The following is a 110,518-nucleotide window of genomic DNA, read 5'->3' as shown; positions in this document are numbered from 1 at the left end:
ACAATGGGACTTCTTTGTCCCCTTGTTCTTTCTTTATCAGGCCATTTTGCCGAAATCTTTCGGTTCCTTTTTGCTTCTGATTTGATAACCAATTAAATCCTTTCAGTAGTCTGGGTGAGAATAAAGAGAAGCAGAGAAATGCTTTGGCAGAAGAAGGTTTAATTTAAACAGGAAGTGATCATTTGGTATTCGGCGTTGGGAGCTAAGTTTGAACAGACTGCTTTGATAGATTGTGATCTGCAAAGTGCAAAGAGGAGAAAATGGTTGCTGTTGACCTCAGCTTTTAGTGCCAAAGTGTAGCTGCATGTGAGACAAGAACTGTGTGACTTTACCTGAATGAAAAAAATCCTGATCAGACTTCTGAGCCGCCCTAGCGGGCAACAGTAGACCTACAGATGAGCAGACGAGACAGGCACAAATTGTTGTCCAAATACACAAAACTAAAGAGATTATTTTCACCGCAAAACAAAAATAAGAAATGAAAAAGCATAAATACCAGTCATAGTAACCGTAGTTTCAGACATCACATTTTAAAGACTCAAAACTTGACTCAAACTCGGTTTCATGATCATGTTATAGGCAACAAAATGCATTGTAATATCGCACTCAGATGAAATTTGACTTCGAGGAAATCTCTTCATAATTCTATAGTGTTGTATAAACTAGACAAAAAACACCAGAAGGATAAACGGGGATTAAGCATGTCTTCTGTGTTTTGATTTGTTAGGAGGTTGAAATGTCATTCTATTTATTTCTTTTTTTTTTTTGCTTTGAACATAAAGGCATTTTTATATTTCTAATGCATTGTATGCTGCACCATTGTAAATCAAATAATATCAACCAGATCATTATAGTCCTTGCATACTGAATAAAATTCAATTTGACAATTAAAAGATTACGTAATTGTTGATCAATTTTAAAAGATCAAAATATATCTGTTAAATGTTTCAGTGTCAATTAGGCCTTCAGATAAACTGTGCAAAATTTCAACACATAACCTTTAAAGACAGGAGTGTTACTGCTGAACCTGATGGCATGCACAAATGCAATTACAAAACAACGGTTTGGGGCTCGTTTTTCAGTTGCAACTTTTAATGGAAAAAAGAGTCACGGGAAGAAGGGAAGAAAGTGGGTTAGTTGAGAAAGCCAAATGAATTCACAGAGAACGACTTAGAGCAGTGATGGCAGCGATGCTGTCACAGTCCACACTTCAAAGCAATCCCCAGATACAAGACAGAGAGGGGGGTCAGGGAGGTGGGTGGGTGGGTATGAGGGGGTTAAAAAATGTCCAAGAAGATTTCATCTTCCTTCCCAGGTAGAAAATACAAATTAAAAATTGCTCTTCATCCTGTGTTGATAACAACACACAATCACGTTTTTTTTTTTTGTTTTTTTTTTACATGGCAAGAATCAAAATAAACAGTGCAATCGCACTCACCCACTTACATACTTACAATTGGCTTCTGGTTTTTGATAAAGGAAACAAAAAAAGTGCAAGCAAAATCACAGAACGACAATTTACAGGAAAGTCAGACAGTGGCCCAAAGTCTGCATGCCCGGATGCAGCCGCTCCTGCAGCCAAAGACCAGGGCTAACTGGGAAGCCGGTAGATCCGGGTGTGGCTTCTGTTACCCCCACCCCTCACATCTCCTTCACATTGGTTTGTCCATTTTGTACAAAGTGAAGGCTCACATTTCATCAGATGATCACAGCCCAACATGGCTTTCCCACCCTCCCCAGAGAGTACAATCAAAATGAGTTTGATTCCACCACACTTATCCCAGTGCCAAGAAAGCTCCCACAAAAAGGCTATTCCCTCCCCCCCGCCTGACATTATCTTTGCTCACCATTCAAAAGACAAACATTTCCATTATTTTCCAGGTAAGGCTCATCAAAAAACATTTCCACTCAAGCACACTTCAAGTCTAAATGTTAGCTCTGACTGTATAATGATGATAAACGATAAGTCATTGGAAACTGGTTTTGCGAGAAAATATCACCCTGATTTAACGCAGGATAATGTGAAAGGGGGCTATTCGAGTGCAAGGTGTGAATTCTGTACAGTCGAGTGCAAAGAGGTGAACATAACCCCAGTGCAGTTTTCTGAGCTCTAGGTCAGGTTGCCCTTTTTGCCAATTCATTATCCCTTTTTATGGCTGCATGCTGCAGTTTCATCCCCACCCACTTCTGTTTTATACCCATGTATTTGTCCATTGCATACTAGCCTAATTCTCTTACCAGATATGTTTTATATGCATAATGAAGAAGGATAGTCATAAAACTGCTCAAATATCAATCATAATCTGATTATAGTATATTATTCTGTGCTTTTTATTGCACCCTTTTTCCACTCATTTTGATTCTGATCTCAAGTTGAGCCAATTGACTATTATGAAATAAGACAATAACCCCTAATAAGAGCAGAATAACTGTGAATGACTCTCTGCTGATAGATTATACTGAGGTCATATATTTAAATTTCCTTATGTTTGAACGACTATTAGATTACAGAAAATTACTTTTAATCAGTTGTCACAGTGGGTACAGAACGCCCCCAGGATGGATTTGAATTGAAACCTTTTCTGTGTGAAGGTCTTTGGCAAACTGAGCCTTTATGAGGTACTAAACCAAAACGGCAAAAGCACAAAACGGAGAAGGAATGACAAGACCAGCATCTCTTAGTTTTGTGCCACGTAACTGGTTACCCTTAGAAGTGTTTTTAAAAAAGGACTATTTTGGTTCAATTTGCATTTTTACTGATTCTTCAAAAGTCGAGGTACGGTATCACACAAAAACACCCTCAAGGAGCCTGTAGCCCCACTGTGTAAAATACAACAAAAGAAAAAGAAGACTCAAAACATGATGATAAGGAACGTATACGGTTAAAATTTGCTTCTTGTGCCGTCACTGACGAACCAAGAGTATTTCATGCACCGTTGGAGTTCCTCTTAGCTGAGATAGTGGCTCAGTGCCTTCACCTGCAGTCCGTTTCTAGACAACCTTAAAGACTACAGTTTAGGTAATCTTGTACAAGCTAATTGATTTCTCATCTTCCTTTGTGGGACGTGATTAAAATGACACCCAACTTTAACCAAAGACAACAAAATTTGAGTGGTATTGATGCATACATTAGAAGGTAAAACATTGCATGAAACGGTAATCTGTTGCTCCCAAGTCGCTTCTCATATTTACAGCTATTGTCTCCGAGCTTAAAGCAATCAGACAAATCAATGGCGTTCTACTCTGTTGTAGCAAATGACTTGAAAATGCTGAGTCAATCTTTCTTACTCAGCACTTTGCTCATCACATGCGGCCATTAAAGTGGCTTTTAAAAAAATCCAGTCAAACTGGTTAGAGATAAAAACTATAGGACTTTAAATTAGAGAAGGAAATCTATTGTGGTGCAAGCTAAAAGAAAGCATGCTGAGCATACTGAGGTCATTATGACAAACCGATCTGTTTTGAGCAAAGTGAGGATTAACAATTCAATCCCATCATGTTTTGGCCTACTTCAGGGCTGCACGATATATCAGAAATATATTCTTATTTCCGTGTCAGTCTGTACAACATTAACATTGGGAAGGAGTGTTGAAATAGCCACATTTCTTGGCTATTACATTCCAAGTGACATGAATTCCAATAATACACTCAACCTGCTGAATGGAGCTTCAGCGGAGGCCCCTCTTTGGACACTGACAGGTCATAGTGTCCAAGATGTTAAAGACATCAGAACGTGTGGGAAGGATTATAACGAACAGCGAGGAAGAGAGGGACGACAAAAATGTGGACATAGAACTGGTATTGTCATCGCAGGATTCAACAATAATATTGTAGTTGCATGATTTCCCAATATTGTGCAGCCCTAGTGAATGTGGCCCACACACACAAAAAAAACAAAAGCAGTGAGAGTAGTGACCCATGAATAACATTACTTATCATTATTCTAAGCTTCGCACTCAAGTCACTTAACAGTGCAACTGATTGCTTGACCTACTTTCTGCCCAATTAAATCTGATCACACTCTGAAAACATCAAAAACTCCATTGCTAGATGGTCTGTTGACTTAAATGCAAAGAAGTATTTGAGATGGTGACATCATGGCAAAAGTAACATACCCTGTCGTGGCCCAGCAGAACACTGTGAATGCAGCACTTTTGACCATAATGCACTATTCAGAAGAGTAGTGCATCAGATGTGTAACATTACTTGATGTTCTACAAAATCCCATTCTTTTTCACACCTTTAGGCCCATGTAATCTGTGTTTTTCAGTACACCAGCATACATGGCAAGACACAAAACAGCGTGAATTAATCTAGTAACATTTGACATTAAGCTTGAACAGTACCTTTGGCCTACTGACATAAAGATGAATTAATGCATCCACACGAATCATCTGCCTTAGAAAATGTATTTAAACAAATATTTTTTGCATTACTAAGAATTCTACTTGGGCCACTGTCTGACGTACTAAACTGCAAAACTTTGGTTAAAAAATGTTTGTTTTTTCACACTTTATGGCGGTTAGTCTTTGCCATTTAGAATTTTGCCGTGTTAAATTAAAGGTTTGTGAATACTTTTACTCCCTTAATACTGGATAACTGCTTAGCTGGCTTTAAGTTGAAAGTGATGACTTAAACCTTTAATGATTTGCCACAAATGAGCTTGGCCTGGCAAATCTTCGCACATTTCTTTACTCATTCAGTGAATGGTGATCTAACACTAACGTCAACCTGCCAGCGGGTGACCCTAACCAGCTAGGTCGTTGCTCTGCCAAAATATAATGTTAGTTCATATTTAAATATTTAACACCTGTTTAAACCAAGGGCTCATTTAAATTGCATTTGTAATCATGTGCAATATATTTCTACTCCCTTCACTTGATCTGCCTTCCCATAGCTGAGCCTACATAGCTGGTTTGGCATGTCATTCAAGAGGCCCGGCTGTTACTATCTAACCATTCCACTGATACAGCACAGCTCTGGGCAAAAGGCATAAAACTACAGTCAAGTGGTCTAGTATGGTTCCTCCAGGTCTAGTATGGTTCTTCCAGTATCCTTGAATCAAGCCTTTTGAAGCAGCATATAATAATGACAAACTTGCCTTAATACCCATAGTGGAGTACTCTAAAAGGTGCAGGATCAGATTTGCTGAGGCCCTCAGAGGTCCCTGGCTTAAACAGTATTGAAAATTATTAGAGTGAACTCACATAAGCGGCACATCTAAAACATCTCAATAATCTTGCTGTAAGAATGGACAAAATCACCTTAATGGCAACTCTTAGCTGGCAACAAAAACTGTTTATAAGCTGTGACGGTTGCCAGAACATGTCTGGCATGTCAGTTTTGCTGTTTTTTCTATTCCTATTTTGTTACTTTGTAAAGTGGAGAAAGAGGACCGGTTTAAAGAATTCATCTTAATAACACAGCTAAGCTATCAATGATAAGAAAAGGTAAAAATATTCACCTCTTTATAAATAAACATTTGAAATCTACCAGCATGTTTCTGCTATGTTACCCTGAACCCTAATTACCCTGAACCCTTGAAGTTCCCTGGGCTGTTTGTCTTGTACGTTTCAGCTGTAGTGGCCTTTAGGTGAAATAGACTCACTGATGCTGAGAGGCTCACTCATCCTCAACAGGCTACTGTCAGTGTTGCCGGTTTAAACAGAAAAATAATCGCGGTAAGTGTTCTGATGTAATTTCTCTTCAGGATTAGTGAAGTATTATTGGATTGAACTGAACTGAATAGAATTGAATTGAACTGAAAGTTACTGTTATGTTCATATGGAATACGCCAAACTCCCAGGACTGCCTCCTGCCCCAGGGAATGGGACAATAACTGTGAAATCAGTGTACTGAAGCATTTAAGTTTTAAAATGGCTAAAATCTAACACATTAGTAGAAATCAATGAAGTTTTGTGGATGTGAGATGTTTTAGTTGATTTTTACTTAACTGTGACAAGCCCAATGTCCTAAAATCTATAATTTTTTTTACATCTCCGCCCGATTACTCGAGCTGATGAATAATAATGATTGAAATTATGATAAGGGATGATTGTTATTTTTATTACTGACTCAGTGAGAAGAGTAGCAGTAGGGTTTGATCCCAGGTTCCTCCTGGAAGGCACTTAACCCCAGGTTGCCTACCAATCTGTGGATCGGTGTATAAATGTGTGTGAGTTAGAGAGTGCGACGGGGGGAATTTGGTTATAGTGTAAAACGCTTTGAGTCAGTCCATTTACCATCAGTCCGTTAATCGTTTGATGACCAGAATCCGACCATTTTTAGCTTGACCAGCCCTGACTGGTGTTCGGATTGTTGGGGTCTTTCCCGATTGTATGCAACAAATCCAAGCTCTACCAGGTAGCAGTGGCAATTTTCCTTTAAGTGTGGAAGTTATGACTGAGGAATATAGATTATTCTCAGTATGAGGTGTTTAAGAATAAGGTCAGAGGAAGCACAAAATCTGAGAACTTTTTTAAAAGTACTTTCTGCAAAATGTGAAAGACAGGTCTGCTAAAATCGGTATCAATAAAAAAAAGCAACAAAATAAAAGTAACGAGGATTAAAAATTAGTTTGTCTAAATAATGTTAACTTCAAGCTCTGCACAAAGATATAACTGTGCTGTCGAATGCAGATTTCCTTATTCACTGCAGTTGTTGAAGATGAGAGATGAAAAGGATCTTAGATTAGGAATTGTTGTGTTTTACAGACATAACTGTTGCAGAATTGTAAATCTCTTAAAGCAGTCACACTTTAAAACTAAAGTCACTCCAAATAAAAAAGTGAAACAATTGTAGATGTTTTAAGAAAATAAAGCTATTGCAACATGACCTGAAAGAGCATTGCACCCACAGCTATGTGCCTTGTTTCTTAAAACCTGCCAACAATACACATTTATGATAAACAAATATTCCTATGACTGGAGGGTTTAGTGTACCCTGTCTCCGCAAAAAGTTGAAAGGAGAAATCCTTCATTTAGAATCTCTTACAGTTGCAACTTGTAGAAATTCTGAATTGTTTAGGAGTTTAATCTGGAACGGGCGGATAATAATGCTGGAAATATCCAATGACTCAGAAATATTTAGCAACCTTCCTTCCTGCCTTCCTGAGGGTGTGAATGGGTAAATGACTGATTGTAATGTGCAGCGCTTTGGGGTCTTCAGACTACATAAAGCGCTATACAAGTACAAGCCATTTACCATTTACCATAAAGCTCCAAATTAAAGGCTCAGGGTAATATCAAAAGTTCCCTACCAGTGCTGCTTGCTGGGGTAGGTTTCTACCCAAGTTCTGTAGTTTTGGAACATAGCTTGCTATTTCATGAATAAACAAAATGAGGCTGCCCTGACCTTAAAAGCTTAAATGTATTTGTTGAAAAATAATAACAATGGATTATGTGTCAGACTGTCGACTTGTTGGAGTCAACGCAGAGACATTGTAAAATATCAAATGATGCACGGTGAGATCTAAATTTTCAAACCGTTCCTTTAACACATCTTGTTTTTATTTTACCAGCGACTTTTGACCTAAGACTTGCATTGAGACGTGTACCTCTGCCAGCTTGCCTATATGGTTAAGTCCTCAGTTCTCCTACATTCAGGTCACCTGCCAGCTATCTGTCCTGTTCACGGATCTAACTGGTGTTTTACTGGCCACAGTCTCTGTACTGCTCAACGAACGCACAAACAGACACAGGCACAAACAGAGCTTTAAACTCACAAAGGGTGGCTAAAGAGTTCGTATCACAAACACGTTATTGCGAATTAAGTGTGCTTTCTTTTCCAGTTCAATTAAAAGTTCTTTGTTTTTTTTTTAAGAATAAAAATAATAACATGCAAATGAACACATATAAATAATAGGAATCATAGAAAATATAGGTTTTCAGGCCTCTGCATGAGATCTGCATTATCCACTCACCAGTCCTACATTCTGAAATCATAGACGACACACACCAAGCACCAGAAGTCTTACAGTCTTGCTCTGGTTTCACAGTCATGGTTTTCGTGGGAGCACAGGTGGAATGCAGATCAGGCTTGCGAGAGCTGCTAAGCCATAACTGTTATTTTTCAAATAGACTGTTTGATCTGATTCGAGAGGGGGGAAAAAAATCATTCTCTCCCTGTATCCAGGAGCCATTGCCATGCACTAAAAACTTTCAGTGTCCGCCTCGAAAATGCACCGTTAAATTGTGGGGACCAGATGCGTGGAGAGAAGAAAGGGTGAGGTCAAAGATGGTCTGAGTTCCTGTCCGGATGCTCCTTCTTTACCACTCGGCCGAGTCTTTTCATGAGTTGTGGTTTGAAAATCATTTTTAATTCTGTACAATTCACTCCCTGGTTGAAAGAGACATCCAGACAAATACCAGAGGAGGGTTCGGTGTCTCTGCAGCTCTGCCGTACACAAAGGAGGACAGAGAGAAGAAAATAAAATTTTGGTTGAATGTACATTTCACAGTTGGGAAAACACTGAGCCGCACTGCTCCATGGTTCTTCACTGCCTCGTCCTCTCTTGAACACATCGCCATCTTATTAAATTTTACTCACTACTTGACAGAGTCACAGCTGAAGATCATTAGGGCTCATCCGAGGGCCCTTATGAGGGTTCCTGTGGAGTAGTGTGCCTCAGAAGTGCCCTTGGCGGGCTGAAGTGTGTGTCTTGCTGGCAAACTTATTGCCCGCTGATGAATTCCTCTGCTGAGACGAGGGAGGGGAAGGCTGCAGTTGGGTCAAGCACAAAGGGGAATTTCAGGGACAAAAGAGGACGGTGCGCGGCTCGCCGCTGGAGAGACGCTCGAGAGCAGGCGCGGCCCTGTGGGCAATCGGCGTGCTCCAAAGGTCACAGGGACGGATCGTGAGGGGAGCGCCGACAAGTAGATCAGTAGAAGGGGAGAGGTGGAGGTGCCGAGAAACACCTCCAGGAGGAAAGGAGGAGTGACGGAGAGGTGGCTCGGGAGAGGGCGAGGGGCCACGAGGACGAGCTCTGCAGATTAAGTCAGGGTGATGTAGGCTGAGGCCTTCTCCTTCAGTTGTCTCAAACACAGATGACAGCTCCAGCTCCCTGTAAGGCACACAGATCGGGGAACATCACAGATCAGACGCTCAATCACCACGACCGTAAAGCCTGCTGGATTAATCTCTTGTTTCACACAGAGAGCTGAGTAGCACTGTAAATTAAACCTCAGTGAAGAAACACCACATGCTGTGTCTGTGGTTTGTAGATGCAGGGGATTTCACAAGTACTTTGGTCTGCAGTGTGGCTCCAGATTTTGTGACATTTATTAATCTCCTTGCAGCCAAAAGCTAAATTTCACCTCGACCTTAATACTTCAAAGTGGTTGGGGATCCTGCCTGAAGACGTTGAGAGCAGTAACCACCGGCACAGATGGGAGGCACGTACCATGCGCTGTAACTTTCCCATCCATGAGACAGAACCCCTCAAACAAGAAGCTGGCTTTCAGATCCTGTTTCTTGTAAATTCAAAGGCGTCTCGTGTGTGTGTGTGTGTGGGTAGAGCTTGACACTGTTACCAAGCGTTAAACACAAGTGCCACTGCTACTGTATCTTCAGCCACTTTTACCATGGAAACAGGTTATCTTTCCACAACTCATTTCCATGACAACGCCATCAAAACTTCTTGAGGCAGCCATCTTATATGGAAAAATGACAGTTTGATTTAAATAGATGTTCCTGCACAATTAATGGGATCATAGCCAAAGGGCAAACTCTCTCTCTCTCTCTCTCTCCCTTAGCCTGGTGCATTCAGATTAAGATATCCCAGGAAAGAGTAGCAGCTTCCTCACTCTCATTTCTCCTCTGCATATGAAAGTCTATGACAAAAACATGGCTGCTCTCCTGAGAGCAGACAAAAGACGAGGTGTTTATTCTGCACTGATAGCTCAAATGTGTCTCAGATGATGGTTCTGCTTGGTGCAGTGTGACCAACACCAGGCCTGTGAACTCCTCCCAAACAGCAACACTCGACTGCAATCCTGTGCTAACGAACCGACTGGTAGTGCGTACCCTCTGGTGGTTCAGACATGGGAGGGCTCAGACAGTACATATGGTAGCCTCTGTCGCAATCGTCACAGAACAACAGCTGGTCCTGCAACACAACAGAACAACAGATGTTAACATTAGAAACATGAGCAACTTTAAAGCTACAGCTGGGGACTCAACAACACAGATTTATGACACGAGAGTTGTAGAAAGTGTGTCCCTGGGTGATTTGGGAATTGTAGATCTGGTTGGTTTTAGTTAACACCAGTAACAACGTGGGCCTTCAAAGAGGAAGTTATAGTAAACAAAAATTAAGAAACAGCAACTTTCTTCAGTTTGTTCTTATAATCCTGCACTATGGAAACACATTACTGAGAGTCCCTATTAAAACTCTCTTCTTACCTATTTCTTATGTGCAATTAACTCCTGGGTAACTGGATTCATCTGGGATTAAAAGCTATGTATCAATAACATCAGCAGTTACAGACGCTGACAAATTTGTTGACCTTACAGGTAATTAAAACAATGAATTCATTTCACCTTGAATGTGATTCATTGAAAAGCAGTAAAGAAATGTATATCTGCATGTCTTTGGTTTGTGGTGGAAATCAAATTAACTTTAATAAACTGTGAAAATAAATAGTTGTTTATTTTACAAATATGTAATGTCACAAAGGTGTACCAGCAACAAGGAACACTCAATCCTTCTTTCTGCTGACGAGTTTTATAGAGATGCTGATTTCGTTTCCAGCAGGATCTGCCCACCCTGTTAAGTTCCCAAATTCAGTGCCCATGGTGTTCATGTTCTTGATTGGCCACCAAACTGGTCTGACCTGAACCCGACAGAGAATCTATGTGGTATTCTCACGAGGAAGATGAGAGACACCAGACACAACAATGCAGGTGTCATGAAGGCAGCTACCAAAGAAACCCGGGCTTTCATTACACCTCAGCAGAATCACAGGCTGATCGCCTCCATGCCATGTTATAATAATCTTAATATTTCTTCACGATCTGGCCCGTCTGCTGTCTTCATCCTGCTACTCCTCCAGATCTTAGTTGTTAATTAAGCCTTATGGACCGGACCTACGAGCCTGCCTCTCTGCTGCTTCAGTTAAGCTCATTCGTCAGACCTGTCCCCTTTATAAGCTCTTCTCAGACAGAAAGACATCGCCTGATTGTTGAATGCTTTCAACAAGTAGATGTCAAGCGTGTTCATACCTTTTTTTCCATGTTTTTTTTTTTACCACAACCGTGTTCTTTGGATTTTCCTGCCTTACCATGTCAGACATCCCACTAAACTTGTTTTCTGGACCGTGAACTGGACTACTACCATGATAAAATGAGCCTTGCTAAGCCCCTGGATTTGTCTGCCCTTCTCAACTCTGACCACCCGTTTATGACCCAAGCCTGTCCCCCTGACTCGTGCCAAGCCTCTGCCATCCGGTCTGTTTCCTCTGCAGTGAGTAAGCCAGCTCTCTTCACCACCAAGATATCCAGGTTGCTCCTGCAGAGGTTTCCTGTCTGCACCGGGTCTTTGTCAACAAACCTTTTAAAAACGCAACACCGTGTCTGGCTCGAATATCGGGTTCCCTGTCCTGTCAGGTGCATAACAGATTCTAATTTTATGTGACTGTAAATTTTTAGTTTTCTTTATCTGAAAGCTACAACTATCAAAATTACATGAAATAAAGGTTTAAAATATTTCATATGTGTAATGTATCTATTAAATATGAGTTTCACTTTCTGAAACAAGGGACAAAAAACAATGAACTGTTTCAATACCTTCTATTTTTTTAGATTCACTGGTGTATGCTAAATACATTTGCACAGATTTGTTTGTACCCTTAAAGAGACTATTATTCCTTTCATTGTTATCATGTTTCAAACAGTGATTAATAAATATCCTTAGAAACATTGGTTTCACCCAGCTTATCATCACACATTTGCCCTTTTAAAAGGGAACAAAGTAGCCACCGCCATGCTAGGTTATGATCTTGGTAATTCCAGTCCACCATGGGACTCATGTAGCTCCCAACCTCAAAGCTCCTCAGCATAAGCCATGGGCCCACAGAGTGGGCTTCCTGTAGCTTCTGGTTGGACCTACCTGAGGCACAGGACATAAAGGTTGATCTCCAGACGCTTGCTGGTGAGCATCAACTGTCTAGTGGGCATCTCAGAATGGCGGCCCGGTCTCCCTTATTGCTCTGGTCTTCCTGCATTGGGGGGTTTTAACTGCTCTTAATCGTACCCCTTCCTTAATCTCAAATTGATATGGGAGACCCTACCAGGGGTTAAACATGTCCCCCAAGGTAATAGGAGTGCTCAAACCTCTTCACAACTTTAAGGTGGTGATTTGGCTGGATACCAGCAGGTTGACTGGGTTTTCTCTGAATGCTGGCTGGGCTCACCTTTAAAGATAGGGTAGAGAGCTCTATCATCTTGGGGAAGCAGACAGAAAAGTGTCTGTTCCTACTCATTAAAAAGGGTCCTCTGACTTGTCATTTAATCAGTATGCCTCTGGGGTGCCTTCCTCTGGAGGTTCACCAGACAAGGCCAAGTGGGAGAAGACCCAGGGCCAGAACCAGACTGATCAGACAGATCCAAACCGTTGAAGCTGAACTCCAAAATCAAGGTACATTACTTTCTAATTGCACCATCAGTCACATTCTGAGTCTCCACGGAAGGAGGTCCAGGAGGGCTGCTTTAATGAGAAAAACCACCAGAAAGCCAGACTGGCAATGGTTAAAATGCATGTTGAGAAAACCCAGAATTTAAAGGAGAATTTCATTTGGACTGGCAAGAAAAATCAGGCATTTTAGGAGCATCACATAGGCTCTATGTTTACTGAAAGAAAAATTACTTTAAAGAAAAGAGCACCATACCAGTTGGGTTTATTGCTGTTTTGTTGTATCTGGCATTAAAAACATTGTAACTGGACAGGTAACAGTGAAGTTTTAAGACGACCAAGGTATCCTAGCTTACTACTTTATGTCAGAAAGTTCTGCCTCAATTGCAGGTCGTGGGGGACTCCAGCAGGGTTGCGACCAATACTGAATGCACTCAGAAATTACTGAAGAAACACAGTAGACCAATAGACCCATAGCCTTCCATGGGGCCAGATCTCAATCCTTTTTAACATCTATGAAAATATCTACCTTGTACAAAGGAAGCATTGAGAAGGTTTCCCAGGAAGAAAATGCAGACATCTCATTGAGAGGCAAAGAGATTACTTATTGGCACCAATTGCTGCACCATAATATCAAATTAAGGGTGTCCATGCAGTAATAATATAAAAGATAAACTTGATGAGTAACAAAAAGCTAACTGATGTGCTTTAAACATTGGATAAAGCTGAAAAGATGCAATAATTTTTTTTCAGTTTCCAGTTACGTGATTGCTTTTTTCTTTTTTTCTTTTTTCTTTTTTTTTTGCTTGTTTATTGTCGGAAAAGACCAGAAAATTTGTCCGCGTCTGTAACTCTACCCATAAATCTAATGAATAGCTAAGGATTTGTCCAATATTGTATGCTACAATAGATGCATCTAAATTAATTATAACATCATTAGAGAGTTGATTCAATTCAAAAGGTAAAACTAATATGTAGATCAATCACACAAAGGGTGACATATTTTAAGTGCTTATTTATGTTTATAGTAATGATTATAGCTCACAGAAAGCCCTACATTAGCTTCTCGTGAAATTTAAAGACGATCAATGAAGCAGGATATTTAATACAGAAATGTTGTGTTTTGGTCTAACTTAATCATAGGGAAGACCTCTGCCTTGACAGTTGTTAAGCTACAGATGCTGGCTTTTCATAGATTGCTGCACCCTTTAATTTTCCATATAAATGGCAAGTTGAGTGCAAGGAAAATGTGTTGTAGAGAAAGGTGCACAAGCAACAAAAAAAACTGCAGCCTTGAGAGGATTTTGAAACAATGTGCATTCAAGATGTCAGGGAGATTCACAAGATGTGAATTGGAGTCAGAGCTTCAAGACTCCCTTCACACAGATGTTTCCAGAACATAGGCTGCAGCTGCAGCATTCTTTGTTTTAAGTCTCTCCCGAATCAGAGACTGAGAAAGGAGAAGAGCTGGACTGTTTCTTGCTGGTCTACAGATGAATTTTTAGATGAAAGGAAAGTTTGAATTCCATTTGGAAAAATCAAAGTCCCCGAGTCTGGAGGAAGAGTGGAGAGGCACAGCATCCAGGTTGTTGAGGTCCAGTGTAAAGTCTCCACACTCAGTGATGTTTTGGGGAGCCATGTCATTGTTGCTGTGGCCCACACTGCCAAAGCTATCAAAAACAGCAATCACTGTCTTGGATGGCGTATTGTCATGAGGAAGAAGAGAGACGAGTGTAAACACAGCAGATCAGCTAAAGGCCAATCTGGGCTTCCTAATCACCTCAGCAGATCCACAGGCTGAGGTAGCTGCCACACTGTTTAGATGCAGTAGTCCATGCAAAGCAAGAAGTTAAAATCTGTTTTCACTGGTTTTATAAAATAATTAAACTTTTCAAAAAAGGTAGAGTATCATTAGGTGCACGTCATTATTATTAACAACAGAAATAAATACATGAACTATGTCACTCTGTAACAAATTTATATCTAAGTTTATCGTTCTGATTGAAACTACAGATATAATTGAACTTTGTAGGGGTTCCAGTTTAAGATGCACCTGCACACTGTGTGTGTGTGTGTGTGTGTGTGTGTGTGTGTGTGTGTGTGTGTGTGTGTGTGTGTGTGTGTGTGTGTGTGTGTGTGTGTGTGTGTGTGTGTGTGTGTGCAGCCACGTGTGTTTGGAGTAAACATGTAACATGATGAAGGGGTCCTACGTCATTCTCAGAGGTGCCACACAGGCTGCAGGACTTGCACTCGATGCACTGCCAGCGATAAGTCCTCACCGCAGCCGTCATGTTCACTGTGAACTGCAGACAGGACGGGTGGCCTGGGCGCACACACAAACACACACACAAACACACACATGCACACAAACATAACATGTGCACACAAGCACAGTGCCACACAGTTTTTACTGTCAGTACTTCTGTGTTTCGAGGACAGTTATTCACCGTCTACATCATTTATCTGTGCAACAACTTGTTGACGTCATGCTAGGGAAATTATAATCAATATAGACAGCTATAAAATAGCTGTAATTATGCAACGGGAAGCGTTTAAGTTTGAAAAAATACCCCCAGAAAGGAAAAGAGTCATCTAAAAAATGTATGTACATATATATATATATATATATATATATATATATATATATATATATATATATATATATATATATATATATATATATATATATATGTATGTATGTACCTCAGAAAGTGAAACTGATATTTTGTTTGAATTTATCACACATTGAAATGTATTAAAGCAGAATTTCTATTATTTCTTGCAATTATGATGATTATGGCTCACAGATATTGAAAACCCTAAGATTAAGTGTGTTATAAAGTAAAAAAAAAAAACACATGAAAAATGTTCATTATTGAAAACTCATGGCATCAAACCTTAATAGGATAATTAACTCCAAACTGGTCTGACCTGATCCACAGAATGGGGTCAGGTCAGACCAGTTTGGGGTTTCCTGAGCCTCTAAGTGGTCTCTCAGTCTGGGTCCACAGGCGACACATTAATGGGGAAGACTGCTGACTGGACAGATGTCCAGAAGACAGTCATCGACTGCCAAGGAGGGGAAGCCACTAAAGGTCATTGTTGAAGAAGCTGGTTGTTAACAGAGGGCTGGATTCAGGCATATTCATAGAAAGGTTTTGATAGGAGAAGGTGCACCAGCAACTGGGATAACCACAGCCTTTAGAGGATTGTCAAGCAAAATTCATTCAAGAATTTGGGTAGATTTCACGAGGAGTGGATTGAGCATGATGTTAGAGTATCAAGAGCCACTATGCACAGACAAACCCTACATATGGACTAGGTAAAACAGGAACTGGTATTTTGCTCTGTGGTCCAAAGTCATTCTTATTAGATGAAAGTAAAGTTTGCATCAATCAAGGAACCAGAGTCTGGAGGAAGAGTAGACAGGCATAGAATTCACATTGCTAGAAGTCCAGTGTGAAGCGTCCACAATTGGTGAATATTTGGAGTGACGTGTCAACTGCTGCTGTGGATCCACTGAGTTTTCTGAAGTCCACATTCAAAGTAGACATCTACCAGGATATTCTGGTGTGCGTAAAGCTTCCCTCTTCTGACAAGTTGCATGAAGATTTCATTTTCCACGTACCGGCCTACACTGCCAAAAGGCTCAATAAACTGTCTCTATGACCATGGTGTTCCTGTGCCTGACTGGCCAGAAAACTTCCCTAAACCGAACCCCAGAGAGAATATATGGAGTATTGTCAAGAGGAAGATGAGAGACACAAGATCCATTAAGGCCTGACCTGAAGGCAGCTATCAAAGCAACCTGGGTTCCCATTACACTTCAGCTGAAGGTTTTCAGGCTTTATTATTATCTTTGAGCCATAATCATCAAAATTTATAGAAATAAAGGCTTATAACACTTCACTCTGTGTGTGATGAATTTATATAGTATGAGTTTCATCTTCTGAAATGAGTGAGAAAACATACCGAATTTACTCATGGCCTCGTAATTTTCTTAGATCTACCTGTACTTTTTTCTTGGCAGCTATACAGACGTGGACAAATTTTTTGGCACCCAACCAAACATTTGTGAAAAGCTTGTGAAATCAATTTGTTTTTTATTACAGCAGCAAAATCTCACAAAGAAAGTTTTTTTTTTTTTTTTTTAGAAAAATCCAACCTTTAATGTGAGAAATTTTATTGAATGGGGGGAAAAAAACCTTACCCAAAATAATCATGTTATTTTTAACCAAATAACATGGCACATCTATTGGCACCCCTAGCAATGCCTTTAAAAGAAATGTAACTGAAGTATTTTTATATTCAGACTTTTCTTATTTTAGGTTAATTGGCAATTTTGGAAGTTCTCATTAGTAACTTCCTGTTTCCCTGAACCGTAAACATCATGTGACACAGAGACAGATAGTTTTGTTTTTAGGCTGCTTGATATTTATCCTGCCACAACAATGAGCAGGACGGTAAGGAAGCTCAGAAAATCTCAAAAGCTCCAGATTAGAGAATTGAAGCAAAAAGTGACATTGTTGATCACTTGTCGACAGGCCAACCGCTGGGAGTTATGCCTGAAAAAAACAAAACTTTTCTGTCCTACCATCACAAATGTAAATTTGTGGAGTTTACTAAACTATAGCGTGGGTCAGTGGTCCTCGATTCCGGCAATGGTCCTCGAGGGCGTGTGTCCTGCAAATTTTATTTGTGTTCCTGATTCAACATACCTGAGACAAATAATCAGGTAATTAGCAGGACTCTGGATAACCAGGCTGCATACTGAGGAGGTAATTCAGCATGATAGACCTGGGACATATCAAAAAGCAGCAGAACACCTACCCTCGAGGACCGGAATTGAGGACCAATGGTGTAGGGTATAGAGCCATTGAACATGAAATTAAAAAATAATAATAATATGACCAAGATCGAAAATTGAAGACTTCATTTCCGCCAAAAAAAAATTTAAATATCTGGATTAAATCTATAGTTGGTAAACATTATTTATTATAATGGGTAAAATCATCCTTCCATCCTGAAAGTAGTTAATACATTACGTATTCAGAAAAAGGAGATTAAAAATAAATCTCTGTGGGAGCTGCAGGACTGTAAAAATTCTGGAACAATCCCTAGATTTGAGTTTTATTCCTGCTCTCACCTAACCTGACAACAGCCAGCTGTATGTATCGCTCTGCCTAGCTCCACTCACATACATCTGGGACACCGCCATAGGAATTGCCTTTACTGAAGGCTGGGCCTTATCAAAACTCGTTGCATATGATTGGATAAGCCACTTGTCTGTCATCTTTATCAACGTGCTATTTCAACCAGTCACACCGAAGCTAACCCGTGACGCTGATGAGACCGACGCCGGAAAAAAAAAACCTTTTTTTTTTTTTTTTATGTGTTTGCGGCTCTAGTGCAGGGTTTCCCGCAGCGCTATCTTGGCGAGGCGGCCGCGGAAAACGTGTTGTCCACCCCCCCCCCCCTCCGCTCCGCGAGCCGGTCCGCGGAAAACGTGTCGTACACCCCCCCCCCCCCCCCCCCCCCCGCTCCGCGTAGAAAAAGTCATCCCCCCCCCCCCCCCCCCCCCCCGCTCCGCGAGTCGGTCCGCCTCGCATAAGCAAATCCATGCGGGAAACACTGTTGTGGCACACCTTTTATTGAAAGTGAGCTGACAGGAAGAGGGGGAAGACAGGCGGCAAAGCGCCGCGGGTCGGAGTCGATCCCGGGCTGACCGCGTTGAGGACTAATAGGCCTCCCAATATGGTTAGCGCTAACCGCTCCGGGGCGCGTCCGCGTACGCGTTGCACGTACGCGTACGCGCCCCGGAAAACAAAACTTGCCAAATCCGGTCGGGAGAAGGGCGAAAACATGGTTTCCACCAACAAAAGCCTTCAGAGCCGTTCTCTGATGTTCTTTTAATGAAACAATATCCGATAGATTGGACAACACGGAGGAAATAGCAGCATCAATGCTAACGCTTGCTTCCTCGATGCGAGCCGCCATTGTTGTTGGAATCTCACGGTGGCTTCTCCACTACGTCACATCCATGAAACACCCGCCCTGCGTCCTGATTGGCCAGACCAAAAATTTGGTTGGGGAAATCATTTTCAATGAGCCGTGTCCCAGATGTATGTGAGTGGAGCTAGGCGGAGCGATACATACAGCTGGCTGTTGTCAGGTTAGCTCTCACCTCCCTCTGTCCCTCAAGTTCAGGGGGTATTGCCTTATCTATTGGTTGTCCCACATGACGATCATTCTGACGCGCTCACGTAACGTGCATCCACATTCCTTCCTAGATTCAACTTGCTGGTGGCGCATGTGCACTTCTAGTGTTTACTGTTTATGTAACTTGTTAGCTTAGCGGCTAGGTTAACGGTTAGCTTTGGTGTTAGCCATTCATTGTAGCTCCGCTGCTCTCACCACATACTTTGAACATAGCTGAGAATTGCAAGAAGCGAACCACGTTCATGTTTATGAAAAGAAGAGGAAGGCTTTAGTAGAAAGTAATAAGACCAGAGTGGATCTGGGAGATTTTTTTCACGCAATCCCCCTGAAGATCGGAAGCACAATCGCCAACCCTAGCTTTAATTTCACACATTTATGAGAAATAAATGTAATATTGTATGATATCAAAAAGTCATAAAACCTACTAAAAAGTAAAATTTTCCGTGATTATTATTTTTTACAGCATTACAACAAAGATATTCCCTGAAATTGTAGGGACATTTGCAACAAGAATTGCAATAAGTCCTACAAGAGATGTGATTCTGGGCTTCGTTAATGTATCAGAAAGACACCCCCTGGGTGCAGACTCGATCCAGCCATGTTGCAGCTTCTTCCTTATTCTGAACCCCATTTGAGGCGTTGATGGCGAGTCTGCACCAGGGAGATGTGGTTCTGATACAGGTGTAAGAGCCTGGATGCACCACTTCCACTCTGCAAAATATCTAGATTTTCATCTTGTACATTTACCACATCAATCTTAGAACACTGCTGGTATTTTTTTGTTGTTGCAGATGTCTGACTTTATAATATAAGAGAATATCTTAGTTATAATATCATAACTTTTCTTATTTAATCATCCATCCATCCATCCATTGTCTAACACGTCTATCCCTTGCAGGGTTGCGAGGGGAGCTGGTGCCTATCTCCAGCTGTCAATGGGCGAGAGGCGGGGTACACCCTGGACAGGTCGCCAGTCTACCGCAGTCCTTTAATCATAGTAAATTATAATTTGTTGTTTCAAATTTATAACATTTTGACATCCGAGAATATTCAATTTTTTTTCTTGTAAATATGTCAAATTAATCTAGAAATGTCAATTTTTTTAACGAAAATTTAAAACTCCAAGGCCACATTATTATTGTCTTTTTTTTTCACAATAGCCTCAAAACTCTGTCGTAAACTAAAATCCTTTGCTTTTGTGAGCAAAACAAGACATGAATGTGTGGAAAAAGATTCATCCGGACGGTAAAGCATGGTGGAGGATGCTGTGGGCCTGTTTTTAAGACTCTTGCGGCAAGGCATCGTGAACTCTTTCAAGCACGAGGACACTTTAGTAAAAAAAAAATGTAAAAAAATCTGGAAGCTTCTGCCAGTTCACTGAATATGGGTCCTCAATGAGTCATTCAACAAGATTTTGATCCAAACACATTTAGAAACATCTACACATAAATGGTTCAGCAGAGACAAAATAGGAGAGGATGGCTAAAGGGGGTTGTACAAAGTCTGACATCAGGGGGTACTGGTATTATTGCCATCTGTAATTTCATTAAATATAGCTCATTCTTACTGTGGGATTTTTCTTCCCACTGAATAAATTTCCATTTTCGGTTGAATTGTCTAAATGTTTCATTGTGAGATTACGCTCCTGCAATAAAATGGACATTTATTTTTAGGCTTCTTATACATTATTATCAGGGGTGCCAATAAATGTGGACAGTGCTATGGATAGGAGCCCATGATGAATTTTCAAGATTTCCTTTAACTTTTGAAGCTCACATTCTGTAACGTTCAGTGCTAATGCTTGCACAGGTAGGGACCATACCAATGTTTTTTTTTTCATTTGCCCATTCACTACAGTTCACAGAAGGAATGTTTGTTCACTTCTTTTTTATTTTTCAGAATAATAAAAGGGATGAAAGGAATAAATATGTATGTATTTGTACAGTACATGCAGTCATGATAGATACAAAAGTTCTCCACCAATTACACAACATTCTGTGGTTTTACATGCAACCAAAATGTACAATAACTTTCAATAGTAAAACAAGGCTGATGATGGGAAAATAATACAATCATTTAATAATAAACCTTCAGTCATGAGCAAACGGAAACCATCACTCTCACAGATGTATGTAACAGTCAGTTAATATTATAAAAGGACAGCTAGGCAAAATACGTTGCATTAAACAAGGTTGTTCAAAGTTGGCATTTCAATGGATCTATTTATGTAAAATGATCTAAAAGTAATGGAGAGAAGGCTGTTTTTAAGAGCTTCTGCAGGTTCAAAGCACCATTTATTTATACTGTGCACTGCAGCCAGCAGAACTTAAGTCTACAATCTATGTCAACATATGAAGTAGCTTATTGCTTATAAGCTAATAGATTTGCAATTAACTGCATTGTTACATCCTCATTTGTAAGTCGCTTTGGATAAAAGCTATTGCCAAATGCAAAAACATAAATGTAAAAAAAAAAATAAGCCTGAAATTATACACTTAGCCCCTGGCAGATTTAGATGTAAAATAATTTTTCTTCAAACAAAAAAGTTGGTTTCTGATAGTAAATGAGAAGGCCCGCTCTCAAAAGATGACAAAAAATGTGAGATGAATAGTGTTTATTTATTTATAATTTATCTGTTTTGATTTACATTTAATTTAAAAAGTGCAATTAAAAAATAAATGTTTGTCAATGACCAATGGAAAACTCTCTTTCGGCATAATAGCAATAAAATCTTTCTTATGACATGGTTCCTACATGTTTTAACTGGTATTTTTTATGAGCTCCAAGTCTAATCTTTAGCTCCTCCAGCACAGGTACCTTGTCAGGATCAAATCGTGACTTTTGCTCCAAATGTTAAGATTGCTTTCAGTTGGAAGAAACAAGTTGGGAAAATTTAAAGAATACTTTAAACCTAAATCTGCCAGTGGTATGAACTTCCAATGAACACCTTCAAGTACTCGATTTGCAGTGACTGAATAATTATGTGACTTTATTGATAACAGAATAATTTGTATTTTGATGTGTACTCATATATGATGTTGTAGAGCATGCTCACCATATTTACACCAAACAAAATAACAACAAAAAAGATTTAGGAAAAAAAATAACTTTATATTCCAGCATACTTCCAAGTAATCTGATTTTCACACTGTAGAAGAACCAGATTTAATCATTGGAAATACTGTAGTAAGAAAAACACCTAAGGAGATCCAAACCTTATATTATAAGGTTATTCGTAATTTATTGGTCCATGAGTTTTCTTTAAAGGGCTAAAATACAAAAAAAACAATGGCATGGTCCTTTAATTTTCAAAGGGATATTTCGGATTTTTGTTGAGGTTTAATAAGGTCATTTAGCTGTGATAGGTCCCTTACCTGGAGCAGACAGACATCATGATGTAGAAAAGAATAGCCATGGCATGGATCACTATACTTAACGGTATATAAATTATCTGCACGTCATAAATAGACTATTGTTACATTTGTTGCTGTTTTACAGACGAACCGCCTTGGTATTGCTATGTTAAAGCTAAGTTGTTGGAGGGTAAGGGCAATGTCAACCCTATAAACAACTATAAGCCCTAGAATAGCTCAGAAGCATACCATCCTCAATGCTGTTGCACAAATGACAACCTGACACAAAATCCAAAGGTTTACTGCTCTCTTGGTGGAGTTTGAGTACCCTGACAATCAATTGATACGTCCCACACCCTATACTATTAGTGAAGCACAGATGTTGTTCAGCTGAGAAAACAATGAAAAACTTGTGACCAATATCTGCATTTTGAGCATTGTATCCCACAAATTTAATTATTTTCACTTTGAGATGGTTTTGTTTGCTAAAATCAAGCGACACGGATGGTTTTAGCTGTTAGCCTTCCACCCCTCTGAGCATTTCTTTACTTTTCTTCTAAAATCACCTCCATGCGACGTCTGTGTAAGACAGGTAAGGAATCTATTGCTGATGATAACTTCACAGAGCCTCACTTCTAAAAATCCGAACTACCCCTTTAAGACTGATCGAAATGGCTAAAACTTGTGCTTGTTTAAATACAAACTCTGTACTTTGCAAATGAAACATCTCCAAACTGTGGGTCATCAGATGGCCGCCTTCCTCCTGCCAATCATTCCCTTCTGCGGTGTCCTACCTGAGCGTCCACAGTCCGCACAGGAGATAAGGTCTTCGGGACAGCCCGTCTTCTTTGAGCCTCCAAGGCAAAAGTCGCAGTAGCCATTGGCAATCACAGAGCCGTCCGGTGCTTTCTTAGCTGAAAGAAAAAGAAGAAAAAACAGGTACTTTAGGTTAACTGCTCTCTAGAGAGAAAGGGGATGAAGAGCAAACCGTAAACTCATAAGTCAGGGTTATGAAATGTCGTCCTGGGATGAGAGCCCCTGTGTCAGTCTCTCGACAGCAAGAGGGACTGAAAACTAAAAGAGACAAAGCAGCCATCAGCGCGATATGACGAAGAGTACCATGGAGCATTACTGAAAGATTGTGATTACAGACAAAACGCTGAGATGCAAGACAAAGGAGAAGAAAAGAGACAAGTCACTGTGCCCCGGTTGTCCCTGTTGTCTCGTTATGTTTGCCTACAAAACAACGCGAGTCTGAGCAGGAGCCTCAGACTCCACAAGCCACCTGATCAAGTGGGGCCTCCTGGGGGGCAGGTAAATAATGTTGTGGATGAGCAAGAAGTTTAAGACAGAACATAAGGTTGAATAGAACTGAATGCACTTGTTCCTGATGGAAAGATGCAGGGACAGACCTGACATCCTGCTGAGCAAAGAAAACATGTGCTCTGTGGGAAGCCATTTCAAAATAATTACTAACAATGGAGAGATCCCAACACCCCCTCACCCCCCATCTGCCAGAGTGCTGTGTATGTACAGTATGTGGGCATATCCGTGTGTGTTCAGCATGAAACCCCCAACTTTCTCCCTGCCTGTCTCTCTGATGCTGATTGCATAATCCCTTTAATGGAAGCAATCACATAACTGCACTCTGCTGTGTATGTAGGCTTTCTTCTCTAAGATGTAACGCGGTCTATCGGCCCTTTAACAATGAGTCACCAGGCAGGATGTAGCCAAAATACAATAGAGTTCACAGGTGAACACTGAAAACCTAGAGTGCCTCACAAAAGTATCCATAATCCTCAAACTTATTTACATTTTGTTGAGTTAGAATCAGAAACGCCAGCATTTTGAACCGTTGTTACTGAGCTCCCTGATTCAGTACTTTGTACCACTTTTTGCTATAGGTAAAGCAACCAGTCTCTTAGGCTTTGTACATTGACTAAGAGACTGAGATTTTTGCCCATTCAACTTTGAAAAAAAAATCTCAAGCTTAGATTGGAGATCCGCTTCCTGGAAGAAGGAGTTCCCCACAGCTGGAATGGTGTCCTTCCTCTTTGCCCCCAGTTCTCCATAAACTGCATTGGGGGAGACATGTTCAAGCATGGATATCTCGATCTCGCCGGGTGAGTGAAATACTGCACCTTTGAAAAATCCTTGCATCCAAAGTAAAGTGAAGTCTAATGTGTGTGTACCTGCCGACCATTCCTGAGCCATAACTAAGACTAGCTGCCTCAACCTGGATGTCTGCACTCCTGCAGAAAAGAATCTGAATTTATTATAGATTCCTCAAGAAGAGACAGTGTCTCTTATTAAATCAACGGATGGGTTTTCCTTCACTGCCTTGACGAAGACAGCATTGAAACAGCAACCCTGCATGCCCCAGTTCGATCAGACGCTCAACCCAGCCGCTAGACCAAGAGCGACCATCACATCTTTTCTGCTCCTGGACATCCTGGACTCCAATTTTCTGAGAACACTACCAAAAGTGATTCACAGTAAGAGGTGGTGTCTGGGCAGAGAAACTGGCTTAGCATATAACAATTTAAATACCGTTCGATTGATTGTATTTTGTTTTTTTATGATACTTAAAGGCTTGAAAAGGCCGTTGAGCCTGATGCTACAAATTTGTTTTGTAAAATTGATGATTGGTAAAGAGTCACTTTACTCCTGCGATGTGAACTTATGCTGTTTTGCCTGTTTTCTCATTTCTTCTCACTTCATAAAATATATCCATATCGTCCTTATTAATGGGGTAAATGTGTCTGTGTTATCCCAGCTGCAAATACTAAAACAGTAGCCAGTAGACAGTATTAGCTCTACCACACGGCTTGTTCTGTGCATGCTGCAACCAGCCATAGTACGACACTAGCACGCATACACACATTAATATTTGTATTAGTCGTACTTAAATGATAAATGGTCTGTACTTGTAGGGCACTTTGTCAAGTCCTGAGGACCCCAAAGCGCTTTACACCTCATTCGGTCATTCACATGCTGAGGGTGGTGAGCTACATTGGAGCCACAGCTGCCCTGGGGCAGACTGGCAGAATCAGGGCTGCCATGCAATCGGTGCCACCGGGCCCTCTAACCACCGCAAAGAAGGTGTTCGAACCGATTCGAACCGGCGACCCAGCGATTACAGGACAAAAATATTACACAAATTGCAATATGATGAAATATATGGTTGTGAAAATAAATAAATAGAATAAAATAAAATAAACAAACCTTGGTTGATAAACATACACATTCACACCTAACTATGATGGGGGGGATAATGCCGTGTGGGGGAGGCATGACCAGCTGGGTTCATGGAGTGGGCTGTGATTGGTTGGCACGTCCGCATTGTGTTGTTCCCGTCTCCGGATGAATGGATTGGGTCGTCGAGGCTGGGATTGAGAGAGGGGTTTGGGGCTGGGGTATGGACCCGGTTTGCCCAGGTTGGGGCAGTGCTCGGCTTTGGTCTCAGCTTGTGGCTCAGGTGGTCTGCTCTCCCCCATCCTGGTGATTGGGATCACCTCCCAGGTCTGGGGGCTGGATCTCCCACTGGGTTGTCGGTACCTGGACCTGTGACCTGTGTGTCGTGACTGCAAATGTGTGTACACCATCTACGTATTTTTGTGTGTAATTATGAGCGTTTGCGTGTGTGGGCATTATGGTGGGAACGTGTGAATGTGAACGCGTGCCTGTGATTATATGTTTGTCTTTCTGTCAGGTTGGGCTTTGGGCTATCCCCTCTCCTGGGACATCTCCACTGCTAGGACTTTTCCGCTGGGCTGCACTCTACATCACACCGCACACTTTTCCGTACTCTACTCAGGAGAAAGTATGGTGGTTATCGAGTAGAGTAGAGCTCTTACGTGAACAGACTGCTAGTCAGTGATTGGCCATGGGTCGCGCCAGCCAGCCAGCCGACAGTGGAGCAAGGGGTGTAAAAAAAAATCGTCCGTGATTTGCCGACTCAATACTATGTAGGGAAACTCTAGATTCACTATGCTGAAAGCTGTGAAGTTTTGTCTATAAAGACTGTGTGGTTCAAAAAGTTGTTCTTCACGGCCGCTGGTCAAGCCAGTGTTGTGTGTGTGTGCGGCAGAGGGCAGAGCAACCGTTGCTGCTGCCGCCTTCTGTGGGAGATGGAAGGCTTGAGAGAGGCAGCATGGAGGAAACCCCAGGTGGCGGCAGTGTGGGGGCAGCTGGGGGACAGCTTCTTTCTCGGCAGCCGATGTTGCTCTCGGCTCCTGAAGCTTTGCTCCTCCGCCTTTTAATAGTGGATCTAACCCAAATATCACTCCACCGAATCAACCCAGTGCAATGTGAATACCCTATATCCAGCCTATAAAAATAAAAAAAAAACTACTTTTTAACAGATTTTTACCAGTTTGGAGCAGATCAGCCTCTTCTTCCCTCTTCGCTTTTCTCTCTCTCACAGACACACACACAGAGACATTTCAGAGCCTGATCCAGATATTTATTCAGTGGATTATTTTATCCCTAAATAACATTTAAGACATTCTTGCATTTACATTTGTATTTTTATGTTGTTATTCATAATTGATTTACATTTTTATTCTACTGTTTCTCACATATTTATTCAGAGTTAATGCCACACAGTGGCATCTTGCCTGATCTTTTTCATCTTCCTATCTTTCACTTTTACCTTTAAGTTTTGGTGTCCATTGAATTTGAAATAATCCTAACATAATATCCAATAAGGTTTTTTGCATATATACGTACAGTATATGTGCGGAGCACTATAGCGAAAGTAGTAATGCTCCACTTGTGAAAGGAAATCTGTTGGACTCTCTTTGCCACTAAAAAAGCAATTCTTAGAACTACACTGCCAGAGAGGAAACGTAAAAAAAAGATTAAATTACACAAAAGTGGACTCCTTTCACAAATTCGGTTTATTTTGACAGCAATTGTATCACCTAATCTTTAAGTAAATGTGTACCACACAAATTTCTTTCTCCAGAAATATTAAAAGCCATTTCCTTTTCTTTTCTTTTTTTTTTTACCTCTATTTCAATGAAACACAACATTGTCTAGACCTATTGGGGAAAATCTCAAAAGAATTTGCCTATAAAAAGACATTTTATAGTTGTAAAATGAGAAAATCTGAACATTTTCAAGGGACATAAATTATTTAGCAATACACTGTACACTCAGTACAAAGAATATGCCAAAAACCATTTATCTTCTGCAGAACATCCATTGTTGGCCCCATACTGTCAGTGAATACGCAGTCATGCTAGGCAGAAAGAAAAGTCCATTAGATCCGACGGTAGCAATCCATCAGATCCATCTTTATGAAGCTACATTTTACTTTTGTAACAAACAAATCTTAAAAATTAGTAGATTGTTCCAAGGGTGAAATGTACACCTTCATAGCGTTGTTCTATTAGTTCACACTATAATCTCCATAATTTGCTTTAGAGTTTCACTGCTGGATAATTTGTTATTCTGAACATAACCCTGTCCCAAAGTGTAGCCTCTTCAGCCTCTCTCAGACCTGCTACAATAATCTGAAAGTAACTGCTTGTGTCAGCTGTGTGTCTAAATGAACACCCTGGTGCTTGTCTCTAGGAAACTATGACATGTCACCAATTCCTGCTGTATACACTCACACTAATGGATAGGCAACCATTGGTGTTTTTTTTTTTTTTTTTTTGCCATACGCTCTGCTTCCCCCAGAGATACCCCATGTTTCTTGTCAACATAAATAAATAAAAAATGTTGCTGTCCAAACTTTCTTGCACTGTAGTTTTTTATCATTCGTCAACTCAGCTGTGGGCAAAGCAAACAGGAATCAAACTCAGAATGCTCTCCCAGATTTGCAGCTGCAGCGACTCTCCAGGACACGCAGACACAGGATCTGGTCGAAAAGTTATTTTTAAGGAAGGTCCCTCGCCGAGTGAAATGACCCAGAAGTATTAAAGTAGTAACCATGATAAGTGCTGTTCCAATTCTCCAAATGCTGAGGAAATGAGCTCCAATGCTCCCTTTATTATCTCCTTCAGTAATGTATTCACCATACAATGCTTTGCGAAAGAAAAAAGGCTGTTTCTATCCCACAATTCTTTGCAGCATTCTTCATAAAAGCTAGGTCTGGCCTTAGCTGTGACACCTTCCTGGGGGGCACTGGCCAAGCTAATGCTGCCAACAACTTAATATTATCCTTCTCTAGATGGTACACTAGTTAAATAGTTTAACTCTCTCCCTCTCCTAGACATAGCTACTGGCTGAGATTTTACCACAACTAATAATAATCTTCATTATCATTGCAATATACTGTACATTCCAATGAAACTTGCTCTCTGCATCTTAACCCATCCCCTTGGGGAGCAGTGGGCTGCCACTGTGCCACGCCTGGGGAGCAATCTAGGGTTAAGGGTCTTGCTCAGGGACCCAGAGTGGCAGTCTGTGGCAGTTGTACCCAGAACCTCTGGGACACAAGTGCGATGCTCTAACCACTAGGCCACCACTCCCCAACACTAACTGTACTATGAACTACTTATTTGGAGGGGAGCCATATGTGCAAATCAACAACAGTAATTCCCCGTGTACTATTATTAAATGCAGAGTTCCTCAGGGCCTGCAATAGACTGGCAATCTGTCCAGGGTGTACCCAGCCTCTTGCCCATTGACAATTGGAGACAGGCACAAGCACCCCTTGCGACCCCACAAGGGATAGACGTGTTATAAAATGGATGGACGGATGAAGTTCCTCAGGGCTCCATGTTAGTGCCAAATAGACTTTTGCACGAATGACTTTGCATATTTAACAAATGTCCTTCAAAAGGTAATTTTTGCTGATGACACCAATTTATTAATTAATCATAAACATCTTAATAATTTACTAAAGCTTGTAAACCAAGAATTGGCTAAAGTCAATGATGAATGTCACAAGTTGTCTTTAAAGCAGCAATAAGCTAAATTTCAATGTTTTAGATAGGAGAAACCAAAGACAATATTTCTGTTTTACTCCAGTCTCTTGTTTACGTTCCCAGGCAGGATCGTGCGTGTACATGCGCGCGTACGTGTGCGGGCATGTAAACAGCTACCACTCAGGGCTTAGCCCCTACCTGGCATAAAATACCACCGTCAGACTAGCGCAGTTTTGGAGCAACATGGCGGAGAGCACCCCCAGCAGATCAAAATGTTCTCTTGCTGACAGCATTATCAAGTTATGAGCTACTCTTAACTTGAAATGTTCCTCCGAAAGTTGAGACTTTTATGCTGTGTTTTTGTACTTTACAAGGATATGCATATAGAAGGTGACGTGTGAGATGGGAAGGAGGGGCTGGGTGGAGCAAGAGGCGGAGCATGTCATTCATCTTGTTTTGGTGCTCAAGCACCACCTAGTGGTGAAATATCACTTATTGCTCCTAAGTAAGAGTAATTATGTTATATTTCATTCAAATTGAAAACGGAAAAATATTGGTGATATACAAATTGAGTGGAAAGTAATATATTCCTTGGAATATTCTTAGAAGAGTTTTTGAAAACACACATTGAGTGTCTTATTGTTAAACTTTCTAAATATGTTGGTTTATTTTATAAGCTAAGAAACTATCTTCCTCTTGAAGCTCTTTTCTACATGTCTCTATTTGAACCACATCTTAATTACTGTAAAGAAAGGCATATGAGTGATAATGTAAGCAAATTATAAGCTCTCTCTGACACACTGTTTTACAGACTCAAACTTTTGAAGCTCAATGAGTACAATAGCTTACAGAATGCTTGCATTATGTACAGTGTAGTATAAAGACTAAATCTTAGACTCTGCCAGCTCATTCCAGTGATTTTTGTCCGTCTCCTGACCATAACACAAGGGGAAATCACTATTAAGAGGGAAAAAGTGGAAGTTGAAGTACACTAGCTTTAGTGTAGCATGTCGAGGCCCGGAAATATGGAATGAGACTGACAGCACTGTTAAAGAATCTCAGTCTCTTAATCTATTCAAAAAACTTCTCAAGCAGAGTTTGAGTAATGAAGTGTACTAGTGGCTAAATATGACAACATTCTTTATCAGTAGGATGGGAGTTTGAGTTGTTGGATGGTTGATGGGGTATGAAGTTTGATTTCTTAGCTTGCTATGTTGCTCTGTATTGTGATGTAAGTGTATGGGTCCCTGATTCTAAACTGTATAGCTTCAAAGTTTTCCTATTCACAAACTGTTCCTCATTAATTGTACAACGTAAATATTTATATAACATCTGTTGGTAAATAAATGAATAAATGAAATGAAATGAATATGTGCTCTCTTTCCTCCACTACACTGGCGCACTGGCTCAGAGCTTTTCTACTTAGCTGTGTTTCTCTCCTTGATGAGGTCACTTAAAGAGCTACTACTCCCATTACCTTTTTACTTTTCTTTCATGTAGAAAGTGCTCCTGGATCAGTGCTACTGTGCTCTTTTTCTTTGTATGTGCTGTCTTCTCAACCCCCCAGTCGGACAGGAAAGGCTGTTCTTGCTGAGCCAGGTTCTGCTGGAGGTTCCTTTCTGCTGTCGCTGCATGCATGCTCGGTTTGAGGGTCTGCTGCGACCCAATGGCAGGCCCACTGTCACTAAAGCACATGCCCATCCAGGAGGAGTGAATACTGCAATCAGTGACCTGATGCAATCTGCTGGGTTTCCTTGGATAGAAAACCTTTTAACCAATTTGAATAAGAAACTGAACTTGACAAAAATTTTTGTTAACTAGAATAAATTGGAATGGATGTAATTGACTGAGAATATGTATGATTTGATTGATTTTTTATCATTATTGCAAGGTCCTTTGTGTGGAGGTGTTGTGAAACGCCACTCTATAAATAAACCATATGTAAATGTCATATTTAAATTGTCACCATGTAAATTGAATTGAATCCGAAAACATTTTTGTAATGCTATCAGACTAAATTGCACTGGTGTGAATAACTCTGAACACAGTGATGTAAGAAGCATTGATTTGTATTTATTTTATAAATAACTACAGTTTTGATAATTATATATTTGCCACATTGCTTCTATACAGTGGAAATGCAGAAAGATACATAATCTTTACAGATTTTATTTTTTTCCAAACATGACAACTTCTGTGCTGCAAATAAAAATCTGATAAGGCTGCATTTTTTTCCACCTTCTGTTCCATTTTCTCAAGAGCAAAAAAAATAATCAAATAAAAAATACGTTGAAGAAAAGGCTACAAAAAGGAAGTTTTAACATTAATACATCCGACCTGGTGTTCAGCAGAAGAGATAAAAAGCTTTTTATAATGGGTAAAAACAAAAATGTAAGAACGACACATATTTATTTGGTTTGACTGAGTATGCGTTTACTCAATGAATTCACGGACACTTTGCTCCCCATCTGCTGACAGCTTCACTGAGAGACTAAAAAAGAGCTGAGAGGATCCAGACCACTTCACACTGATGTATTTGGTCTGAAAACGTAATTTATTAAGTGGTGATAATCACCAAATTAAATGAAGTAATTAAATTAAAAAGTGTAAAAATAAAGATGCGGTATATTCTACGTTAAAATAAGACAAATAAAAAAGAATGACTTAATCAAGAGTAACAAAACTAGCTAGCATGCTTTAGGCATTGTTACTGTGATATTTGACTACTTTATGACACCACTCACCCAACAGTTGTTTTTTTGTCACCTGTACAATGAAACTCAAAGGTGTGTGGCCTCTCGATTTGTACACCGCACCCAACAGCAGGCTTTAATGATCAAAGGAGGAAAAAAGATTGCCTACAAACTACCACGTTCAAAGTGTTTATTAACAAAATGAAAGGTACGCTGCATGAAATAGTCACATTGGGACAATATATCTTCACTGGACAATATTTATGAACTACCAAAATCATTTTATTAGGAATTGCAATACATGTTGAAGTTTTCAAATAAAGTATAAAAATTTGAAAACCCAATAAGGTTACGGTTCTCAGAAGATGGTATCTTTTTCCACCAGGTCCTGGCATTTATGTGCCGCAGACAATGCTGACACAAGCAGAGCTACCACAAGGTGGTGGTAATGCACCAAGTTGTTTGCCTAGCATGTGATACAATCACAAAAAAGGGAGTGGGGAAAAAATAAATCGCTACAGTTTTGCCGTCTTTAAACTCTTTGGAAAGTCTTGCAAAGTGGAAACTACAGAGAAGCTACTGCAACCTTACTATCAGAACACACACGCACATTTCAGCATTCAACTATTGGCCTGGTGAAAAAAGGCATACATGTGGGAACCAGAAACCTGTGGTCCATCTGAGCTGCTGCTCAACACCCAGGGTGATGTTCCATCTGGGGGGCAGATGGACAAGTTTTCTTGCCTGAAAGTCAAAGTGAGGACTCCAGCGACAGTACTGAGAAATGAACTTTATTAACAGGCCAATGTGTTAACGGCTTGCGGCCTTCATTTGAATGCATGTTGTAACATCAGCAATGTGCAGAAACAAATTATATACTAAATAAAAGCTCATTAAAAATAACATCTATGAAAAAAGAATTATGACAACAAATATTCAATCCATCCGATCTCTATGCTCCTTTATCTATGCTCATTCAGGGGGTGGGCATTACTATCTCTGCACCACACCTGACAACTATCTCAGGGTTTTGGGGGCTGTACATCGGACATGTTGCCAATGAGGCTGAGTCTTACTGAACAGTACAAGGTGAAGGGCCAAATGCATCCCGCTACAAATGAGGATCAAGTAAAGATCCTGGAGCATTTTGAAAAAAAAAAAAAAACTAACAACGACAGAAGCAGATGGATGGGTACATTTTAAACTGTGTGTGGAGGAACTGTTACCAACAGAAACCCTAAAAAAACAAATAGGCATTTCTAGGATCAGTCGTAAGAAGATGACATGCTTCATCTTCTTACGACAAACCACTGAGATTTAACAAGACTGTGAACTTAAAAAAATGACTGGCTGTGGTGTTAATGATATAAACAGAAATGCAATTATTAGCTAGCCGTATATCTTCTGTGAAATAAAATTAAAATATTCACTGATAAAGTAGGCGTCTATGTTTTCCCCTCTGTCTTAGCTGTTTCAGAAGACCTCAGATAATCCTGGACAACAGAATTTGAAAGTGAGAGACGCTGAACAGCTTCAACCTTTGCCTCTTTGCAACAAAAAGGTATTCTTGAGAGCAACAAACCAAAGAGGAGGACTGTGCAAAATTGATGGGCGTAACAGGATTTAGACAGTTTATCATTGTTGGTGCAGCTTAAATGCCAGATAATATTCATGGTCTTTTTACTTAAAAATGTTTGAAAATTTCATCTTGAGTATGTAACAACAATGTATATCTCGCATATATATTTATTAATAAACAAAACCGATTTAAGTAGTTTCAAAAACTAAAAGTTCATCTGTGTTTGAGTGTTACAAAATATAACTAACTCTGTTAGGATAAATATGCTAATGTATAGTGAAATTAACACTTATGGGTTTTTAAAATTATGGTTGCTTACTTCTTGTCGCATTTTAGAACCTATTGCCTACTGTTGTAGTGTGGTTTGATTCACTTACAATCTTGATATCCGTTAAAATGGTTCAACCCTTGGCCCATTTGGCTCTGGATCAATCCAACACGTGCACACACGCATTGGTGTATATATATATATATATATATATATATATATATATATATATATATATATATATATATATATATATATATATAGATATATAGAGAGAGAGAGAGAGAGAGAGAGAGAGAGAGAGAGAGAGAGAGAGAGAGAGAGAGAGAGAGAGAGAGAGTTGTGAGGACATTGCATAGATTCCATTCATTTTCTATGCCCTAACCCTAAACCTAACCCAATGTGAAGACATTTAACGATAGCTTTACATGCCCATACACACGCATACGCACACAACTTAATTAGTTGTGTGATCTAAGTGTCTGATTACATAAAATCAAAATGAAACAGTAACATTTCTGTTTTTTTTAAGTTATGAATTAATGAATGAATGAATGAATGAATAAATGGATTTCTGTATTTTACTAGTTTTTAGTGCACAGCACTTTGGCCAACAGTGCTGTTTTTAAAGTCCGTGTTGTATTGTATTGTATGAATGAATGCATACCTTTACAAGGTACTTTCATGAGATATAACATTTTGGGGAGATCTTAAGGCAAATGGCTTCTCATCTTGTACATCAGACATATTTGCAGCAACATGTAGCTGAAAGCTATTTCACTGAGTGTCACAGACATCTATTAAATTCACTCACAGCCATGGCAACTCCTTTTATAACACTCAAGACCTAACATTAAACAGGCTGATATATTTAGTTTGGATGTTGTTGGCGTCCATGAACAACATCAAATGTATTAAGGCTGAAGCTGCTGCTTAAGGATGGGTTTCACTCTTTGAGTGGAGGGCCAGTTTGATGGGGTCTGATGAGGATAGGTCTGCCTTGGGATTGATGAAAAAAGTCACTGTATTACAAAGTGAGTGTTTGGTTGCAGGACTTGATAGAAATATAAAATGTACCATGAAACTTAAGTTCATTATTTTGGGCGTATATTTAACAACACCATGGGAGTAAAGTTTATTATAAATGCATTGTTAAAAGCATGGATACAAACTTGCATGCTTTAACGTAAAAAAAAAAGCTCCTGTAAATGCTAAGTCTGTTGTGCCTGTGTGTCATGTTATCTGTGTACACCCTAAGCCGGTGTATGCGTCAAAGGAAATTTCACCATGGTAACACATGGTGACAATAAAAGATTCTTGATTCTTGATGGATTGTTGTTGCAGTGTTTTTATACATGTGTGATGTGTAGGAGTGGGCTGGTGTCACGCAATATTCAATTGCACATGATTTTCCAGCTGCTTGTTTTGGTTTGAAATACTAATTTTAGTGATTGTTTTCAACCTGCATTTTTACTATTTGCTACTTTTCGATTCAATTCAACTCAATTTTATTTATATAGCGCCAATTTTACAACACATGTCATCTCAAGTCACTTTACAAAGTCAAATTCAATCAAATTATACAGATTGGTCAAAAGGTTTCCTATCTAAGGAAATCCAGCAGATTGCATCAAATCTTGACAAGCAGCATTCACTCCTCCTGAAAGAGCGTAGAGCCACAGGGACAGTCGTCTGCATTGTTGATGGCTTTGCAGCAATCCCTCATACTGAGCATGCATGTAGCGACAGTGGAAAGAAAAACTCCCCTTTAACAGGGAGGAAAACCTCCAGCAGAACCAGGCTCAGTATGAACAGTCACAAAATGGCACAGAAGTATACATTGATTCAGGAATCCTTTCTATGTTCGAAGGTAATAGTAGATGATCCGTCTCCCCTGGATAAAATATATTTTATTTTATTCTGTTTTTATTTTCCAATGTTTTAATCATGTAAAGCACTTTGCATTGTCCTTGTACGGAAATGTGCTATACAAAAAAATCTGCCTTGCCTTGTCTGGGTAGTCGCACACTATCCGGCAGAATGTAAACGTAACATGTGCAATTCAAGTATTTTCATCGGACGATCCGAGCTTGGGGCCAAGGGATTTGTGCCCCACGGCTGTCTACTGAGAGCGTGTTGGGCATGCGCGCTGCAATTTCAGATGTTCATTAATAAAAGAAACGTTGGTGGGCCAGCCCAGAGATCAAGGTTACTGAGCTTGTCAGTTTTTCTGGCAGACATAGATATATAGACACAAATGTTTATAACAGAATGTGTAAAGGAATCGGTCTGTTTTACAATATTGCTCTATAAAGAATGATCCTGTCCCACTGATTATTGTGAACATGGAGAACCACAGCGACATCTGGTGGGGCCAGGCCTCTCTGGCCCCAAATGCAGAGACGCCACAGCACATTATATTTAATAAACCACATTTGTTTTATTTTTTTGATTCAAGTAGGGTCATACTGATTTTAGATTTTTATGATTTGCTCCTTTTAGATCCGTTTTTAATCTGTTTCATTTTGGCCGTGGGAAAGACACCGTCTCAATAGGATAATGGGTGGGTCCTGGCAGGCATTTGACTATGGTCCCTGGTGTCTCTAAAGCCACATTTCTGACTATGGAGCTGCCATTTATCAGAGTTGGCTTCTGAGCGGGTATGTCGCTGAGTGGGAAAAATCTGTTAGAAATGCAGACGGGTTGGTGGTGACCTTGGTGCTGGAATCTAGAGCTATGCTTCCTGCGTATTGTCACGCAGCCGGCCTGGTTACCCGGCTGCTCGGGTGCTGCTGGAGGACCACTACGTGAAGCTAATCTCTGTGGCTCCACGCTAGCTAAGGGTTATTTTTTATCTGCTGGTTTTTCAACAACACGGAGCCGGGTCTCCAATTCTGATACCGTCTTCTCCAAAGCTACAAAAACACTACATTTATTACATATACTGTTTTCACTAAAGGAGGCAAAGGAATAACTAAACATCAGACACAAAGAGCATGAGAGAGGGAGACTTAGACAGAGATGGAGAAGCTGATGGAAGGCTAGGGGAGGAAGCCATTGTAATTGTACGCCTTACCGCACTCTATATTAAACGATGTACATCAGGTAAACCAGCTAATTAGACAAACCAACCAGTTTAATTTTGCATTGAAATGCGGGATATTCCCTCAAGCTGATGCATTCAAAAAAACAATTGGCCTCAATATGACTGAAATCACTGAGAAATGCCTTTTGTGAAACACACATCTTATAAAATTAACTAACATGGAACCACTTCTTCCAGGGCCAAATACTCTGACAAAATAATAGCTCCTGCTGCAAAACTGGCATGGCTAAAGCCCATTCATTTGAATTTTAATCTGGGCTCAAACACAGATGAAGCTGGAGAAATGCTGATGGATGCTCCATGCATGGGGATTGTGTATTTTGCTATTAGTAAACCAACAGAACCAGATGTTTACTGAGAGTAGCAGGAGGATACGCAAAGCTGCAGAACCAAGGCAAGCAGGCCTAAGGCCAGCTCAAACACTCTTCTATCTTCTTGTGGTCAAATAAATGTATTTGCCTTCACTGCTTTTATTTGGACTAATTGCTGCTGATTGGAGCTCAGATTCCCTGGCGGGATAAAACAGAGAGACACTCACATGCTTCTTTTAAATACATACTGATGACCGTGTCTTGACTTCCATTGACTTTCATTAATTTTAAACACTAACCCTAACCCTACACCTAATTGACACCCTAGTCGTAACCCTAACACCTAGCCCTAAAAAAGGTATGGACCAAAAAATTGAGGGCCTCACTTTTCTTGGTCCTCACTTTACTAGTAAAATGGGCAAAACATTTTCTCACTCAGCTGCAAGTACAAGAACACGCACACATGCGCACGCACGCGCACACACATCCTTAACATATTCTGTCTGCTTTCTTTCTGTTTTATCTGTCTGTGTGTATCTTTGTTTGCTTTGCCTCACTCCATGTGTGCGTGCTTTCAAGGCCCCTAGAGAGTGAATCAGCAGGTCCTGATGTACGTGAGTCGGGACTGCCCGCTGGCCTGCCTGCACAAAAGGGGGGAAAAAAAACTCCCATCAATGATTAAACGCTTGTGGCCATGTTTCAGAAGCCGCCTGCAACCACAGACACGCCAGCACTGCCAAAGACAGAGGGAAGACAATATAGAGGAGTGGAAACCAGGAGCAAAAAAAAAAAAAAAAGATGTACACTGCAAGTAGAAAAAATAAATTAAGACACCCAAAGGAAAGGAAAGAGCCGCAGCTGTACCCTTTTTTATTCCACCTTTTTCTCCTGACAATCCCTTCCTTCTTTACCCCCACCCCCAAATTGTTCTCCTCCTTTACCTGACCATCCTCTCCTCTCTCTCTCTCCCTCCCCTCCTCTCCTCTTCCAATTACCAGGAGGAGTACGAGCAGAACCGCACACTTCACAGCTTTCAAGTGTTGGAGAGAGATCCTCCTGGGAATTATCCAGCAAGAGATGAATTCTCAAATGGCCCCTCTCCCCCCCCCCCAACAACACCAACCCTTTTCCTTACCCGCCTTTCTCCCCCCGACTCGGTCTCATTTTCTTCTCTTTTCCTCCTCTGTGCTGCTCCTTCATTACAATCTGTTGTTATTTTGCTTTCGAGCTCCCACATTCCCTTTTTCATTCGCTCGTCTCATCACTTGTATCAAACGCAAGTGTTTTCTCTTTTTTCAAATTACTATTACTCTAATCTATGCTTTACGGCACAGAGCAGAATCTTCCTTTAAGCAAAGTCTTTACAAATTTAGCTTAGAGGAGCACTTGTTTCCCCCCTGTCTGACCAAATTTCATGTTTTGAAGACGTCAAGTTTAGGTAAATCCGTCTTGATTGCCTTTAAAACACCCAAAATGATCCAATATCGTTAGTGTGAAGACTTTATTCTCTCACTCTATGGTACAACAGGTTTATTTTTGAATCGTGCAGCTAATACTGTTCTAGTAAATCAATGAAAGGGAGTCAGAGCAAAACTGCAGGGCAATAAGAAGAGTGCACGAGAAACGCAAAGAAGTTATTATCTGGTGTCAGTATTGTTAACCCCAGAAATTAATCCTAAATTTGTTGAAAATAACACACATTTTCTGCTCCTCAAACGCCTCTCTGATATAGTATTAAAATGGCATAAGGTCAAGAGGAAATTATGGGAGTTCTTAAAAGAGGAATTTAAGAAATATTAAATCTGGTCTAAATTTACGACACAGGACTTATACAGTCTAAAGACCACCTTTCAAAATATGCTTATTTGAAACAATCAAAATGAATGTTAGAATGCATTTATGTCCTCACATTAAATCCGTATCAACACATGATGCTGCGGATCAGCCCCTTCCTCCTCTCCACAACAGATGCCCTTCACGGAGGAAAGTCCTGTTTGTGAGTTTGCCTCAATCCATGTGGGAGAAAGAGTGCAGAAGATGCAATTAAGTCTTTCTGTATGTTTGTTAATGTATGAAAGAAGCCTATTCAAGGATTTACTTTATTCCTTTGTCTTTTTTGTGTCTAGAATGTTTTCTGTTCATGCACAGCAATCTGAATTGTCTTGTTATTGAAAAGTGCTATATAAAAAAAACTGCCTTGCCTTGCCTTGCCTTGCCTTGCCTTGCCTTGCCTTGCCTTGCCTTGTCTTGCCTTGCCTTGCCTTGCCTTGCCTTGCCAGGGGTCAGAGAAGACCAAATGTAAACCCTTCTTCAGCGGGGACTTAGAATGTGGTCAGACTTGATGGGAGAATGGATGGAGATGGATACAAATTAATTCTAGATGAAAACCTGTTGGAAGGTGTGAAAGTATTTTAGAATGGGATGGATGTTCACCCATAGCCACAGTCGACATATAGCTAGAGTTTCCATGGAACGGCTTTGATCAGAGCATATGGATATGATAGGAACATCCAGTCAAAAACTAGATCTAAAGAAGAAGACTTGAAAGTTAATGTTTACAGATACTCTTCATTTCAGTCTTATTAATCATTCAATTTCCCAAGCATCCTTCCATTGTCTACAGCTGCTTATCTATGCATGGTTACAGGGTGGTTAACATCTATCTTCTGTATGTTGGCATATTAAAAAACGTGTTTCCTAAATAAGGGGAACATCAAGTCCTGTCACATCTTTGAAGTAGCGTGTTGCTTTTCATGCGCTCTTGTTCTCAACAGGATGCATTTTTGGATCAATGGTGTGGAATTCACAATGTTCTGCTGTGTCAGAACATAGCACACTGTCTCATTTATGTATATAAAACATTTTATATTGACAGATCAACTTACTACCTGGGAATAAAATCTCGGCATCCCCATATGGTCTGATAATATTTAGCCCTGTTAACAACATAATTGGTCATAGCCCGATTTTTACTTTCAGTTTCAAGCATCCAACATCCATGGTGAGTGAATCAGTGCAGACAGCACAGCACTGTGAGAGATTTAATTATGCCATTATTGGGTCTGTGCTGCAACATGTGTCACATTTGTGTCAGTTCTGTACCAGTGGTCCATATGTACACTATAGATGCCATGTGGTGTGCCAAAGAAATCCATGGCAGCTGCTTTATCCATTGATCAAACTGTGTTTACTACAGTGTCAACTGTGTGGCAAAGTCCCCCTATGCTATTAAAACAATGATGTCAAAGGGGTGTTAGTATCCAAGTTAAGGATTATTCTTTTGTAAACTTTAGAAATTACTCACTTTACGCAATTTTTGGCATTAAAATGTTGTGTATTCAGTAGGTTTAATTGTGCTTAATTTATCCTACAGTATTAAAGCCGAGACACACCCAAGCATCCGATCCAACGGACAGATCCATGCATATTTATTTCCTGACCTACTGGCTGCGGAGACGGTTGCTTTACGGACCACCAGACTCGCAAGATCGAGTATTCACGCAAGAGTATGTACCGCAAATTCAGGAAGTTCCACCAGCATAAAGAAGCAGGGCTTCTTTAAAGCTGCAGTTGCTGCTGCAACAAGCTCAAAGAAGACTGCTGTATATCTTTTTCTGTACTTCTGAGCTCCGCCCACGAGTAAGTACACAGTTTCTTGATAGAGTTTTACTAATAATTTATTTTCATTTTATTTAAAAAAAAATAAATATTTATTTTATTTTTATTAATTCATTATTGAGCTGTGTGTTTTCAGGGACAGGCCGACATGGGGACGAACCTGGATGGAAATTGTGTACCGTTTATCTTGTGCGTCAAAGATTTTACTTTGAATTTTTCTCAAAGCGAATGTGTTGCTAACGGGTCTCTCTTCCTGTCTTACTCACGACTTTCCCATCAAATTGCTGTGTAGCACTGAGAAATATTTGCCTCCACTTTTCTTCGTGCATGCATTGATGTTTCAGTGTTTGTCTCCTAAATTGCATTTTTGTCTTATCTTCATCTCTTTTTTTCGCCATCCCTATATCTGCTGCTTGATTTTACCTACAGTGCATAACATTTGAATGGCATTTGTTACCTGAACGGAGTATTTTAATCTTGCTGATTTGGTTTTTATGTTTGTTTGTTTGTTTTTTCTTTCATTTTTTTTTTTTTTTTGGTACTCTGCAATTATCCAAAAGTAAGCAAAGTCATTACAGATTGTGGCCATTTTGTTGTAGCTGTTCTTTAGACTCAAGGCCACTGGGCGTTCGGTTTGGCAGGTGTAGATGGGAGGAAGAAATGAGGATGAGGAGTAAGAGGTAAAAAAAAAAGGCAGGAGGTAGGGTCTGAGTATAAGGAAAGGGAGCTGGAAGAAGACGAGGAAACTAACAAGGGAGAAGGAAAGGAAGCAGGAAAAAAGTGTCTCCATGTTGTATCGAAGCAGCAGCGTGTGAAAACACACACTCTGCACTCCTGTCGCCTCGCTGCTTAATGAGGAAAGCCTCTGAGGGGTAACGCACGCAGGCACAATGAGAGCACACACATGCATGGCCAAAATCCCACACGTACAGTAAGGAGCACACGTGCACACACAGAGATTTACAGCGATGCCTTTGCATAATAACTTTGGCTGTCCACTTTTGCTTCAGTCCCACCCCCCACCCCCTCCCATTGCTCGTTCCTTTTAACATGATGCACAAGAGCCCTGTAACCCGTCTGCAGCCACACAAACACACACACATTACAATACTATATATATATATATATATATATATATATATATATATATATATATATAGTATTGGCACAGAAGTATACATTGATTGCAACAAAAAGGTATATATATATATATATATATATATATATATATATATATATATATATAAAGTTGCAGATATTGGTTAGAGGACAAGAGATGAACGGATGCAGAGAAGGACAAAGTATAAGGCACAAACCAGCAGCACATACTTCACATTCACACTGACACAATCCCAAATGCTTAAGAAGACATTTTCAGTTTTTTATGCAGACAAGGAGACAGAGATGCAGTCAGATGGAAACCGTCAGTCACAGATGAAAAGTCACTGGCTTCCTTCCTTCCCTCTCTCTCTCTCTCTCTCTCTCTCTGCTTCTGTCGTCCTCCCATCGTCTTCCTCTGTCTTCATCCTCGCAGTTTCTCATTATTGCTACTCCTCTCTCTGCTTCTGATTCCATCTCACAACGCTTCATTGTGCCTCCATTTTTTCTCCTCCACTTTTCATGTTTCATCTCTTCTTTTTGTTGTTTTCATTTTTGTGTTGCCTGCCCCTGCTTCACTCTCTGAGAGGAAATTGGAACTCTTTGCTGCAATCCATCTGTTGTCACACTAATGCTCGTGCCAGTGCCACCACCCCCCCCCCATACCCGTCCTCCGTTTCTCCCTAAAACCTGCTCCCTTTTGTACCCCATCTCCGTCTTCACCACACCCAACCCAACCTTCACCCTTTCACGTGCACAGCACAAAGACACAAGTAGTGCCTCCACTCGTGTCCACTCAGCAGCTTGCGTAACTCTCAGTGCAATATGGGCCTGGATGTGTGCGTTTGTGTGTGTGTGTGTGCAACGTGAGTCCGTGTGCCGAGATGACATTGCAAAGCAAAGAGGACGGAGGCTGTTTTGGTGCATAGTAAAACTTGATATATGGCTCCACTGTAATCACACTGACCCAAGACAACAAACACACACAAACAAACACACACACACACACATGCAGTCTATCTATCGGGTTCTGCAGCCTTCTAATGTGTGCACATATAGTAAACAGACACACATGCAAATAAATGACGCGTGCGCAGACAGACACACCACCACTCCCATAAATCATGCATGTAAAGAAATCGGCCTTAGACGAGCTTACAGTGTGACTCTGTGAGTGTGTGCGTGTGTGTGCGTGTGTGTATGTGATTATTTTGTGCAAATGTGCTCACATTTGCAAACTCTCAGAAAGAGCCACTTAGCCAGCACAGACCAGTGTCCCCGTCGATAAAGAGTTAAAATGCAAATTATTAATCCTATTTGGTTCCAGGGGAGAGAGCCGGCTGGGAATGTGACTGTGAAATCCTGTTTGAATTGTGCCCAGCCTCTCATGGTCCACTGTACAGCGTGTCGGCCCTGCACCATCATGTGGAAATGTCAGAAATTACCACTTGGGACAAAGCGGAGTGCATAAAAGGGGAGAATTTCACACACACACACACACACACACACACACACACACACACACACACACAAAAAGGGGGTGGGGGGGGGGGGCTGCGTCCCATTTTTTGAGAAAATTCTGCTCAGAAATGTTGAGCCTTTGTCGGTGGAACAGGTTTCTTTGTGTTGCTTCCATTCAGATCTTTATTCTGCAGACTTTCAATGCAAAGTGGACGCAGTTCCTGAACAAGGTTTGGTAAGTTTCCCAGGTAGAAACAAATAAATGTTCCACGGTCACGCACACACAAAAAAATCTCAACCAGACCACTTTCTTTGTGTTGCAGCAGAAATATTGTGACCTGTAACCTAGGTAGTGTTGATTCTTCTCTGGAAATGTTTAAATTGCTGCTTCTTTCAATCACAGAGAAAAATAAAGACAAAAAAAAGAAGAACTGATGGAAAGTAAGGATAGATTAGGTCTGAGGGTGGTGTGGTGTGGCTGTGGGAGCTGGGGCTTTTCCAAACATGGCCAAGACAACAGAGGGACCGCAGAACAACCAGCCGGCAAGCCACAGCACCACATCTTGAGACAGAATGCCAAATGAAGCAGACTCCAATATTACGATGCCTTCACCAGCCAGAGTGTCAGGGGGGATCTATATGATGAATCATGAAGAGATTTTTCTTTTCCTGGTCCTCAACTCTGTGTGCCTCACTCTGCTTCCCTCTTTGTCTGCTTTCTCTCACTCCTCCCATTCTTTATGTTATTTTTAATGAACTCCTCTGAGTGTCTCTCCGCTGTTCTCTTCACTTGAACTTCTCAGATTCTGCTTTTCTTTATTTCTTCTCTCAAATCCTCACTATTTCTGATCTTTCCATAACTCTCCTCCCTTGCCCCTCTCCTCCTCCTGTTCCTCCCCTTTCTCTCCATCTTTCGCTCTTTTCAATGTACATAGCTGTGTACTCTTTAGGAGGGAGCCCTGGCGGTATCTATGGCAACCAGATTGCTAGGCAACAGCCATTTCTCCCCTTCCTCTCTCTGGCGCCGTGCAGCAGCAGCAACAATTAACCAATCAAAAGCTCAGAGGGAATGTCGGAGTATGTGAAAAGTTCAAAACAAATATACTGTCGGAGCGTGGATAAAAAGTGTGTATTGAATCAATAAGTCTTTGCTTTGGCTGTTAAGGTAATCATATTTGACTTTGCAAGCTCTTCCGGATGTAGCGCAGCCCTTCTTGCTTTACATAAAAACAAAACCCAGGCCCAGACCTTTTATTAAAACATAATAAAAATATCTAAAAGACTTGGAGATCCTTTTAATGACGACTTTTGGTAGTTAATTTATTATATTTAGGCCTTATTTGTCATATACTAGATGTTGACATAGAAATAATAATAGATAAGTAGATAATAGTTAAGCTCCACATGAGACCAGGTTTTATTCTGGCCAGTCCCAGTGTAGAAAGAATTATTGGCCATTTATAATTCTCTCTCTCTCTCTATATATATATATATATATATATATATATATATATATATATATATATATATATATATATATATATATATATATATATATATATATATATATATATATATATATATATATTCAGTATTGGTTAGGTGCTTCAAACTGAGGTCAGATAAGGACAAAGATATAACAAGCTATTCACAAGGAAACTATATTTTCTGCGACATATCAAGACTTCTAGGAGATGTAGCGGGAAGGCAGAACAGTGTACAGCAAAGTTGCACTGTTTTGATATTTTGAACTTTAATTTCTGTGTATTTTTGATTTTACTGGATTTGGTGAAGTTGGCAGCCCTGTTTTATATCAACTTCTCCTTCCAACAGAAGCATGCCATCCTCTCTGCCCCTGATGTAAATAATTAATAACCCTCAGGAAGGCTAGAAGAAATATACTTTGAATGCTCGCACAGTCAAAGTTGAATAATTACTGAATGAAAACACCCATACGTTTCTATTTTTTATTATCGCTAAATCAGACCAATTTTTACAGTTTTTTTTAAGCTAGTATTACCGAAATCATTCTAATTTGATTGCCAGAATAATTAGAGAGAGATTTATGGACTTTTTTCTGCTTTCCTGAGAGTCAGAAGTTCACAAACACAAGATTATTATTCCTCCAAACAATTCAGAAAAGCCAAAATTGACATGACTTTCTAATAGTCTGATAGTTTAATTGACAGCATTTCAATTTAATGAATCCTGAGTTGCTGAACTTGGTAAGATAGTGTCTTACCAACAGGCTGAAACAGGAAGAAGTTATCAATCCAAAAGCGAAAGACAGTTTGGAAATGCACTCAGGAGCAAAGATCTTCGTTTTTGGAAATGTGTCCTTTAATGTAATGAAACTTTCGCTTTGAGAGTTTGGTCATTAAAACATTTGAAGAAAATAGAGGGAAGCTTGCAAGCCTGGAAAAACAAAAACATGCAAACTGTGAACTACAGGAGGTGGCTGCAGGAGAGACTGGTGCACTTCACAAAATAGACGGCAGGAAGAAACATCATGTGGAAATAATGAAACAACAGCTCTAGACATCAGCCAGAAAGTTCAACCTAAAGCACAAATGGACAGTGGAAAATAAACTTCAGCAAAATTAGTAACAAAATGACCTCATGACAACAAAGTAAATGTTTGGAGTCACATTTAGAGTCAAATACTAGGGAAATGTAAAGTTATGTTTATTAATGTTTATTAATGTCTTAATACATATAATTTTGGTAATCCAAACTGACTTGAAACAGCAAATGCTGAGTCTAATCTAATGCCAGAGTTTGAAAAAGAAGTTTATGTGTCCCATATACAGTTTATGTAACTATCAGGTTTTAACAGTATGGCTCAGGAAGTGATAGCTCTGAAAGAGAAACCTGATTCGACTAAAATCAGTATTGACAGTTAAAGGCTTTACAAAAAAAGGAGATCAGAAACCAGCCATAAAGTTTTAATCAGTGAATCGTTATTATTTACATACCATCCATGTCACCATGTATTCACAGTTTCAATTAGTACTTGCAAGTATAAAAAAACAGCATTTCTTTCCGATGCTAAAGTAACAGCATCGTATGCTAAGAGAGAACCTGAAACCTAGATTAGTACAAAAATAACAGCTATGTAAATACTCTGTCTTATTTTAACAGTATACCTGCCAACCAAAAGTATTTATTAGTCGCACTTTAGCAGTGATGGATAAGGCCCTGTCAGTTTATTACATATCAGAGCATCAAATTAAACCTGACTGTCCAGTACAATATTGTGCAGAACCGCACAGATCAGAACAACGGCACACATTTTCTCAGGCTTGTTCATTGAAATACCTCCTGCTGATCGGAGACAGACTCATCTCCCCTTTAATACCCCGGAGTAGCACTCGGCAGCGGACCATTTGATTGCAGCATCCCTGATTTCCAACTGAGATGTCCCTGTGTCTTATAACTCCGACACCGGAGAGCAGCTACCCTGCTATGGCTGCTGTGTGCGGGTTTCACCAAAATTTAAAGGTATTTTTTTTTTTATTTCACCATAAGTGCATATGAACATTCCTTCAAAGACAAAATTGAGACATTCCTAATCCAGAATTTAGGAGGTGTTCTTTTAGTATCCTCCATGCTGTCACATGAGTAGGCAAGAGTGCGATTTTAACATTTTCTGCATAAATTTCACAGCTCATTGAGGCTACTGCAATGACACAACATTGGCGTCGCCTCTGAAAGGTGTACGCAATCAGCCGCTAATCTTTTAAGTAAATGGATGAAGAAGAAAAAGAAATGTTTAACCCACATAAAAACATGTCCCCTGAAATCCTGCACTGCTGAAAATCAATTTTGCATTAGTGTAGACTAATAATTCTGCTACACAGCTTCATTTCCTCAGCAGCACCTCAAGTCCACGCTGACACAAACTTGCGTACACAATCCAAGACCTGCCAAGGGAGAAGAGCATATCGTACGTTCATATCCAAGCCGATAATTCCTTTAATTGGACCAAAAAAATGGCAGAAGCGATTTTTCTGCTGCAGTGGATAAGAAGTAAAGAATATATGAAATAGAAAGAAAAGATAAGATAGTTTTTTTTTAATTACCTTTATAAAAATAAGCTCAAAATGCCACAATGCATGAAAATATATTAAGAGATAAGCATACCCTGCAATAGGTCTGGGGTCATATAGCATGCAAGGCTCATTCAGTTAAGAGTAATCGTCTTGCAATCGGAAAGTCGTGGGTTTGATTCCGACTTCCTCTCAGGCAAGGCGTTTATCCCCAAGTTGTGTAGCGATCTGCATATATCAGCGTGAATGTGTTAGCTTCAGAGGCTGGGGGAGTACGGCTCTAGTGTGAAGGCATTAGTGGAAGGAGGAGAGTGCATTAAACTTCTGAAGGTTGTGCTGAGCGTGAGGATCTTTATAAATCTTAAAACACATTCAGGGTTTTTTTTTCCCCCGAAATTGAACCTTTTATAAAACATGTCCTCTGTCGATTGGATTAGAGATCAAAGTGAGGTATTTTTTTTTTCTGTAAAAGAAAATAAAATGCTTGTTAACTGCCCCGATCCCTGAAATGACACAGTGGGTATAAACCTACTAAATTAATTGGGACATAAGCATATCCCTTACACTGTGTGAGGTAATATACGCTATATTACTAAAACTATTGGGCCACTTGGTTTACAAACACATAAATATTAGTGTTATCCTGTTTTTATTGCAAAAACTTTGATATGGTGTCGAACATTCCCAGCTACAACAGTTACAACAGCCAGATAAGTAAATATCTGACGGTTCTTCTGGAAGAGCATTTGTGAGGTCAGACACTGATGTTGGATGAAAAGACCTGGCTAATTGTCTCAATTCCAATTCACTTTAAAGGTGTTCTGTCAGGCTGAGGTCAGGACTCTGCACAGCTAGTCAGGTTCTTCCCCACAAAATGGATTAACTTAATTAACCTGATCGGCCAAAGATCAGGTCAAGCAGACAGGTGAGCATTTTGAGCTATTTCTAGATATGGGCCAAACATGGTCACGTCTTTTTTCACCCACGTGCCTTTCAAGAGGGGGCTTTAAAGTGTCTAAGTCGCAAAATATTTTTTTCACAAACACTTTTTGTTTAACTGTGGTGTGAACAAACAAAATGAGATTTAAAGATGTCAGATTCTGCCAGAAATATGCAACAGCGCGCATCCATTGTTTGTCCCGCCCCTTCATGGCTGTTATCGTTGGAAACTAGAGACTCTTACCTTTCCAACAAGAAGTCTAGGGTTATAGTCTGACCATTTCTGGTGACGCAATTTCCGTTTGTAAGACAGGCTGTATTAAACTCAGATCGCTTTACACTCTGCTTGTTTGTGAATCTTTTTGGTGTTGCTTGCTTTTCCTTGTGATCATCAAATATAATAATGGCACAAAAGAAGAAAATTACTGTTTGGGAAGCTTTGGAGGAAATTTGGCAGACCAGTGACGGAGAAGTCGAAAAATCTGGAAGAAGATGAGGAAATGCTTCTGAGAGACCCGGTTCACGAGTAAGTTGCGCTGTACCCTTTTATTTACAGTGTCTTTGCATTACATGTCTGCTAATTCAGAAAGAGGGCACATGGATACAGTAGGAAATAATGCTGATCTTGTAATCAGAAAACTTTGCAATGAATTTCCTCACCCCCACTAGATTCCTTTTTATGGGGGTGAAAACACATTTGGCACAGTTCTGGTCCATTTTGGCACAACTGTGCCAAAATCACACGTTCGCCTGGCACACTGCCCACTAAAACCTTTGTGGAACAAATATGCTTCAATTGATTCAGTCCAGATTTGTTACAGCTATAGTCAAAGATGTGGATGTATAAAGTCCGAAGCTTCTCTTACATTTTCAAATGGGTTTTCATTGTGTTCTGAAGTGTTTATTTGGGATAAAATTTAGGCAATGCTCAAAAAAAGATTTCTTTGTTTAATCACCTATAAATCAGACATGGTGACATTTGCAATAGTGATTCCACCTCAAAAATATTCCTTAATGCCTCTGTGTCATACAAAAATTAACATTTCCACTTCACAACTTTGGAGCTGTACTTGATTAAAATCACATATGTAATTTCCATTGGATTGCTGGGTAGGATTTGTCTCTCCAGAGAACTTGTCTCCATTGCTCTAAATCCAATGATGGCAAGCTTTACACAACCACATCTGATGTCTTGCATTGCACATGGTAACATAAAGCTTAGATGTTGCTGTTCAGCCATGCAAAACCATTCAATGAGGTTCTCCACACTGTTCCTGAGCTAATCTAAGGCCACATAAAGTTGGAAGGTCCCTAGCTGTTGACTCCGCTGAACGTTGATGACCTCTGTGCACTATGCACTCTGGCATCTTCTTACCTTTCTCTGTGATTTTATGTGGCCCACCACATTGTGACCAAATTGAAACATTTTCAATAATTTCCACTGTTATAATATTGCTAACAGTTACCGCGAGATATTTACTAGAAAAGATGTTTCATATCTGGATTTTCTGCTCATATGCTCTCCTATGATGGTACCACACTGAAATTCAGTGAGCTCCTGATCCATTCTTTCCCAAATGTTTGGAGAACCATGCCTAGGGGCTTATAGACCTCTGGTCTATAAGACCTCTGGTCATGAAAGTGGTTGGAAAGTGGTTTGGTAATTGAAAAATTTGTTTTGTCAAGGTTCATTTTAAACATTAAAATGTTGGTTCGGGTAAGGTAGGAAGTCACTTAAAAATGCTGTTTTGCATTTGCAACATTTCTGCACATTTTAGCACAGGATTGTGATGGTCCCAAAAAATAACTGTATCTGTATCTTCTGAAGGTCCTATTTTTCAGGAAGATCTCTCAGGTACATACAAAGCGGGGTGAAAAAATAGAGAAAAACCATATAAGGAAGGATCATAGAGGGAACTGACAGATTTAGCTTTGCAACATTGTTTCTAACAGATGCAGGTTGATCAAAACGTGTCCTCTATTTAACTGCCTGCACACGGTCGGTGGAGGACAGGGGCGCCATTTTAAAAATACAAGGTGGAAAAGTGGAAGGGGGGACGACGACGTAAAAAAACCTCAACGGTAAGAAGGGGCAGAGGGAAGCTGACCTTCAAAGGACAGATACACGATGGAAGTTGGGCATGATTGGCTGTATCGCACATTCACACAACCAGCTGGCAGAAATAGACACACACTCAAATGTGGATGCACGTTTCTGTTGAGAGTGTGCATTTTTCAAAGCACACATGCAAAAAAAAAAAAAACAACACACACGCACATTCAAAGTGTCCCTGCTGCTCCACACCGTAGGACCGTCTGTCCGTCCAGATAAAGTGGGCTCTGAATCTCTGTTCTGATTTGAGACAAGGGGATGTATTTAATGACAACTGTATCCCCATCCTCCTCCTCTTACCGATCCTCGCACCATCCTCTTTTTTTTTTTTTAACCAGACTTTAGTTTCAGCCATAGTCTCTCTGTTTGCAACCTTTTCCAGAGATTTCCCTAACATTCCAACCCAGCCCGTCCTCCAATCCATACCCACAAAACTAATTTACAGGTGGGGCGCTGCAGGTCCGACCTCCAGCATAAGCACCCCCAACCACCGCCACTACCTCTCCACAGACACCTCCTCTTTGTCTTCTACCCCCACCCCTCCCAACCGCACATCAATGCCAAAAGAGACCTCCACCCTACCCTCTCCCCCTCCCTCTACACCTCCAACCTCTTCTTCTCCTGTTTGGAAGCAACAGAAAAAAACAGTATATGTGGTGCAGTCATGAATTTTAATGCCGCTGCTCTGTCTGAGTAAACACTATATTGGCTCACATTCAGATATATACAGGCGATGTTCATAATGGTAGCTGATTTCAGCGACGTTAGTCGCGAAACAAAGAAGAAGAAGAAAAAAAAAATAATTGTAAGGGGAGCCAAAGCTGATGGATGAAGCAAAACACGGGGAGAGAAAATGGGAAATGGGGGAGGTAGGAAGGGATGGAGGAACGGGAGAAAAAAGTGGTGAAAGATGGACCAACAGAATGAAGGAAAATCTCATCTCCTTGCGGAATAATCTGCCATTTATCACACTGATGGTAAAGAACAGGAAGAGAACGCTTCAGAGACGATCCACTTCCACGGCTTCTGTGATAAGTTTCTGCAACTATTAGTTCACATACGTGTCTTGGTAGCTGCACATATACTATAGCGTCTAGACAGCCAGGATTTAGCATAAATTATGCATGCCGGTTTTGCTCTGAACCAACAGATATATTAAAATTATTACACGTGCGGCAATATATAGAAAGGTGGACCCTCGGCAGATTGGGTTAATGCGTACTGGCGCACACACATTTACATCAGTGCGTGCACACCCACATGCACGCACACACACACACACACACACGCTCATAGATGTACACGCGGACCCACCAAAAAAGCCTAAGCTTCCTTTTTCATTTCAGCAGAGAAGATTGCATTTTCTGAAGCAGTGTGTGTGTGTGTGTGTGTGTGTGTGTGTGTGTGTGAGGGGGGGGGGGGGGGGGGTATTAAATGATTCAAATGCTGTCTGTCTTGCTCTCCTCCAGCGAAGAGACCCAGAACTCAAGCCTGACCATGTAAATATATATTTATATACCCCGGGCCAGTTTGTTGTTCAGGACAGGCCAATTTAAAAGCACACTCCCAATTAAATAACAGGCAGCACAGCTTCCGTCTGGACAATGTTGCAGTGCAGCATACACAGAACAGATAGAGCGTTTATCCGCTCTGAGCAAATTGCTTGCTTTTGAAGACCTTGCAGAACAAAGAAAGAAGATACTCTTTTTTTTGTTTTTTTTTAAAAGTCTGCAACTATTTCTGTTGCCTTTCTGAGAATGAAAACTGTAGCAATTACACTAGACATTACCAACCAATGCACAACCTCTCTCGGGATAAATGCATGCTGTTTCTCTTAAAGGAGTGATCAAGAAGTTACAAAGCATGGAGACACAAGATAATACTGAACACAAACCACAGTGCGATAGGAAACTGGCCCGGGAAATGAAACACCCAGAAAGAAAAGGACCCGTGTAGATTTGACTGACCGGACTTTAGAGGCCTGATTCTAGACTTCTTTAGAGAAACTTCATGGATTTATCACCTGCTAAAATCATCATAGTAAACATTTTTGCAGAACCTGTACTCTTCAAGTATGCCAGTCACTACAGAAGACCTGCACATTTACACATTTATATTTACATATTGTTCATATAATATTATGTGTGTTGATGTCTAAGTAGATGGTAATGGCAGAACGTTTAAAGCGCTTTTAAATATTTAAAAAAATATTTACTACAGAAGCAAAACCCACAATGTAACATTTTTTGATTTGCTTGGATTCTTTGTGTGAAAAAAATGTCATGTTAAAGGTCATAGCTCCAACTTTTTCATCAAAATTATAAATTTTTCAATAATTACTGAAAAATAAATATATAGTATACAAATAATTGTTTTATAAATTTAGACGGGTCCAAAATATATAAATATTTACTCCTGGTTATGATGCCATCGTCGACACGAAAGGATTCTGCACCAATAGGAATACAGTAGGGTGAAGTCCCGTGAGACGCAGCACAGGCGTTGCCAGATCGTAGTAGCTCTGTGATAGCACTGAGAAATGGCTTCTCCCAGGTCCGAGGTGGGACAATAGCTGGTACCCATCCATTTGAAATAAATATAATTCATATTTAACATTTTTAGGAACATGTTATTAGAAATGAGTGGACTGTGTATCCACTTGCTTATAGATATGACTTGACACACAAGTACATTTCCTGTAGCTGCTGGCACCCAGGCTGGATGATGACCCATATTTGTCACGGCACCACACAGTAAGCAGGATAGTGAAGACAGTAAAAAATCCCCAAAGCTCACTGTTGGACAAGTACAGTAAACAGTGGCATCTTGAAACCACCCAGTCTCCATAACCACCAATAGACCCTATCTACATGACACCACATTGCTCGGGAGGGATGCCAAAAAAACTCTTTGTTTTTACTTGTTTGTCCTACCATCACAAACGTAGACTGTTTTAGGACTCAAACCAGAATAGTGGTCTTTGCTCAGGTGAGACAAATATTGTTTTTTGGTCTCAAAAAAAGGAAAAATATGTGAAGCACCCTTTCCCAACTTTTAGGTAGGATGGAGGATGTGTCATACTGTGGGCATGATTTCTTCCAAAGGCCCTGGGAAACTTGGTAAATGGCATGGAAACATACATTCCTTGAAAATATCAGAATTTTTTTTTATACAAATCTGGCAGACTCTGGTAGAAATCTAAAAACGGGTCGTCATTGAGTCTTTCCATCATATAACGATCCACAACATATAAGTCTACACAGAAATGGTTGACTAAACACTAAATTGGTCTTTCATGACCATGTAAGTTCCCGCACCTAAAACCTGTATAAACCTGTGGGTAGAGCTAAAAACATGACATAACCCAGGACCCAATCTAAAGGAATCCTGTAATAGAGGATCTGTGTAAAGATCCCTCCCTCTGTATGCTCTAAACTTTTTAATCGTTGTTGTTCTGTGTCCAGCAGGGGTACCAACAATTGGTTATCAATACATAAAACTAAATATTTGTTTTCACATGCTATTTTATGCAACTGAATAAATTTACCAAAATTAAGGTTATGTTTATGGCTGCACAATAGTCAGTTGGGAGCACCATTGCCTTGCAGCAAGGCGGTCCTGGGTTCAAATCCAGGCCTGAGGGCTTTCTGTATGGAGCATGTGTCTCCAAATTGCCCTTTTGAGACATATGCAAATGGATATTTGTCCTGTGCTGCCCTGTGATGTGACTCGTCCAGGATGTACCCCACCTCTCACCCAATGACTACTGAAGATAGGCACCAGCCCCCGTGACACTGGACGGATAAGAGGCTAGAGATGATGGATGGGTGGATGGTTATGCTACTTTATCAAAAGATTCAGCCTTTTGCGGGGGTGACCAAAAATTTGTCCATGTCTCTATGTGTTTTTTTATGGGGTTTTTTTCTGTCATAATAAGCATATGTGATTAAAAGATTAAAAACACATTTGTTTAGGATTGCCTTTGACTGTTCCAGTTAAACTGTTTACTGAAATACTAGTTTAACTTTGGAGTTCAACTGTTTTTAATATTTGTCTTTAATTTCCATTTTCCCATGTTTTATTTTGTTTCAATCTTTCTACATTTTTTTACAACTTGCTTTTACTGTTTTTATTTTACTATGTTTTTATCATGTAACGCACTTTGTGTTGTCTTTGTACTGAAATGTGCAGTACAAACAATTTTGCCTTGCCTTATATTTATAAAAACATCTGATTGCTACATCTGATCTTTAATTCGCTTTCAATATAAATCAAATCCGTTTTGCACTGTATTGTGTCTTAGAAGGAGTGACTCGGTTTTGTATGCTTTTAACGTACGGGGACATCAACAGCAAAAAGAGGCGTTTCTATTATTGATTATGCAAGTTTTGATTCTGATGTTGACTCAAAATCTTAACAAAAAAGCTAAAACATCAGGTCAATCCAACAAGAATCTCAGTGCTCTTTTATTGGCACATTTAATACATTTAGCTTCAAGCAAAAAGAAACCCACGAAGAATATTATAATGATGTAGCACACGTAATATTCAGCTAATTTAAGACTGTAAATTAAAAGAAATTAAATTTAACTCATCAGCAAACAAACAAAGGTTTATATCCTATCGTCCGTGCCAGTACAAAATCTCCATAATGTTACCCTAAAACTGGCCTGAGGGCCAGATGGCATTAGTAAACAATATGGTGGATATTCGTTACAACCTCATGATATTATGCGCCAGTGAACTAATGGACACTTTGTAAGTCACTGAGCCACACTGGGTGCTGTAAATGAAAACATGCACACACTCAGAGTTTAACTATAAAGAGCATTGTGGATTAAGAGGTCTGTGGCAGTATTACTGGTGTTTGTTCTTTAGGGCTGGTGAATGTTCTGTGAAAAGTCATTTGTTCTCTCATTAAGCTGATATGTAACCTTGCAGCAGATTCAACAAGGTTAAAGGACAGTGGATTGAATAGAGTCTTTTTTATGCAGCTGTACTCCACATCAGACACATCTGATTTTGTTTCTTTACCCTTGCACACACTGAAAATATGCAAATATCAACTACAAAATGTTTTAAGTTGCTATGCTGTAAATCTAACCCTTTGTGATTATGCCTGGCTTCCAGGTTTGTGTCATCTAACGATAATACACCGCGTGATCAGCTATAGAGCTTTAAGTAATACAAATTCTCCCTCGTTTAAATATCTTGGTATTTGGCTTGATGACAATTTGACTTTAAAATATATGATGACGGCCTTTTGAAAAAGCACAAACAGAGTTACGTTATCATTTCAATCTAAAGATAATTTTTTTTTTTTTTAAAGATGCATGCAGAGCAAATTATTTACAATTTTAGACCATGGTGACATCATTTACATTAATGCACATGGTTTCCTTTTTTTCTTCCTCTTTTTTCTTATTGGCAACGCAATATCATGCAATGCTGTGTTTTATTACTGGTCCAAAAGTTAATTTTATCAGCTGGTCAATTCGACCAGAAGAAATTAGAAGAGGATTCATATTCTACATTTCTTTGGCATTATTTATAAAGAGTTATAAGGCATGAATGCTCTGTAGTCAATCACTTAGTAAAGGATATGTTAATGTGTCTTTTAAAACTGATCATTTCCATGTTTTGATTTCTTTGTTTGAAAAACATTTTAGGCAAAATAAAATCCGAAAGGTGCATAGAAACAGTGTGCACATCTTAGGAAACTGAAGCAAGGTTATAATATTATATACAAATATTTGTTTTGACTAAGGACTGTTAGGCTACATTCACACTGCAGGTCTTGATGCTCAATTTAGATTTTTTGCAGAAGTCTGATTTTTTATTTTTATTTTTAGTATGGTTGTTCACACTACTAATTAAAAGCGGCCGCCATCAGACTTCAGTCTGAACTGTTCAAGACCCCAAAGTGACCCGCATGCACAGATAACAGGAGAAAGTAGACGTTACAACCCAACACAGTGCTTATAGATGGAATGTCAGATGTAATTGTTACTCTAAGTGTTCAATAAAGCCTGGTAAAAAAAAAAAAAAAAGTTATAGTGGATACTGGCGTCTCTGTTTTATGAAGTTGTTGAGCAATGGGAGCCGACAATATTAAGACCACATCATAACAGGAAGAAGAAAGGTAAGGAAAAAAGCACAGCTATCAACAACAAGCTTTTGTGGAGTCTGTGTGGATGTGTAGTGAGAGCCAGGACAGCGACGTAAAAGACAGATGAAATGCAACAAATTTATATATGTGCATGGTTTTCTTTATCTGTGTTGGCCTATGATAGACTGATGAGCTACTTAAGAGTTACCCTGCCTCTCCCCCATTGACCCTATCAACTCGGGTAAGACAAGCCTCTGTGACTGAAATCATAGTCAGATCAAAACTGGTAAACCCACAATATGACATAGAAAGAAATCTTACTTGCATACTCATAAAAATGTAGACATGCTCATGTTGCTGCTTTATATTTATACCTGATGTCCGTACACTGTGAGTGCTGTGACCAAAGCCAATATAATTATGACCAATAAAGCTGATTCTGATTCTGAAGGTTTTCAGTATACACTGTGTTCAACCAAAAGGCTTCTCCAGGAAAGTCCATGGCTCATGCAATATTCTGATTTGGAAACATTGTTAGAGTTACTGTGAAATCTCCTGAACCAGAACTTTGTATTCATTGTTTGTTCATACATTTCACCTGATGTGGATAATAGACAAATATGGACAGCTTTAGGAAAATATTCAGAGTGAAGACTCACGCTTGTGGTTGCTCTTGCGTTGAAAGGGAAGTGTGTGTCGCTCTGAGTCCTCTTCACCCTCCTCATCTGCCAGGTGTGTGTGAGTGTAATGGTAGCTCAGCCCTGGACGGTTCTTATATCGCTTGCCACAGACTGCAACACACACATATGCCCTATGTAAGCTTGGTTTTCTATTATGTTGCAGTCAGAAAGAAACCTTGTATCGCCAAAACTGTAGCTTTTAACTAAATAAAAAGAAAAAAAATTCCTTGCTTCATTATCTGAAATCTTACTGTTTGGTCATAGTTACTTGCTGTATTTCCTACTTTTAACTGGATAGTTGTCAACAGATCCACATACAGATGTGAAGGGTGATCAAAAGAGTTGACTTCACAAGAAAATAAAAATGACTGAAAATGGGAATAAAAGGTTTTTGCCCAACAGCAATATTATGTAGGATGGCATTCTTACAGCAAAATGTACAGTAACAATGTGTGTGAAGACATCTTGTGGCGCAAGAATGTCCGGTATGGAAACGGCCTGGTAATTATAATAATTTCCATCAAGTAGAAGTCTTTCTCATAAACTCTATCCAGCAGCTGGATTAGCAAGTGACTTTTTCTGGTGAAAGAAGCTCAAGCTTTTATGACAGATGTTAAGCGAAGTGCTGTAAGCTTGAACATCTGCTGTACCTGTGTTTGACACTCTCATTCTGAAGTGAGAAAGGAGGCCGTTCTTGAGTTGCCCCATTGTGTTGATGGAGCTAGCTAACACAGATTGCTCGCAGGGTAGCTAAAATCACTCGCTTAGATTTTTAAAGATGCCCTTACCATTTTAAAGTCTTTTGGGTGGCAGCATACTGGCCATTTGGTAGTAAATAGAAATGTTGACAGAGTGACAGAGTGATTTATAAAGGACTACGAGAATACTGTGATTGGCTAATTGTTGTTAGCAAACAATCATGGGTGGTAATTGTGGGTTCAAAACAATCGAGATGTGATTTTGCTTGTGTGGTTAAGTTTAATTCTTACTTGCATATGATATAAAATCGAATGCTTTAACCTTGACACCTAGTATCTATAGTTTTAAATCAGAAAGAAGGTACTTCTTGAGTTCCTCTGTTGTACTGACACAGTTGACTGGCTGACAGCATTCGGTTACAAAAGCATTTAAGAAGCCTCCGCACTGTTTGCATTTCATGCGTGGTTACATTTTGATTCCCGAGGATATAGAAAAAATGATGCTGACAGACATAAACCAACAATTTGTAAACACAATGAGAAAACGACTGGCTAACAGTCAGCCGCTAATGATGCTAAAGTCGCCCTTGGCTTCATAGCTCCCCATCAATGCCATTGTCCCGGGACGCCCCCCTGGACCCAGTGCAGGTGGTGGGAGACAGATAGGCTGTAAGAAAAATAAGAGCTGTAGGCTTGTGTCATAGTTCTTGAATGAGTGATTTGATCACCAGTTGTTGAAAATCTAAGCTATAGAGATGGATCAAATCTGAACTAGACAATTCTAAAGTGAGCAAAGGTTCTGAAAGAAAAATCAGAAATTTATGATTTTATGAAATAACAAAAGTTAATTATTTACTTACTTTTTTTATATAATTTGGACCAATTATAGATTGGACAATAATACAATCGACAATATATGGACCAGCTTCATTATCCAGACTTAGTTATTCTACACTGACTAGATTCTTTAAAACACACTGCGGGACTTGTTAAACCGTTGCTGTGTGAAAACAAAGAAGAGGAATTATTAGTTTTCCCCCAAATATTGGTACAATTTGATGTTATTTCAAGAGCTGGATAGACTGCTACACCCCTAATAATAACGCGCGGTGCATGTGTATGAAGTTGTGTTCATATCGCTTATGTTTGCTAATTTTTTAATGCCAACCTGTTAGTGAAGAGAGTCTGTTTTCTCACAAAAATCCATGGAAACCACTAATGGGAAAACACGACAATTCAGAGTAAAACACTTCAGAGAAGCAGATGTGACATCATAAAAGACGCAACGCTCACTGTCACAGACGTAAGGCTTATCTCTGTCTTCAATGGCGGGCAGCTCTTGTCTTTTCCTCATTCCTCCGACACCATAGGCCTGCAAATAAACACCCACACGAACACACATGTGAGAACCCTGGTGCAGATACATGCACAAAAAAAAAAAAAAAAAAAGTTTGAACTTTCACGCTCCTCACATGTGGCCTGTATGAAGATGTATTAAAAAAAATACGAGCAGCATAACAGCACAGCCCTCACTGGTGTGTTCAAGTGTCTCTACACGCGCGTGCGCACACACTCGTGCACGTTTGGATTCTAATCATCTGCTCTCAGTGCAAAGCTACACTTCCAGCAGGAGGGGGCTGATGACACCTAGCAGGGGAGCAACAGTTCCAATTAGCAACCCTGGTGTCTGTGTGTGTATGTGTGTGTGTGTGTGTGTGTGTGTGTGTGTGTGTGTGTGTGTGTGTGTGTGTGTGTGTGTGTGTGTGTGTGTGTGTGTGTGTGTGTGTGTGTGTGTGTGAGACGGAGAGTCTGTGTGTATGTGCTGCATGCGTGTGGGATGATTTTCAGAATACATTGTTAACACTTGATTATCCTCCCATAGGATGCGCAGAGAGTGGGAAAATAAGACCTCTGTGCTCTAATCAAAGTTGTAAAAAAGGGAGAAAAAAGAGGTCATCCCAGCGTGGTTTAATCTCTTGATCTGTTTGCTTTTAATCGGGCCAAGTCCTGCGTTGTCAGAGGAAATCTCATTACATTAGTGTAGTATGCAGAGGACTGACAAATGATTACATGTCACAGTGTGAGGAGGAAGTCTGCAATGTACTCTCGTTTGGTCCCTGGAAACACGGAGGTCACAGTTTGTCTCGTCACTGTTTAGCTCTGCTTGGCCTATTTCTCTTACTTCACTTTCTCACACAGACAGCCAAACAGACTTTCTGTTTCTGATTCCATGACAACTGACCAAGAGGGAGAAACGAGGAGAAAGATTTTGCTGTCCTTACCCGTGCTTTGGTACGGTTCTTGCGCTTTGGGACGTCTTCCTCCATGTCGTCCACCTCCAGCTCGTGAGGAAAATCCCCAACAAGCAACTTCTTTAAAAAAGAGAGACAGGTGGAATATCAGGACGTTTAGTCAGAAACTCCAGGCCTCAGGGTCTAATCAGCATTGTGTAGTTTTCTGTGTTGCTGAAACTACACTGCTGCCTCCTTTTCACAGCTGACATGCAAGCACGGACCACATTTCTGGTCACTCTTAGTAACAATGTATCTATTGTGACCGTGGTCTAGTTTCACAATGGAGAAATTAGAAAAACACTTTAATCCAGTTAAGCAATTACTGCTACTTTGAACAATCTGTTATTTCTTGAACTTGATCAGATGTTACAGGAATTCCCAATTAGTAACCATGACTTCCTGATTTCCTAGAGCAGACATCAGACATGTAATTTAGGCCTGTTTCTTTTAGCCACTGACCACTATGCTCCCAGATGTGTTATGTACAGTATAGTAAGCAAGGTAAAATATATCTCCAAAGCCCACTGAACTGCAGTAAAGAGTGGTAATCTTGAGGTCCCTAAGTCTCCATTAAAACCATCAGACACTGTCTAGTGATGGATCTGGGATGCTGTGGGCCTGCTTCTTTTCCAAAAGCCATTGGAACGCCTGTGGATCTTGTAATGGGAAAATAATCCAAACACTTGTCTAGATCAGCCCAGAAATATTAGGCCAGACAGAAAACCAACCTTTCTTTCATTGCCAGCTCTACCACTGGACCTAAATATTATAGAAAACAAGTGGGGTGAACTGGATGGAAGAGAGCGTTGGAGAGGATGCAGCGTGTACTCAGCTGTAGTATTTGCTCTGTGCTAAATCACTCTCATTCTGCAACCCCCACATTACACCTCACAGTTCAGTTCAGTGGTTGTGGGTTTGCTACTGTCTACTGAGGTGGATCAGGGGCATAATGTTGGTAGGATGAACTCTGACCCCCCAAAGCTAGGAAAAGATGACTATGTGGAAGTGAACCTGGTGTCCATTGTTAAGTTATGGTGGATATGCAATTCTGTGGGCCTGATTCTCTTCCAAAAACCTTGGGGATCATGAACTATTCCAAATACCAGAGATTTGAGATCAAAATTTGTTGTACTTGACCATTTACTCACCTGTGTTGTACTCACTAATCAGACTCCCTACTATTTACACTCCTTGGTTCAGGGACTCCATGTCAGATCCTCAGTTGTCCACAGCCCGCTATTTCCGGCCTGTTTCTGCCTGTTTAGTTCTTGTTAATTAAACATCTTCCATCCTTGCCTCTGCATTTGGGTGCCCAACAATGCCAAAACAAGACAGTAGATGGTACTGAAATGAAGAAGGGTGCTACAACTCTCTTCACTGACTTTGTAGGTTTTTAATGTAGCTTTTAATTTCACCCACTCTGATATAATCAAGGAAAGGCAGTTTATTGCTCAAATTATCTGTGTCCCCCTTAACAGCCGTACTGTGTAGCTGCCTGATGCGGCAGGAGGGATGGAAGTTTAAATGAATCGTTTTGAGGCACTAATATTACGGTACTATAAAATAAGTGATTGTTTTTAAGCTGTTATGGAGATAAATCACAAGACCGCTGAGAGAAAAGAAGAAGCATTCAGGGTAAGCTAATGCTGCTGCAGGTTCAATGTAAAGAAGTAGAGGCAGCTGGTGGTGGGAGCCCACCTAGACTCCCTAATCAGCTTCCCTCAGTTAAACTGGGACATTTAAAAACAAATCTAACGGAGGCAGTAACTATACGGCCAAACAATTTACACTTTACAGCGCTAACATCTAAATGACACCGCCCTCTGCTGCGTTTGACATTTGTTGTTATGGGGCCGCAATTAAACCGACACCGAATTAGGTTGCAGATTATCAATTATAAAACGAGGGTACTTGCTCCATAAAAAGAATAATAAAACCAAGCACCAGATGCAGACAGATCCAGTTTTAGGTCAAGCTCCAAAAACACAAGATCTTACGCCTCCTGTAAAAGAAATTGATGGCCCCCTTTATAAGACTCCGGTGCGTCCTAAATATCCGCCGTCTGTGTAGAGTCCCTTCCGTGAACAATCCCAGCGCTGTGTGTGAAAATAGTCGAGTGGCCCTTTTCAGATGTGTGATTTTTGTCACCCCTTTGGACCGGTGCAGGCTTTATCTCATGATCAGTAAAGGACGTGTGATAAGTGGGCAGCCTGTTAATGTCAGACTCCTTAGAAATGGAGAACAATGGTAATGGAGGGGGAGTAAAGAGTGGACATGGAGCTTTAAGAGGGCACAGGGTGGTGCGGGCCTGGAGACAGGGGAAGCCCTGGATTAGAGGCCTTAAACACAGCTCTGACTCTCGAAGGGCCAATGTAAGCTTTATACTCTCAAGTGCTAATCAATTAGCCATCCATCTGAGTCCCTCTGTGTGGCTACAGGAAATACCCTAGAAGTTTGACCAGGTTTTATTTAGGTATAAACAAATACATGTTGTTTTTTAAAGGGGGTCTCAAAAAGAGATGTTCAGACATCTGAATGGAGGTCTGAAGCACATGTCTGCTCACACAGCGAGCCAACAGGGAGCGTTCAGAGCCACGGGAGGCTGCGTCAGCACCAGAACACGTTCTCCGAGAGACAAAAGGCAACGACAGACAAAGACGCACTAACACAAGGCAGATAAAAAGAGACACGCTCCACTATCAGGAAAAAAATCACAACAAAACACAAAGAGCAAAACAGAAAAGGAGAAAAGCCTAAAAAATAAAAGAAGGGAAAGGACAGAGAGCCCCACCTGACATTCACTCATTGGCTCCTCTTCCTTGGTTTCCACTTTCTTTTCCAGCGTTTCCCCAGAAAGCAGCGACTCCAGCACTGGGCCGTCTGGGATGCCCCCCTCTTTCTTTAGTGAAGTCTCGTAGTCTGGATATTCAGAGGATAATAAATGTTAGCGAGCAGATCTCAAGTGCAGGCAGACGTGTACAGATGAGCTGAAGTTAGCTGGTTCAAGAAACAAGGACAGGTGCTTCTGTACTGTATACGCGCCAAAGAAGATCAGCTGTATGTTGAAATCACATAAAAGGTGATTTGTGGGTTCCCAATTAAAGAAATTTCTGTTCCTTAGTCAATAACAGGCAACATATCAATAAAATGATAAATAAGTTACAATGCAAACCTCATGAAAAGTGAAAATGAAGTGAAAGTGAAAATAAGTTACACATTTGCACATATGCTTCAGACTGTTGAAATGCTGAAGCCACAAATGGACTCTGTACCACATTCGTATACATTACACGGTTTAACAATACTCTCCTGGATACCGTGAATAGCACACTGTCTATTTCCCCTGCATTGTTTACATTGTTACATTGTTTTACATTGTTTACATTTCAAATCGTTTACATAAATCGCTGCTGCATCTTTATCCTGAAAATTAGTGCAATTTACTGTGATTTTTCAACCTGTATGCAAACGAAATTTCGTTCTGTACGCACTTTGTGCATACAAAATGACAAATAAAGCTGTCTAAGTCTAAGTCTAAAGTCTAAATGAACTGCTTTTTTGCTATAGAGTTAAAAGCACACAGGCTTTCAACAACCCCATGGTCAATAATAGTTAAAACTGACCGAACCTATTGTTTTAACAAGGCCAGGTCAAACATTGTGAAAGATATAGTTGAACCAAAGTGCTCTGCCGCTGTAGTATGTGCACATTTAAAAAAAAATTTGCAGATCGATGTTATTTATGCGTGCCTTCAAGTTGGCTTCAGATTAAAATTACAGTAGCATGTGTCCAACTTCATGAATTCTCAACCTATATTTCTTACAGCCGAGAGTCGCGTTTTAATTTTCTGGAGAAAGAAAAAAAAACATTTCTTTTTGAATGCCATCTTGATTTGTGTACCATTGATTAGACCCAATTTGGCCATCAGCTCCTAATGCTTTAAAAAGTTCAAGTTTCAAAACCCGATCATATTGTTATTGCTATGGTTTAGAGAGACCAGAGAAAATGCTAGAATGTGTGAAGCAAAGAGTAATGCGGCACTCCCCCTTCCCGATATGTTGCTGCACACTGCTGACCAGCTGGCTGCTACTTATTGTCCTCTTTGAAAAGAAATTAAAAACAATCTCCACTTCTGAAAACCTAGGACTCTTCTAGTGTGAAAACTGAACCTGTGCCCACCCGTCACTCTAATTAAGTCAACACTGTTTTAAAACTACAAGTGGTCTATCTGTTAAGCAGCTAACTGCAGGCTAGTTACACAATCCCTCAAACTAACTAACTGAACAACAGCTTTATGAAAAGTAAAAGGACAAAAGGTAGAGTCTTCTGCTCATCAAGCAGCCTTTATCGTTGTATACTGTTGTCTAAATGTTACAGATAACATCATAACTGCAAGTAGGAATATTAATTTCTTCTCTTTTAAATAAAAGCAATGAACTCATGTTATAGGTATTGGTTTTTGTTTGTATATAAAAACAGAAATGGGAGTATTTCACGCAAGTCAACATGGTGAGAGATACTTGTACAGGACCAGGCCTACAGGGCAATTCCCAGTGAAAAAATGAGATAACAAAAGTGAATAGGATATACTTAGAAAATTCACCAGATTCATAAACCTCAAACTGATTTGATGTGCATATTCTGTCAGGTTCTTTGGTGCTCAGTGACCTTCTGGTTCTTTTTAAGGCTACTGGTCCAGTACCTATTTCAGCACCCAGCAGGGAGTGTGAGCAAGCTTTAGTTAATTTGGACCTTAGAAGGAGAAATAAAAGGTAAACATTGTGATATTTAAAGTTAATTCACAACTTCCCATATGCACGTTATGAACTGTTTTTACGCATGCAACGCAGCCCAGGAGTTTGCCTAGTATGTTCCAGAAGAAGGCCATCTGAGACAGCAAAGTATTGCGCTTCTTTCTGCATTTTTTTTAACTTCCTTTCCTTAAATGCTCTCTGCATCGAAACCTTCCACATTTTCTTACTTCCCAGTGACAACTCTGCACAGCTTAACTGTCCTTATTAAAGAATGAACATCCCCACAGCACAACGCTGCCGCCACCATGTTTCACAATGGGGATTGTAGGTTCAGTGAGGTAAGCAGTGTTATTTTTCCTCCATACATAGCCTTTTGTATCTAGCCTGACCTCAGCACCATCTTCCACATACTTGCTGCGTTTCCTACATGGCTTGTGACAAACTGCAAACAAGACTCGTGGATTTCTTTCAACAAAAGCTTTTTTTTCTTGCCACTCCTACATGAAGTACAGATTTGTGGAATGCACAACTGTTAGTTGGGCTGTCAACACATTAGAGACCAGTTCAATAAATTAGAATATGGCTGAAACGTTTATTTCAGTATCTCCATCACTAAGTGAAACACATTATACAAACATTATTTCTGTCCATTTTGCTGATTTTCCACATTAAGACATTTAAGATGAGACTATTTCATCAGACCAATAAGAAATAACATTTTTGATACAGAAACGTGGTCAGAGCTGGAGAGATGCTGCATCCCAGTTTCACAAAGGAGCCTTATCGTAAATCCTTCCTACCAGCAGCTGTGGGACTTTATAACCATCACTGATCCCAATAAACTAAATAAGTGATTACATCCCTGCGGTTATTCTCTAAAAATGTTTCTATTTCTTGTGAATACTCCACTGTTGTTTTTTATTCACAAATATATTTGCACATGTTGTTCATTCTTTTTAAATCAGCCTGATGAGCTGCATATTTCTTTGATTCTGAGAATGCTATTTTTAATACCTGCACAGCAATTTTTTTAATACTGCACATTGGCCCTCACTGTACAATCTCTAATTCTTACTTTTTGTTTTATATTATGGTACTACTGTGTCAGTCAACTCTGCTACTGGTAAACCTGAATTTTCTCATCAAGGGACAATAAAGGATGGTTTTATTCTATTCAGTATTTAGGTGATTTATTAATTTCTGCTCCTGCAAAGACTCAGAAAATGCCCTGTCCCGTCTGATACTGACCAATTTTGAACTCGATAGGTAGAAGCCGGGGGTCTTCCAAGATGTTAAGCCGTCTCTTCTTGCGCCAGCAGCGAGCAGGATATGTGTACAACTGACCTGGAGCATGACCTATAACACAACAAGATTCACATGGTATTAGGAAAAAATAAAATAAACCTGACTAAACTTGTAACTGTAGAAAACCAACTTTAACTGTAAGTTCTTAACTCTCAAAGCACATATTTCTAGTGGCAGCTCCCAGCCAGCCTACAAACACAAGCACACAAGAGCATTCCTCCTAAGAGTAGTTGGTGCCAGCGGCGCATCGTTGCCTACAGGGGTGTCTGAATCACTGCCAAAATACATCGACGTTACAGAAAAAGAAGAAGCGCCAAGAAAATACCCTTTGGGGGAAAAGCTGGAAATATGTGAGGGAGGGGGGGACGCCTTAGAAAAAAAACAACGGTACCAGATATGAAGAGAGGGAAGATAAGCAAGAGAGAAATAAGTTAAGGACAGACAAAATCTGGGAAGAATAGTAGTTTTTTATTACAGAATGGTCGGCAAACACAACATTATGTGTCTGCAACCTGTGGCTCTTTTGCCCCACAAACAATTATGGACCCACAATTATACATAAAGCAATGGTTTTAAATCTAAAGGCCAGTTTTAGCAGCTCCTCTGTTAGTTTTTATGGGACATCTACTAAGAATCTATGCAACAGAACAGCAGCAAAGGCACTGTTCCTTGTCCCTTTTCTTCCTTTTTTTTTTGTCATTTACAGTGACCTTCAAAGGTCTACACAACAACAAAAAAACCCAGGTCTTTCAGGCTTTGACAAATCTGAAAGGAGAAACACAATAAACAATTTAAAAGCTGTCAATAACCTGAGTCAGTAAGTTTATATATATATATATATATATATATATATATATATATATATATATATACATGCCAGCTGACAGCTTTGCTAGGGCCCAGGACAACACAGTCTTTTTGCCCCCCCCCCCCCTACACCTGCCGCAACTTAACTGTATATTTCATGCCCTGGAAATCTCTGGATTTTATATTGGATATTTTCAAGCCATCTATTGAATTTAGTGCACTGGTTGATCTTTTCTTCATAAGAGAACAGCAAGCACTGCAGCCAAAATATGGCCTTTTTTGACCTGCTGTATATTAGCCAGTCCCTAACAATGTTTCCCTTCCATTGCAGGAGGTAGAATATGTTAGATACTTTGGGAATTCTCTGCCCTCTGAATCTACTGGTGGTTAGTTTGTCATCTCTGAGAAAAAGGCTTCCTTTTTGCCATTAAATGCACAACATTCATTTGATCAGAATCAGTCATTTTTGTTGGCCATAAGGCGGGATCATTGAAATTAACGGTGTGATCCATCTCACGTAACCAATCATGATCACGTCATACATTTAATTTAACACATATCTCACATTACAATAATCAGTCTCTGCTTTGCCCGTTATTGCACAGCAATGTATTATCACAACTCCTGAGTTTCATAAAAAGGCATCACTTAACTATTTTAAAGTGTGATAAAACTGCTAACTTTTAGCCCTGTGACTGGAAACCTGTCCAGGATGGACACCTGTGTCCCCGCCTCTCGCTCACTGACTGCTGGAGAGTCACCAGCATCTAAATCCTCATCATTTAAGGAGCGTCCAGGTGTGCAGCGGCTCATCAGGTGGAAGCTGCTGCTTATTGACTGATAGCCGCTCTGACTGCAGCTCTGCCTTCTTTCTTCAGACAAGCGCAGGTGGAATTTATTTTAATTTTCTAACTGTTTCCAAATTGGAGCCAGTCAAATGAGGAACATTGTTTCACATTCTGACCTTTCCGGGGAAAAAAGCGCGTCATGGTAAATTAGCCTGAGATAGCACGTTACTCTTTGAGTTTACAAAAAAAAAAAACATTACAGTGGATCATGGGAAGATCCCTGGTTGGTCGCCCACATTTATCAGCCAAGTTACTGGAAGCGGGGGAATAAACGCTGACAGGTGACATGGCCACAGGTAGAAATCACTCGTTTACTGCAGGAGCAGCGACAGACACGCTTACCAGGGAAGTTGTTGTCAGCTGTTCTATCCGCTGAACTTTCTGACCTGCTGGTTCATAAATCCAAAGAAAACCTTTTGGATCACCACTACTTTCATTCATAGCATCTGTGGCCAGTTTGAGACGCTCTTCCAAAAGTAAAAATTTTTATTGAACACCGATAAAACTCAGACTGGCAGATGTCCACTTTACAAAGACCTGCCGTACTCTCCTTCTGATTGGCTAATGTCCCGGCTCTGCCAGGTTTCATTGGTTGAGAGCAGCTTCTGTTTAATACCTTGAAAAAAAATGCTAGACGGAACAATTTGCGCTCATTTTCCAAATGACGGAAATCTGTCGCAGCGACGGAGAACTTTAACCCCTAATTTAGTTACTCTAATATTAAATAATTTTCACACAAATATTTTCTGAAATATTACTTCTGCCTGTACTTTAATGGTCAGAGTGTCAGTTTTGGGGCCCCCCTCCGTCCTGGGCCCGGGACAATTGACCCGTTTGCCCACCCAGCCCCTCAGCGGGCGTGTATATATATATATATATATATATATATATATATATATATATATATATATATATATATATATATGCAAATATATATATATGCAAACTGTCGCTATATCTTTAGAAACAAATAAGCCCTTTAAAGCTAGTATTTGTAAAAAAAAAAAAAAAAAAATTAAAAATAATACCTTTTCCTAATGCTAAAGTAAGTTGTGAAATTTTATTTTTCTTGGAATGAGTGTAAAAATGTCTGTACTGTAAAGGGTGCTGACGTCTGCTCGCAAACAGATAATACCTGTGAAGAACTGTCTGGAGTAGCTTCTCAACCAGTCACTTGCAAACACACACCCACACCCACACACACACACACAGACACAGAAACACACCCACACACACACACACACACACCTGGTCCACGGTGGTTCTTCTCCATCCAGATGTAGCAGTTGCTCTGGGCCACGCCGGTCTGGGAGTCCAGGAAGGGGAGCCGCATGGAGCGCTCCGCACACAGACGGGCATTGTAGCTGCGACAGTGTTCAATGGCCTCCTTGTAAAACTCCTCTCCGAGACTGAGAGCCAATACACAGAGAGAAGGAGGGTGAAGGAGGGAGCCCACAGGTGAGGGATGAGGAAGAAACACACACGGGCATCAGCAGAGGAAGAACCGAACAGGGAGAGTTTCTCCGTGACTTTCAGGAACAGGTAGAGGGCATGTTTTTATGAGTGTGGGTGTTCAGGATCCATGTTGCACGTGTGTGTAAGTCAAAGGGGGCAGTGGATGCACACGCGGCGTAGGTGTTGCCGTGGAGATGCCCGGTCCTCTCGGCAGACAGGCTGGCATCAACACCCAACGCTCACATCCTGATGGCGTACAGTAAAAACTCTACAATCGCTCTCCACCAGACTGCTGTCTGCACTGTATTTTCTCACCCGTAGAAGTGAGAGTTTGATTAACATTCAGTGTAATGTTCACCCCCCCCTCCCTCCACCTCCCCTCTCTCCCACCTACCTGTTCTTGATGACTGCACCTCCAGATTGCCTGCAGGGGGAAGCAGAAGAAGAAGAAAGGGAGGAAAAAAAAACAACAGATGTGTGGTGAGTCACTCGTTCACCCCACCCCAATTTTCTCCACATTTTTGTTTAGCTTTCCAACACTTCGCCTTCACTTTTTTTTTCACTCCTTTTTTTCTCATTGAAATGTCTCTTTCCGTGTTTAACTTTTACACCCCCCCCCCTTCTACTTCTTTCCTCTCTTTTTGATTTTATTTCATTATTCTTCACACTTCCCTCTCCTTTTTTTCTGTCTTCTGTTAATCACTCCTCTCCAGTGTCTACCTGCTGAGTGCAGACATCAAGGTCACTCAGCAACACAGACTGTAGATACAGGACACACACACACACACACACACACACACACACACACACACACACACACACACACACACACACACACACACACTGACTAACAGTGTAGAGCCAAAAGCGGCCTCACAAAAATAGTGCAGAGTAGCTGCTGGTAGCGATTTGTTCAAATTTTTTTACTTTTTCTTTTTTTTTTCTCTTTTTTTTTTTTTGTTGCCGTTGCCAAAGAACAGGAGTGACTGTTTGATTTCTACACAAAGAGAGCTCGCTGCAGATATAAATGTGTAGGGAATCTGGTTTTGGCTGCACAGGGTGTGGTGAAAGTCATGGTACAGAAACCGTGAATCCAGTGAGGACGGGCCGTCTCTATATGTTCAGATAATAATAAAGCTGTGTGAGAGGAAGACATTTAGGTTAGAGCGGCGAACGCGCAGCGCTTTGAAAACTGATTTGCCTCCTAACGGATTTATTCTGTTTCCGTCACACTCGAACGCTTAAGACCCTCAAACGAATTTTAATATCAGGCGAAAGATAACCCGAGTAAATATAAAGAGCAGTTTCCAAACAATGGTTTCATTTATTGGGGATAAGAACGCAATCCAAAGCAAGCGGGCGCTATGCGAAAAAGTCACTGTGTCTGTGATAATGGTTTCCGCAGAAACCGAATCGCGAAGAAGAGACAAACACAGGCGGTTTTCATTCTTCAAGCGCGCTAACTACAGGAAGGTGCTGTCAGCGTAGCTACCATATTTAACAGGAACGCATGAGGACACCTGATCAGTGTTGCCGAGGGACCTTATGAAAGAATTCAGGAAATGCTCCCACGTACAGTGAAAAAAAGAAGAAGATCAAAAGTATCAGCTTAGGTCTCCGTTCAAGTATTTTTTTAAGCGGTCTGTGTCAGAGTAGCTGTCACTACTCCACCCCTGACACCAGTTGTCGACCTGCTCTCTAGGTTTTACATCATCCGCGCCGTAGAAGCCGTCAAACGCGAGTTCACCCAGCTAGCTGTCATAGTCACCTGTAAAGAAACACATTCAAGAATAACTGTCATAGGGACTAAAAGCAAAGAGAGTTACTAAGTGACTGACTTTACTACTATGGACTGCAGCTGCATGGTGCCACTGTTGGTGCCACTGTTGCCTTGCAGCAAGAAGGTCATGGTTTCAATTCCAGGCCTGGGGTATTTCTAAGGGGTCATTAACATGCATGGGGTTGTCCCCATGCGTGTGTGGGTTTTCTCTGGGAACTCTGGTTACCTCCCACAGTCCAAACACAAGGGTGTTAGGTTAATTGGCCCTTAGGTTTGAGTGTGTGGGCATGGTTGTTTGTCCTGTGCGTGTCCAGGTTACCCTGTGATGGACTGGCAACCTGTCCAATGTACTCTGCCTTGCACCCATTGACCACTAGAGATAGGCATCAGCACCCTCATACCCCTGCAAGGATGAAGGCTGGAACAAACCATCTGATGGACAGATGTGTCTAGAATTTTTTCCTGACCTACTGGCTGCATATAGAGTCCCTCTAAGGGCCATCGGACTCGCGGGATCACGTATTCTCCCAAGAGTATAAGCCTTGTGTTTTTTCATGTCGAACCTATATGGGGACGGACCTGGCCAGAAATTGCGTACAGTTTACTTTGCGCTGGAGAAGAGTCTAGCTGCGGCGTGTTTCGCGCATCAGGGGGCGTGTCTTGTAGGACAGCCGGATATGGTTCAGAGATTTTATTTAGCATTTTCTCCAAAGCGGGTGTGTTTTACTTCACCAAAGTGTCTCACTTCCTGTTTGACTCACGGATCCTGCAGGCTTTTGCAGCTGCAACACGGTTGGTCATCCTCTTGACATTAAATAACCAATATAGCTCTTCCTGAGTTAGATTTTTTATTTTTTTTTTAAAGACAATGCTATCACTTGCATAGCATGAAAAAGATCCTGCGTAGCACATCGCAAATGTATTGCCATCTGTATGCACTATCAATACTGCAACTACTTGGACTGAAATGACTATTGGCTAATTATACAAGTAGCATTCATGTATTCTCTCTGATAGTAATTGATTGTTATTTTGTTGTTATAATAGTTATGCTTTCTTTTCACAGAAACAGTGGCTGCACAAGAGAGAGAGTTCATTTTAAACACTTTATTCTCCACTGCGGCTGGAAATACAAGGCGATTGGACTTTTAAGCCCAAAATCATAAACACCACCGGCAGATTTAGATTTTAAGTTATTTTCATTCAACAACGAAGTTTATTTCTGCTAGCAAATGAGGCATTTCCCAAACAAAAATATGATAATGTACAAGAGCTAATATTGTAAGTCCAAAGCCCAAAAGTTAAATATTATTGAGATTTCCCCTCAATAAAAGATGAAAAGCAACTCAAAACCAACACAGAGGCTTACAAAACCTCACGGGCAGAGTTCATTATTTCAGTCTGCCTCAATTCTCTGCCATGCCGCAATCCTGAATCGCAATTAGTACAGGATGAAAGCTGGTGAACACTAAGAAAGCTTGTGACATTGTTGAGCAGAATCAACAGTCCTGGGTGGAAGTCCAGCTCAGCCGTCAAAACCGAACAGATGCTGGAGCGGCCTGACAGGCCGAGCATGGCAACATCCAGATCTCACAAATCAGATCTGCAACCTCGCAGCCATCGCTGGCCACATGGCATTAAAAGATGTGACTGGACCGCAATATGCTGGGCTGAGGTGCGCGAAAAGGGCAGCACGCCTTTTTCTGAGGAGAATATGCTTTTTTTGACAGAAACGTTACCACTCAGCGTTCGGAAATGGACTTCAAGCATCACATTTTTTTGGCCAGGTTGGAGGTCCATCGCAAGAACATTTTATTTTTTCCTTTTTTTTTTTCAACTCACTGCAGTGTGGTGCCAGCTTTGCTTTTCCCAGGTAACATCCTCACAGCCAATCAGATGCTCTTTTGCTTATTATTAAGAGTTATGGATACCTGGCACCCTCCGTATGCCTGAATATATGTGCGCTTGCAGATGCTCATTCAAATGAGGGACATTGCCTTTATGAAGGTGCAAATACAGAGTGCCCGCTGTTTGCATATAAATAATAAGAACTGAGAAGAGGGAAGTCTAGCAGACATGCAGAGGTGCTCAAAAAGTTGCACAAGCACAGGGCCAGAAACATGCTGCGATTGGAAGTACAAAGAGAACCCTTATGAATGAAAGACATGGACTTCAAGGCTGCTCTAGTGACCAAATGGAAATGCCAGGCAGAGTTAGGAGGGAGGGGGAATTAAAGGAGACATATTCCAAATGCAAAACCGCTCACCCCTAAGCTCCTGGTGCTTCCCTCCTCCCTCTGCATCCCTCTTCGAGTCTTCCTTAACCTCCATCTCTCCCCCCCTGCTGGCTTCAGAGGAGCTGGCACAGCCCACCCCCACACCCACCCAACCCCAACTCAATAATAAGGCGACAGCTGCAGAAAATGGCGTCTTTAAATTGGAGTCCCTCCAACCTCGTGATATTGAGATATGGAAGTTGCATCACTGCCCTCGTGGAGCCGGTGAGGTGGATGTTGAAAAAGGGCAGAGAACGTCAGGAGACAAAGGGAGAGCAGGGAATCTAATCTCATCCAACCTGACCATTGAGCAAATAGCAGTAAGAGTTCATCAGAGTTTGACTGCTGATTGGAAAATAATCATCTCAAGCTTTTAGAGTTGAGTTCAAAGATTCAGGCCGGGTCTGTGGACGAACGGCGGAAAAAGAGCAAGATCAGCAAACATTCCCTCGAACGCGTTCCCTCGTTGTGCCGGCCGCCTTGCTAAATAGCACTAACCTGAATTGCAGAGGCGTAAGGCTATTCTTAGAGCAACAAGGAACCCTAAAGGGGCTGCAGGTGCAACACGAGCAACGCTTTAAAGAAACGCTCATGGCAGAAGGGGTTGTTTGTTATGTGACTTTGCAGCCAAAAGATTTTCAGCTCCGCTTACTGGTGACTGAAAACAGGGGGGATGGAAAAAGTCTGCATTGCTGAAAGGTGTCGAAAATATAAGAGCTGTATCACACCCAGAAATACCGTGTAAACTATTCTTACCCCTTTTTCCACAAAGTAACAGAGGGCTGTGGCGTAAGAAGAACACGATATATGGTTTCCAGTAGTTTTTACAAATAAAAGTCCAGAAAATATGGCTTGCATTTGTATTCAGCCCCCCTTTACCCTAACACCGCTAATTAAACTCCAGTCATACCAATTCAAGATTCACCTAATTCGTAAACAGACTACACCTCTATGTAATTTAATCTCATTATGAGTCCAACTGTTCTGTAAAGTCTGTTAAAAACACAGCAGAAAGGTCAAGGATAAAAGAGAGAGTTTGGCACAACTGGAGACCTGCAAAGACATGGTTGTGCACCTTAACTGAAAGGTAAGGAGAGAGTTAATTATAAAAACAGCTGACAGACCCATGGTAACTCTGGAGGAGCTGCAGAAATCCATAGCTCAGGTAGCAGTATCTGTTCACAGGACAACTAATAGTCATGCACTCCACAAATGTGGCCTTTCTCGAGGAGTGGGGAGAAGAAAGTCCTTTGCTGAAAAAGAAACAAGTTGAAAACAACTTTATCATTGTGAACACGCCATCCTGTCAAACTCAGTGGGGCAGCGTCACGTTTTGTGGCCGCTTTTCTTCTGCGGGGACAGCGAAGCCTTTCAGAGTTGATGGAAAGATGGATGGACGGGCTAAACTCAGAACAACTCTGGGTAAAAACATGAGCTGCAAAAGACTTGAGACTGAGCCAGAGATTCGTCTGAGTCAGAGCTGCGAGGGAACGGTTGGATGGAAGCATGTTGCTGTGTTAGAATGGTCCAGTCAAAGTCCAGAGCTGAATCCCAGTGAGAATCCATAGCAAGATGAAAAGCTGATGTTGACAGACATTCTTCAGCCATCTGAGCTTAAGCTATTTTGCAAAGAATAATCTGCAAATAATAATAATAATAAAATAAATAAATAAAAAAATTGAAAATAATAATGTTATTTTGATATAGAAAGCTACACTGCAAAAACAGAACTAAAATTTTCTTGAAATTAGTGCATTTGTCCTTTATTTGAGCAGGTAAATAAGATAATCTGCCAATGGAATAAGATTTTTACACTTAAAATAGGAAGAAATTCATCTCCATCATATTATTTCAAGTGCATTATATATTATTATCTTATTTTAGGGGTAAAATTACTATTTCCATTGGCAAATAATCTTATTTACCTGCTGAAATCAAGGACAAATACACTAATTTCAAGAAAATTTTACTTATTTTTAGTTCTGTTTTTGCAGTGTAGTAGTGACCTCCAACAATAGACTTGGATGGGAGGACTGAAAACAAATGCATGCCACACATTTCAAAGTTCTTTTATTTTTGTTTTATTTCCACAAAATCCATTGAAATCCAAATTGCTATTCAACAAAAGGCAAAATTGCTCAGTGGGTGGGGACACTTTTTCATGAAACTGTACACAGATTAAGAGAGACATTCCCAAAACGTGGAAATATTCTTTTAACATGAGCGAAGGCAGACCCTTTCCAAGCTTAGTTAAAAAGTGAATGTAACTGGGGAAGTGAACACAGAAACTCCCACAGCTGCAGCTGGCTGGCTTGTGGCCACTGTGGTCCTACATGCAGAGCACTTGCTGAAAACACAGACCACAGAGAGCAGCACTGAGAAACCAAACTGCCTATCATCAAACCACACAGCTGATGGAGGAAAGCCAAGACCGGATTTTAGACTAAGGCACACGCAGGAACAGCGAGCAGATCCCTCTGTCTGCATGAAGCCTCCTTCTCTACAATTCAAATCACTGAGAGGTTAACGAGAAAACTAATGTTTAAAGAATAGATTGTTACTTTTTTTTCCCTGACGCTGGGGAAGCTTGGTTTAACACTAAAAGATACAACTTGACTTCCAGGCAAAGAGAGGCTTAGGTACAGCGGCTTTAGTGATGCACTGGCAAAGAGCCAAATCTCCAACAAACTGGAGCTGACTACCAAAAATGTCCAGGCCCGACATGACATACATTACAATTACGTGGTTCTGCACTGTGCAAGGACACAAAAACACAAAGGACGCCCACGCAAGCGTGCATGGATGCACAGAGTCACGCGTTAAAAAAAACGTAAAGCATGCCGAGAAACACTTGCATGCAGATGCAGTACAGATATGAACCTCTGAGCGCATCCGCACTTGCCAACTAAAGATTAGACGTGGAAAAGGAATGGGAGAGCCTGGAGCACACAGACTGTGTGTGGATTGCCGCGTATGTGTGTGTGTGTGTGTGTGTGTGTGTGTGTGTGTGTGTGGATGAATCCTGAGCCCACACTGAGTTGTCTGCCTCAGCCTCCACTGAGCAAACAGCGGGGAGGGAGAGGCCTACACTACAGCACTGAGAAAACTGGTAGCACTGGTAAAACACACACACACACACACACACACACACACACACACACACATAAATAAACGTGCCTCGTACAGTTGACAGACAGCGGCAGACACAGAGCCACCCCAGAAAGCACAGCCAACCCACCAGGCCCACCGTGCGTTAACCATTGTCTGAATCTCTAGGTGATCCCTCAAGTCCCATCCAGGAGGAGCAGCCCACTTCAGCTCACACTGAGTCACGTCCACACTTTGAGCACACGCTCTCTCTCACACACACACACACACACACACACACACACGCACACACTCAGGGAGCAACAGTTTCTCACTGCGCTGAAATTAACCATCCCAATTAGCTGCCTCTATGACCGATAGGGATACAGAGGGCTCCCCCTAGAGGTAAAACCGCCTCATTGGAAAAGCCGAAAGAGGAAAAATGAGGGGAACTGGAAACATTAGTGTACAATTAGGGGAAGCGTCCGAGCCGACAAAGGATTTTACTTTAGAGCGGCTAAATGAGGAAGTGAATCAAGAGCTGCACATGTATAATGGGCTTTATGAGGGCTGAGGGCAGATTGGACTTCGCACTTATGTGTCTAACATTGCTATGTTTGGGTTTTGTTGCCTACCAGTGAAAACCGGTACACCTGGCCAACACACCTGTTTTGTCCACTATTGTCCATCTGTGCAGACACACACACACACACACACACACACACACACACTCACACACATACACACAAGCGCATGCATGTCGGGCCCTGCAGAGCTTTATGTGAGTGTGCACAGAGGAGGGCTGATATCAGGCATCCCGCCACTGCTGTGTTCCTCCCCTCCCCCATCCCCGGCCTTTCCACGGCTGAACTCAACAGATTAAACTATGCAATATCACCCTTACCAAGTCACCCCCCCCCACCACCACCAACACCCCTGCTCCAGCACCTCAATCGCCCCCCCTCCCCCAATTCAATTTCTTCTCCACTCTCCTCCTCTCTCACTCAAATGATTTCTCCTTTTCTCCCCCTCTCTTTCTGTCTCTCTCTCTCTCTCTCTCTCCTCTTCCACTTTCTCAGTGTGTGTGTGTGTGTGTGTGTGTGTGTGTGTGTGTATGTGTGTGTGTGCAAATACTTTCTCCTGCTCCTCTGATGTTGGGCTCAAACTGGCACACGGTGGCTTAAAATGTTCAAACGTGCACTAATAAAGCTCCTGCGTGTGTCTGTCAGAGCGAGACAAAGAGGCCACACACTCGGTTTGACAGTGACAGACAGACAGACAGACAGACAGACCGACAGACAGACAGACAGACAGACAGACAGACAGACAGACAGACAGACAGACAGATGGACGGACAGGAGCGAGTGTCTGCTCAGGAGCGAAATGCCTGCCACAACACCAGCTGGAAAACGTCAGTTTCCTCCAGTGGCTGTCACCGCACCGGTTCTGTCCGTGTCCGTGTGCAGATGCGTGCGTACATGTATAAACACGGGAGATCTGACAGCGAATAGCAGGGCAGACATATGCACGGAGTCGTGCCACAGATCACGTCAATTCTGTCACGGCTTTGTGTTACCTACAGGATGCGATTTTAATGAGGGGTGTAGGGTTCTCTTGGTGGACCCCCCTCTTTGTCCACTGGGTGCGGGGTTGTTGTTTTGTTTTTTTTGTCTGGGGATACCTTAAATCGCAGGGTCTGTTTGTGCGTAAACCCACATGCAGGCTACTGGCTATGCACACCTCTTTATGCATCCACTGTGCAATGCTCTCCTGGTCTGAGCGTGTGGGTGTGTTTGCTGTAGCCCATGGCTGGCTGCAGAGTGTACCAAGGGTAGTACATCAGGGTAAGGCAATCTGCCTCTGAACAGCTCCTTCAGGTGAGATTTATCACCACTGCACTTGGCCTCTTATTATAGCGATGGATTCCCAACCTCTGATTCTGTGCGTGCGTGCGCCTCTCTGTTCAGGCTATATGTGTCTGTGTGTTGTGTGGTACCCTCCCAAAACCCACCCCCACCTCTTCACCTCAGTCTGCATCCTTATTAAAGCGCTGCAGAGAAAATCTGCCTTTTTGGGGCTCCACCCTCATAACTCCTGACACGGACCCGAAAGACATGCAGAGGAAAACGGAGATGCTCGCGGCCAGTCTTCTGGAGCGACTAGATTCAGGAATCTACATTTAACCATCAGCTGATATGGATGATTACTAATTTAGTGCACTTCTTTATTATTCATTGTAGTTTTTGTTCATTGTGTTGAATGCTAGCGAGCTACTTGGTATAGACGAAAATCGTCATGTATAACCTGTGAAATAAAAATATCACAGTTTTACTGTACTTACACATAAATACATGATGTAATTGCTCATCTTTTGAACAAATAAACATCAATTATAGATTTTTTTTTAATGAAATAACACATCACGGTATGCACAAGTATTTTACACCTTAATTTGGTATGGTTCACATTCACACTGCAATTTTGAAAGTGGACCAAACCACCTGGACAAGATTATGATGTTACGAAAGATTGTTGTTTGGGGAGGTGCCAAAAAAAAAAAAAAAGCAGGGAGAAGAACCCCATCCCTCCAGCCGGATTGTTCACAATGAAAACAAACAATAGTGCAACAATACATTTCTGCAGGCTTGAGGTTTCCTTTTTGCAAACCTGATTGCTTTTCTTTAAAAGAAGCTGCCCGGTATGAGCAGCAGGTGAGCCAGCTATCTATTCAGCATGTTGCTCTGTACATGTGGTAAATAAGATGGCTGCACGTCCGCTCTCTGGCTTTATGGATGGTCCTTTTGCATTTCCAAATGTAAGCAAAGTGCACCAGGGTTCACTTGCAAGCAAAACAAGACCCCCGTCTTCAGACGGACCTGAGCTGGTTTGCCTGGTCCGCACCAGAGTTTGCTTGCTCAAACAAAGCAGCCTGTGAAGAAATAAACTCTTCTCTGAACTGCTTAAGTGGATAAACATCTATTGTGTTAAATGGTTTTAAGACTTTAGCAAAAATATAGTAAATAGACCTTCGACGTTTAGAAGGAAACCAGAAGTTTTCTTCTCTTCATAGAGTAACACAAGTCTAAGCCTATTTTAGTTTATAGATTAGAGAAGATATTTGCTATGCCAGTCTGCTTAACAGACAGTGTACTAGCCTTATTTCAAGCAGCTAATCAGCAGTGCCCAGCAACACTTTTGGGTTGAGGGCTTGCTCTATGCTCTACACAAGTAGAGCATAGAAAACGCAGCATATTCCAGCCACCAGTCTCTGGCATGTCATTAAACGGTCTTTAACTCATAAAACACCATGGTAAAAATCTGACACAGTTTTGAAATTGTAACTTTTAAAATCCTGGGTATATCTCGATGCCAGTAACAGACCCCTGCTTAAAGCTTGTAGGAACAAACCTCACAGGCACTGTCAGTTCAATTGTTGCAAATGTTGCCTATAACTTAAGTTGCAATATTAATCACAAGACCAATGATTTCATAGAAAGCATCATAGGCATTCTTTTTCTATATTTCACTTATTACAAGCTGCTGATGCTGATCCACAGACTGCTGAGGGGGGTGGGGCTAGGGCCAGCAGGGACTTCTCAATGTTAAGGTAGCTTTTAAAAAAGCTGTCCCTTTCCACTCTGTGGCTTTTTAAGAGGAAAAGCTGATAAGTTGGTCCGTAAAGCTGTTACATCCATGTGTGCATGTGAGAGACTGGCAGAAGTAATAGAAATAAGTTTTCAAAAATCCCCTGCATTTTGCCCCAGTCTTCCAGCAAGCTGCCAACACTTCCGGGTCCCCCAGATGCCATGGTAGACTGAAACTGAGACCTCCAACAGATCAAACAAAGCAAATTCCTACAATCCAGTTAACTTTTCTGTTGCCGCTGAAGCTCCATGCTTCTTCATGGTGTTCTCCTTCTAGATTCATTTTTCAGCTAGCCGTGTACAGGTACATTCAGCTGATGAGATAAGATACTTGATATTGGATTCACAAGAACAAGATTTTTGTTGTATTGTCAAAAAAAATATGCATCTATATATATATATATATATATATGTAAAGTATATACATGTTATTTTTATCATTCTAAAATTATCCAAATGTGCTCCCTTTCTTGAGTTTTAACAACTCGAAAAAAGTTGAATAAATATCAAACCTGGTTTTAAGCGAGTAGGATCATCCATTTCAGGTTTGAGCAGTATAAATGATCAAATGCAGTCTGGGCTTTTTAAAAATTGTGAAATATCCCTGAAGCTTAAAGACAATGGGAAGCTCCAATGTAGATGCTAATTTTAGCATCAATAGCAGTTAGCCACTCAGTATTCCAACAGGGTTTACAGATCAGTTCATTTTTGTCACGCCAGTATCATTTCTTGTTTTCCTAAGTCTCAGAAACAGCTTCAAAGCAGCGTTGGTTTCTTCCGTGATTAACCGAGTTTGAATCAAACTACTCATCCTGGACCTTGCACCACGGAACAATATTTCCAGAGGTAAAAGCAAAATACAGTAGGGCAAAATAGCTTATCAGTCATGTTCATCAATTCAGTTTGCCAAAAGTAAAAGAAATGAAATTAAACAATTAATAGGTATAACTGACGTACAGCTTTCTTTAACATGAATGCTGGGCTATTGGTCTTGCACTTTTGCCAGTAGTTCACTTTGTTCCATATTCAGCAAGCCTCAATACCAGACTTTTTTAGCCAACTCCACCGTCAACCCAAAAATTGCATCCTTTTATACTGGAGGGTTCACAAAAGTAGCTTAGACTTAACTTTAGCAGAAAAAGTCCCACGCTGAGGGCAGCTGGATGGCATTTTGTGAGATTGTCAGGATCCACAGGGGTTTGATTAATTATTGTAGCTCCCTGGGGATCCTGCAGCTTGTCATGTTTAGCACATTTAGTATTGTTTATCCTTAAATCCTTGTTTGTGTCGTTACTTTGGTGTTCTGTTCAGTTTATGTGTATTTTTGTATCTGTAAGACTCTGTTCCTGTTTGCTTCTGTTCCTTGTGATTTCAGTAGATCAGTGGATCTTTGTTTTCTACTTGCTCTCCTTAGTGTAGTCAGGTTTTTCTCTCTTCTCCGGCCACTCTCATATTTCCCTGTTAGATTCAATTCTCCCTCTGCTCTGGCCAGCTCACCACCATCCTTTCCTTCTGCTAGTTTGACTCTTACTCATCTCACCTGTGTGATCTACGCCACCTGCTGTTCCTTCCGTCTCCTCCCTTTATATTCAGTTAGCTCAGCCATGTCCAGTTGTCAGGTCCTCCGTCATACTACCCTGTTCTGGTCTCATCCGTGCCGTGCTCCTGGTTCCTGTCACCCTTGTGTCTTGCAGGCTCTCTTAATTTAAATAAATCATCACCACACAACATGCGTCTCCCGAGCTCTTGCCTGCGCTTCGGTCCGGACAGAGATGGGCTTCTATCTGCTGAGCAATGTCTTGGCATTATATTGAGATCTTATGTACTTACTTACTCACAATACATGTTTACATAAAACACCTAACCTCCATAACCACCCTGTGAGGGTAAAATTGGGTTTAAAAATGAACTTTGAATTGTTTTTAGATTTTTATCAGAAGTCTAAATGGACACTTATTTAGCCAAGTAGAAAAGTGCACAAAAAAAAGATGGGATGTTAGTCAGCTTTGTGAGATTGACCCTTGAATTAGCACTCCTCTGTTTTTGCAACTGACTCATGTGTCAGGGTACATGTTCTGCTGCAAAGGATACATAAATCCTTGTGTTTTTCATCTTTCCATCATCTTTTGATTATATGAGATTGAAGTGTATTATGTAGGCATTTATTACTGCTGTGATAACATTGTTTTTTTTTTTTGGGGGGGGGGGATTTAAGTCTGTTCCTCCTTCCTGTCACGGCAGCATTCTGTCAGCCCTGCGTTCTCTCTGTTACAAATAACTCTCTTACAGTGGTGTGTGTAGTAGTTCTGCTAGGAAATCACGGTTCTTTGTGCACAGCTCCCATTTTCCTCAGGGCAACCGACTTGAACTAGGATATCGAGGAAGCATCTTGCTGTCACTGCACATCCTGTTCAGCTGGATTATTCAAAGACTCTGTAGATTAAATGAATGCTATTTTATGTTTTCTGATATTTTTCAGCAGCTTGCAGACTTTTTTGTAGACCTTGTTAATTTTTTATTTAAAGTCTTGCTTTAGACCACTTTTAGACCAAAATCTTGCTTGGTCTTAGCCTAGAGTAACTAAATAAGGTTTTAACTGTGATTCTTAATGGACTTATCATTGCTCACTGAGAAGCTACATTTGAACCATCTACCATTTAATTCATTTTTGCTGTAAGCTTAAGCTTCCAGAATAAAACTGGCTAAATGTGACCTCCAGCAACACAGCGTCACGGAGGATCAGCCTGATCCAATACAGGAATAGCATCAGGATCAGGTCTGATACCGGTATTGAATTGGATTGGTCCCAATTCATGACGATTGGCTCAAGAGAGTCTTTGGTGCAGACTGGGAACAAAAGAGATTTGGTTTGAGTTATTCCTATCTTCCCCCACCACACACACTTCTTCAGCTGTATGCTTACATCCAAGCAGAATATTCCCAAATTTGCTGGCTGGAAAGCACGCAAGGTCCCCAAGCAGTGGAGCTGACTGACAGTCAGTTAGGTAGCACTGGAGAAATAGGTCATAGTGCTAAAAATACTTATCCATGCTTCCCTCTTTCTCGCTCTCTCAGCTCCTTTCTATCCTGCCTTCCTAAAAAAGAAAAAAAAAAAAAAACCCAACGACAACATATAGAAAGTCGAAGTAATGGGGATGATGAAAGGAAAAACTCGGAAAAAGTAACCATCTTAAAAACATCAGACCTCAGGCTCACTCCCATAATATTACAGATAAAGAAAACTCAGAGAGAGGGAAAAATGAGTGCAACAGTGTGTGCATGTGTGTTCAACAGAGGCGGACCAGAAATGAGCGAGTGAGGGAATGAGAGGGTGAGACTGGGAAAGGGGAAAGAAAGCTCTGGAAGCAGCGGCCCGAGCCATCACACGGGGCTGTTTGCACACAGAGCCGGTTATTACATGGAACTCGTTTTTGCTGGGCTCAGTCAGGCAGGGCACAAGTAATATTATATAGGCCCCGCCGCAACTGCCTCCAATTCAGCAGCACGCGCTTATCTGCATCTGCCCCCTCTAACCAGCACAAAGAAGTAATATCGCTGAGAGACGCCAAGCACCACACATTCTGGTTCCTGGCTGCCATGAAGTCATACAAGTGGATTTAATTGCACTTTGTTCCATGTTTTGAGGATTTTGGTCATTTTCTAATCCAAATATAAGGCTTCACATTTTGAGACGGGATATAAATATCCCGTCTCAAAATGTGAAGCATTATATAATTTGGTAAGAGTAGACTATAAACCTTTCCTGTCAATAGATTTGCGTCTAAATCCCCCTAAAAAAGCTCTTAAGTATAAGCTATCTAGAAGGAATTACAGGGATCTGATAAAATGGATATAAATTGTCCTCAGCTATAGTTTCTGCTGAATATCAACACAGACATTGATCCACAGCGTAGGGAAGTGATTTAGAAGTGGTGGGGGCTTCAGGATTTGAGCCCAAGGAGGAGGTGAATAGGGAAGCGATACGGAAAGGAAGTGGATGAGCAAAAAGAAAACAGGCGCTGGATTGAGAGAGTGTTGAAGAGGAAGGGGGGGGAGAAGATGAAGATGGGGCAGCGGGGTTGATGTGAGGAAGAGGAAATCAGATGGTGAGGAAGCAGGGGGGGGGGAAAGATAGAAAGAGAGATTAAATGTTTCTCTAATCCTGCAGAGACGCAGACTGACTGGTAGGGAAATGGACAGTGGATCCACATGTCAGCTGGTGACAGAGTCGACGAAACAATGTCCAGGCCCAGAAGTAAACATTGATTTTGGGGTCCCTCGTCCAGTTAAATCTCTCTACCTCAGCCACTAAATTTGTTTTATTATGCATTTAACATCCCCACTTGGGCTCAGGTCAATTCACCCCTCTGCCACTTCATTCCCCTCATTTCACATCTACAAGTTGCCTCTTCCTTATTCAACAAAGGGTGTGGTGATGCAGCCGGCTCACAAGTCGAGCCAACACACAATACTGGTTTTAAAAATAAACAAGACTAGATTTTTGCAACATTTGAGGGGAAATCTAATAAAAAACATTTTAATGTGTTAACAAAGAGTAAAGGTTTCACGATTCACAAACAGTAGACATGTTTCCGTCAGTTTTTGACGCACATTTTGAAGTATTGCATTAGAAAAGGTTGATGGAAACAGAAAGATTTACGCTCAATTGAGGTGGTTTTTGCCTTATCCCAGAAAGAGTTAATGTGCAAAATGGAAGCTGGAAAACAATTTGCCAAATAAGTTCTGACATAGAGATCATTTACCACACATGACTGATCAGCTGTTCCTGTCGCCATCTTTCCAGTTAGCCCCATAACGGGCATAGAGTTGCATTTCCTTCTCCACGTCTCCGGCAGGCCCGTATTAAGACAATGTGGTACCTCAAAGCCCCCCCCCGCCCCCCCTTACCCGTGCAGTCCTCCGGTCAAAAACATCAGACATAATCAAGGGGATTTCTGTAATGTAATTTACTATTTACTAACTTACACAACTACATGTAGGCATATGAGCAGTGAGCAATATTCAAATATCTCATTTTAAAATGTTGAAATCAAAAAAATCTTGATTTATTATTATTGTGACATCAGTGTTCACAAAGCGAATAATGCATGGTCTTTCAACAATTTCAAGTAAATAATATAACAATTTATGAAAAATATATTTTTAAAGCATGTGTCATGTGGTGCCCCCCCATGGTTGGTGCCCCTGGGCACTGGCCCACTGGCCCTTATGGATAATCCGGCCCTGTCTCCGGACAGCATGTAACATCGCTAATACTAGTTGACGTGACAGAACAATTACAACTTGCCCGATTGCAACAGATTCCTGAAAACCTTTCTCCGTTTTTCTCAGATGTGTGGTCCATGCTAATATGCAACCGCTACTTCCTGTTTATTACCGCCATGCATAACATCAACTTCTGAAGCTTTTGCGTAATCTGGTTAAATCGCTCCAAACCAGTAGATAGAAACACACCTGATTCACATTTTCCTTTTTCTTTCTTTTTTGCAACATTTTCAAAGTTATCTCAAATTTTACATGAAAATTGGATGATAACGTAGCTGTTTTAAACAACCTGTAATCATTAGAATACTCTGGTCAATGTTGGACTAGTCCACATATTGTTTTATAGTGTTATGCTCTCCTGTAAAGCCACAGAATTCTCACTTGAGTGTTTTACCAAAGGAATGAAGGTTTTATACATCTCAAGTTTTGTTTTAAAGAAAGTGTAGAGTGATCCAGTTCATGCTAGATTAGACCATTCCATACCAGCTTTCTTTAAAGAGCACTTTAAACACTCACATGACCAAAGTGCTGTACTCAGAGTAAATAAACAGCAGTCATATGACAGCATTAAACCAATAATAAGATCAATAACACCTGAATGAATAAAGCAGCCCTATATTAAAATAATAGATTAATCATAGACTCACTAAAACAAAGCAAAATGGAAATAATTAGTCTATATAATTAGTACTAAAAAGCTGAACAATCTCAGATGGTGTCAAAAGCAAAGGAGAATAGATGAGTTTTAAGAAGGGATTTAAAATCAGAATGTGAAGTGGCCTGTCAGATGACCAAGGGAAGGTCATTCCACATCTTCGCTGCTACAGCAAAAGCACGGTCTCCTCCTGGCTTGTGCTTTGTCTTTGGCACACTCAGAAACAGCTTATCAGATAACCTGAGAGAACGGGAGAGACCTTTAGATGATCAAATGCAGTCTGGACTTGTTTGAACCTTTGGTCCGTCCAAAAGAATGCTCCAACACAAACGCTAACTTTAGCATTCTTAGCGGCTAACGGCTAGCCAGTTGTGGTATCTCCAGAGTGCTTATAAGTTGTTGCATCTTGTATCATTGCCATTTCATTCTTTCATACCTTCTAAACAAATCATTTTGGAATCACTCAGTTAAACAGTTTATGTTGGTTTTTCTTTGAAATTAAGTATTTTCATGAAATATACTGATGAACTTCCTAAAGTTTTGATTCTGCCTCTTTGGGCATGCTGACTATTATGAACTATGACAAATTCAGAAAAAAAAAGAACGTATAATAACATTTGCTGGAACCACATTTAACCACAGTAAACTGCGAGGAAAATGTTGTTCGAGCGGATACAAAACGTCTAGCTGGTGGGTATGAAACCTTCTGTAGCACACGCCTCAATTTCGACCCAAAGAAGTTATGCGTGACACGACCAGAACTGCAAAGGTTCAAAATAGGGAAAAGGAGACCCAACCATCATACCCTTAGTTTCACAGTTCAGTAATAGGTTAGTAGTTGTGAGTTAACTAGAACAAAACATGTTCTGTTTGAGCCTCACGTTAATCAGTTCTCACACAGTTTATGTCTGCCACTGCCACAGAATTAATGCATTTTCAATTCAAAAACTGCAGCAATGACCCGGTAATAACAGTACTTAAAGGTATAGTGGACGACCTTCTTTCGGCTTTGAGTTCCAGGGGGATCATCTTATCTATTGGTTGACGCGCTCAGCTAATACCAATGTGTGTGTTCGTTCCTTGCTAGTTTCCTATTGCTTGCTGTGCAGGAGCACTTCTAGTGCTTATGTGTCCAGTTTCCACCTTTCATCGTAGCTCCTCTGCTCTCATCGTATAATTTGAAAATGACTGAGAGTTGCAAGTAACAAACTCTCTGACAGGTTTATGAGAAGATGAGGCTGGCCTCAGAAGGAAAACATAAGACAAGAGTGTATTTGGGAGTTTTTTGTCATGTGATCCCCCTGAGGAGTGGAAAAGAAGGTGAGGTGGTCTAGCACATATGCAATTATTCAAAAAGTTACTTGGGCGTTTCTTACCTTCATTTCTGGAAAAAATGTCCACTACACCTTTAATCTCATACCGCAGTATTCTGTCTACACTTATGAAGCAGTTCCCTGCTTTCCAACTTTCTGGTTATTTGGACTAATACTATAATTATCTGACAAATTGGGGACTCTCAAAGGGCATTGAAATGGTGTTCCAAGATGGTCAATTGAGCCTTAAATGTGAAATAAATCAATACATAAATAAAAGGTATGTTACAGCAAATGTAGCATACCATGTCTCCTCACAGAGAGACCATGTTTTTCAATATGCCAGCATGTATGCCAAGCCAGGGATCAGTGTAATGGCAGCTTTGGGTGCAACATTGGACATTAGGCCCATTCTTGATGAACAAATCTACAAAAAATAAGTTTTTATATCTATATTCTAAGTGAGAAGTTAACAGCATTTGAGGGCCCCCTGGTCAGGGGCTCACATCAGTTGCAGCTTAGTTCCCTTATGCGTTGGGCCGGACCTGGCTGGTGACCAGGCAAGGCCTGCTTATATGGCCTTACCAAGAAATTTTGGTCCGTGAATTTATTCCTGAGTCTGGACAATCTTTAAAGATATTTAGAGCCAAAACATGCATTGTTTCCACTTTAGGCTCATAGCCAGCTGCCCTATTAGAGCTTATTTTGAACCCAGTCTCGCTGGTTGTTTGGCCCATTTTTAGCAGGATAGGCATCTAATTTGTGAGCCTCTTGTAGCAAGTTTGTTCGGGGCCTTGCTAATTAAAAGAGCTTGTTTAAAAGCCCATTTCAGTGTTGTAACTGGAACGTACTTAAAGCCATACTGGGCAACAATGGCATTTATATAGTCAAGGAGCTGTTAAAGGAGCTTCGATCGCTGCAGCTGAATTGTTTTATACATACATTCAGCTTTTTTCAGAGGCCACACTGATTTGGTGATCTAACATCTCTGCAGAGAGAATTGATACTGACTGACAGTTTGCGCTGCTTTCTTTTGTGCCTCATTTTTACCTCCTTTGTCTAACTTAAAGCTCTTAGAAATCAATACAAGACCACCCTTTGAAAGTGGGCAGTTGTTCATTAGTCACTGGCCCTCAGTCTGGCATTTACTCTCCATTCCCTGTTCACCTTTTTTTCTTTAATTTTTTTTTTTAACCAATCCTTTTCCCCTTCTTTCCTGCCCGACCTCTACTCCTTCGCTGACTCCATGCAAATCAGTCAATTTAATCCCCTGACATGGTTTCACCAAGGGCCTCTGGGAGCAATCTGGCCACACTTTTGCTTTGCTTGGATGAGCATGGCACGGACCAAAGAAGACTTAGAAGAGGATGGCCGGAGAGAAATTGAAAGATTTCACATGCAGCCTCCCATCCACTTTACCTGCTCTGTCCGAATCCTTGGCCGAGATTAGCATAAACCATTTTATTTATGACATTGATATCGGATATTGCATCAGTAATGCCGTAGGCAAGCTCTTTTTTCCGCCACCCGCACACAACCAAACAAGCCCCTCGCCCCAAAAAATTAAATGGTCACTGGACAGGAGCCGGGGGTACACACTGAATAAGACACAGACTGAACAGTATTTAAAGAAACCTCACAGTCCCATTTATTTTACAAGTACATTAGAGGTATCCTCAATAGGCAATTGTTTTAAGCCATCTATAGACTAATGAAGCTCACATTAGACCAGTCAATATATTATGCTTTTTGCACTTGTTTCAGTGTATGGCTGTCCTATGCCAACAAAGCATTAAAAAGAGAATAGAAAAATGGTTACAAAAAAAATCACAAAGCAACTAAATTCTACATCTGACCAAATGCAGTTCAGTCTTACACTGAGTCCATACTGAGTAAATCATTTTTCTTGTTCCCCCTGACATTGTTGTGCCCTGGGTGATGGCCAATATTGCCAGTATCAGAAACCTCAGCAGGCTCAAACTAAGAGCTGTGAATCATCAGCAGCATCCACTCGAAGAGAACAGCAACGCTTTCTTAAACCTGAGCCCACGACAGGAGGAGCCACTTCCCAATGACTAGACGAGCAAATAATAAATCTAAAACTTGTTCATGGGGCAAATCGCAGACAAGCTGTTGTTTGTTCGTTTGAACCGGTGGCAACTCCCAGACTGTGGCACAACATAAACTTATTTTGCCCAAATCATAAACCACCACAAAGGTATGGCATACTCATCGGTCCACCAAGAACCGATGTTCTTGGTGGACTGATGAGAAAGAGTCTTGATCTTTTTTCTAAACATACTTAAGAGCTCTCAGGTTGCAGACGACAACCCTCTTAAAGGTGGACACTGTTGATGAGTGAAGAACATGCAGCGCTACCTCTCGCCAGTAACATGGAGGTGTTTCAAAATGAAGCCAAAGTAAGCACAGAGCCTTATAAGAAGTTTTCTGAAAGGAGATTCTGTTTTCTAACACAAGTCAGGACATGTGGAGACATACTTCCTTTGTGCTGTAAGAGAGCGAGAGAGAGCAAGACTTTCTGCGGGAGCAAAGAACAGAGGCCAGTGGCCCCGTGTCATCCCTGTGAGCTCTGTTGTGTGAGAAATGTTGCCAACCTTCTGAAAATGTAAGAGTTAAGATAAAGAACTGTGTTCTCTTTGAAAAATACACAGAGACTGTGGTTTTGTAAGTGCTTGCTTAGCTAATATAAGAAGCTACAGAAAGTTTCAAATATGAACTGTGTAACCTTTCGTTCTTGGTTTTATACTTAGTAAAATCCTGTTTTAGAGCAACTCTCCCTCTTCCAGTTTGATGTTTTTTCTCTTAATATAATCAAGTAATGACCAGGCCTGGAAGGCTACAAAAATCTTATAAACGCTGTTTATATATCTTCTTACATTATCAAGATAGATACCAAATAAAACATGTATCGGTATGCCAAGCCTTAGAAAAACCTGAAATCAGAAATGGACTGCAAAGCTGCGATCGGTGCGTCACATGGGAGTTGAAACTATAGGGTGAGTCTTTTATTCCTGATGACTGGCTGATGTTTAATTACAACAGCAATCAACCCAAAACACAGAAATACCATGACAGCCAATCAGAGCCGCCCTCCAATCAGCACCATGGCACTCCGGTTTCCTGCCTCCTGTGAAGTGATATTCAAAGCAGCCACATGCAGGCTGGCCCGTGCGCTGGATCGCACCGAATCCCCCCTTGTGTTTGCACCTCGGAGTGAAAGACAGAACGACAGCGTGCACGATCTGTGCTCAGGTAGAGAAGCTGCACGGGCATCCGACGTCTACCCTGCCGCCGCACGCATCTCTCCTTCTCCAGACTTTTCTTTGTTTCAAACTGCTTAGAGCCGGAGCGGGTTGGAGCGCTCCAGCCTCATCACGGCTGGCTCGCACTGGAGCCAGTGTGGGATATTTTGGCTGGATTAGTGAAAGCACCCGCTGACAGGCACACATCCGCTAACCTTTTTGGCCGGGAGCCCATCAGGCGGGCTGCCTCTGCATTCCTCTGAAATAAGCCCCGGAATGATAATAAAAAAGGAGACCCCCCCCCTCCCCAATAAAAAAAAAAACCATGCGCAAAGCGCAAACTTCGCCGCTAGTGAAGACCCCCGTGATAAAAGTAAACGTGATGCTGGATGTATCGAGGTTATATTGTAAATGCGGGATGAATGCACGCTGGATGAGCGCCGCTCTCCAAGCGGGGTATTTATCCAGCCTGTCCATCTCCGAGGGGTCCGGAAGGTAACGTTGCATCCTAAAATCAGCGGCTCTGTTGACCTCCTCCTTCTCTACAAACAGGGCTCAGTTCGGGGGGCTGCTTTAAAGCCATCCAGAGCCGCGGCCAGCCCGCCACCACCGCCTGGCTTTGACCGTGATCTCGGCTGGCTGCGCTGGCCGCACTGGCTTGGGGACATGCCGGGTCACCCAAACCTACCTCCAGCATTCCTCCATATCCCTGCGCACACGCCGCTGTTGGATCGGGGGCAATGATTTGATGAACTGCACCGGAGCGCGCACACACAACACTTCCATCCCCGAACGGCCGTCTTTAAACGCAACTTTTCTACTCACTCGCATCCCCTGACGCTATTCTCGGCGCCTGCCGTGTGCGTTGCATGCATATAGACGTGCTGGTGATCATGCTGAGAATTTTCTGTGATTTATTATTTATTTTTTTTACAAAAAAAAAAAAAAAGCACAGAGATTGCGCTGACAGCATGCACAAACACTCGCGAAAAGGCGCAAAAGCCCAGAAGATGCCCGGTACTTACGATTTGAGGGGGTTCTGCACCGCTGTGGCCATTTTGGTATAGTATGATAGAATGCAACACCGCAGAGCCCGGTATTGTACATGTAATGTAGCAGCTATTTCAATTTCATTCATTCTCTGGGGCTGCGGCTGGAGCGAGCCAGCCAATAGGAGACGGGAGCGCTTAGTGACAGCTTCGGGGAAGTGTAGTTTTTTGCGCATGTGTGCTTGTCACACGGCGAAGCGGTGGGCACTACAAGTACCAGAGGGGATAGCGGTGCCAGTGGACGGCAGGCCCGCCTCGGACCTGTGAGGGCAAAGCCATCCCCCCCATCCCAATTAATAGAGGGGGTAAAACCCCGTTTAGGCATGTTGCATGGATGACTTAGGCTCTGTCTAATCTGGTGATAAATTAGATTATGTGATTACATTTTGGCTTTCAATTGAAGTTTTAATCAAAGAGGAATATGCAAATCAAGGTAATTATAGCTACCTGTGAGGTTCACTCTGAAAACCCCTACGACACAGATATTAAGGTGTTAACAATACTGAGTGGCGTTTACAGAAGATTAAGACATGTGTTGATGTCCGTAGTAAAAATGTGTGAAATGCCGTAATATAATATATATTTTTTATTTCAGTTCCATTGTTACTGAGAAAATCAGAAAAGTCCAATCTTTAATTTGATTCTTTTTTTTTCTTTTTCTTTTTGTCTCAGAAGCAAAATCATTCTGTTTTTTATAAAACCGCCTGTGGCAGTGACAGTTCTTACTCAAATGCGGCCCAGGCAATCACCCCCCCCCCCCCCCCCCCCCCCCCTCCTCCCCCCTTATGTCTCATCTCACCCTACTTCCCAAAGCACTTAAATGTTGGAAACTCTAACATTCTAGAGTGGGATACATGCAGAACAGTCTTTCACAAAGTGCCCACCCCCACCCAGCCACTAAAAAAGGGGACACCTAATTACGTGGGTGCAAAATCTCCATTGACGACACATACGTAAAAACTACAGAAAATATGTTCAGGGCGCAACAAACATTACATGTTGCTCATACTCCACCTTATCTGATGCTTCCCTGAGCAGCAGGCCATGTGGCCCATATCAGTAACCACCACTGCCTGGTTCACTATTGTTGGTACTCCTGCTGCTTATGCCCCCCCCCCCTTTCACAAACAGGACACCATTCTTGTTCCATAACGTTTCACAGGGATCGTTGAGCCTTCCACTACACTCAACCTGTCCAAAGTCCTCAGTGTTATCTTGTGCTCTTTTATTTTCAACTTACTCCACATATTTTCTATAGGTTATAGGCCTGGGGACAAAAAGAAGGCCATCAGAGTTGACTTTGACCATTTCTGTGTCATACTGCATGTTTTGGATCATGATTCAACAGGAAGACCCAGCGACTCACAATCAGATTACTGGTAGAGTCTACCTGATTTTTATTCTGAATCTCCCGAATAATTTATGAGTTCACGATGCCATGCACTCTAATATGGGGTCTTTAGAAAAAAAGAAAAAAAAAAACCCGGCCCCACAGCATCACAGATCCTCCACCTAACAGTGTGCATGAGGTGCTTTTCCACATGTCCTGAGGTTCATCCTCAGTCATGTCATTTCACCAAAGCACACAGTTGCCGCTAAACTTCCAGCCGAGTCAAGCAAACTCTATAATTGTGATGGTAGAACAGAAAAGTGTTTTTTTTTTTTTTTTTTTTTTTGGCATGCCTACCAAACAAGCAAGTAGATAATGTCAAGTAGTTGTTATGGAGACTAGGTGACCCCAAAAAATATACTCTACGCAAAATCATGCTCTACTCCAGTTCTCTAACAGTGAACATTGGAGTTTTTTAAGCTACTTAACCATATTTTTCATTACATGGTGGTAAGAGATGGTTCCTCTGTAATGACCAGAGGCAAAAAAAAGGCCTTTGCGTCAAATCATATTGATAACAGCGACTGAAGAGTAACTAATCAGAAGGTCCTGAAAATCTTAGCCAAGATAAAAAAGTAAGAATTTGCAAGGAGGCCTTCAGTACCATGTACTCCAAGGATATCACAAATGTGTAACTGGTTGTCTCACTAAAAGCATGTATTGCCTAATGTGACTTTTTTTTTTATCTCAACTGAATAAATCATAAATATAAGGTTGGACTTTTTGAAAATTATCCAGAGTAGGATTATTTTACAGCAATAAAAGATCAATTTCTTTGAAGGCCTTTTACACATCTTTACCAGGAGTGCCAGTAGATGTGGCTGGGTGGTGTATATTAAGTGATGACATGTGGATTGACCATGCTTTATTTCATTATCTATGAAGTCTGGCAATGGGCATCCTAAATTATTAACTAATCAGTGGTGATGGCTTGGGTCTAGGTCTGTAATTGATTATTTCAGACATGTGTCTGCGCTGGATGAGTCCCAAGCCAAAACCCTCTGCAAGGTTTTCACCACTCCAGCCATATTAGTTCTCATATGAGACATTTTTCACTTGGTTTCCTGTTGATGGATCTGAGCAATTTATTTAAATGTAACTTGCAAACCCATATGAGGAAGGAAGGAAGGGGGCAAGGAAGGAAGGAACCCAGTGAAGACTAACTTATAGCGTTCATGTTGGGTTCTTGTCTCTTTGTGTGTCATGTTCTCAGCAGTGGCGCCACTCTGAAGCCATTCAGTGACATGTGATATTTATAGATCTGTGCTAACAAATATTTAATGAACATTAGCAGCCAGCTCTAACATGGCAGCACTGCTTCAGCAAAAGTACTCTTTGACGGTTAACTGGAAATTTTGATCTTGCTCATGTGGTTGTAATTAAGGTGGTGGTGTGTGTGTGTGTGGGGGGGGGGGGTATACATGTTAAACAAACATATCAACTTGAACTGTACTTTATCTGTGTTGCTAATGAATATATCCTTGAAATTAGATGTTGGCTAGGAGTAAAGAAGGACGATCTTTTTATTTTTTTTATTTCAGCGTTGCCATTGCTTGGTTTGTACATTTTCGTGAATCGCAAAGCTCCATGCAATGCTCTCTTTAGCCACACGGTGGTGCTCATGCACCGCCCGCGGATTCACCAGACGCTCCGTATGTCTCGAGTATTTCTTGGGCTCCACCCCTTATGGAAAGTTGTTGTAGCATTAAATAAAACGACATCTATCTGCCTATGTTTAGTACCCGCTGAAGCGCGCACGGTCGCGGAGATAACCGTTGTCCTGAGTGGCGAGGGCTGTAATTGTCACGTAGAAATACAGCCTGATGGAAGACTGCTTTGAGCGGCCTACTAATTATATGATAAACGTCCTTGCCATACCCCACGGTGCCTGCGTCCCTGCTGGCGCTCTTGTTGTGATTGACGGAGAGTCATGCTGAACTTTCGCTTTGCTTTCTGCCGTCTCCATTATGTTTTGAATGCGTAAAGGACGATGTCAGAAATACTGATGAAGGAAATGGAGAGTCTGTCGATCGGCCCCGTGAAGCCAGAGCAGGGGGACGGGCCCCGGAGCTTCCTGCTGGTGGACGAACAGGAAAACCTGAAGGTAAAGTTAGCCGAGCTCATGCTAACTGTTAGCTGTGTTGGCTAAAGAGGAGCTAGCGCTGCCTCCAGTGACGGCCCCCACTCCCCAGGTTCCTGTTTATAGGCTGTTCTGGGGCTTTTAGGACCATTAACACTTGTTCTTGTAAAGTTAGCTCGGTGACGTTTCGCCCTTAATTGAGCACGGAGCAGCGTGACGTTGGCTGCTTTATCATGTGCAAGCTCTAGATAAGGCTGATTTAGAAAGAGAGAGGTAAACAGCAGAGGAAGGAGGGAGAGCAGCGTGTGGACTTTCCATCAGGGAAAGTACTCAGTGAGTCACACCCATGTGACCCACAGGGAGGCAGTGTTGTTGTTGTTGTTGTTACAGCTGATCAAAGTACAGAAGATAAGGGCCGCCTCAATTTACCTACACCACTGCTGGATGAACTGGTTTCTTATTATGTTTTGCCTCCATCCTGCGTCTGATTGGCTGATCGCTGGAGCCCTGCTTCATCCTGCCTCCCCTCCTCCTCCTCCTCCTCCTCCTCCTCCTCCTCCAGGTGCAGAATGAGGCTGAGTTCGTGGAGCTGCTCGGCTGCGCGGACGTGGCCGGGGTCAAGGTGCTCTCCATCTTTGGCAACACCGGCGACGGCAAGTCCCACACGCTCAACCACATCCTGTTCGGGGGCGAGAGCGTGTTCAGCACCTCCATGTCGCCCAGCTCCTGCACGGTGGGGGTGTGGGCCGCCTACGACCCCTCTCTGGGCCTGATCGCTCTGGATACGGAGGGCCTGTTGGGAGCGGCGGCCAATCAGAACCAGAGAATGCGTCTCCTTCTCAAGGTAAAGTTGGGAGGTTTCTGTGGGTGGACCTGATGGGTTTTACTCCATGAAGTCTGTGTTGCTTCGATGAGTGTTTGACTGGTTCGCTCTGCAGATCCAATGAGATGTAGCCGCTACAGTATTCCTGTTTTTAGGGGATTTGTGTCACAGAGCAAAACACAAAGCGGCTCGTCAAAGCGAGGTCGAAGGAAAACGACGATGTTTTCAGGATATCGTAGGGCTGGACGAAAAAAGAATATCGATAAAATAGAAATCATATTGATCGATATCGATAATTATCAAAAAAAATTCAAAATATACATTTTAAGTGCAGCCCTGGCCATTTTATGCTGTTGCTTGATGACCTAGTTTTATATAAATGGATTCAAACACAACCCTTTATTTAACCAACTTTTAGCGAAAACTGTAAGTGTTAAAAAAAAAATAAAAAAAAGAACAAGTGCTCTCTGAACTCTCTGAAGGCTGATGGAGCTTTCCTGGGTTTGTGATTGGTTGGGATGATGCAATGACTGTATTATTAACCTACATGATAAGCTAGAATGCACTGTTCTTTTATTGAATTTTTTATCGACCCCTGTTTTTTATATTGAACCATACGTCTATCGATCGATATATATCGTTATTGAATTATCGCCCCAGGATATCGTCAGATGTTAAAAAGTGGCATGTATTACTATTAACCCCCAGAAGAGTGTCATTTAATCCCAGTAGAAATCCAGGTGGTCCATCCTGGTAAAACCGTATTTTTCGGAAGTATAAAACCGTATTTTTTCCTAAAACCCCCTGGATTATGAGGCGCACCGTCAATTTTTGAGAAAATTTAAGGATTTTAAGTGCGCCTTATAGTCCAAAAAATCCAATAACTGTATGGCTTTAGCCTCAGAGTAGAGTAGGCAAGTAGTGACGCATGATTTATTTATTTTTTTACTAATAAAGTCACTTTGCTGCTGGTACACCTGAGTTTTCTCACTGAGGGCCAATAAAGCATATTTCTATTCAGTTCTGTCTTTCAGGTTAAACACCCATGTATATTCAGGCTTTCACCTCTAAATAAAGTCCAGTGCAACCTGTTGCTGTTAACCAGACGTCACCTGGTTAGCAGAGAGGGGTTTCATCTCGGTGCAGATCTAGCTGTTCTGAGCCTAATGAACAAACAGCACCACACAGACCCAGGAACACACGAGCCTGGTCAGGGAAGACCAGAGAGCGACATGTGTTCCTGGCAACGCAAGGCCTCAGTCAATCGTTCCCCCAAAATGTTTGTGATGGACGGTTGTACTGGAACTGAAATTTCGATTGTAATGCAAATTGCAGTTGACTAATAAAATTGATTGATTGATTGATTGATTGATTGATGAAGAGCCGCCTTTCAGCAGGACAGCAACCCTAAACATGCAGCCAAGGAACGGTGTCCATCAGAAGCGTATCTACTTGAGAGCGGCCCAGTCAAAGTCCAGACTCCAGTCCAGTGGAGGAGTCCGTAGGGTCTTTCACACTTTTGAGATTTTCCTTTGTACAAAAAACAAAGTATACTGTGCATCATTTTCCTTCCACGCCACATTTATGTGCTTTTCTATGTCGGCCTGTCAGTTAAAATCCTCCAAAAACATTGAAGCTTGTGGTGGAAATATGTCCGAATGTAGAAAGTTCATTTGATGAAACGGTTTTTGGTCCTTAGCATGTTTTATATAGCAGTCCAATCGTCCTTTACGTACGCTAGTCTAAATGAGGGGAGGGTGTCTAGACTTTTCCTCTAGTGAACGCCAGGCACTGATATTTCCAATGTCTGCCTGATGACATTTACTCTATAGAACCGCTACAGCCGGTGTAGGTACCAGATTGACTCGGGTCCTGCGTCTTCTGATGACGTCACTATACATGGTTGGTTTAACGTTTGCTCAATTGCGCAAAATATTGTAATTGGTCTGGACAACTTACTAAAGTAATTATAGCGGGGTGTAGGTTTTATTCGAGAGCGGGATTGCGGTTTGTAAACGGACAATTTTACGAAGAAAATCGGCATGGGCCTTGCGCCTCCCGATGACGTCACATTATGGCAACGCCACTCAAGCAAACTACATTGAGCCCGCGGTCTGCATTTGTAACAAATCAATTTTATTAAGTTAATTTAGCGGTTTCTTTTTTCTCAAAAGCTTGAACAAATATTCAAGCCATTTTACAAATAAATAAAAAAAATCAACAAATATTTGACAATTGGCTCAATGTTTGGAAGAATATTGTTAACAAAAATGGAAGGGCTAGCCAGACTAATTTATCCAGCATATATCTTAAATGTACCAAATACACGATAAAAAAATAATCAAATTCATCACAATTTCATCTGGAATAATAAAAAAAACATGTGATCAGAAAGAACAACTTTAGTACAAAAAGGAGGAATGAACGTTATTGATTTTACAGTGATGAATGCCCTGATAAAATTAAATTTGGCTGCTGACTTTTATTAAAAATGAAATGAGTTTATGGTTTAGTTTCCCTTCACAACTTAAAAAAAATTGGAGGAATTAAATTTCTCTAAGGTTGTAACTTTTTTGATCCTGCAAAATTACTGATTAAATTGTCAGACTACCACACAAGTATTCCAAAATGATGTTAAAAGTTTTCATGCCTCGACTAATTTACAGGAAAATAACCGTAAATTAACAAAATAAAATTGATTTGTAACAAATGGAGACCACGGGCATAATCTAGTTTGTTTGAGTTGAGTTGCCATATGTAGACGTCATCGGGTAGCGCCTGAGTCAATCTGGTACCTACACCGGGTTCCCTGCTGCTCGGGAGGTGAGTTGGAGGTTTTACAACTGAACCCATTGGATTTGTCATGCTGTGCGCTCTAGATCTATTTAAATATCTATTATATTTATTATAATGTAGCTTCAGTCATCAGGTTGTTTTGGGAGTTTTTTTTAATTTTTTTTTTCAGGTTATAATGCAAAGTCAACAGAAGCATCTGTATTCGTTTTCTGCTTTATTGTAAAAAAAAAAAAAAAAAACTGGTTCTTTTTCCAGGAAATGTGCTTCTCCCATGCAGTTAGTCTCTAATATTCTATTCATGTAATAATTGCGTGTCTTCCCGTGTCTCCAGTGACTGTCCAACGAGCCGTTCCTTCAGTGAATGAACGCGCGCGTGCCTTTGTCCTTGGCAGGTTCTGGCCGTGTCCGACATCGTGGTCTACCGCACCCGGGCCGAGCGCCTGCACAACGACATGTTCCACTTCCTGAGCAGCGCGTCCAGGGCCTACCTGAAGCACTTCACCCGGGAGCTGAAGGCCCTGTCCAGTCGCTGTGGTCTGGACGTGCCCCTGTCCTCCCTCGGGCCTGCCGTCGTCGTCTTTCAGGAGACTACGCACACCCAGCTGCTGGGCCACGGTACGGAGACAAAGCACCGAGCCTTGGAAAAGTAGTTCTCCCCCAAGACACAAAGGGCGGTATATTAGATCGGGTTTTTATGGACCCATCGTCTTGAAGGTGGGAAGGAAAGGACACAGGCTTTCCTAGGGTCCCACATGTATTGTAATCCCAAGATCACTGAAAGCAGTGTGAAGAGAGAACTTCCTGGACTGCAGTAAATGGCAGCTGATTGTTTAAAGACCAGGCATTAAGGTTCTATATCGGTAAAACCTTGTAAGGGCATTTAAAACGCCATGCTGCGTAAAAGGTGTTAGAACAAGGGCTGTGCAAACGTCTCATCAGAATTACAAAACGAATTTAGGAAAAAACGAAAATCACCAAATAAATTTAAACCTTTCTTTAATATTCTTTGATTAAAGCAAATTAGTCATATTTTCTGTGGTAAAGGGGTGTGTACCTCATTGTACATCCAGGACCTAAAAAGTTTTTGTTTTTTTTACGTTTGCCTTTATTAAAAGCTGGTCATCCAGTATGGGCTCCATTGAAGAAACGTATTTTCTTTCTCCAGCCAATTTCAATAAATGGACTAAAAGCAGATTTTGTTGGATGCGCTGTCTGCATTTGAGTAAAAGGCATCGGATAGATGTGGTCCTATTGACTAAAAAATTAAAGGAAGGTTATTAGCGTGTATTGTGGATAGGAAAAGACAAATACTTTGTGTTGTAACGTTTTTAATCTCTGTTAATTAAGTGGCTGAAAAATGGCCCCCAGGGCTGCACCTTGTACATCCCTGGTTTAGAAGGCAACGGGGAGTGTAAGATGGCAAAGCCATTAAGGAAATAAACCTAATTTTTTTTTCAATACAAAAACAGCGGATGATGGCTAGAAGCAATTCCTCTTGAACTACTCCCTATCTGGGGTCTGTTTGTTTGGACCAAAGCAGAATTACATTGATACTGTTCTTAGCTTCGCTTTACAGGCTGAACTGTTTGCCCGTTTTCTGTTGCCAAATGTCCAGAGCTCAGCCCGTCTGGAAAAGGAGAATCTGAGCATCAAGTTTTAAGTGTTGCCTGAGATTCTCACTTGGATGATCCCTGGGTTTAGCTCCGCCCACTTCCTATAGTCTCTGCCTAGCATCCTCTCTGCAGCAGAAATCCTCCCACAGCATGATGCTGCCGCCGCCGTGTTTCGCTGTGGTGATGGTGTAATGAGGACGATGTGGGGCTTGGGCTATATAGCTTAAAAATAAAATCTCAGCTTTTATTATACCAAATTTGATTAATCAATCTTTTTATTACATTTTTTGCCTCCTTTTCGTTTCACAAACATAAATTAAAGAAATAATTTTAAAATATAACTAAATGTTTGCTGCTAGTGATTTTACACGATGAGGTAAGAACAGGCTTCACTTCACTTGTGTAACTTCAAACTAACGTTGAAAAATAACTGAATAAATGAAAGTGTCTAGTATTATGGTAAGATTTGACAATATTTAGACAGTACATTTTCCTAAACATATATTCATTGCATGCTGTTCTCTTCATGCAAACCTAATGAGTGCATTGGCAAAACAAAATCCTGATTTTTCCAAAAAGGAAATCTTTAAAAAATTGTCAATTCTAATTAATCTGTTAAATCGATTAGTCGTCCAGCCCAAGGATGATGTGCAGATTTTTTTTCTTCACACAACGCTTTTTGCATGTATGGTAAAAAGTTAGATTCTGGTTTCATCACATCAGCAGACTGCATTTACCAATAAGGGAACTTCTTTACTATAAAGCAAAGTATTAATGTTTGCTTGGAGTTTCACTTTCCAAAGCTTTCTGTCCTGCTGTAGATTCGAAGGGGCCCGGTTACGCTGACACCCTCCTTCAGAAGCGCTTCCATGACCTGGGTCTGGGAACGGAGGCCTTCAGCTCGGTCCAGTATGTCGGCACCCAGACCGTCACGCCCCCCACGGACTACGGCAAGCTGCTGGAGGCCGTCAGGCAGCAAGTGAGCAACACTCACACTCGCTCCCCCCGCCAGCCCGGGATAGTGTTTCACGCTCTGGAGGTAAGTGGTTTTAGCCAGCTTTAACAGATAAATGAGCAAGTGTGCAGGTTTTAATAAGTCCTCAGGGTGGTTTCTCCTCACCTTCTGCTCAGCTTTCATCTTATTTTAATCTCCACTTTTGCTCCCTCTAAGCTTTTCCCCCCCTTTGTGCCTGCCAGGCTCTGAGCGAGCGTTTCTGCGGGGAGCTTTTAGACGATAAGATGACGCTGTACTCCTTCTTCCCTGACGAGTACTTCACCTGCTCCTCCGTGTGCCTCAGCTGCAAGTAGGTTGGGACTCGGAGGAGTCTGAAGTTTACTGCAGGATAAACATTTCCTTGGTTTTGAATAATTTTATTGGAAATAACGGCAAATGAATGCAAAGTGTTGGAGGGGAATAGAAGTCGGAGACTCTCCTGGACCCAGAATGTAATTGTTTTGGTCCCAGAGCCACTGAGTTCTCATTTTCTCCTCGTGATTTGTTTTCCCTCCATCATCTGGGGAAAAACATCATTCATCACCAAAGTCCTCCTGGACATATGGGCACCGGTGGCGTTGGTGGGTGTTTAGATCCCCTTATTTATCAATATGAGGGGCGTTTTCCAGGAGTCTGCTCCCTCGGATTAGAGAAGGCCCCTCACATGAAGGATTCAAGGATGCAGCATCACTGCTGGTGAAGCCCTTTTAATTCAAAGCAGCACGAGTGTCCTTAAAGGCCACCATTAATGACAATAGAAGAATGATTATTGGCGCCGCTCCCCTTTAAAGCAGCCCTCCTGCTCATCAACGCGTTCCCTCTAAGCCGGCGATGACACCAGCACAAAAGGAACTAAAAGTAAGTAAAAATGTTCTTAAAATGAGTATATTTTTCCTATTTGAGCATGTAAATAAGACTATTTGCCAGTGGGATGAGTATATTTTACCCCTAAAATAAGATAATTAGATAACCTGCGGTTGAAATAAGATGGTGGAGATGAATTGTTCTTATTTTAAGTGCAAAAATCTTTTTCCATTGGCAAATAGACTTATTTAGATGCTCAAACCAAAGAAAAAATACACTCATTTAAAAACATTTTTTTTACTTACTTACTCCCTTTTTGCAGTGGCAATGCCGGCGGGTAATTTTTGTGATGCGGCTAAGACACATTGCAAATCGGGCTTTTCTCATTTGACAAACGTTTCCATTCATTTGTAGCAGCCTAGAATCCATTCAGATGAAAACTTGACCAGTAAAGTCAGCGTAAAGATGCAAACGTTTTGGCAACAAGATGTTTTTAGACGTGGAGGGGGCATTCGTGTTTTTGAGGCGAGCTTGAAATCCATTTTTATTTTAATGTGGTAATTCTGAGTCCAATAAACTTGGGAAACTGGATAAAAGTCAGCTGAAGGTACTGCATTCATGAAAGCTTTCTCTTTACAAATCTGTTTATCCTAAGGCTTTCCTCCTGGCGTCCCCTTGTAAAGCCTCGAATCAACCCGTAATGCCGAGCCGAGTGTCTAAAATGAAACTTGTCAACAGAGCCGCCCTCATTACTTTCTCTAAAGCTCTCCCTCTCCGGGCCTTTTTAGCATCCGCTGTAAAAACGGCATGAACCATCTAAGAGACCGGGTCCCCCACATGGCTGACGGACTCTGCCAGTTCGCACACCAGTACAACAACAAGGTCCTCATCTGTAAGGTGAGTCGGCAGCGAGCCTCCGTCCTTCCAGCTTCCTTCGTCAGGCCTGGTCTGTTTACCTGCTTCCATTTATACCCCCAGCGCTGCTATGAAGGAGGCAGGGAGGTGATCGTCGTGCCCAAAACCTCCGCTTCCTCTGACAACCAGTGGTTTGGACTGGCCAAATACGCCTGGTCGGGGTAAGAGGATAAACGCTGATGGTAGCAGCGCTCTCCGGGTTACTTCACATCCTGTTTCTGGTTTTTATCTGCTCCCTGTTCTCCTCCTCTTATTTTAGGTATGTGTTGGAGTGCGCCAGCTGCGGCGTAATCTACAGGAGCAGGCAGTACTGGATGGGCAACCAGGACCCTGAGAGCGGCGTGGTGCGCTCCGAGGTCAAACACGTCTGGGAGGATGTGAGACGACGGCCTTATTCGCCACCTTTAGCGTGGCTCCGCCGGTCCGCAGGCGACGGGACGCACTTCCTCACTGTCGGACTCCTGTGCCCTCTTTCAGGCCGACACCTTCCTGACCAACCACCAGAACGCTGCGCAGAGGGTTCTGGACGGGATGAACTACGTGATCCAGTCGGTGTCGGAGTACGGCACGGGCCCCACCAAAGCGGTCACCGCCTGGCTCACCGACCAGGTGGCTCCTCCGTACTGGAGGCCCAACGCAGAGATCACCGTGAGTATGAAGGAGTCGTGCCGAGATGCCCAACAAAGAACGGTTCTGGCCACATCTGCTGGTGAAGACGCGCAAAAAAGGCTTAAAGCACAGTCAGTGTTTACTCCTCGGGTTCAAAGTCAGATATTTATTCAGTGTGGACAAATCCCACCTAAGGGTCGGTGTGACTCCATGCACAGGGTTCCCAGAGCACCTGGAAGAGAAACAGGCCCACAGCAACACAGATCCTCTACCGTACTTTACAGTGGGCATGGAGGGGGATTGCTGCTGAGTGGCTCATTCTTGGTCCCGTCAGACAAAAGCACACCTGTCCAGGTAAACTCCCCGTGGAGTTTCTGCAGGACGGAAAGAGCCTTTTCCTGCCGTCATTCCCAACCAGGTCGCGTGTAGAGACCCACTAGGGATTTTGTTCAAATGTTGCCTTCCCCAACCCCTGACTGCACAAATTAACCTTTAAATTAAATGTTGGCGTTATTCAATTTTTTCCACTTTGTGCTAGGGCTGGACGATATAGAAAAAAAGCTTATCGATTAAAAAAAAACGCATATTGATTGATATCTATAATTGTTGAAAATATTTAAAACCATATTTTATGTGCAGCTCTGCCTGGACATTTTATGATATTGCTAAATGATTTAATTTTAATAAAGAACACAAACACAGAATTCCAATTAAACTTTTATTTAACCAACTTTTGTAACCATAACAGAATTTTTTTTTAAAGAAAAATAACTTAAGAGACCTGAGTTTTGTTATTAAATACTGACAAAGAATAAACTAAAGTGACCAGTAAAATGAGCAAAATAAATATACCAATACCATTTTATCACAAAGAAGGGAGCCCAGTTTAGCTGCTATACCTGCTTTGTTTTGGAAGAAGCTCCAGAAGATTTCTCCGATGACGACGCGGTGTCACGCGGGGCTGAAACGGCTCGCGCTGCTGCGGTAGTGAGCGGCTTACGTGATGAAACAAGTTGGTTGCGTTACCAGACTTTGTTTTTACCGGTTCCTTGCAAGTTTTACAAATCACTGGTTTATTTCTGCCAGACTGGCGAACTAGTAAAACCCCGTTTTGGGACCGTTTCCTCCGCCGCTCCTTGCTGCAACATATTCACCTGCTCTGTGTTGTGGTTTGAGGGCGGCGCTTTGTGACGGCGTGCCTGGGTCCGCGATTACGATTGGTCGATAGGAAGTAGTGACTGTAGCATCAACCAATAAGATAGGCTGAAAGGAAGGAAGGAAAACTGTCTATCGAAGTTTTATCGACCCTTTTTTTTCCTATCGTGCCACACGTCTATCGGTCGATATATATTGTTATTGAATTATCGTCCAGTCCTACTTTGTGCTGCTGCTAGAAAAGGTTCATTTATTTTATGTTTTACTAGCGGCTGCCGGCAGATGTGTTCCCAAACGATGTGACCTGCCGCGAGTCTTTGTGCAACGCCTTATTTCTCAGCTGCGTCCGAAGCTTCTGCACTCCTAACATGGAAGTATGTCCCTCCCTCCCTCCCTCCCTCCCTCCCCGCCTCCAGGCCTGCCACGGGTGTCAGAAGGAGTTTGAGGAGGTGGAGAGGAAGCATCACTGTCGATCGTGCGGCGAGGGTTTCTGCCATCCCTGCTCCAGCCACAGGATGCCTGTGCCAGAGAGGGGCTGGGGCAGCAGCCCCGTGCGGGTGTGTAAGGCCTGCTACAGGCAGGGAGGACCCCCGGACACCAACAGCCAGGGTAAGAGCCGCGCAGTTCATCAGCGGAGCTCACGCCGGAGCTAAGCTGCAGCCCGGTGTCTGATGGTGATTGTGCTTTTTGCTTTCCGCTAGTGTGCAAAGTGGAGCCTCGGGGTCTGATAGCTCGCAGGGTGACGGAGGTGGCCCAGTCTACGGTGGACATGGTCTCCACAGCCTTGGACTACCCGCGCTGTGAGTCCTGCTGCTTCTCTCTCATTGCGTCGTGTTAACAGTGATATCAGATAGAGGCTCCTGTGTTCTTGTTGATTGCTGTGTAAGCAAGAAGCCTTTTTTTTTTCTTTTAGATTTAATAGGCAGTCTGGTTTTTTATTGTTAGCCCCGTTTGCAGAGATTTTCCTTCTAGATGCAAAACGTCTGGAGAGCCGAAGAAGCACAACACAATAAAGAAAATGGAAGATCGATGAAGCTTTACGGTTTTATTTGTTAACCTGAAGGAATGCGTCTGCAGAGCACACAGGGGACGTCTGGGTTATGGAAATATTGCCTCACAAGCAGAGAGCTGCAGAAATATCCGCTGTTGTTGTTGGAGGTCTAAGTTGGTAACGGTGGTCTGTGTCTGTAGGGAAAAAAAACATGACATGTAATTTTCCTGGGATTGTGTGTGGCACACTCACACAAAGTGGTGCATCGCTGTGAAGTGGAAGGAAAACAAAGCATTGTTTCAGCGTTTATTCATAAAGAACAATATGAAGCCAATTCGTTATAGAACCACTTTTTGCTGCATTCACGTCTTTGAGGAAATCAAACACTTCTGCTCAGCTTCCCCCGCAAAAAAGCATTGATCTGAACCACATTAGGTGGAGAGCATCTGTGAAAATCAGTTTTTGTTTTTTTGGGGGGGTTTTTCAGTCTTCCTTCAATTTGATTTCGGTCTGGTTATCTTGAGGGTTTGTCAGGATGAGGTTAAGTTTTACAGGGAGGTCAAAAAAGTTTCATTTAGGACTTTTTTTTTTTAAATCCTTTTCCAAGCATGTATTCTTTTCCTTCTACATTCCTTCTATATGTACTGTTTTGTGAATACCTTTCCGGTCGCGACCTTTCTCCTCCTCTCTGCCTGCTGTGAAGCGGGACTTGAAAATGTCTCTGTGTGTCTGACTGAGCAGAAAGGAGCCCTGAATTCACGCTGCCGCTCCGTCTCTCCCCAGCTTTCGTGAAGGACGTGGCGCGGCCGGACTACTGGGTGCCGGACCACGACATCACCCAGTGCCACCAGTGCTCGAGGACCTTCACCCCAGCCGTGTCCAAGCACCACTGCAGGGCCTGCGGGCAGGGGGTGTGCGGCCCCTGCTCCTCCCACATAAAGCCGGTGCCCTCCCGGGGCTGGGACCACCCGGTCCGGGTGTGCGACGGCTGCTTCGCCCGCACCGACGCCCTGTGACCACGGCGCTCGGAGAGACTTGGCGGTCTTCCTCGCATCGGTGCCGCTCAGCGACGCCGGCGCTCCAGGACACGGCACAGGATGGACCCGACAGCGCTGGGGTTAAACTTGGAAGCAGTCGGCGCTGATAAAACATCTACTTTCACCCTCTGCCTTTACTTTGCAAACTGGTTCTGTGTCGGTCGCCAGACGTACAATCCAGCCACAGGTCGCTTTTCCTGCAGCCCTTCCCCCGTCAGTCCCACGGCTCTGAGCCCAACCGGGTAGGAAACGAGCTGGACGCTGTCCGTTTAACGGGCTGCTTTTAAAACGGAAGGCATCCGTCTCCTCGGTTCTCATCAAATCGCAACAGAACTTAAACTCTCTACTGCACTTTAGACGATTGTTTTCCCCCTTCCTGCAGCGGGCTGATCGTCCTCACCTGGAATTAGAGACAAGCTGGAATAACGTCAACGGGATATTTAATGGTTAGATTCCCTAAGCCATTGAAAGCATCTTCTCGTTCTCTTGTTTGATTTTTTTTTTGCACAGCCTCTAGGAGAGCAGGGATTGTGTTTTTAAAACCTTTGAGTTAAAAAACTAGCGGCTGTTCTTAAGGGGGGGAAAGGCTGACCTGCAGCTGCATGTGCCTTCATGGGTATATTACTACTCACTTCAACATATCATTTAATTATGGAGTTTATATTCACTTGCAGCCTTGATCATCAAACTAATTTGCAGTCGTTTGCTACGTTGTGAAAGGGACGAGAGCGAAATCAATATCTCGGGACATTTCGACATTCCAGCGGGTTAAAAGCCGCGGAGTGCCAGGGTAGATTTACTTCTCCTCAGAAAGCTGCACTAAACCAGAGAGGCTGGTCTTTTAACCACATGTAAATGTAACAATGACTTTACAAGTTTGACTGGAAAATTATAGCATTTCTGTGTCACAGGTTCATGCTTTAGTTTTTTTTTCTCTGTGTAAAAAATAAATAAATAAGAAATACAGTTTTTATTCAATTCTGGCAATTGAAACTCTTGACTTTGATTATAAATAGAATAGCATTGACCAAATAAAGACAAAATCGTCTTTCTTCATATGACTCGATGTCTTTATTTCTCCATTAAATAGATGGAAAAACGAACTCTATATTGGAAATCACCTATTATTCATCACTGTGTTGAATTTTGTAGCGATTTACATTGTAAAGTGAGACAATGAAGCTTAATGGTAAGAAATTTCAACCTTACAGTACCATGAAATTTAATTAATTTCAGTTTGTTTATATAGCATCTATTCGCTAAGTATAAAATCTGAAGGTTCTTGACGGGACAAACGGATCCAGTTTATGTGCAGAAATATACAGTCGATTCAATCATAAACCGACTCAAAATACATTCCGATTCAGCCCTAAAACGATGCAGTCAATTGCTGTTTATTCCAATTGGTAAAAAGGTTTTATTTTTTCTTATCACAGAACCCAGTAGATTGCATGGAGCTACCGACTTGTGGCAATAACTCGTGAACGAGGATGTGGCGATAGTGGACAGTCAAGTCCATCGAGAGATTCAATTTGCAGCAATCCCTCGTGCTGAGAGTGTGGGTTGTGACAACTGAGCAGAGGACTCCGCTTTAAGGGGGGAAAAACAGAACCCTGTGGCCGTAGGCTGTAATCGACTTAGGGTTGGATTTTAGAAAAAAAGAGCCTACACACAAAATAAAAATAAAGGCATTGTTCTCTCACACACACACACACAAATGGATGAAAGCAATAGCTCCTTCAGTGGCTTCATCTAGGAGAGAGCTCTGATAGCTCCACTCTGCCCATTTTTGCCAGATTTTTGAAAGGGCTTTAATACACAGTTGAGTATGACAAAGACCCTGGCAGAGTTTTTTTTTTTTTTTTTTTTTTTTGTGAATCTGTATTTTTGCTTCCAACATCTGTTTCCAGCATCAGTAACTTTGACTGTCATTTTTTGGATCCCCATTACATCCTGCGAACGTTGGATTTTTGGACTCTTTAGTGAAGATTTAGGATAGTCTCCCTATTGTTGCATGAGTTCCTCCAGAGGATCACCGGATGATTTACCTTTTTTAAAATAACGTTTTTATGTCTCTGAATTAAAAAAAAATGTAATTCATGTGCACATCTCGTGTCTTGTCAAAGCCCACACCTCACCCACTGGTAGTGTACTGACCTGTGATCCTGCAGAAGGAATCTGAACCAAACCAGGGTTTGTCGGTAGAAGGTCTACCCAGGCGTTCATGGCATGCTGCTGTGTCTCACTGAGCCACTGAGGGAAAATCCATCATGAAGCGTTGGCTTTAACAAGACACAGGCCGTCAGCGATGGCAAAGCCACAGGTCCCCTGTGGGTTCTGCTCCATGTCCGGGCATCAGACCCTGTGGCCACTGCTCACCTGGTCGTTAAGTGGTCCTTCACCACGGCTGGCACCTGAGACCAGATGAGGCCGAAAATAGATGTGTAGACTTTGTTTCTAAAAGGAATGCATGTCTACAAATGACTGATGCAGATTTCAAAAAACATCACCAGATTCCGATTGTTTAAAAACCTGAAATATTGTGTAATAAGTCAAATACTAGTATCATATCAAAGTTTAATTCTTGTGTTTGAGGCACCAAATATTTCACGTTTTATCTTTGGAGTTTTACAGTAAAATATTGTGGTACATACAATTAAAGTGCTATATTCACGTAAACTATATAAAAAGGCTTTATAGGAGACAGAACCTCTCCTCTTTTGATTCAGTTCAGAACTCCAAAAGTATTTCCATTTTCTAAATGATTGACGTTTTCAAACTGAAACGTACACACAAATAACTGGTGTTTAGTGGAATAGCCTTTTAAAACTCTATGACTTCATGCTGATTATTTTGGGCACCTTTCCACAAGCTTCTCCCTGCGTTTTTGGCCCATTCCTCCTGACAGAACTGCTGTGAATAAGTCAGCTCTGAAGGCCACGTTGCTCCCACACACCGTTTTAGCTCTGCCCACACATTTCCCATTGAGCAGCGTTTTGGGAGGAAACAGTAGGAAACACCGAATTTGTCTTAAAGCTACTTTGTGACTAATATGTGTGGTATGATTAGAGTCGTTGTCCATTGAAGAGCCAGATGCACCCTGGCTTTAACTCCTTGGCTGATGTCTTGAGATTTCGCTTCAGTTTTTCCACATAAAGTGGATTTCTCATAATGGGACCCAAGTTTAATGATGGTCATTATGTTAAAGCTAACAGTTAAAGTTTACTTTTAGTGAACCAGAGGACAGGTCTCCAAAAACTGAGGACATTTTCCCTGTGTTCATTATCGAATGTGAGCTAAGTTTTTATGTTGCTCTGAGTTTTGGCGTAGTGAGTGAGCTTTTAGCCCATGTTGGTATAAGACTTGTTTTACTGTGGAAAATCATAGCACTCATATCAGCTTCAGGCTGCATCTTCTCCAGCTTTGGTTCTTGGGTCCAAATCTGGGACTCAGAACCAGATACCTTCCTGAACAGTGTGATGCCTGGACATTCACCTGCTCTTTATACCGGCAGGAAATGGTCTGAAAATACATCTGCAGATATGCTTCAATGCTCAAATGTTGGAATTATTAACATCATTATCATAACCCTTGAGATCATCACCTCTGCTTTTCCAAACTCTGTAAAGGGATTACTATTTTACAATAAATCTATATGTGTAACTTTGAAGAAAGTGATAAAAAATAGTTACTC

At 41.5% G+C, this 110,518-nt stretch overlaps 2 protein-coding genes across 4 annotated transcripts; one reads left to right on the top strand and one right to left on the bottom strand.

The window, feature by feature from the left end:
* Window positions 1-1,068: 1,068 nt before the first annotated feature.
* dpf1 (D4, zinc and double PHD fingers family 1) lies at window positions 1,069-91,739 on the bottom strand. Of its 3 annotated transcripts, none has more exons than XM_036150251.1 (12): window positions 91,594-91,739; window positions 69,660-69,689; window positions 69,059-69,219; window positions 66,099-66,206; window positions 62,888-63,015; window positions 60,085-60,174; window positions 59,096-59,174; window positions 57,084-57,215; window positions 22,995-23,114; window positions 14,839-14,951; window positions 10,024-10,105; window positions 1,069-9,061 (listed from the first exon to the last, which is right to left on the bottom strand). In XM_036150251.1, exons 1-12 carry the CDS (start codon window positions 91,704-91,706, stop codon window positions 8,991-8,993), a joined length of 1,227 nt encoding a protein of 408 aa, XP_036006144.1. In that variant the 5' UTR covers window positions 91,707-91,739; the 3' UTR covers window positions 1,069-8,990. The 3 variants fall into 3 exon arrangements, 2 of the variants coding, with proteins under 2 accessions (XP_036006144.1, XP_036006145.1); XM_036150252.1 differs by having other exon boundaries at window positions 60,085-60,171; window positions 91,594-91,723; XR_004933297.1 differs by lacking the exon at window positions 14,839-14,951 and having other exon boundaries at window positions 8,972-9,061; window positions 91,594-91,719.
* Window positions 91,740-94,890: 3,151 nt separating this feature from the next.
* Window positions 94,891-107,878, top strand: si:ch211-11n16.2 (zinc finger FYVE domain-containing protein 1). The gene is made up of 12 exons (XM_012872641.3): window positions 94,891-95,111; window positions 95,650-95,931; window positions 99,099-99,321; window positions 101,141-101,358; window positions 101,517-101,623; window positions 102,906-103,014; window positions 103,096-103,193; window positions 103,292-103,409; window positions 103,510-103,680; window positions 105,213-105,405; window positions 105,498-105,596; window positions 106,571-107,878. The coding sequence occupies exons 1-12, from the start codon at window positions 94,998-95,000 to the stop codon at window positions 106,801-106,803; spliced, it is 1,965 nt and encodes a 654-aa protein (XP_012728095.2). The 5' UTR covers window positions 94,891-94,997; the 3' UTR covers window positions 106,804-107,878.
* The last annotated feature ends 2,640 nt before the right edge of the window (window positions 107,879-110,518 follow it).

This window comes from Fundulus heteroclitus, chromosome 18, assembly GCF_011125445.2.
Source record: "Fundulus heteroclitus isolate FHET01 chromosome 18, MU-UCD_Fhet_4.1, whole genome shotgun sequence".
NCBI lineage: Eukaryota > Metazoa > Chordata > Actinopteri > Cyprinodontiformes > Fundulidae > Fundulus > Fundulus heteroclitus.
This window is presented reverse-complemented; position numbering and strand designations above follow the sequence as displayed.

Excerpts from the sequence above, each read along its gene's own strand:
- si:ch211-11n16.2 (XM_012872641.3), top strand. The coding sequence starts at position 94,998 with ATGTCAGAAATACTGATGAAGGAAATGGAGAGTCTGTCGATCGGCCCC. Across the intron at positions 95,112-95,649 it reads ACGAACAGGAAAACCTGAAG|GTGCAGAATGAGGCTGAGTT; the intron begins GTAAAGTTAGCC and ends CTCCTCCTCCAG. Across the intron at positions 95,932-99,098 it reads GAATGCGTCTCCTTCTCAAG|GTTCTGGCCGTGTCCGACAT; the intron begins GTAAAGTTGGGA and ends TGTCCTTGGCAG.
- dpf1 (XM_036150251.1), bottom strand. The coding sequence starts at position 91,706 with ATGAATGAAATTGAAATAGCTGCTACATTACATGTACAATACCGGGCT. Across the intron at positions 69,220-69,659 it reads GGTGCAGTCATCAAGAACAG|TCTCGGAGAGGAGTTTTACA; the intron begins GTAGGTGGGAGA and ends ATTGGCTCTCAG. Across the intron at positions 63,016-66,098 it reads ACCTATCGAGTTCAAAATTG|ACTACGAGACTTCACTAAAG; the intron begins GTCAGTATCAGA and ends CTGAATATCCAG.